The 105,137-nt window shown below is 39.3% G+C and overlaps 2 protein-coding genes across 8 annotated transcripts; one reads left to right on the top strand and one right to left on the bottom strand.

The window, feature by feature from the left end:
* Positions 1-3,895: 3,895 nt before the first annotated feature.
* On the bottom strand, positions 3,896-70,811 carry LOC119876184 (zinc finger protein 37A-like). Of its 3 annotated transcripts, none has more exons than XM_038533784.1 (5): positions 70,132-70,811; positions 55,724-55,786; positions 35,512-35,638; positions 35,156-35,251; positions 3,896-4,016 (listed from the first exon to the last, which is right to left on the bottom strand). In XM_038533784.1, the coding sequence occupies exons 2-5, from the start codon at positions 55,736-55,738 to the stop codon at positions 3,964-3,966; spliced, it is 291 nt and encodes a 96-aa protein (XP_038389712.1). In that variant the 5' UTR covers positions 55,739-55,786; positions 70,132-70,811; the 3' UTR covers positions 3,896-3,963. The 3 variants fall into 3 exon arrangements, 2 of the variants coding, with proteins under 2 accessions (XP_038389712.1, XP_038389711.1); XM_038533783.1 differs by lacking the exon at positions 3,896-4,016 and adding an exon at positions 33,675-33,920; XR_005357692.1 differs by lacking the exons at positions 3,896-4,016; positions 35,512-35,638 and adding an exon at positions 33,675-33,920 and having other exon boundaries at positions 70,132-70,810.
* On the top strand, positions 70,702-98,188 carry ZNF248 (zinc finger protein 248). Of its 5 annotated transcripts, none has more exons than XM_038533771.1 (7): positions 70,793-70,808; positions 71,665-71,813; positions 72,634-72,735; positions 72,836-72,877; positions 83,454-83,580; positions 83,868-83,963; positions 93,539-98,188. In XM_038533771.1, exons 4-7 carry the CDS (start codon positions 72,863-72,865, stop codon positions 95,035-95,037), a joined length of 1,737 nt encoding a protein of 578 aa, XP_038389699.1. In that variant the 5' UTR covers positions 70,793-70,808; positions 71,665-71,813; positions 72,634-72,735; positions 72,836-72,862; the 3' UTR covers positions 95,038-98,188. The 5 variants fall into 5 exon arrangements, with proteins under 5 accessions (XP_038389703.1, XP_038389701.1, XP_038389699.1 ...); XM_038533772.1 differs by lacking the exon at positions 70,793-70,808 and adding an exon at positions 71,925-72,026 and having other exon boundaries at positions 71,270-71,813; XM_038533773.1 differs by lacking the exon at positions 71,665-71,813 and having other exon boundaries at positions 70,710-70,808.
* The last annotated feature ends 6,949 nt before the right edge of the window (positions 98,189-105,137 follow it).

The raw sequence follows: 105,137 nt of genomic DNA, 5'->3' as shown, positions 1-105,137 counted from the left end.
TTGCATAAAAAAACCGCAAATTTTTTTTAACAAATGCATTTTATTATTCAATGAATTAATATCAAAACACCAATGCTAATAAAAATAGAGGCTTGAATTCATCAATGGCAAAGTCAGTTGTATTTCACTTGAAGATACCCACATTTCGAAGTAAGCCTTTTGTAGACAGATGAAATCCTCTATTATGTAGAGTTTTAATCTTTACCTATTAAAGACTGGGCAAGGCAAAGCCATCCCTACTAGCAGAGCAAGAAAAGCAGATGGAACCGTGTGTCTCCATACACTTGGAGCTATGAATACTTTTCTGTCTTGCAGTTTAAAAGAAAGAAAATTCTTTTTCTCTACTAATGTCTTTAAATGTTGAGATTCTGGGGTTCTTTTCAGAGTTTTACAGGATGCTGCTTTTGCTCTATTTCTAGGCTATTAGAAACAATAACGTTTAACCTCAAAGAATCAGTATGGGGTTGGTAACATGGTGACCCTTCCTTTAAAAAAGCAAGAAGACATACAAAAAGGAAGTTTTTATCAGCAGCTGGTGGGAGGTGGGGTCCAGTAAAGGAAGTCTCAATGATATTACACTCAGAAAACACTGGAGGATATAAGTGATGAGCCATGTCGATATCTAGAGTTAAAAGTATTAAAGACAGAAAAAATCATTTATAGTATATAAAAAATACAATTGAGCTATATCCTAAAAAATTTCTGAAGCAGTCTGGTAGTTCAGACTGCCTTCAGCTCAGGTCATGATCTTGGGATCCTGGGATGAAGCCCATGTCATCTTGGGCTCCATGCTCATGGGAGCCTGATTCTCCTCTCTCCTCCCTCTCTCCCCCCTCTCTCGCTTACACTGTCTCTCATTATCTCTGCCACTGTCTCTGTCTCCTCTCAAATAAATAAAATCTTTAAAAAGATATTTCTGGGAAAAATACTCTTATTACTTATAATGCATTGTTTTACATTCTATTTCAGCATTGCATATAGAACACGTTTCACCCAAATCCACTGAAATAACAGCCTACTAATAGATGTCATCCTACAATTTTAAAACCAAAGCACCAGTAGTTACAAAGAGGAACGAGATTGCTAGTTCACTCTACAGACCATGCCAACTTTGTAGGGCCCAAAGGACAGTAAAGTGGTAAGGAACATCCTAGTGAGGGGAGCACAGATACAAGTAAGCTTAGTGGTGACAGTCCTCCATAGGCCAAACTAATGGTAGGAGATGCTACTATGGAACTCGTCTCACAAATGCCGAAGGAGACGATGGAATTCTGACACTGCAGATGCCAGATGGCAACACTAACAAAGGTGGAGCAAGTACAAAACTATAAAGGGCACAGGATGAAAACGTAACTAGAAGGCCTCTGCTCACAGAGATCTGTGGTGATGGCCTGTGGACCACATGTTCCTAAGACACAGTGTAGCTTATATAATTGAAGTGGATCAGCACCTTCTCTTGAGGTAGACAGCAGTACGTATTTGCTGTATTACCCTGTGACAATCTTAATTCTTGTTTTCTCCATCACAATATATTCCTAAGGGACCTGGATTATCATGCAATTCTTGATAATGTTCTGATCCATTCTATTGATAACATATTAATCTCTACATTTTGGCTCAGTGTCAGTCATTACAAGAACTGTTACCCCAAAAAATCATATATTGAGTAGCTTACCAATAAATGTATTTCACAGTTCTGGAGGTTGACAGTTCAAGATCAGGGTGCCAGCGTGGTCAAATTCTGATGAGAACCCTCTTCTGGATCACAAAACTGCTAACTTCTCATTGAATCATGTAGCAGAGAGCACAGAAGAGGAAGCAAGCTCTCTGGTGATTCTTACCAAGGACCCTAAATCCAACTCATGGGGCCCCACCCTCATAACCCATTTAATCCAAATTAATTCCCAAAGACCCCAATTCCTAATACCTAATATCATATTGGGGGTCTGGGTTTCAACAAATGAATTCTGGCAGGACACACACATTCAGTCCATAACAACTAGAAACCAAAAATTACATCATCTTGGATTTATAATGCACATCAACTATAACACAAACAACAATGCCAGGGAGGAGGTAAATGGAGTTTTATGGTTGCAAGGTTTTGACATTTTATGTGAAATGGTACATTATTAACTCTAACTAGAAGGTGAAAAGTTGAAGTATACTGTATGTAATGCAGAGAAATACTGCTAAAAAGTCAACAAATCAATTAAAGTAGAATTCTAAAAATATTCAAATTCAACAGAAAAAAGCAAAAATTAGAGATAAAAAAAGAGGAACCAAACATAAATATTGAAATTACAGAACTAAATCAATCAATAACTACATTAAATATTAATGAAAGAAATGATAGGTATGGTAGTTTTTGAGAAGGCCAAGTATGATTTTGAAAGGCATCTGCTTCATGTTGGGCATCTACAGTCTCCAGGAAGTGGTAGGGTACTCCTCTCTATTAGAGAGGAATGGGTTCTTCCACTAGCCTGAATTTCACACAAGTCTTTAACACCTGCACCATTGCAATCCCTTACCATCCTGAAGCTATTAAACCTTGAGCATGACTTAGGACCACAGGCCTCACTTCTCAGGACATAAGAATCTTCTGAATGCTTTTATGGAGGTCTACTATCCTTCACTGTGTGCCCTGTGTTGACAGCTAACTTGAAACCTGTATCTTCAAGCCTTCTTTTTTTTTTTTTCTTTAAGATTTTATTTATTTATTCATGAGAGCCACAGAGAGATACAGAGGACTGAGGCAGAGGGAGAAGCAGACCCCACACAGGGAGCCTGATGCAGGACTTGATCCTGGGACTCTGGGATCAGCGCCCTGAGCCAAAAGCAGACAACTCAACTGCGGAGCCACCCAGGCATCCCATCTTCAAAGGCTTGTAAGGCAGAAAAAGTCAGTAACTCCACAACTCATAAACTTATCACTGCCTCATCTTGTTCAAGTGCTATAGCTACTATACAAATCTATCCAACCTCACGCTCATCTATCACACAGGAGAATCCTTCTATTACCAGGGCAGTGATGATGATTATCCTCATACTTGCCATTAGCAATGTGGCCTTCATTGCCATCGACTAATAAGCAATCTAGTTTTTAGATTCTCAAACTCGAGTTCTCATTCTAGGACCACTTTTGGGACCAAACAGTACTACTCAGGTTTTGCACAAAAAGCTGAGACAAGGAATCAGGCACAGATTATTTTGGAGGTCACTTCGGGAGAACAGAGGGAATGAAAGAGAGTGGACAGGAAAGTGGAGAAGTTAATAAAGTGCCACTTGAAGAAAAAACAGTGTCTAGGGGATCCCTGGGCTGGCCTCAGCGGTTTAGCGCACTGCCTTGGCCCAGGTTGTGGTCCTGGAGTCCCAGGATCAAGTCCCATGTCAGGCTCCTGCATTCCTCCCTCTGCCTGGTGTTCTATGCCTCTCTCTCTCTCTCTCTCTCTCTCTCTCTCTCCCTCTGCCTGTGTCTCTGCCCTCTCTCTCTCTCTCTCTCTCTCTGTGTGTGGTGTCTCTTTTGAATGAATAAATAAAATCTTTTAAAAGAATCATGAAAAAAAAATAGTGTCTAACACCACTGCAGACTCTGAGTACCACCTCAGAATCGATCCTGTTGAGGGATGACTGGGCAAAATTAACATCCATTGTATTTTTTGTACCATTTTCTTACTGTTGGCTCCTAGTCCACTAGTAGTGATGTTTTATCACGTTGAATGAAATGTAGAAAAAATTACTACCTATGTTCTTTACAGGCTCTATTTCAAAATATAATTATCTTTAGTATTTTATATATGTAGAGTACCACATCAGGTGGTGGTATTTTTTTTTTGCTTCCAATATGAAATAATTAAGAAACTTATAAAATAATTTTGTACTTGCCCATATTTTTATCCATTTCCTTCTTTCTCTTCTGAATTTCCAAGACTCCTCTGTTTTCATTTTCATGAAAAACTTCTGTTAGCCACTGTTTGAAGGTAGGTCACCATGTAATAAATTCTGTTTTCCTTTATCTGAGAAAATATCTCCCTTTTACCTCTCAAGGGCTATTTTTAATATAGAATTCACAGTACATAATTATTTAATCGCTTGAACAATTTCATGCCATGTACTCTGGCCTCCAGGGTCTCAGGTGAGAAATCTCTTGCCATTTGTATTGCTGTTCCTTAAAAGTTAATACACAGGTTTTCTTCAAACTTCAAGATTTTTTTTATTAGTTTTAGAAGGTTGATTAAAACGTGTCTCTGCAATGAAGGCCACATTAATGGCAATGCATTAAAATGTATTAATTTATTCTCTGTGGTTTACTTTCCTTCCTCAATCTGTATATGTTTTCTGCCAAATTTGAGAGGTTTTCAAATACAGGGCATACCTTGTCTTACTGTGCTTTGCTTTCCTGCACCTCACAGATACTGCATATTTTTACAAATTAAAGTTTTGTGATGATCCTGCATCCAGCAACTCTACTGGCACTGTTTTACCAAAAGTATCTGTTTCACTTCATGTCTCTTTGTCACCTTTTGGTTACTCTCACAACACTTCAAACTTATCTATCATTATTATTGCTATGGTGATGTAACCAGTCATCTTTGATGTTAGCATTATAATTATTCGGGGCACCAGAACTGTGCCCATACAGGATGACAACCTTAATAATGTGTGTTCTGACTATTCCACCGACCAGCCATTCCCCCATCATTCTCCTCCCTCTCCGTGGATCTCACTATTCTTTGAAAACAAGAGTATTGAAATTAGGCCAATTTATACCCTACAGTGTCCTCTAAGTGATAAGTGAAAAAAAGCACATGTCTCAGATTAAATCAAAAGCTAGAAATGATTCAGCTTAATGAAAAAGGCAGGTCAGAAGCCAACACAGGCCAAAAGTTAGGCCTCGTGTGTCAGCCAAATTAGGAATGCAAAAGAAAAGTTTTGGTAGGAAATTAAAAGTGTTACTCCAGTGAACACACAGATGATAAGAAAGTGAAACAGCCTAATCACTGGTATGGAGAAAGTCTGTCTGGTTTGGATAGAAGGTCAAACCAACCACCACATTACCCTTAAGCCAAAGACTATTCTAGAGCAAGGTCCCTAACTCTCTTCAATTCTGTGAAGGTTGAGAAAGGTGAGGAAGCTGCAAAGAAAAGTTGGAATCTTGAGGAGGTTGGTTCATGACATTTAAAGAAAGAAGCCATCCTCATAACACACAGTGCCAGGTGAGGCAAGCAGATGCTCATTGAGAAGCTGCAGCAAGTTCTCCAGAAGACTGGGCTGAGATAATTCAGGAAGGTAGCTACACTGACCAGCAGATTTTCAGTGTAGACAAAGCAGCCTTCTATTGGAATAAGATTGCCACCTAGGACTTTCATAGCTAGAGAGAAGGACAATGCCTGGCTTCAAGGCTTCTAAGACAGGCTGACTACATAGGGACTAATGCAGTTGGTGACTTTAAATTGAAATCAATGTTCACTTGCCATTCCAAAAATCAGGGGGGTCCTTAATAGTTTATGTTGATCTACTCTGCCTGTATTCTACAAAATGGAACAATAATGCTTGCATGACAACACATCTGTTTATAATGTAGTTTACTGAATATTTTAAGTCAATTTTTGGTAAGTAATACCCAGCTAAAATTCTCTCCCTCTCCCTTTGCCCCTCCCCTGCCTTGCACTCCCTCTCAATCAAAAAAGAAAAAAAAAAAAATACATTTTTAAACTACCCAGGACACCTGAGTGGCTCAGTGGTTGAGTGTCTGCCTTCTGCCCAAGGTATGATCCTGGAGTCCCAGGATTGAGTCCTACATGGGGCTCCCTTCATGGAGCCTGTTTCTCCTCCCTCTGCCTATGTCTCTGCCTCTCTTTTTTCTGTGTCCCTCATGAATAAATAAAATCTTTAAAAAAAATAAAAAAGACTATAGCTGCCATAGATAGTGATTTCTCTGATAGATCTGGGCAAAGTAATTGGAAACCTTCTGAAAAGGATTCCCTATTCCAGATGCCATCAGGAACATTTGTGATTCATGAGAAAAGGTCAAATATCAACATTAACAGGAATTTGGAAGAAGATGATTCCAACCCTCATGGAGGACTTTGAGGGGTTCAAGAATTCAGGGGAGGAAGTAACTGCAGATATGGTGGGAATACCATGGAACTCTTAAGTGGACCTGGAGCCTGAAAATATGACTGAGTTACTATAATCTTATGATAAAACCTGAACAGATGAGATGTTGCTTCTTATGGATGAACAAAAAAAGTGAGTTCCTGAAATGGAATCTACTTCTGAAGATGCAGTGAAGATGGTTGAATTGACAAGAAAGGACCCAGACTATCATATAAACTTGGTTGATTAAGCAGCAGCAGGGGTTGAGAAGACTGATTCCAATTTTTAAAGAAGTTCTGTGAGTAAAATGCCATCAAATGGCAGCACATGCTACAGAGAAAACGTTCATGAAAGGAAGCATTAATTGACGTGGCAAAATTTGCATTATTGCTGTAAGAGATTGCCATGGCCACCTAACCTTCAGCAACAAACACCCTGATCAGTCAGCAGCCAACAAGGCCAGGCCTTCTGCCCGCAAAAAGATTACAGTTCCCTGAAAGCTCAGACAATGGTTAGCACATTTTAGCAATAAAGTATTCTTAAGTTAAGGTATATACTCTTTTTTCTTTAGATATAATGCCTATCGCACACTTAACAGACTACAGTATGGTGTAAACAAAATTTTCATAAACACTGGGAAACCAAAAACTTCATCTGACTCACGTTACTGCAATATTTGCTTTATTGTCATGATCTAGAACTGAACCTCTAAGGTATGCTTGTATCTGACAAAGAACTACAATCCAGAATATACAAAGTACTCTCAAACTCATCAGTAAAACCACAAGCCAGTAAGAAAATGGGCAAAAAACAAAAAGAACTGTTTCAACAAAGAGCAACACAAGAAAGCAAATACACAGATGAAAACATTTTATTTTATTTATTTTTATTTATTTATGATAGGCACACAGTGAGAGAGAGAGAGAGAGAGGCAGAGACACAGGCAGAGGGAGAAGCAGGCTCCATGCACCGGGAGCCCGATGTGGGACTCGATCCTGGGTCTCCAGGATCACGCCCCGGGCCAAAGGCAGGCGCTAAACCGCTGCGCCACCCAGGGATCCCAGATGAAAACATTTTAAACACCATTAGAGAAATTCAAATTAAAATGACTGCTATCACTATGCACCTATCAATTTTTTTCATATATTTTTTTAATTTTACTTATTTGAGAGACAGAGTAAGCAAATGTGAGAAAGCATGAGTCTGGGGGAAGGCAGGGGCAGAGGGAGAAGCAGCAGACTCCCTGCTGAGCAGGGAGCCTGATGCGAAACTCAATCCCAGGACCCCAGGATCATGGCCTAAACCAAAGACAGACACTTATCTGACTGAGACAACCCAGGCATCCCTATCAGAATTGTTAAAACAAAGAAGAGTCCTAAGATAAATGATGATGAAGATGCAGAGAAACTAGATGACTTATACATTACTGATAGGAAGACAAAAATGGTATATTCATAGCAGCTTTTTTGTAGTAGCCCAAAACTGCAAAAACTCCAAATATCTATCAATGAATTAATAGTTAAACAAAATGTTACACACACACACACACACACACACACATATATATATTATATATATATAAAAACACAGAACACTTTTCAGCAACAAAAAGGAATGAACCATTGGTATTAGTAATAACCTGGATGAATATTCAAGGTGTTACTAGTCTAGGGAAAAAGCTAATCCCAAAGGTGACATACATATATATTTACATAACATGTTTGAACTGACAGTGAGGGAGGCACACAGGAGTAAAGAGGGTGTGGTTATAAAAGGGCAACATATGAGAGGTCCTTGTGATGATGGAACTATACTGTATTTTTACTATGGTGGCAGATACACATAAGTGATAAAGTTGTATTGTCCTAAATATATATATCCAAACAAATGAGAAGAAGAAAATTGGAGAAATCTGTGTAAGGCCTGAATTGTATCAATATCAATATCCTGGTTGTGATATACATGATATTTTTTACCCATTAGTGAAAACTGGGTAATGTTCACAGGACTTGTATATACGGTTTCTTAAAACTGCATGTGAATCTACTGTCATCTCATAAAAATTCAATTTAAAAACATAGCAAGATGGTAGATGTTCAAATAAGAACTTATGCCAAATAAAAGCATTTAAAAAGAAAGGCAGGGATTATCAGACAGGAAGAGAAAACAAAAGTCTATCATATAAGAAAATTCACTTTAAATAAAAAGACAAATATAGACTAAAGAAAGATGAAATTAGATAACTATGCAAACACTAATCATAAAAAGCTGAAGTAGTTATATTAATATCAAAAAAGTAGATTTCAGCAAAAAGGAATTTTTCCAGGAATAAATAGGGAAATTTCATAGAAAGAAAAAAGTCATACAAACTTAATGTAACTGTACCTAAAATAAGAGCTTCAAGTTACATGACAAACCAACAACAGAAAAACACAAAGTCACAATTTACAGCTAAAAATAACATACCTTTCTCAGGAATTGACAGAACTGAAAGGGAAATTCAACATGAGCATACATACAATGTGGGAAAACATTATCAACCAACTGACATAACATCTCACCCAGTAATAGCAATATACATAATCTTCACATTCACATGGAACATTCACCTAGAAAAACTTAAGTAAAAGCATAAAGATTATATTCTCTGAACATAAACAAGTTAGAAATGAATAGAAAAAAAACCTGGAAAAAACTCCCAAATATTTAGAAATCACACAAGGCTTTTCTTTTTTTTTTTTTTTTTTTTTTTTTTTTTTTTTTTTTTACACAAGGCTTTTCTAAATACCCGTGGCAGGGGTGGGTGGAGAAACCTCAAAGTAAATTAGAAAATATTTTGAACTAAATGAAATGAACACATAGCTTTCCAAAATTTCAGATGCTAAAGTGAAACTCAGAACTTTTAAAAGCTTATAATTAAAATGAAAATGGTAAAAAAAAGAAAATCCACCTTTCATTTAGTGAGTTAAAAAAAGAACTAAATCTATAATGAATGGGAAGAGAAAAATAGTAGAGAACAGAAGTCAAATGAAAAAAAGACAAATAGAGAAAATTCAATGAAACCAAAAGCTCCTTCTTTTGAAGAACATAATCAGTACAACTATAAATTTCCTCTAAACTGATGAAAAAAAAAAGAAAGCAAATTATCAATATAAATGAAAGAGGGGCAATTGGTACATACCATACAGACACTATTCATTATGGAATATTGACACAACTGTCTTTAACACCAGTATCTGCAAATCAAACTCAGCAATATATAAATGATGGACCACAACCAAGTAGATTTTTATTCAGAAATACGAGGTTGTTTAAACATTTAAAAATATATAAAGATAATTAATCATATTAGGAAAATTTAAAAAAGGAATCATATGATTATTAGATTTTATGCTTAAAAGAAAATAAGGACAAAAATCAACATTTTTCATGGTTAAAACTCTCAGCAAATTCAGATGAGAAACAACATTATGGACCTGAAAAATCCACAGCTGACATGAAACATACGGTGAATGACTCAGAGTTGTCCCCCAAGACTGAAAGTAAGGCAAGGATGTCTTTTGCCACCAGTTCTTCTTCTGCATTGTAGTGAGAATGCAGTAGTAAAGGAAAAAAAAAGGTTGTAAAATAGCATAAAGATAGGAAAGAAAAAAGGCAAGTACAGGGGACACGATCACATACAATTAGAAAATCTTATGGAATCAAAAAAGCTACCAAAATGATGTTTTCTTTATCAAGGTTACAGGAAACAAGGTCAATACACAAGGATCAACTGTATTGCTACAGATTAACAAAAAACAACTGCAAGTGAAATTATATAAACAATACTACTATAATAGCATTCAATCAAGACAGACTTAAGGATAAATCTATCAACCACCTACAATATCTGTACTCGGGCAATACAAAACACTGCCGAGAGAAATTAAAGACCTAATTAAATGGTGAGATGGATATTCATGGATCAGAAAAGTCAGTATTATTAAGATGTCAACTTTCCCCAAACAGAATCAATAAAATCCTAAAGAAATATTAAGGCAGCTTTTTTTTTTTTTTAAGGAAATGACAAGTTTCATTCTAAAATGTATGTAGAAATGCAAAAGGCTTGGAAGAGTCAAAACAATTCTAAACAAGAGAACAAAGTTGGAGAATTTCACTTAAAGACTTATAATTTCATTTAAGACTTACAATTTCATTTAAAGACTTATAAACAAAGATATAGGAATACAGACAATGTAGAGAAGATAAACAGGTCAGTAAGACAGAATAAAGGGTCCATAGGCAGAAACCACCCCCCATAAACAAATACAAATAATCAGTGGATATTTTAATGGGTACTAAGTAATTCAATGGAGAAAAGATAGTCTTTTCAAAAAACGGTGCTAAAAAAATTAAATGTTCAAATGGAGTAATATATAAACTTTGACCCTTAACACACACTGTATACAAAAATGTATTCCAAATAGATCATATACATAAACATAGAGCTAAAGTGTTTAGAAATCAAGGGGGAAAATCTTTCATACCATTGGGTCTGTAAAGATTTCTTAGAAAAAGATTAAAACTGATAAGTTGGACTTTATCAAAATGAAAAATTCTAAAAAAGCCACAAATTGGGGTGTGGGTGGGGGGGAATGTACAAATTGGGGGGAAATATTCAATTAAAAAACCTTAAAACTAAAAAATCAGACAGACCTAGAAGCAAGCAAACGATTTTAAACATATGCTCACAAAATAAGATATACAAATGGCCAATAAGTGAAAGATGCATAACATCATTATTTAATAAGAGAAATGCAAATGAAAACCACTTGGAAATGCCACTATGCACATTAAAATGGCTATATTAAAAAGTAATATCAAGTATTGAAAAAAATGTGAAATAACTATAAGTCTTCCACACTGATGAGAGAAATTGTAAAATGGAATAAAGCACTTCAGGAAGTCTAACATGACATATACTAACCCTACAAACTCAGAAATTTTACTCCTAAGTATTTACTCAAGAGAAATAAAAACACACATATTAAAATCCACAGGAAGTTTACTGCAGCTATGTTCATAACAATCAAAAACTGGAAAGAGAAAGGATAAACAAACTGTAGTATATGCATACAATCAAATATGACTTAAAATTAAGGTGTTACTGATACATGCTAAAATATGGACACATCTCAAAATCATGCTGAATGAAAAAGACGACAAGGAAGAAGACATCTTGTGTATCTCCATTTATGTGCAATGATATTAAAACAAAACAAAACAAAACAGAAGTCTAACCTAGTTACAAAAAGCAGATCACTGGTTGCCAGGGGCTAGGAGGAAGGTGACTGAGAAACCTGGGTGTGATGTCTCTCTTAACTGTAGGAGTCATATATACGAGTATACTGTTACTAAAGTTGCCTACTTAAATAGGGTATATTTAACCGTATTTAAATTATTGCCCAGAGTTGGTTAAAAAAATTAGGAAATATTATCTTAATAAAGCTCTTATGTTTTGAAAATCATACCCAGAAAAATAGACAATATTGTTGTTACAGTCATATATGATGTTTTATTAAAATCAATCAGCTAAAGCTGAATATATCAATATGTATAAATATCAAAACCATGTATTTGAAGACAAAAGCAGTTGCAAAATGTGTGTTCCCACAGATATACTAGCAAAACAATGTTATTACATCACAAAGAAATATATGTAAAATATTACTATAAAGTAATAAGATGTGAGATCAATATTAACCTAATTAGAAAAGCACTGAAGAAAAAAAAAAAAAAAAAAAAAAAAAAAAAAGAAAAGCACTGAAGGTGGTAAAAGTTATAGGATATGGAACAGATTTGAGGATGGAATGCAGATACTTCAATTATTTTCATAATACATTACTTTCAAACTACAGGCAGGCACACCACTGGTTATGATATTCCTCATAACTGGAACACACATATGAAATATTTCACTAAAACAACACAAAGTTTGTCTCCCCTGGAAAGGTGGGCTATCATTGGATCAAGAGGCTTGAATTCAAGAATGTAAAACTATGTTGAGCTTCCTGTAAATTTGAATTGAGGCATAAAGGTCAAATGCCCTAGAGTACTCTAGAGGCAGTGTAGTACTCTATTTTCATTAACAGTCAATGTTATTTCTGCTTCCTAAACTAAGAAGAGGAAGCCGATACATCCTCCAGACTGTCCCTGGGTGGTGGCATTATATATTCTGGTAAAAAATAATATAATGGTTCTCTAACCATGGAGAAAAACCCTAAGAGTAGATTCCAGGATGAACCAGACCATCTAGCATTATTTGCAAAGTAATAGCATAGTTTAGGGGCAAATAATAAAAAAACTATGATGGCTCATGATAGGGAGGGCCATTGGGGTGGACAGATGTTTTTTCCAAAAGTGAAATCAAAGACTAATATTATTCAATTTATTCTTTTCAAAAAGCTTCACATAACACAGCTAATGTTTTTAATAAATGTCTATTTTCAGCTTTACTTCTATTTAAAAATTTGAGATCAGAGAAAAAACATAACGTTAATAATCATATATTTAAAGAATTTCTGTTTATATTTTTGTAAAGACACCCATCCTTCAATTTACAACCTTCAGATATAATAAAGCCTGAATTTTGTTAAAGCCTGCACAATTCAAAACATCCTTTACGACTTCTTCCGACATCAATTTTCTTGCTCAACAAAATGGCATTTCTTGATAAAGCCTCAACCACTTTTGCTGCTTTGGGTATCTCCCTATTATTTCCCTGACACTCATTGAGTACAACTTGTATATGAAGGTCTCAAAAAATACAAGCGTTGACACTTTTTCCGAAGTGTGGTCTGATTGTTATTTATGGCCAAATTCTGGAAGAATATTTTCATACATCTGTTTGACTGACAGTATTGTCTCCTACGTAAGTTCTTTGTTTTTTGTTTTTAATATACGTGTATTTTTTATTGAAGTTCAATTTGCCAACATATAGTATAGCACCCAGCGCTCATCCCATCAAGTGTCTCCCTCAGTGAAGTTTTTTTGTTTAATAAGATCTACTTCATAATAAAATAATTCCTCACCTTCCCTATATGCATTAGTAAGGTTTCTTCTACTTTTAGTAGTAGTCACTTTAGTTTTCTTATTTACAACAGATTTTCAAACATTCATTACATTCAGAGTATTTTCTTACTATGAGTATTCTCTTATTTATTTTGGAAGATGACTGCTCCTGCCTGGATTATAACTGCAGTGTTTGCTCTAATTGTGCTTGGAGACAATGGGCTTTGGATAGGTTCTTAAACAGTCATCGTTACATTTTTCTGAGCATAAAGGTAACATGAAGGATAGCTGAGAATTCTTAGGGTAAATAAATATATCAATTGAATATTTTAGGTCCAGGCTTCTGTGGTCATAAATCTAAATAAAAACAAGAAAGGTAGCAATGTGGGAATAAAAGAAAATAAATTCTTAATACTATGTCAAAGCAAGTTTAAAATGGGGAAAAATTAGCATCTGGTGGTAGAATATCTGACAAAAGAAGCTTGAATATGCCACAACTAAAAACAACTGATGGCTTTGTTCATCTTCATCCTCTGCCTCTCTCTCTCTCTCTCTCTCTCTGTCATGAATAAATAATTTTTAAAATGATAATGATACTAACAACAGGAAAAGTTAACGGGAGAAAGTAACCAGTATGAGCCGAGCACTGTTCCATGTACTTTTCATGTATTAATTCTCAAGAATCGCCAAATATGTTAGAAATTAAATGTGGACTTATATGGCAGAAAGCATATCTGTGGGTAATACTTAGGAAGAAGGATTTAATAGGACGTTTGCACCAGTTCTGTGCCACAGAAATGAGATGTAGTCATATTAAGGGTCAGTGAGGCACCTGGGTAGCTTGGTTAAATGTTTGACTCTTGGTTTCAGCTCAGGTTGTGATCTCAGAGTTGTGAGATTGAGGTTTAATGCCCATCATGGAATCTGCCTGAGATTCTCTCTCTTCCTCTGATCCTCCTCACACACATGTGCACTTGCTCTAAGTAAATAAAAATATTTTAAAAAGATAAAAAATGGGTGATGGCACTGAGGGGGGCACTTGTCGGATGAGCACTGGGTGTTATTCTGTATGTTAGTAAATTGAACACCAATAAAAAATAAATTATAAAATAAAAAAATAAAATAAAAGATAAAAAGTGAGTTGTTAATGAGACAACACATCAATTTACTATATTACATATTGAGTAAAATAGATTTCCAGATACTAACATGATAAATTAGATGCTGTTGGGGGCAAAGTCTAATTGCATTTAGGAATTAGAACAATCAAGAGTAAAACAGTATGTCAAAGTGTTTTGGGTAGTATCAGTGCAAAGTAAGAATATAAAAAGGAATTTTTTAAAGTTTACAAAAATCTAATAATGATCTAACATTAGTAAGAAAGGAAGACAGAAAATAAAATGATAGTATGACTCTCAGTTACAAGAAAAGAAGACTCTGTAGGTTGTCTTTTAGTTTTGTTGACTGCATCCTTTGCTGTGCAAAAGCTTCTTATTCTTGATGAAGTCCCAATAGTTCATTTTGTGCTTTTGTTTCTTTGGCTTCAATGGATGTATCTTGCAAGAAGCTACTGTGGCTGAGTTCAAAAAGGGTGTGGCCTGTGTTCTCCTCTAGGATTTTGATGGACTCTTGTCTCACATTTAGAATTTTTCATCCATTTTGAGTTATCTTGTGTCTGGTGAAAGAGAGTGGTCTAGTTTCATTCTTCTGCATGTGGATGTCCAATTTTCCCAGCACCATTTATTGAAGAGACTGTCTTTCTTCCAATGGATAGTTTTTCCTCTCCTTTATCAACCATAAAGTTCAGGGTCCACTTCTGGGTTCTCTATTCTGTTCCATTGATCTATGTGTCCTGTTTTTGTGCCAGTACCACACTGTCTTGATGACCACAGTTTGTAGTACAACCTGAAATCTGGCATTGTGATGCCCCGAGCTTGGTTTTCTTTTTTAAAATTCCCCTGGCTATTGGGGGTCTTTTCTGATGCCACACAAACTTAAAAATAATTTGTTCTAACTTCTCTGAAGAAAGTCCATGGTATTTTGATAGGGATTGCATTAAACGTGTAAATTGCCCTGGGTAACATTGACATTTTCACAATATTAATTCTGCCAATTGATGAGCATGGAGTATTTTTCCAAACTCTTTGTGTCTTCCCCAATTTCTTTCAGAAGTCTTCTATAGTTTTAGGGTATAGATCCTTTACCTCTTTGGTTAGGTTTATTCCTAGGTATCTTATGCTTTTGGGTGCAATTTGTAAATGGGATTGACTCCTTAATTTCTCTTTTCTTCCGTCTCATTGTTAGTGTATAGAAATGCCACTGACTTCTGGGCATTGATTTTGTAACCTGCCACGCTACCAAATTGCTGTATGAGTTCTAGCAATCTTGGCGTGGAGGCTTTTTGGGTTTTCTATGTAGAGAATATGTCATCGGCGAAGAAGGAGAGTTGACTTCTTCTTTGCCAATTTGAATGCCTTTAATGTCTTTTTGTTGTCTGATTGCTGAGGCTAGGACTTCCAGTACTATGTTGAATAGCTGTGGTGAGAGTGGACATCCCTGTCTTGTTCCTGATCTTAGGGGAAAGGCTCCCAGTGCTTCCCCATTGAGAATGATATTTGCTGTGGGCTTTTCATAGATGGCTTTTAAGATGTCGAGGAATGTTCCCTCTATCCCTACACTCTGAAGAGTTTTGATCAGGAATGGATGCTGTATTTTGTCAAATGCTTTCTCTGCATCTAATGAGAGGATCATATGGTTCTTGATTTTCTCTTGCTGATATGATGAATCACATTGATTGTTTTACGGGTGTTGAACCAGCCTTGTGTCCCGGGGATAAATCCTACTTGGTCATGGTGAATAATTTTCTTAATGTATTGTTGGATCCTATTGGCTAGTATCTTGTTGAGAATTTTTGCATCCATGTTCATCGGGGATATTGGTCTGTAATTCTCCTTTTTGGTGGGGTCTTTGTCTGGTTTTGGAATTAAGGTGATGCTGGCCTCATAGAACGAATTTGGAAGTACCCCATCTCTTTCTATCTTTCCAAACAGCTTTAGGAGAATAGGTATGGTTTCTTCTTTAAACGTTTGATAAAATTCCCCTGGGAAGCCATCTGGCCCTGGACTCTTGTGTCTTGGGAGGTTTTTGATGACTGCTTCAATTTCCTCCCTGGTTATTGGCCTGTTAAGGTTTTCTATTTCTTCCTGTTCCAGTTTTGGTAGTTTGTGGCTTTCCAGGAATGCGTCCATTTCTTCTAGATTGCCTAATTTATTGGCGTATAGCTGTTCATAATATGTTTTTAAAATCGTTTGGGGGGGGGGAAATCGTTTGTATTTCCTTGGTGTTGGTAGTGATCTTTCCTTTCTCATTCATGATTTTATTAATTTGAGTCTTCTCTCTCTTCTTTTTAATAAGGCTGGCTAATGGTTTATCTATCTTATTAATTCTTTCAAAGAACCAACTCCTGGTTCTGTTGATCTGTTCCACAGTTCTTCTGGTCTCGATTTCGTTGAGTTCTGCTCGAATCTTTATTAACTCCCTTCTTCTCTTGGGTGTAGGATCTATTTGCTGTTTTTTCTGTAGCTCTTTTATGTGTAAGGTTAGCTTTTGTATTTGAGTTCTTTCCAGTTTTTGAATGGATGCTTGTATTGCGATGTATTTCCCCCTTAGGACTGCTTTTGCTGCATCCCAAAGATTTTGAACGGTTGTATCTTCATTCTCATTAGTTTCCATGAATCTTTTTAATTCCTCCTTAATTTCCTGGTTGACCCTTTCATCTTTAGCAGATGGTCCTTAACCTCCACGTGTTTGAGGTCCTTCCAAACTTCTTGTTGTGATTTAGTTCTAATTTCAAGGCATTATGGTCTGAGAGTATGCAGGGGACAATCCCAATCTTTTGGTATCGGTTAAGACCCGATTTGTGACCCAATATGTGGTCTATTCTGGAGAAAGTTCCATGTGCACTTGAGAAGAATGTGTATTCAGTTGAGTTTGGATGTAAAGTTCTGTAGATATCTGTGAAATCCATCTGGTCCAGTGTATCATTTAAAGCTCTTGTTTCTTTGGAGATGTTGTGCTTAGAAGACCATATGAGTATAGAAAGAGCTAGATTGAAGTCACCAAGTATAGTGTATTATTATCTAAGTATTTTCTTCACTTTGGTTAATAATTGATTGATATATTTGGCAGCGCCCACATTCGGGGCATATATATTGAGGATTGTTAAGTCCTCTTGTTGAATAGATCCTTTAAGTATGATATAGTGTCCCTCTTCATCTCTCACTACAGTCTTTGGGGTAAATTTTAGTTTATCTGATATAAGGATGGCTACCCCTGCTTTCTCTAAGGACCATTCGAATGGTAAATGGTTCTCCAACCTTTTATTTTCAGGCTGTAGGTGTCCTTCTGTCTAAAATGAGTCTCTTGTAGACAGCAAATAGATGGGTCCTGCTTTTTTATCCAGTCTGAAACCCTGCGCCTTTTGATGGGGTCATTAAGCCCGTTCACATTCAGAGTTACTATTGAGAGATATGAGTTTAGTGTCATCATGATATCTATTCAGTCCCTGTTTTGTGGAATGTTCCACCGAACTTCTTCTTAAAGGGGAATTTTAAGAGTCCCCCTTAAAATTTCTTGCAGAGCTGGTTTGGAGGTCACATATTCTTTTAGTTGCTGCCTGTCTTGGAAGCTCTTTATCTCTCCTTCCATTTTGAATGAGAGCCTTGCTGGATAAAGTATTCTTGGTTTGCATGTTCTTCTCATTTAGGACCCTGAATATATCCTGCCAGCCCTTTCTGGCCTGCCAGGTCTCTGTGGAGAGGTCTGCTGTTACCCTAATACTCCTCCCCATAAAGGTCAGGGATTTCTTGTCTCTTGCTGCTTTAAGGATCTTCTCCTTATCTTTGGAATTTGCAAGCTCACTATTAAATGTCGAGGTGTTGAACGGTTTTTATTGATTTTACGGGGGATCTCTCTATTTCCTGGATCTGAATGCCTGTTTCCCTTCCCAGATTAGGAAAGTTTTCAGCTAGAATTTGTTCAAATACATATTCTGGCCCTCTGTCCCTTTCGGCACCCTCGGGAACACCAATTAAAGGTAGGTTTTTCTTCCTCAGGCTGTCGTTTATTTCCCTTAATCTATCTTCATGGTCTTTTAATGTTTGTCTCTTTTTTCCTCAGTTTCCCTCTTTGCTATCAACTTGTCTTCTATGTCACTCACTCGTTCTTCCACCTCGTTAACCCTCGTCGTTAGGACTTCTAGTTTGGATTGCATCTCAGTCAATTGATTTTTAATTTCTGCCTGATTAGCTCTAAATTCTGCAGTCATGAAGTCTCTTGAGTCCTTTATGCTTTTTTCTAGAGCCACCAGTAGCTGTATAATAGTGCTTCTGAATTGGCTTTCTGACATTGAATTATAATCCAGATTTTGTAATTCTGTGGGAGAGAGGACTGTTTTCTGATTCTTTCTTCTTTGAGGTGAGGTTTTCCTTCTAGTCATTTTGCTCAGTGCAGAGTGGCCAAAGCAAGTTGTATTGGGAAAAGGAGGAAAAAAGGAGAGAAAGAAGGAAAGAAAAGAGAAAGAGAAGAAAAAGGAAGAAAAAAAACGAAAAAGAAAAAAAGGGAAGAAGAGAAAGAAAAAGAAAGGAGAAAAAAAGGGGGATGGGGGAAGGAAACAAATCAAAAGCAAAACAAAACAAAACAGAAGACAAAAAAAAAAAAAAAAAGGCACCACGGGGGAGTATCTTCTGATTCTGTGTACTTTAAGTCCCTTGGCTTCCTCTGGAAGTTGTCAATCAGTCCAGCTGGTCTTCTGGGGGAGGGGCCTGCTGTGCTGATTTTCAGGTGTGAGCACTTGGGGGAGCCGCTGTGCCCCTGCCTGGTGCAGGGCTCAGTGGGGGTTGTTTACCCGTGAGGCCCCCAGGAGGAACAACCCCAGTGGCGGGGCCAGCTCTGCAGCCCTGGAGTCAGCTCCCGCAGTAGCTCCAGAGCTCTCCGTCTGCAGGGCCTGGAGGCTCTGGGCGGGGCCGCTGATCTGCTCAGCTCTGGGCAGGAGCGTCCTCGCTGTCCTGGGCCCTCCCGGCCTCTGCCTGTCCCGGGGGAGGCCGGATCCTGGGCTGTGTCCCGGCGCCCTGTGCTCCGGAGCCTGCGCTGGTGGATTCGCGCTCCCGGGCCACGCAGCCCCCTCCGCGGAGCCTCCGCCCGAGCACCCCGAGCTGCTCCTGGAACCGCGCAGCCACCTCCGCACGGAGCCTCTTCCTCTGCCCGAGACCCTCCGAGCTGCTCCCGGGGCCGTGCAGCCCCCTCTGCGGAGCCGCTGCCCGAGCCCCTCCAGCTGCTCTGGGTCCGCCGTTCCCGCCGAGCGCGCTGCAGCCCTTAGGGAGCTCGGCGCACTCTCCTGGGCGCGTAGTTGCTGTTACTGTCCCAGGGAGCCCGAGGGCATCCCCGCCCTCCTGGGTCCTGCCTCCAACTCCCTGCGAGCCCCTTTTCCCCCGGGAAGGTTGGTGCAGCTCCTGCGTCTCCGGGACGGGGCTCTCCTGTCCTGGGGACACTCGCCCCGGCCTCAGCCCCGGCTCCTCGCGGGGGTCCCTCCCCCTTGGAGGCCTTTTGTTTCTTTATTTCTTTTTCCCCGTCTTCCTACCTTGATAGAAGCGCGAACTCTTCTCACTGTTGCATTCCAGGTGTTCTCTCTTTAATTCTCAGGCCGAATTCATAGATTTTCAGGATGATTGGAAGGTTTTCTAGGTAATTTGGTGGAGACAGGTTATTTGGGGACCCTACTCTTCCGCCGTCTTGCCCCTCTCCGGTGAATAATTTTCTTAATGTACTTTTGGATCCTATTGGCTAGTATCTTGTTGAGAATTTTTGCATCCATGTTCTTTGCAAATGACGTATCAGATAAAGGGCTAGTTTCCAAGATCTATAAAGAACTTATTAAACTCAACACCAAAGAAACAAACAATCCAATCATGAAATGGGCAAAAGACATGAAGAGAAATCTCACAGAGGAAGACATAGACATGGCCAACAAGCACATGAGAAAATGCTCCGCATCACTTGCCATCAGGGAAATGGAAATCAAAACCACAATGAGATACCACCTCACACCAGTGAGAATGGGGAAAATTAACAAGGCAGGAAACCACAAATATTGGAGAGGATGCGGAAGAAAGGGAACCCTGTTGCACTGTTGGTGGGAATGTGAAATGGTGCAGCCACTCTGGAAAACTGTGTGGAGGTCCTCAAAGAGTGAAAAATAGACCTGCCCTACAACCCAGCAATTGCACTGTTGGGGATTTACCCCAAAGATACAGATGCAGTGAAACGCCGGGACACCTGCACCCCGAGTGTTTCTAGCAGCAATGTCCACAATAGCCAAACTGTGGAAGGAGCCTCAGTGTCCATCAAAAGATGAATGGATAAAGAAGATGTGGTTTATGTATACAATGGAATATTACTCAGCCATTAGAAATGACAAATACCCACCATTTGCTTCAACGTGGATGGAACCGGAGGGTATTATGCTGAGTGAAGTAAGTCAATTGGAGAAGGATAAACATTATATGTTCTCATTCATTTGGGGAATATAAATAATAGTGAAAGGGAATATAAGGGAAGGGAGAAGAAATTTGTGGGAAATATCAGAAAGGGAGACAGACATAAAGACTCCTAACTCTGGGAACGAACTAGGAGTGGTGGAAGGGGAGGAGGGCGGGGGGGGGTGGGGGTGACTGGGTGACGGGCACTGAGGGGGCACTTGACGGGATGAGAACTGGGTGTTATTCTGTATGTTGGTAAATTGAACACCAATAAAAATTAAAAAAATTAAAAATTAAAATACAAAGAAGACTCATAGAAGGTAACAAATGAAACATAAATTTATGATTTGTGAGTGCTCATTTTGATATTACTGCTTACTACATACACTCTGATGGGATCAGGATATACTGTATATTCTGTATATAACAGGTATAACACTGAATGTTAAGTAGAGAAACGATGCTGAAAATATAAATATGTAGTTATCAGAATAAATGAAAACCTATTATCTCAGATATAGCAAGGTATTATTGTATTTTCAATATCTGATTTGACAATTTGTATTTTAACAGGCAAATTTAGTCTGTTTCCATTTATGGGGATTACTGAAATATATCAAGTCATCTCTTACATTTCACTTGGTACTTTATATTTGTCAGTTTTACTATCAATTATATTGTACTTTTCTTCCTACCTTTTGAATAACTTCATATCTTTCCCATTTGTTCTTGTTTTAGGAGTCATGCATACCTGTTTCTCAGCTTTAGATGGCTATTATATCATATCATGAATTTTTAACTTAAATCTGAAGTAATTCAGTGTCTTAAACCTCTTTTTCTGAATAACAGAAGTATCAAACTCAATTTGATCACCTCTCACCTCATTTATATGCAGTTATTGCTTTGTGTCTCATGGGGTTTTTTTTTAGCCCTACATATTAGGTATCATAATCATTTTATACATCTATTGTTTCAGATTTAAATGTAAGTTTTTTCATTTCTTATCACTTACTGCTCCTTCTCTCATCTCAAGCACTCTCTGGGATTTCATTTTTTCTCTTTTCTTATAGTATCTCCATTAGAATTTTACAATGAAAAAAAAAAGAATTTTTACAACGAAATTTATACAATAAAAGGTATGGATTCTATAATTTATTTCATTATCAACCCAAATTTTATCATACAGTCTGACAAGACCTCTCCCACTGATTAACCCTTGGTAGGCTCCTCTGAACCCTATTCTCAACCAGGCCTTGATGAAGCCTTCTAGGTCTGTCCAGGCTGAGCTCAGTTTTAGCAGGAATCCATTTAAGTCAGTCTAGTGACAATCCCCTCACCCTTGATATCTGATCAGGTTCCTTACACCCCACCCCTAATGTATGAGTGCCTGGTCCCTATTGTTGATATTTTTCTTAGTGATCTTTCTATCCAGTGATGCCCCCATCTTACCCGCTGGCTGTAAATCCCTGGCTGTCTTAGCTGTATTTGGAGTTGAGCTTAGTCTTTCTGAAATGTCTTGCCTTCTATTCCAATAGCTACTGAATAAAATGTGTATCTATCACTGTTAGCTGGTGTCTGGTTTTATTTCTCAGTGATTCAGCATGAGCTCAGTGATTGCTGGAAGAGAAATAGGAGCAGAGAGATAAACTGTCTGTGACACAGGCTTGGATGGGGAGCCAAAGCTGAATATGGAGCACAGACACTGAGGAAATCTCCTGACATGATAGAGCCAAAACCTAGGAACAGTGCCAAACATAGCCACACATAAGTAACTGTAGTCTCAGGAAAAAATAAAGGATGAAATATATCAAACCACGCATTTAGGAAACTGAGAAAACAACAAGAAAAATACCTAGGACACCCCCTAAAATAAATCAAAGGTAAACATGGAAACATCAGAGTTGAATCGCCAAAAACCAGAGATGAAAAGAAAATTTTGAAGGTAACAAGAAAAATAGAATATTAAACACAGAAGAACAAAGATTTAAAAATCATAAAAGGAAGTAGGTATGTAAGCCAGAAAACACTGAGGGTAAATCAAGGATGGACAGAAAAAAGAGTGTCAATTCAGATTTTTGTAACAGGAAGAAAATATGTTGCACAAATGAAGACCTGTGGGCAGAAGACAGCTGCTACTTTGTGGGGTTTTTTTAAAGATTTTATTTACTTATTATAGAGACACACAGAGAGAGAGGCAGAGACACAGGCAGAGGGAGAAGCAAGCTCCATGCAGGAAGCCCAACGTGGGACTTGATCCCGGATCTCCAGGATCACGCCCTGGGCTGCAGGCAGCACTAAACCACTGCACCACAGGGCTGCCCTACTTGTGGGGTTTGATGTAAAATATCACAGAAAGGGAGAGAGGAACAGAGGTATATTGCTAAAACATTGCACAGCTGCATATTAATAGTACGACATCATTTGAAATCAGACTGTGATAAAACTGAAGATACTGTAGGCCATAAGGCCACCTATATAGTGGCTAAAATATTCCCATTAAAAAGTAGAGGTTTTCACATTAGTTTAAAAAAGACCCAACTATGTGCTATCTATAGGAAATCCATTCTAAATATATGTAGGTTAAAAATAAAGAGATGGAGAAGATATACCATGTAAACATTACAAGAAAGCTAAAGGTACTGGGACACCTGCATGGCTCGCAGTTGAGTGTCTGCCTTCGGGTCAGGGTATGATCTTGGGTCTGGGGATCAAGTCCCCCATGAGGAGTCTGCTTCTCTCCCTTTGTCTCTGCCTTTCTCTGTGTGTCTCTCATGAATAAATAAATAAAATCTTAGAAAGCAAGCAAGCTAGCTAGCTACAGGTACTATATACGTTTTTTCTTCTTTTGCCTCTAGTACTTCTGACTACACTGCGGGTTCCTGTAACTATTCATCCTACCCCTCAGATTTGATAATTCACTAGAACAGCTCACAGAACTTAGAAAAACAATTTACTTATATAGTTTGCTCTAAAGGATTCAACTCTGGAGTAGCCAAACAGAAGAGGCATATGAGTAAGGTTTGGGGATGTGTGTGGTATGTGGAATTGCCCATACCATCTCTGGGGCACAACCACTCGAAGCTCCCCAAACTCTGTTGCTTAGAGGCTCTTATAGAGGTTTTCATTACCTAGGCCTTGATTAAATCACTGGCCTTGGTGATGGCAACCCCCAATACTGAAGTGATCTAGTGTCATGTCAGTACAAAAGACACTCTTCACACTAGAAACTCCAAGGGTCTTAGGAGCTGTGTAAGTGGAATTGCGGGCAAAGATGAAAGATTTGTTTTTTCTTTGCTTTATTATATTCTCATTACTAAAAACTACAATGGACCCCCTATTTTTTTTTAATGAAATTCAGATTTTTCAGAATGGCCTAGAACTGTAAGAATAAGTTTATGACGATTCCTCCAACCTTATTCAAACTTGCTCACGTTCTTGTAGAAATACACTAGCCATCTTGCTATTGATTGAACTAATTAAGTGTGCACCAGCCCAGAGCATTCCTTCCTGTCTCAGGAATGCTCTTCTCATGGATCTTTGCTATCAATATTTTTCATATAATTTAGCACCTTTTCAAATACAATTCTGAAGAGGCTACCCTTGGCTGAAACAGTCTACTTATCCTCAATACCCTCTATCACATCATCTTATTTTCTTGTCTTTTAAAATCCTTCATAGCATTCAGCATGATTTGAAATTATACAATTAATTTATTTGCATCCTTGTTTATTGTCTACTTCTTCCTCTGTGGTCCTTACCTCTATACCTCCCTCCTGAATCTAAGCTCCACAAAAGCAAAATCCTTGGCTTTCTTATTCATTGAGGTATCCTGAGCTTTTAGGAGGGCATCTGTTAAATATTAATTATAAGTATAAACTTCTGACTGCCTATTTTAGCAAGGCACTGTGTATTTGTATATTGCCTCATCTGATGCTCACAAATACTGTGACAAAGGCCTTATTATCTAAATTTATAGGTGAGGAAACAGAGGCTCATAGAGGTTAAGTGACTTGTCTAAGCTAATAAATGGCTTAGCTAGGATTTGCAGAGTGGCTGTATTAATATCAAAGTAGGGTTCAGAACAAAAGTTCTACCAGCAATAGAGACATCATCATAAAGGAGTAAAACTCATCAAGAGGACATAAAGATTCTAATACTTATACACTCAAAAATTCTTTAAATTGATAAAGCAAAAACCTATAGGAATGAAAGGAGAAATAAATACAAAGTTATACCTGGAGACTTCAATGCTGCCTTTCATTGTATCACTGACAAAGCTTTTGAGCATTGTATCTCCAACCCCATTTTTCCATTAACCCTGTCATTTTCAGTACACTAATTTATAGGGAGCAGCAGATTTTTTTTTGTAGGAATACACATGTTATTTTATAACAGAATACTGCATTCATATACCTTCTTTCCTCTCAATTTGTTTTTAGCCTCTTCTTAAATACATAGATACACAGCCTTTCTGTGTTGCCCAGATTTATAACTGGTACAATCTTTTCTGTCATCTAGCTCCCACATTTGCTTTAAAATTAATTCTTTGGGGGCACCAAGGTGGACTCTTGGTTTCAGCTTGGGTCATGATCTCAGGATTGCGAGATCAAGCCCCCCATCAGGCTCCATGCTCAGCATCTGCTTGCTTTTCTCTCCCTCTCCCTCTGCCTCTCTCCACCATGCTTGCTCGCTCTCTTTCTCAAACAAATAAATCTTTAAAAAAACATTATAAAATAAAATTGGATCTTCAGTTAAATTCAGAGCCCACCATCAGTCTTCTAACCATGCTTTTTTATGTCCTTCCTTGGTTACCTGATATTCACTACTCTAATAGAGACTTCTAGGCACAAAGATCCTACAGTTCTTGTCTATTCAAAAAATATTTCCTGTTTTTGTTAAAAAATATCTTAACTGGCATAATATTCTCAAATGTGACACCTTGAGGATTTTGTAGAAACTGTTCCACTGACCCTTAGCTATAGATTTTACTATGGAAAAGTATGAGGCTAGTTAGACTTCCTCTATATTATTGGCTGGTTGTCAAAATGACTTGTTTTTGAAACCTAGTCCCCTTTATTAGAATATATACTAATGTTGAATGAGGATTGGCTCTTTTAGGGATATGTAGATTCAATTATACAACTCTTCCCCGACAAAAAGCATTACTGAAATATTTCAATACTTGTTCTATTTCTTTTCCTTTCTATTTTGGAGAATGAATTGTATGTATATATTTATGTGAACTCTTTTTTTTAATGTAATCTTCAAAATTTATTTCATTTTCTTCTTGCTCACATTTCTCATGTCTTTTCTGTACAGAATTTGACAGTACCTATTCTTCCCTGGGATTCCCCTAATTTGCTTTCCTTACTGTGATTTTATTTTCTGTTCCAATTCTTGTCTGAGTATGACACCTCACAATTATTATCAAAGAGACAATTAATTAATAATTCAATTAGTTCACCTTTTTGAAATTCATGGTTTAATATTTGGTCACATTATTTATCTACTTTATTACTGCTTTGATCAGATGACAATTCAATCACCAACTAGCTTTCTTCCCAATTTTTTTCACCCCTTTTTTCTTGTAACAGTTTTGTATGCATTTTGTGCTGGTTCCTTTTCAATTACTCAGACTGAAAGGATGTCAGCTTTTTAAGGAAACAGCACACTGCAAAAGGTTTATCTGGAAGAGGGAATAGAGTCATAGAGTCTTAGGCTAATATGGTAATTCATTATGAACAAATGTTTTGCATATGTACTGGACTCAGTTTATAAATCAATCAAAATGTGCCTTTCTTCCCTAGCCAGAGTAGCCTTAGCAATGGCTGGCTCTTTTGGTCATCACAGTCAGGTCGCTGGGGTTGGCACTTCTGCAGCTCCAAAGTAAGGAACACAAGTGCTAAGCTGACTTCCAAAAACTACAAGCCCAAGAGGCTGAATTGGGCCCATGGAGGTTCTGACTTCCCTAGCATCTGCCGAGACAAACAGTCTGATGCAATCCAGAAAGAAGGTAGACTCTATGGACCAGTTTTCATCTAATGAGAGACAGAAACATGAAGATAAAAGATGTAGAGGAGGAGGGGCAAGATGGCAGAAGAGTAGGGTCCCCCAAATCACCTGTCCCCACCAAATTACCTAGATAACCTTCAAACCATCCTGTAAATCTACGAATTCGGCCTGAGATTTAAAGAGAGAACAGCTGGAACGCTACAATGAGAAGAGTTCAGGCTTCTATCAAGGTAGGAAGATGGGGAAAAAGAATAAAGAAAACAAAAGGCCTCCAAGGGGGAGGGGCCCCACCAGGAGCCGGGCTGAGGCCGGGGGGAGTGTCCCCAGGACAGGAGAGCCCCCTCCCGGAGACGCAGGAGCTGCACCAACCTCCCCGGGGGAAAGGGGCTCGCAGGGAGTTGGAGCAGGACCCAGGAGGGCGGGGATGCCCTCGGGCTCCCGGGGACACTAACAGACACCTGCGCCCCGGAGAGTGCGCCGAGCTCCCTAAGGGCTGCAGCGCGCACGCGGGACCCGAGCAGCTCGGGGGGCTCGGGGGCGGCTCCGCGGAGGGGGCTGCGGGGCGGGAGCGAATCCAACAGCGCAGGCGCCGGAGCACAGGGCGCCGGGACACAGCCCAGGATCCGGCCTCCCCCGGGACAGGCAGAGGCCGGGAGGGCCCAGGACAGCGAGGACGCTCCTGCCCCAGCTGAGCAGATCAGCGGCCCCCGCCCCGGAGCCTCCGGCCCTGCAGACGGAGAGCTCTGGAGCTACTGCGGGAGCTGACTCCAGGGCTGCAGAGCTGGCCCCCGCCACTGCGGTTGTTCCTTCTGGGGCCTCACGGGGTAAACAACCCCCACTGAGCCCTGCACCAGGAGGGGCAGAGCAGCTCCCCCAAGTGCTAACACCTGAAAATCAGCACAGCAGGCCCCTCCCCCAGAAGACCAGCTAGACGGACAAGTTCCAGGGAAGTCAAGGGACTTAAGTACACAGAATCAGAAGATACTCCCCCGTGTTTTTTTTTTCTTTTTGATTTGTTTGCTTCCCCCACTCCCTTTATTTCCTTTCTTTCTTTTTCTTTCTCTTTCTCTTCTCTTTTTTTTTTCTTTCTTTTTTCTTTTTTTCTTTTTCTCTTTCTTTCCTTCTTTCTCTCAGTTTTTCTCCTTTTCCCAATACAACTTGTTTTGGCCACTCTGCAACTGAGCAAAATGACTAGAAGGAAAACCTCACCTCAAAAGAAAGAATCAGAAACAGTCCTCTCTCCCACAGAGTTACAAAATCTGGATTATAATTAAGTGTCAGAAAGCCAATTCAGAAGCACTATTATACAGCTACTGGTGGCTCTAGAAAAAAGCATAAAGGACTCCAGAGACTTCATGACTGCAGAATTTAGATCTAATCAGGCAGAAATTAAAAATCAATTGAATGGGATGCAATCCAAACTAGAAGTCCTAACGACAAGGTTTAACGAGATAGAAGAACGAGTGAGTGACATAGAAGACAAGTTGATGGCAAAGAGGGGAAACTGAGGAAAAAAGAGACAGACAATTAAAGACCATGAAGACAGATTAAGGGAAATGAACGATGGCTTGAGGAAGAAAAACCTACGTTAATTGGGGGTTCCCGAGGGCGCCGAAAGGGCCAAAGGGCCAGAATACGTATTTGAACAAATCATACCTGAAAACTTTCCTAATCTGGGAAGGGAAAAAGGCATTCAGATCCAGGAAATAGAGAGATACCCCCCTAAAATCAATAAAAACCGTTCAACACCTCGACATTTAATAGTGAAGCTTGCAAATTCCAAAGATAAAGAGAAGATCCTTAAAGCAGCAAGAGACAAGAAATCCCTGACTTTTATGGGGAGGAATATTAGGGTAACAGCAGACCTCTCCACAGAGACCTGGCAGGCCAGAAAGGGCTGGCAGGATATATTCAGGGTCCTAAATGAGAAGAACATGCAACCAAGAATACTTTATCCAGCAAGGCTCTCATTCAGAATAGAGAGATTAACAACTTCCAAGACAGGCAGCAAACTGAAAGAATATGTGACCTCCAAACCAGCTCTGCAAGAAATTTTAAGGGGGACTCTTAAAATTCCCCCTTTAAGAAGAAGTTCAGTGAAAAAAAAAAAAAGAAGAAGTTCAGTGGACAGTCCACAAAAACAAGGACTGAATAGATATCATGATGACACAAAAACTCATATCTTTCAATAGTAACTCTGAACATGAACGGGCTTAATGACCCCATCAAAGGGCGCAGGGTTTCAGACTGGATAAAAAAGCAGGACCCATCTATTTGCTGTCTACAAGAGACTCATTTTAGACAGATGGACACCTATAGCCTGAAATAAAAAGTTGGAGAACCATTTACCATTCAAATGGTCCTCAAAAGAAAGCAGGGTAGCCATCCTTATATCAGATAAACTAAAATTTACCCCGAAGACTATTGAGAGATGAAGAGGGACACTATATCATACTTAAAGGATCTATCCAATAAGAGGACTTAACAATCCTCAATATATATGCCCTGAATGTGGGAGCTGCCAAATATTTAAATAAATTAATAACCAAAGTTAAGATATACTTAGATAATAATACACTTATACTCGGTGACTTCAATCTAGCACTTTCTATACTCGATAGGTTTTTCAATGCAAAACATCTCCAAAGAACGAGAGCTTTAAATGATACACTGGACCAGATGGATTTCACAGATATCTACAGAACTTACATCCAAACTCAACTGAATACACATTCTTCTCAAGTGCACATGGAAACTTTCTCCAGAATAGACCATGTACTGGGTCACAAATCGGGTCTGAACCGATACCAAAAGATTGGGATCGTCCCCTGCATATTCTCAGACCATAATGCCTTGAAAATTAGAACTAAATCACAACAAGAAGTTTGGAAGGACTTCAAACACGTGGCAGTTAAGGACGATCCTGCTTAAAGATGAAAGGGTCAACAAGGAAATTAAGGAAGAATTAAAAAGATTCATTGGAAACTAATGAGAATGAAGATACAACCATTCAAAATCTTTGGGATTCAGCAAAAGCAGTCCTAAGGGGAAATACATCGCAATACAAGCATCCATCCAAAAACTGGAAAGAACTCAAATACAAAAGCTAACCTTACACATAAAGGAGCTAGAGAAAAAATAGCAAATAGATCCTACACCCAGCAGAAGAAGAGAGTTAATAAGATTCAAGCAGAAGGCAACGAAATCGAAACCAGAAGAACTGTGGAACAGATCAACAGAACCAGGAGTTGGTTCTTTGAAAGAATTAATAAGATAGATAAACCATTAGCCAGCCTTATTAAAAAGAAGAGAGAAGAGACTCAAATTAATAAAATCATGAATGAGAAAGGAGAGATCACTACCCAACACCAAGGAAATACAATCACTTCTAAAAACATATTATGAACAGCTATATGCCAATAAATTAGGCAATCTAGAAGATATGGACACATTCCTGGAAAGCCACAAACTACCAAAAACTGCAACAAGAAGAAATAGAAAACCTTAACAGGCCAATAACCAGGGAGGAAATCGAAGCAGTCATCAAATTCCTCCCAAGACCTAAAATCCAGGGCCAGATGACGTCCCAGGGGAATTCTATCAAACGTTTAAAGAAGAAATCATACCTATTCTACTAAAGCTGTTTGGAAAGATAGAAAGAGATGGGGGTACTTCCAAATTCGTTCTATGAGGCCAGCATTACCTAGATTCCAAAACCAGAAAAGGACCCCACCAAAAAGGAGAATTACAGACCAATATCCCTGACCAACATGGATGCAAAAATTCTCAACAAGATACTAGCCAATAGGATCCAACAGCACATTAAGAAAATTATTCACCATGACCAATTAGGATTTATCCCCGGGACACAAGGCTGGTTCAACACTCATAAAACAATCAATGTGATTCATCATATCAGCAAGAGAAAAAACCAAGAACCATATGATCCTCTCATTAGATGCAGAGAAAGCATTTGACAAAATACAGCATCCATTCCTGATCAAAACTCTTCAGAGTGTAGGGATAGAGGGAACATTCCTCAACATCTTAAAAGCCATCTATGAAAAGCCCACAGCAAATATCATTCTCAATGGGAAAGCACTGGGAGCCTTTCCCCTAAGATCAGGAACAAGACAGGGATGTCCACTCTCACCACTGCTATTCAACATAGTACCTGGAAGTCCTAGCCTCAGCAATCAGACAACAAAAAGACATTAAAGGCATTCAAATTGGCAAAGAAGAAGTCAAACTCTCCCTCTTTGCCGATGACATGATACTCTATATAGAAAAACCCAAAAGCCTCCACGCCAAGATTGCTAGAACTCATACAGCAATTTGGCAGCGTGGCAGGATACAAAATCAATGCCTAGAAATCACTGGCATTTCTATACACTAACAATGAGACTGAAAAAAGAGAAATTAAGGAGTCAATCCCATTTACAATTGCACCCAAAAGCATAAGATACCTAGGAATAAACCTAACCAAAGAGGTAAAGGATCTATACCCTAAAAACTATAGAACACTTCTGAAAGAAATTGAGGAAGACACAAAGAGTTGGAAAAATACTCCATGCTCATCAATTGGCAGAATTAATATTGTGAAAATGTCAATGTTACTCAGGGAAATTTACACGTTAATGCAATCCCTATCAAAATACCATGGACTTTCTTCAGAGAGTTAGAACAAATTATTTTAAGATTTGTGTGGCATCAGAAAAGACCCCGAATAGCCAGGGTAATTTTAAAAAAGTAAACCATATCTGTGGGCATCACAATGCCAGATTCCAGGTTGTACTACAAAGCTGTGGTCATCAAGACAGTGTGGTACTGGCACAAAAACAGACACATAGATCAATGGAACAGAATAGAGAACCCAGAAGTGGACCCTGAACTTTATGGTCAACTAATATTCGATAAAGGAGGAAAGACTATCCATTGGAAGAAAGACAGTCTCTTCAATAAAAGGTGCTGGGAAAATTGGACATCCACATGCAGAAGAATGAAACTAGACCACTCTCTTGCACCATACACAAAGATTAACTCAAAATGGATGAAAGATCTAAATGTGAGACAAGAGTCCATCAAAATCCTAGAGGAGAACACAGGCCACACCCTTTTTGAACTCAGCCACAGTCACTTCTTGCAAGATACATCCATGAAGCCAAAAGAAACAAAAGCAAAAATGAACTATTGGTACTTCATCAAGATAAGAAGCTTTTGCACAGCAAAGGATACAGTCTCAAAACTCAAAGACAACCTACAGAATGGGAGAAGATATTTGCAAATGACGTTATCAGATAAAGGGCTAGTTTCCAAGATCTATAAAGAACTTATTAAACTCAACACCAAAGAAACAAACAATCCAATCATGAAATGGGCAAAAGACATGAAGAGAAATCTCACAGAGGAAGACAGAGACATGGGAAAATGCTCTGCATCACTTGCCATCAGGAAATACAAATCAAAACCACAATGAGATACCACCTCACGCCAGTGAGAATGGAGAAAATTAACAAGGCAGGAAACCACACATGTTGGAGAGGATGCAGAGAAAAGGGAACCCTCTTACACTGTTGGTGGGAATGTGAGGGAATGCCCTACGACCCAGCAATTGCACTGTTGGGGATTTACCCCAAAGATACAGATGCAATGAAACGCCGGGACACCTGCACCCCGATGTTTCTAGCAGCAATGGCCACAATAGCCAAGCTGTGGAAGGAGCCTCGGTGTCCATCGAAAGATGAATGGATAAAGAAGATGTGGTTTATGTATACAATGGAATATTCCTCAGCCATTAGAAACAACAAATACCCACCATCTGCTTCAACGTGGATGGGACTGGAGGGTATTATGCTGAGTGAAGTAAGTCAATCGGAGAAGGACAAACATATGTTCTCATTCATTTGGGGAATATAAATAATAGTGAAAGGGAATATAAGGGAAGGGAGAAGAAGTGTGTGGGAAATATCAGAAAAGGAGACAGAACATAAAGACTCCTAACTCTGGGAAACGAACTAGGGGTGGTGGAAGGGGAGGAGGGCGGGGGATGGCATTGAATGGGTGACGGGCACTGAGGGTGGCACTTGATGGGATGAGCAGTGGGTGTTATTCTGTATGTTGGTAAATTGAACACCAATAAAAAATAAATTTATTATTAAAAAAATAATAAAAACAGGGATCCCTGGGTGGCGCAGCAGTTTGGCGCCTGCCTTTGGCCCAGGGCGGGATTCTGGAGACCCGGGATCGAATCCCCATGTCGGTCTCCCGGTGCATGGAGCCTGCTTCTCCCTCTGCCTCTCTCTCTCTCTCTCTCTCTGTGACTATCATAAATAAATAAAAAATAAAAAAATAATAAAAACAAAAGAAAAAGATGTATCATTTTTCCTTCCACTATTCTGACTAGCTTCTCTGGCACACAGTGGTTCACATCAAGATTCCAAAAATATCCTGGTGGTCTGAGCAATCAGATGTGCTAATTACAGAGTTACAGCTAACAATGTAATCACCCCATGAACTTTCCCTTCCTCTGAACCAGCATTACTCCCCAGCTTCCCTCATTTTTGCAGGATGTCTGAACATCCTGACCAACTTTTATCAAGTAAGGTTTGGCTTCAAATTCTGTGTCCTAGGAGTAGCCACTAAGATAGCACTTAAGATTCTATCTCTATATTTGGTGTCTGTGAGGTGGTTTTCCCAAATGTAAAGTGTCTCTTGCACTGTCACAGAAACAGAGAGCTACTGAAAATATGGTTTGTGCTATACTTTACTATGTCTTCTTGCAAAACCAAACTGTGTCCAAAGAAGCTCAGCTATGTTGTGTGCACCACTGTTGTTAATATAAATTTTAAGATTTCACACCTAAGAATATGTGCTCTGTTCATGGAAACACTCTGCCAGTCCCCGTGAGCATCAGAAATCCTTTTGTTTTCTACTCATCTGCTGATACACATACTCCTTGATTAATCAATTTTGCTACATTTATTTGGGATTTCAGATATCCACTAGTGTCATATAATGAAGTTTGTGTTGCTCATTTTCCTTAATGCTTCTGGATGATTTGCAGGCAGAGACAGGAAATGCTGACTTTATATATTCTTCTTCAAGAAGTTCATTTTGTCTGCAAACTGTCTTAACTTGGCTACAGGATACCACATTCTCTGTTTCCACCTTATCCCCACACAGTTCTTCTTTCTTCCTTGCTGAGCTTTCTCATTTCCAGGACTTCTGAAAGTTAGTGTCCCAGGGGACAGCCTTCAGACCTCTCAAATCTGTTCATCCTTACATCTAAGGGAGAGGTAGTTACCCAATCCCTTAGCTTCAAACACTAAATTTAAAAACTTTAAATATTACCATAAGTTGATCATTTCCAAACAAATACCTTCAACTTGGGGTCTCCCCTAAACTACCTCTATTTACACAGCCAAATGCTTATTCCTATGTAAACCTGTGTATTTTATAATTACCTGAAATTTGATGTGTGCAATCTAAACTCCTAGTAACCCCTCCAAATTTGTTCCTCTCCAGTATCCTCAATCTTGGGAACTGGCACTCACTCATCCCATTGCTCTAATGAACTCCTTCAAGTTATTTTTGACTCCTTTCTTTCTCTAACAGTCCTTATCCAACCCACAGAAAATCTTAAGAGGTCCCACCTTTAAAACACATCCAGAAGCCAACCACTTTTAATCTTTTTCACCAATCCCAACCAAGGGAAGTGATCATCACCTTTTCATAGATTGAAATACTGTCTTGATGGTCTCACTTTCATCCCCATGCCTCTATTAGTATTTTCTTTGCCCGGCAGCCAGAGAGAAAAGTTTAAACATAACTAAGCATATGTCACTTATATTAGGTAAAATTGCCCCAAGGGTTTCTCAATTCACTCAGAATAAAATCAAAGTCTTTATCACAGTCAAAATGGCTCTACATAATTTGAGCTCCATTGCCTCAACAATGCCAAATCTTACCAGTCTCTGCTCATTTATCACCCCCAATGCACATTGATACTTGTGTGTCCTCAAAAACACCAAATACATTCCTGCCTTGGTAGACTGACATTTAGTGTCACCTCTGCTATCAAGATTCCCCATGATGTTCACCCTCATTTAATTCAAACTGATATCTCATCAAAAATGCCTTCTTGAACCTCCTTTCTCAAGTATTACACTTCATTATTTTCAACCTATAACTTCCTTGCTATTTTATGGACACATCATGTGTTTGTGTGTACATATGTACTGTTGTTTGTTTCTTATCTTTCCCTATCAGAATGTAAGCTCCATGAGGTCAGGAACAAACTTAGTTTGCTGATGTGTTTTGGCACCTAAAACTTGAGTGAAGCAGAGGAGGTCCCCAGTATTTGTTAAATGTGAAAATGAACATATAGGCAAACACATAAGAATAAAAACAATTCATATGATGTCATCTGCTGTCCACCTATTTAATATGTACTAACTCACCTGGGTAGCTCTGACTTGGTGATTCTTCCTCTAATATCCATGGCTGGTCTACTTCTTCCAACTTCAAGATCACTTCTGGTTTAGGGATGCAACACCCTGTAATTGGGAAATGACATGGGAATTGGGCTTGGCTCACTGGCTTCAGGGCCCTTAAATAAGACAGAAAATGAAGCTTCAGGGGCCAGTTACAATCTTTCTTTGAAGAAGAAAACAATCTTTATGGTGTTTCAACAATCCTGCTTAAGCAGAAGCTTGAATCTAAAGCCTAAATATCATTAAACTCAACAAAGCTGCTACAGATGTGAAACCAAGAAAGGAAGTGCATACTAAAAGTCCACATGGAAAACAATCCCTACCCACTGAGATGAGATGGCTATAGTTCTCCAGCATCTCATCCCTGTACAGGGTCCTCTGAGCATGGTCCAGGTGCTGCCACTCCTCCTGAGTGAAGCCCACAGTCACATCCTCAAATGATAAGGATCCCTGAAACAGCGTATTTGTGTTCAAATGTAAGTAATCAGAATGGGAAGACATGGAAAAGCTGTCAGAGAACTGTCATGTAGCTCACTATTCAGTTAATTAGAAAGTGTCCTCTGGCATGTCTACTTTTGTACTTGGTCAGAGAAGAAATCATGATAGACATTCCTCACTGCTGTGATAAGTTACTGGTGTCCCATTATGTGCCTGTATGCCATAAGAACTCTCCTACTTAGAGAATCCAAAAACCAGGGGCATGTGGGTAGCTCAGTTAAGTGGCTGCCTTCAGCTCAGGTCATGATCCCAGGGTCCTGGGTTCCAGCCCCACATCAGGCTCCCTGCTCAGCCTGCTTCTCTCTCCCTCTGCCTGATGCTCCCCCTGTTTGCTTTTGCCCTCTCTGTCAAATAAATAAAATTTTAAAAATCTGAAAACTGATTAAAATCGTATCACTGTTCTTAAGGAGCATATAATCTGATAAACAGACACAAACATTAAGTATCCAACTACCATGTAGCATACCATGTTACTACAGTAAACAGATGTGCAAAGGAGACCTAGGTTACAGAGGGGAGAAAAGTTCTATTACTGCTATTGGGGTGGGTTTCATTGATAACAGATAATCATGATAATCATGACACCTGGAGCAACAGAATAACCATGTGTAATCTAAAATATGTAGTTAGAGAGGTGAGTGAACACACAAGAAAGTACTATTTGGACTATGATCACATAAAGAGCTATAATGGTCTTCAGGGAATACTTTATTGAGTAATTCTAGACATAATTCCTGTAGAATAGGGGAGTCCAAAACATTTGATTACTCTTCCATCAAGGAAAACTTTTTTTTATATAAATAGTAAACTTATAATGTCAATCTATATTAAATTGTCTTTTTTTTCCTAAATCACTTTAATTTTTTTCAACTGAATAAATTTGGCATGTAACATTGTGTAACTTTGATACATTTATATATTGTAATGGTTGCCAATGTAATTGTATTTATCATATTACATAATTATAGTACAATACTACAGCCTATATTCATTTCACTGTATATTAGATTTCTTCATTCTTATTTTTATGGATTAAAATAAACCTAGGGAGTCATCTGAATATTTTCTTCCCATAACTAAAGAGACTGTCTTGCACAGTTCCTAAGTTATATACTATCCACAGATGACCACTGTGAAAAATACTGCAACAGACATAAGCAAGCAGAGACAGAGATGTATCATTCCCAGGTTATCAAAACAAATAGCTAATCAATACTCATGCCATATACTAAAAATTAGTTAACAGAAAAAATCCTATTTTTCAGAAATGTATAAAGTATTATTGAGAAAAAACAAAGAATACCTAAACAAATGAAGGAATACATTATATTCATGGTTTAAACAATTCAATATTACAGAAGTCTCATTTCTCTACAAATTGGCCTATAAATTCAAGACAAAGCAGAATTAAAATCTTAGCAGATATTTTATGGAAACTGGTAAGCTGATTCTCAAACTTATAAAGATATTCAAATGGCCAAGAACAACCAAAGCTATCTTGGAGAACGAAAGGATAAACTCACACTATGTGTGTTAGGCAGAATCTAAGCTGACTTCCAGTGGATCCAACACCCTGATATAAACTCATCTTTAGTGGAAAAGACTTATGTCCCTGTGATTATGTTACATTCTATGGCAAAGCAGATTTTGCAATTAATCAGTTGACTTTGGTCTAAAAGGGAGATTGACTTAGGTGGGCCTGACCTAATCATGTGAGTCTTTTTAAAGAAGGTACAATATCAGAAACACTCTTCTACTGACCTCAAAGAAGGAAGCTACTGGGAGTTTTAAGGCTTGCAGAAATAAATTCTACCACATATCTACAGAAGGGAATCCAACCAAGCCTCAGTTAAGGAGTCCCAGGTGACACCCTGACTGCAGTATTGTGCCTAAGAGAACCTGCTAACTTATGCTTAGACTCCTGATTCACAAAAACTGTGAGATGACAAATTTGTGTTGTTCTTACCTGTAAAATTTGAGGCGACTTACTACAAAGTAGAAAACTGATGTACTAGTGAATATAAAAACTTATTCTGAAGTTAGAGTAATTTAACAGTGTGCTATCAGTAAAAGAATAAACTGAAAGATCATTGGAACTAAATTTATAGTATAGAAACTGACTCACAAACATGGACACCTGGTTTATAAAATAATGTGTTACAGCAGGGCAGTGAGAAAGGACATGAAAAAAAAAAACAAATTTGATTTCAATCTCAAATAATATGTGGAAATCAATTCCAGAGATGGATTATAGATCAAAATGTGATCAGTAAAACTTCCAAAAGATAACATGATAAACTTATCTTCACAATCTGTAGACAATCAAAAAAAATTTAAGCAAGAAACCAAAAACACTAACCATAAAGAAAAAGACTGAAATAAGTTGGATGACATTAAAATTAAGAACTTCTATTAATCTAAAGGAAACCATTAATTAAAAGCAAATCAGAGAGCAAGAAATGTTGGCAACACATTTAAATGATAAAGGGATTATATACCCAGAATGTATTTCTAAAATCAGTATGAACAACGCAATCTAATGGAAAAATGGGAAAAGGATCTAACAATAACTTTACAAAAGATCAGTGACCAATAAACACGGTAAAAGAGGGATCCCTGGGTGGCGCAGTGGTTTGGTGCCTGCCTTTGGCCCAGAGCGCGATCCTGGAGACCCGGGATCGAATCCCACATCGGGCTCCCGGTGCATGGAGCCTGCTTCTCCCTCTGCCTATGTCTCTGCCCCCCTCTCTCTCTCTCTGTGACTATCATAGATAAATAAAAAAAATATATCTTTAAAAAAATAATAAAAAAAATAAACACGGTAAAAGGTGCTCAACCTAAACAGTCAACCACTGGATGAAAGGTCATAGGGAATAAGAACATTCACAGTCTCCAAATGTCACCTGACAGATTATTAGTTTACAAAAGGAAAAAAGAAGACTACTTTTCAAGTGGAGATTATTTGGTGGTATTTAGATAATGGTACAGTCAGACGACATAAGAAATATACAATAAATGAGCCTAATAAAAATATATATTCTGAATCTAATCATGAGGAAAAACAGATCAGTCAACACAAATGTGGGGGCATTCTATAATCATGCTTCTTAACATGGCTGCACACTGCCAGGTGTCACTCCCCAGAGTTTCTGACTTAACTGGTATGGAGTGCAGTCCAGGTATAGGAATATTCAAAGAGTTCCAGATGATTCTAAAGTATAATTAAGTTCAAGAATAACTATTCAACAAGACATGACCAGGACTTTAAAAAGTCCATAATATGAAAGAATACAAGGGCATAATCTTTGCATTCTGAACAGGATATGAGGATGCTTTTATGCCTGTAGCAAATTATTTTTTTTTTTTTTTGCCTGTAGCAAATTAAATTAAGTGTATGTGTTGTTAGATCTTTTGGATTTCTGTCAGTCCAACAGGAGTGAAATGGTTCAGTCTAATTTTTACTTACATTCTTCTTTTTTAAAGAGTAAGCTTGATTTTATAAGTTTTAGTGCCATTTGCATTTCTCTTTCTGTGAGTTTTCTCTTCACAGTTCTTGCCCATATTTAGAATGTTATTGGTTTTTCCCTTTTTAGAAACTCTTTACATAGGGAAATTAAAAGAAAAACTTAAAAAAAAGGTCACCCTCATGGTAAGGGAAGGAATAGGATGGAGGGGATGGAGATAGAAGCCAGACTTATCTCTGAATACACTTTGCTTTATATTCACAGTCTGTCTTCAGAAAAATTTAAATATTTTTTATACTTATATAAAAATAATTATGAAAATAAAAGCAAAACCTTAAACAAAAGGAACAAATGAAACAAATGAATCGAATTGTGTCTCAATTTGATGGTATACCTCAGAGAGAAAATACCTGCTAAATTTAAGACAGGAATGTGACTATGTATCACAATGGGAATATACCTAAGGATAAAAGAACTGTAAAAACCCAAACAAACTCAACAAACCAGAAAAAAAAGAAAGAAAGAAAAAAGAACAAAACAAAAAGAAAAAATACAGTAAAAAACAAAAATAATAAAAAAATTTCATAAATCTGACTACATCAAACTGTAAAACTTTCATATGACCAATGCTATCATAAAGTGAACAGAGAAGACAAATCCTGGGAAAGATATTTACAGTGAATCTATTTAAAACAAAGATTACTATACAAAACTCATAAATATGAGTTATTAAGAACAAAATCAATAGAAAAAATGTAAAAATATACAAAATATATAAACCAACATTTACAGAAGAAAACCGAAAGGCCCAATCTTATCCATAATCAGAGAAATACAAATCAAAACAATAAGGTTTTCATTATCCATCAGACTGGCCATAATTTTTGAATAACAGTATCAACTATCAACAAGGAGGCAAAGAAAGATGTCCTATCATATAAGAGCTGGTATGAGTCATCTGGTCACTTAGACCAACTTGGCAGGAGACAAGTGACATTGGGAGTCTTGTCCTTATGACCCAACAATATTAATCATGTGTGTACTATGGAATGCTTGAAATGCTTCCTTTTATACAGGGAGAGAAAATGTAAAAGACAGTCACTGAAGAATTATACATAATAATGATAAATGGAAATGACATAAATGTCTTTCAAATGAAGAAATGGACAGGAAAAATTACACTTGTATAACAGGATATTAAAAAGATCAAGTATTAACCAATCTGGACAGATCTTAAATGAAATATTAAATTTTAAATACAGGGGTGCCAGGGTGGCTCAGTCAGTTAAGCATCTGGTCTTGATTTTGGTTCAGGTTATGATTTCGGGGTCAAAGGATTGAACTCCGCATTGGGCTCTGCTCAGCACAGTGTGCTTAAGATTCTTTCCCCTCCCTCTCCTCCCCCCCCCCCCCCCCCCCCCGCTGTTTGTTCTCTCTCTCTGAAATAAAATCTTTTAAAAGAAATTAAAAATAAATTTTAAACAGAGCTGCAGGAACATACATAGCAAATAAGAGAGCCTTCATAATTCTAAAAATCATATAAAACAAAAATACATTATTATTTTACGATATATACATACAGTTCTGTCTACCTACACAAATAGAACAACAAATCAATGTACATATACAAATAGAAAGGAACAGTGAGTCAGGGATGAAAACGCAGTAGTGGACTGATTTAATGGCCCCAGAAATATTCATGGCCTAATCCCTGGAACCTGTGAACATTACCATATATGGCCAGAGAGACTTTACAGATAAGATTAAGCTAAGAATCGAAAAGAGGAAATGTTCCTGGATGATCCAGATCAGGCCTGGAGCTTAATCACAAGCATCCTAACAAGCCCTCAGACAGAGCCTGGACTACAGAAGAGAAGGCAATGTAAAGACAAAGTGGAGACTGAAGTAATGCACTTTGAAAACGAAGGAAGTTGCCAGATAGCTTTAAAAAAAAAAAAAAAAGCCAGAGACTCTCCGCCTCAGAGCCTCCAGAAGATACCAACCCTGCCACTGCCTTGGTTTTAGACCCATAAGGTTAATCTCAGACTTCTGACTTCCAAGAACTCTAAGAGGATAAATCTGTGTTGGCTTAAGCCACTACATTTGTGGTCATTTGTTATAGCTTTTAATGCAGTTATACGTTTCTACCAAGTCAAGACTCCATAAAGGAGCTATCACTATCATTAGACAGGTAGGAAGGGGCTACGTGGAGTCACAGGAGCCTACAGTAGACTGCAGAGGAGCACAGGCAATGAAGTCAAATGCTACAGAAGTCAAGGAACTCAAACACTGCAAAATATCACTGAAGCAAACCTTGTTCAGGAAAAGAGGTATGACAGGAAACTCCCAGAGTGCCAGCCCTCCCCAGAAATATCAAAAAAAAACCCACAACTATCAGAATGAATTTTATCAGAACCCTGGAAAAGAGGCAAAGGCTGACAACCATCAAGCAAATGACTGACCGAGAAGGCGGCAAGTGAAACCTGGTGGGAGAGATCCGTTTCATTTTAACTCCATCTTGCTCCACCACACCCTCTCAGGCCGCACACAACTGCTAGGGCTACCAGAACAAACAACTATAAAAACTGAGTGGCTTACATGACATAAATTTACTGTTTGCAGTTGCAGTTCAGAAGACTGGAGTCCAAGAGTTTGGTGTTGGCACAGTGGTTTCTTCTGAGCACTGTGAGGGAAGGAGGTGTTTGAGGCCTCTCTCAAGGGCTTGCAGAAGGCCATTTTCTCCCTATGACACATCATCTTCCCTATGTATGCAATTCTGTGCCCAAATCTCCCTTTAATGGGGACTCCAGCTTAATGACCTCAGTTTAACTTGATTGCCTCTGTAAAAACCCTGTCTCCAAATGAGGTCATACTCTAAGGTACTGGGTAGGGGGTTAGGACTTGTACATATGACTCTTCAGCAAACAAAATTTAATCCATGACACTAGCTCAGCAACAGTCTTAGAAGATGAAATCCCATATTCTTGGTGTGGATTCCTGGTGCTAGAGAGAGTAAAACAGAGCTTGTTCTCAAACAATTGGGATTGTTTGTTTTGACCTGTCTAGTGGTGATCTGCAAGACTAATGCAGAATGCTAATAACTCTCTCACATTGGAGAAATGACTATGGGGAAAGCATCTAAAACAGTTAAAGGCAAATGAGCCAGCTGTTGCCACCAGGGGCAAAAGATATCAGCTGGGGCAAACAAGATATGACAAAAAAGTCTGGGAAGAAAAGCTGGGGAGTGAAATGGTTTGAGATTTTGAAAAACATCTGTATACTCCTGGAAATCTGGAAGACACCACACATATTCAGAATGAGGCACATGTTCAAAAAAGCCCCAAGCTCACTTCTAATGGCCACCAGCTGTGGGTAAGCAAAAAGTGAGGGTGAAGGAAGAGTTGTAAATGACCCAGCTTGTTATTGGAGGTGTACCCCAATGCACCTAGACCCCAGCAGCAAGGACTCAAGAGATTTTTGGTTTTGTTGGCCCTAGGCATTTAAATCTCTGTTAAATCACTAGTTCAACACTGGCAGATGAAATAGAGACTTTGGTAAAGACATGGAACAATCAGTCTTTATAGAAATAGTTTAGAAACTCATTACACAACCACAAAACTATGCTTCACACAACAGTAACAAGTCTGGGGTATAGCATAAGGGATGACTTGATTTCTGAGTTAACATAATATTCAAAATGTCTGGTCTTCACCAAAAAATATCAGGGCACTTAAATGGGAAAATATACTCCATTCATAAAAATTAATAGATGCTTTCTCTGAGAAGTGCTAGGCTATGGACTTACAAAACAAAGATTATAAGTCAACTGTCTTAAATAGGTTTAAAGAGATAAAGGGAACCATGAAAAAAAAAAACTAAAGAAAAACAGAAGAATGATGTTCCACCAAAGCAAGCATCAACAGAGAGATAGGAAGTATAAAAGGGAACCAAACAGAAACTCCCAAGTTGAAAAAATAATTAAAATGAAAGATTCACTAGAGGTTTCTGCTGCAGATACAAGAAGGTAGGAAAGGAAATCAACAAACTCTAAGATCGGTAAACTGAAATTATACAGTCTAAAGGGTGGAAAGAAAAAAGACTGAAGAAGAATACAGACAGCCTAAGAGATCTGTGGGACAGCAACAAGCATACCAGCAGCTACATAATGGGATCCCAGAGGGATGAGCAAAAAAAAAATTTAAAAAAAATAATAGCTGAAACCTCCCAAAGTTGATGAAAAAGATTAATCTATACATCCAAGAAGCTCAAGGAACTACAAATAGGATAAACACTGAGATACAGCATACCAACTGTCAAGACAACAAAAAGAATCTTGAGAGAACAGGGAAGACTCATCATGTACAAGACAATGTTAGAAAAATTAATAGCCAATTTCTCATCAGAAAAGGTGCTAAAAGAAGAAAATTCAATGAAGAATTCTATATTCAGCAAAACTATTCTTCAAAATGACAAAAGTAGGGGCACCAGGGTGGCTCAGTTAGTTGAGCATCCAACTCTTGATTTCAGCTTAGGTCTTGATCTTGGGGTCATGAGTTAGAGCTCCATGTTGGGCTCCACACTAGGTGTGGAGCCTACTTAAAAAAAAGAAAAAATTAAGCCATTCTCAGACAAAGGCTGAGAGAGTTTGTTGTTAATACACCTATCCTACAAGAAATGCTAAAAGGAGTCCTTGATGAATGGAAGACATTAACTCAAAGCCATTAGAAGAAATAAGGAACACCATTAAACTAAACTACAAAGGTAAACATAAAAGCCAACAGTATTGTATTTTTAGTTAATAAGCTTCGTTTTTTTCCTCTGATTTAAAAGATAAAAGCATTAAATAATAACTACAAATCTGTTAATGGGCACACATATGAGATTCCCAGAGCTGCTACAACAAATTCCCACAAATTGGTAGTTTTGTAATGAGAAATATATTCTCTCACAGTTCTGGAAGCTGGAAGTCCAAAAGCAAGGCATCACCAAGGCCATGCTCCCATCTGGGACTCTGGGTAGACTCTCTCCTTGCCTCTTTCTAGCTTCCAATAATGACCAGCAACAGTTGACATTCCTTGGTTTGCAGCTGCATTATTCCAATCTCTTATCACATGGTGTCTTCCCTGTTTGTCTCTCTCCTTGTGATAGAGTAAGAAATATGTGTTTTTGTCTTTGTCTCAGGAAGGACAAAGAATAATAAAAATCATAATTAACAAAACTGAAAGTTGCTTCTTTGGGAAAAAAATCAACAAAATTGAAACACCTTTATCTAGATTGACAAGTAAAAATTAGAGAAAGCTCAAAATATTCAAATCAGAAATTGAGACACTACTACCAACCTAACAGAAATAAAAAGGGTTGTTAAAAAATACTATGAACAATTAATTATATACCAAAAAACTAGGTAACTTAGATGAAATGAATAAATTCCTAGGAACACACAAATTACCACAGACTCAAGAAAAAAAATACAAAATGTGAATAGTAAGCAAAGAGATAGAATTAGTAATCAAAAACCTCCCAACAAAGAAATGTACAGAACCAGATGACCTCACTGGTGAATTTTAACAAAGATAAAGAAGAAACAACAATAATCTTTCCCAAACTCCTCATCAAAAAAGAAGATAAATAAATACTTCTTAACACTATGAAACTGGTATTAATTACCCTTATAGTAAAGCCAGATGAAGGCATAACAATAAAAGAAAATGATAGAACAATGCATCTTATGGATACAGATGTAAAATTCTCAACCAAATACTATGAATTTGAGGCAAATGACATACTAAAAGGATCATGAATCATGACAAAGTGGAATTTACATGGGGAATGCAAGAGCAGTTTAACATAAGAACATTAATATATCACACCAATAAAGAACATATACACATACAGTTCTCAATTGAAGCAGAAAAAATAACTACATATAAAAACTTTTTCAGAATACAAATCACTCAATAAATTAGGAGTAAAAGCGAACTCCACCACATGAGAAAAGATATTTATGAAAAACAGCTAATATATTTATTAATAGTGAAAGACCCAATGCTTTCCAGTGAGATCAGGAACAAGACAAGAATACCCACTTAGACCACTCCAAGTCATCACTGTTAGAGAAATCCCAGCCAGAGCAATTAGGTATGATAAAGAAATAAAGATGCACAAATTAGAAAGAGTGAAGTAAAACTTTCCCTATTTATAGAAGACATGATCTTTTATTTTTTTTTTTTTTTTTTTTTTTTTTTTTTTTTTTTTTATTTTATTTTATTTTATTTTTTTTTATTGGTGTTCAATTTACTAACATACAGAATAACACCCAGTGCCCGTCACCCATTCACTCCCACCCCCCGCCCTCCTCCCCTTCTACCACCCCTAGTTCGTTTCCCAGAGTTAGCAGTCTTTATGTTCTGTCTCCCTTTCTGATATTTCCCACACATTTCTTCTCCCTTCCCTTATTTTCCCTTTCACTATTATTTATATTCCCCAAATGAATGAGAACATATAATGTTTGTCCTTCTCTGACTGACTTACTTCACTCAGCATAATACCCTCCAGTTCCATCCACGTTGAAGCAAATGGTGGGTATTTGTCATTTCTAATAGCTGAGTAATATTCCATTGTATACATAAACCACATCTTCTTTATCCATTCATCTTTCGTTGGACACCGAGGCTCCTTCCACAGTTTGGCTATCGTGGCCATTGCTGCTAGAAACATCGGGGTGCAGGTGTCCCAGCGTTTCATTGCATTTGTATCTTTGGGGTAAATCCCCAACAGTGCAATTGCTGGGTCGTAGGGCAGGTATATTTTTAACTGTTTGAGGAACCTCCACACAGTTTTCCACAGTGGCTGCACCAGTTCACATTCCCACCAACAGTGTAGGAGGGTTCCCTTTTCTCCACATCCTCTCCAACATTTGTTGTTTCCTGCCTTGTTAATTTTTCCCATTCTCACTGGTGTGAGGTGGTATCTCATTGTGGTTTTGATTTGTATTTCCCTGATGGCAAGTGATGCAGAGCATTTTCTCATGTGCATGTTGGCCATGTCTATGTCTTCTTCTGTGAGATTTCTGTTCATGTCTTTTGCCCATTTCATGATTGGATTGTTTGTTTCTTTGGTGTTGAGTTTAAAAAGTTCTTTATAGATCTTGGAAACTAGCCCTTTATCTGATATGTCATTTGCAAATATCTTCTCCCATTCTGTAGGTTGTCTTTGAGTTTTGTTGACTGTATCCTTTGCTGTGCAAAAGCTTCTTATCTTGATGAAGTCCCAATAGTTCATTTTTGCTTTTGTTTCTTTTGCCTTCGTGGATGTATCTTGCAAGAAGTTACTATGGCCGAGTTCAAAAAGGGTGTTGCCTGTGTTCTTCTCTAGGATTTTGATGGAATCTTGTCTCACATTTAGATCTTTCATCCATTTTGAGTTTATCTTTGTGTATGGTGAAAGAGAGTGGTCTAGTTTCATTCTTCTGCATGTGGATGTCCAATTTTCCCAGCACCATTTATTGAAGAGACTGTCTTTCTTCCAATGGATAGTCTTTCCTCCTTTATCGAATATTAGTTGCCCATAAAGTTCAGGGTCCACTTCTGGATTCTCTATTCTGTTCCACTGATCTATGCGTCTGTTTTTGTGCCAGTACCACACTGTCTTGATGACCACAGCTTTGTAGTACAACCTGAAATCTGGCATTGTGATGCCCCCAGATATGGTTTTCTTTTTTAAAATTCCCCTGGCTATTCGGGGTCTTTTCTGATTCCACACAAATCTTAAAATAATTTGTTCTAACTCTCTGAAGAAAGTCCATGGTATTTTGATAGGGATTGCATTAAACGTGTATATTGCCCTGGGTAACATTGACATTTTCACAATATTAATTCTGCCAATCCATGAGCATGGAATATTTTTCCATCTCTTTGTGTCTTCCTCAATTTCTTTCAGAAGTGTTCTATAGTTTTGAGGGTATAGATCCTTTACATCTTTGGTGAGGTTTATTCCTAGGTATCTTATGCTTTTGGGTGCAATTGTAAATGGGATTGACTCCTTAATTTCTCTTTCTTCAGTCTCATTGTTAGTGTATAGAAATGCCACTGACTTCTGGGCATTGATTTTGTATCCTGCCACGCTACCGAATTGCTGTATGAGTTCTAGCAATCTTGGGGTGGAGACTTTTGGGTTTTCTATGTAGAGTATCATGTCATCGGCGAAGAGGGAGAGTTTGACTTCTTCTTTGCCAATTTGAATGCCTTTAATGTCTTTTTGTTGTCTGATTGCTGAGGCTAGGACTTCCAGTACTATGTTGAATAGCAGTGGTGAGAGTGGACATCCCTGTCTTGTTCCTGATCTTAGGGGAAAGGCTCCCAGTGCTTCCCCATTGAGAATGATATTTGCTGTGGGCTTTTCATAGATGGCTTTTAAGATGTCGAGGAATGTTCCCTCTATCCCTACACTCTGAAGAGTTTTGATCAGGAATGGATGCTGTATTTTGTCAAATGCTTTCTCTGCATCCAATGAGAGGATCATATGGTTCTTGGTTTTTCTCTTGCTGATATGATGAATCACATTGATTGTTTTACGGGTGTTGAACCAGCCTTGTGTCCCAGGGATAAATCCTACTTGGTCATGGTGAATAATTTTCTTAATGTACTGTTGGATCCTATTGGCCAGTATCTTGTTGAGAATTTTTGCATCCATGTTCATCAGGGATATTGGTCTGTAATTCTCCTTTTTGGCGGGGTCTTTGTCTGGCTTTGGAATTAAGGTGATGCTGGCTTCATAGAACGAATTTGGAAGTACTCCATCTCTTTCTATCTTTCCAAACAGCTTTAGGAGAATAGGTATGATTTCTTCTTTAAACGTTTGATAAAATTCTCCTGGGAAGCCATCTGGCCCTGGACTCTTGTGTCTTGGGAGGTTTTTGATGACTGCTTCAATTTCCTCCCTGGTTATTGGCCTGTTCAGGTTTTCTATTTCTTCCTGTTCCAGTTTTGGTAGTTTGTGGCTTTCCAGGAATGCGTCCATTTCTTCTAGATTGCCTAATTTATTGGCGTATAGCTGTTCATAATATGTTTTTAAAATCGTTTGTATTTCCTTGGTGTTGGTAGTGATCTCTCCTTTCTCATTCATGATTTTATTAATTTGAGTCTTCTCTCTCTTCTTTTTAATAAGGCTGGCTAATGGTTTATCTATCTTATTAATTCTTTCAAAGAACCAACTCCTGGTTCTGTTGATCTGTTCCACAGTTCTTCTGGTCTCGATTTCGTTGAGTTCTGCTCGAATCTTTATTAGCTCCCTTCTTCTCTTGGGTGTAGGATCTATTTGCTGTTTTTTCTCTAGCTCCTTTATGTGTAAGGTTAGCTTTTGTATTTGAGTTCTTTCCAGTTTTTGAATGGATGCTTGTATTGCGATGTATTTCCCCCTTAGGACTGCTTTTGCTGCATCCCAAAGATTTTGAACGGTTGTATCTTCATTCTCATTAGTTTCCATGAATCTTTTTAATTCTTCCTTAATTTCCTGGTTGACCCTTTTATCTTTTAGCAGGATGGTCCTTAACCTCCATGTGTTTGAGGTCCTTCCAAACTTCTTGTTGTGATTTAGTTCTAATTTCAAGGCATTATGGTCCGAGAATATGCAGGGGACAATCCCAATCTTTTGGTATCGGTTCAGACCCGATTTGTGACCCAATATGTGGTCTATTCTGGAGAAAGTTCCATGTGCGCTTGAGAAGAATGTGTATTCAGTTGAGTTTGGATGTAAAGTTCTGTAGATATCTGTGAAATCCATCTGGTCCAGTGTATCATTTAAAGCTCTCGTTTCTTTGGAGATGTTTTGCTTAGAAGACCTATCAAGTATAGAAAGAGCTAGATTGAAGTCACCAAGTATAAGTGTATTATTATCTAAGTATTTCTTCACTTTGGTTAATAATTGATTTATATATTTGGCAGCTCCCACATTCGGAGCATATATATTGAGGATTGTTAAGTCCTCTTGTTGAATAGATCCTTTAAGTATGATATAGTGTCCCTCTTCATCTCTCACTACAGTCTTTGGGGTAAATTTTAGTTTATCTGATATAAGGATGGCTACCCCTGCTTTCTTTTGAGGACCATTCGAATGGTAAATGGTTCTCCAACCTTTTATTTTCAGGCTGTAGGTGTCCTTCTGTCTAAAATGAGTCTCTTGTAGACAGCAAATAGATGGGTCCTGCTTTTTTATCCAGTCTGAAACCCTGCGCCTTTTGATGGGGTCATTAAGCCCGTTCACATTCAGAGTTACTATTGAGAGATATGAGTTTAGTGTCATCATGATATCTATTCAGTCTTTGTTTTTGTGGACTGTTCCACTGAACTTCTTCTTAAAGGGGAATTTTAAGAGGCCCCCTTAAAATTTCTTGCAGAGCTGGTTTGGAGGTCACATATTCTTTTAGTTGCTGCCTGTCTTGGAAGCTCTTTATCTCTCCTTCCATTTTGAATGAGAGCCTTGCTGGATAAAGTATTCTTGGTTGCATGTTCTTTTCATTTAGGACCCTGAATATATCCTGCCAGCCCTTTCTGGCCTGCCAGGTCTCTGTGGAGAGGTCTGCTGTTACCCTAATACTCCTCCCCATAAAAGTCAGGGATTTCTTGTCTCTTGCTGCTTTAAGGATCTTCTCCTTATCTTTGGAATTTGCAAGCTTCACAATTAAATGTCGAGGTGTTGAACGGTTTTTATTGATTTTAGGGGGGGATCTCTCTATTTCCTGGATCTGAATGCCTGTTTCCCTTCCCAGATTAGGAAAGTTTTCAGCTAGAATTTGTTCAAATACATATTCTGGCCCTCTGTCCCTTTCGGCGCCCTCGGGAACCCCAATTAAACGTAGGTTTTTCTTCCTCAGGCTGTCGTTTATTTCCCTTAATCTATCTTCATGGTCTTTTAATTGTTTGTCTCTTTTTTCCTCAGTTTCCCTCTTTGCTGTTAACTTGTCTTCTAGGTCACTCACTCGTTCTTCCACCTCGTTAACCCTCGTCGTTAGGACTTCTAGTTTGGATTGCATCTCATTCAATTGGTTTTTAATTTCTGCCTGATTAGCTCTAAATTCTGCAGTCATGAAGTCTCTTGAGTCCTTTATACTTTTTTCTAGAGCCACCAGTAGCTGTATAATAGTGCTTCTGAATTGGCTTTCTGACATTGAATTGTAATCCAGATTTTGTAACTCTGTGGGAGAGAGGACTGTTTCTGATTCTTTCTTTTGAGGTGAGGTTTTCCTTCTAGTCATTTTGCTCAGTGCAGAGTGGCCAAAAGCAAGTTGTATTGGGAAAAAGAGAAAAAGAGAGGAGAGAAAGAAGGAAAGAAAAGAGAAAGAGAAAAAAAAAAAAAAGGAAGAAAAAGAAAAAAAAAAACGAAAAAAAAAAAAAAAAGAAGAAAAAGAGAAAGAAAAAGAAAGGAGAAAAGGGGTGGGGGAAGGAAACAAATCAAAAAGCAAAACAAAACAAAAACAAAAACAAAAACAAAAACAAAAACAAACAAACAAAAAAAGAACCACCGGGGAGTATCTTCTGATTCTGTGTTCTTTAAGTCCCTTGGCTTCTCCTGGAAGTTGTCCGTCTAGCTGGTGTTCTGGGGGAGGGGCCTGTTGTGCTGATTTTCAGGTGTTAGCAGTTGGGGGAGCTGCTGTGCCCCTGCCTGGTGCAGGGCTCAGTGGGGGTTGTTTACCCCGTGAGGCCGCAGGAGGAACAGCCCCAGTGGCGGGGCAGCTCTGGAAACCTGGATTCAGCTCCGGCAGGAACTCCGTCTGCAGGGCCTGGAGGCTCCGGGGCGGGGCCGCTGATCTGCTCAGCTGGGGCAGGAGCGTCCTTGCTGTCCTGGGCCCTCCCGGCCTCTGCCTGTCCCGGGGGAGGCCGGATCCTGGGCTGTGTCCCGGCGCCCTGTGCTCCGGAGCCTGCGCTGTTGGATTCGCGCTCCCGGGCCGCGCAGCCCCCTCCGCGGAGCTGCCGCCCGAGCCCCTCCGAGCTGCTCCTGGAACCGCGCAGCCCCCACCGCACGGAGCCTCTTCTTCTGCCCGAGCCCCTCCGAGCTGCTCCCGGGGCCCCGCAGCCCCCTCCGCGGAGCCGCCGCCCGAGCCCCTTCAGCTGCTCCGGGTCCCGCCGGGTCCCGCCCTGCGCGCTGCAGCCCTTAGGGAGCTCGGCGCACTCTCCTGGGCGCGCAGTTGCTGTTACTGTCCCAGGGAGCCCGAGGGCATCTGCTCCCTCCTGGGTCCTGCTCCAACTCCCCGCGAACCCCTTTCCCCCGGGAAGGTCGGTGCAGCTCCTGCGTCTCCGGGACGGGGCTCTCCTGTCCTGGGGACACTCGCCCCGGCCTCAGCCCGGCTCCTCGCGGGCCCCTCCCCCTTGGAGGCCTTTGTTCCTTTACTTCTTTTTCCCCGTCTTCCTACCTTGATAGATGCGCGAACTCTTCTCACTGTAGCATTCCAGCTGGTCTCTCTTTGAATCTCAGGCCGAATTCATAGATTTTCAGGATAATTTGAAGGTTTTCTAGGTAGTTTGGTGGAGACAGGTGATTTGGAGACCCTACTCCTCCGCCATCTTGCTCCTCCCAGACCAGACATGATCTTTTAAATAGAAAATCCTAAAGAATCCACAAAGAACCCTATTAGAGCTAATAAGCGAATTCAGCAGAATTGTAGAACACTAGATGAATACACAAAAAGCAGTTGTTTTTCAATACACTAATAATGAACAATCCAAAAGTAAATTAAGAAAACAATTCTATTTACAATATCATAAAAAAATAAAATACTTAGGAACAGATTTAATCAAAGTGGTCCAAGACTTGCACACTGAAAACCACAAAACTGTGCTGAAAGAAATTTTATTTTTTTATTTTTATTTTTATTTTTTTAAGATTTTATTTATTTATTCACGAGAGACATACAGAGACAGGCAGAGACTCAGGCAGAGGCAGAGGGAGAAGCAGGCCCCACACAGGGAGCCCAATGCAGGACTCGATCCCAGGTCCCCAGGATCATGCCCTGGGCTGAAGGCAGACACTCAACTGCTGAGCCACCCAGGCGTCCCAAAATTTTATTTTTTTAAAAGATTTATTTAAAAAATAAAAAATAAAAGATTTATTTATTTATTTATTTATTTATTTATTTATTTATTTATTTATTCATGATAGACATAGAGAGAGAGAAAGAGAGGCAGAGACACAGGCAGAGGGAGAAGTAGACTCCATGCCGGGAGCCTGACGCGGGGCTTGATCCCGGGACCCAGGATTGCGCCCTGGGCCAAAGGCAGGTGCCAAACTGCTGAGCCACCCAGGGATCCCCCTGAAAGAAATTTTAAAAGATTAAATAAATGGACACTCTTTTTTCTTGAAATGGAATATTTAATATAGATAACACGGTGATGCTCCTCCAGTGTTCTACACATTCAATGAAAAATCCAGCAGCCATTTTTTTTGCAGAAATGGACAGGATCTTCAAATTCATATGTAATTGCAGAGGACATCAAATAGCCAAAACAGGGGTACCTGCATGTTGCAGTCGGTTAAGCACCTGATTCTTGGTTTCAACTCAGGTAGTGATCTCAGAGTCATGAGATCGAGCCCCATGTCAGGCTCTGTACTCAGTGTGGAGTCTACTTGAGATTCTCTCTCCCTCTCACTGCCTCTCCTGCTTGTATGCACTCTCTCTCTCTAAAATAAATAAGTCTTTTAACAAAAATAGCCAAAATAATACTGGCAAATTTGTTCAGGAAAACAAATTAGAGAACTCACACTTCTTGACTTCAAACATGCTACAAAGCTACAGTATCAAAACGGGATAGAACTGGCATAATAATATACACATAGAGCAAATGAACAGAATTGACAGTCCAGAAATAAACCCACACATCTATGGTCAACTGATTCTCAACAAAGGTGCCAAGGTCATTCAATGGGAGAAAAAATAGTCTCAATAGATCAAAGACCTAAATGTAAGAGTTATTACATTTAAGAGTATTAACACTCTTAGAAGAAAACAGGAGTGAATCTTCATGATCTTAGATTGACAGTGGATTCTTAGATATGACATCAAAAGCAAATGCAACAAAGTAAAAGAGATAAGCCAGACTTTACCAAATTAAAACCTTTTGTGAATCAAAGGACATACTTTCAAGAGAATGAAAAGATAACTCACAAAATGGGAAGAATATTTGAAAATATATTTGAAAATATATCTGATAAAAGTCTAGTCTCCAAAATACCCTTACAATAAATCGAATTTAAAAATGAGCCAAGGGGATCCCTGGGTGGCGCAGCGGTTTGGCGCCTGTCTTTGGCCCAGGGCGCGATCCCGGAGACCTGGGATCGAATCCCACGTCGGGCTTCCGGTGCATGGAGCCTGCTTCTCCCTCTGCCTATGTCTCTGCCTCTCTCTCTCTCTCTCTCTCTCTCTCTCTGTGACTATCATAAATAAATAAAAATTTAAAAAAAAATAAAATAAAAAATAAAAATGAGCCAAGGATTTAAATGGACATATCTGCAAAGCAGATACACAAATATCCAATAAGCATATGAAAAGATACTCATTAGTCATTAGGAAAAAAGCGAATCAAAACCACAATGAAATAATACTTCATACCCACCAGGGTGGCTATAATAAAGACAATAAGCTTTGTCAATAATGAGGAAAAACGAACTCTTATACATTGTTGGTGGAAATATAAAATTGTGCAGGCATTGTGAAAAACAGTTTGGCATTGTGAAAAACAGTTTGGCTGTTCCTCAAAAAATTAAAACTACAACTGGGGCATCTGGGTGGCTCAGTGACTGAGCATCTGCCTTTGGCTCAGGTCATGATCCCAGTGTCTTGGGATCAAGTCCTGCATTGGGCTCCCTGCAGGGAGCCTGCTTCTCCCTCTGCCTATGTCTCTCCCTCTCTCTCTGTGTCTCCCATGAATAAATAAAAAATCTTAAAAAAAGTTAAAACTACAACAAAAAGTACAATCCAGCATTTCACTTCTCAGTAAATACCCAGAAGAACTAAAGACATATTCAAGAAAACTTGCACATGAATGTTCAAAGCAGCACAATTCACAATAGTGGGAAGGCAGAAATAAGCCAAATGTCTGTTAACTGATAAGTAAACAGAATATAGTCCATTTATACAATGGAATATTATTCAGCAATAAAAAGGAACAAAGTAAAAAAAAAAAGGAACAAAGTCTTGGTAAAAAGGTACAAACATTCAGCTATAAAATGAAGAAGGTCTGAGGATCTAATGTATAACATGGGGACTATAGTTGATACCACTGCATTGTACCACTAAAATTTTCTAAGAGAGAACTTAAAAGTTTCTCACCAAAAAAACAAAAACAAAAACAAAAAACATACAAAAAAAGAAATATATGAGGTGATAGATGTGTTAGCAGATTAGATGGGAAGAATCCTCTGACAATGTATACAAAAATCAAAATCACGATGTTTGCAAAGTATCTTACAGTTTTGTCAAATATACCTTAGTAAAGATGGAAAAGAAAAAGAATGACATCTGTAACATGCCCAATATGGACGCATTTTTAAAACATTATACTAAGTGAAGGAAGACACATAAAACAATACATATTGTATGACTGCATTTATATAAAAGACCCAGAAGACAAAAGTCCATACTGAGGGAAAGGAGATGAATTCCCAGGGACTGGGAATTCTGAAGTTGTTTTAAGAACATGTAGTCAGGGATCCCTGGGTGGCGCAGCAGTTTAGCGCCTGCCTTTGGCCCAGGGTGTGATCCTGGAGACCTGGGATCGAATCCCATGTCGGGCTCCCGGTGCATGGAGCCTGCTTCTCCCTCTGCCTATGTCTCTGCCTCTCTCTCTCTCTGTGACTATCATAAATAAATAAAAAATTAAAAAAAAAAGAACATGTAGTCAAATTATTCCAAAGAAATTCTAGGTTATCAAAGGAAAACAAAACAAACTAAGACCAATGGAAAGCTGTCTACATGGGCTTCAGTCATACATCCTCCTAAGAAACCTCACTTAACTAGGTTCCTCTTGGTACTGTTTCTTGCTTCCATTAAAGAATAATTACAGGCATTTAGTTCATGGTTGCCAACAGAAGGTTGTTCATCATTTATATAAACAGAAACAAAATTTTTTTATTCAGCTTTCAAAACCAGAAAGTCTTTAGGTTCCAAAAAAAAAAGCGGGCTGCTCTATGCATGTCTTTTTTTTTTTTAGAGGTGGGGGGAGGAAATCAAGGCTAAAAGGCCAGAAATATTTGCAAGTTAAGTTTGATAACCATCTAACTTCATATGATGTGTGTGTGCATCTATCTCCTGCCAACTTTGCCTTATTGATCTGCAAATCCAATGCTACTGGTCATACACCTCATCACCTAAAATTCTATTCAAAAATGAAAATCCTCAGGCCCCACTCTATGGTTGAAAAAACTTCCCAGTTTTGATCTGATGCACACTAAAGTTTGAGAACTACTGTGCTATGCTGTTTTCTTCAGGTTCATTATAGTTCTACTTTTCCATTTTAAATATAGGCATCATTAACCTTATAAAATCCATTATAAAACAAACCAGAAAATGACTTCAACAACTCACACAGGATTTCTTCATATTTTGCTGATCTCTCTTGGAAAAATATAGAGGTCTCTGAAGGTAGAGCTGGGATAGAAAAAGAGGAATGAAGTCATTAGAGGTACAGATTGCCTTACAGTTCTTGGACTTGTCTTTTTTTGTTTTTAAGATTTTATTTATTTATGAGACACAGAGAGAGAGGGGCAGAAACACAAGCATAGGGAGAAGCAGACTCCACACAGGGAATCTGATGCGGGACTTGATCCTGGGACTAGATCCCAGGACTCCAGCCAGGTTCACGCCCTGAGCCAAAGGCAAGCGCTAAACCACTGACCCACCCAGCAATCCCCTTGGACTTGTCTTCATAAAAATCTGCAAACATCACCAGGGTGAAATGCCTCTCTGTGGGAGAGTATCCTTTTCACCTTACAGATCGGGCAGGAAAGGACATAGGATAAAGCACCCACACATCCACATGTGACTGTGATTTGGCCATGCAGAGCTTGGGTGTGCAACTTTTCATGGGATGAATGGAAGTATTGTCGAGGACATTTTAAAAAAGATTTTATTTATTCATGAGAGACACACAGAGAGAGAGACAGGCAGAGGGAGAAGCAAGCTCCCTGTAGGGAGCCCAATGCGGAACTCCATCCCAGGACCGCGGGAACATGCTGAGCTGAAGGCAGATGCTCAACCGCTGAGCCACCCAGGGTGTCCCTTGTGTAGGACACTTTTAAAACAATGTGTATACCCCTTTCTTCTGTTTCAAAGAAATTTTTAAAATGAGAAAATTGGTTAGACAAATTGCACTATGTTAAATGAAGCAACACTAAACCTTCAGCAAAGGTTGTATAACAAAAGTTGTTACATGTACATTTCCTTGTTTACTCCTCCAGTTAGAGAACCCAACCAAAGCTATGAAAAAAAGGAGGGAGGTACTTTCAGGTAAGGGTACTTTTTAATTGTTTTTCTAAAGGACGTGCAGATTCTCCAATGGCTGTCTTTTAAGGAATGTATGTTACCAGTGATGATGTACCATTGAATTGGAGAGGCTCAACATCTCTTCTGGGTTCCACCCCTAACACAATGCCAGGGAAACTCACGTATACTCTTGGCATCTATTTCTCCTCAACTTTTAAGAAGAAACATAACTCTTCTTGTACTGTTGTCCTATAAAGAACTCATCAACACATCTTTAAATGCTAGATTCATTGTATGGGAAGAGCTCAGAATTGGGAAAGAGGGAAAAATAAAGACAGTGGGGATTGAACTGGGATTGGTGAGACAAAACTGACTCACATCTAGTGTTAAGGCCCTTCCCCACATATCCCTGGAAGGCCTCCACTGAAGTTTTATTTCCTGTGTTGGAAAACTGCCCTTCACTCCTTTCACCCTGGTTGCCCTCCTCCAGGCCTCCCATCATTGGGCAGCCTGGGAAAGCCTCTGAATGTGGCAACACTCTCAAATCTCACTCATTCTGAACAGGCTGTGAAAATCTAGGGTCTCCTCGTCTCCAGGAACACAGAGGCAGCATAGTTTAAGAGGCATCTTGGGTGGCTGGGTGGGTTAAGCAACTGACTGGGTCTCAGCTGAAGTCTTGATCTCAGGGTCATGAGCTGAGTCCCACACTGACCCTATTTAAAAACAAACTCAAATAGTGGGAAGGTTCTCTCCACCTAACATTCTGTTCTTAGAGACTCCTCCTTACTTCACCTCCTTGTTCTAAGGTAGATGAGAAATGAGCCTGAAGGGCAAATTCATTTTAACTGCAATTGTCACGCAGGCCCACAGTTCAAACGTATTTGTTATTATATAGAATCTGAGGTCAGACTATCAATAAACTCAAATCAAGGCTGCTGCAAACACTGTTACAGACCTAATTTGGAAACAGTTATGCTATCCCTATCAAAAGCTCTGAAGACACCTAGGAATCCCCGAAACTGAACTACTACATGGTAAGATTCCAGCATTCAAAATTGTTTTTTCACATGTCAAATTATTTCTTTTAAGTGCTATGCAGGATGCAATGTTTGCTTTTTATAACCAAGAAACTAAATTGCAGAGACTACGATATTTGAGAAACAACTAAAATTGTCTTCTAGTTTGCTAGCGTTGTGACCCAGGAGTATGTAACATTCCTCGCCGTCTCCGTGTTCTTTTTCGTTACAAGGAGAGCTGCACCGACCTAAGTGAGCGTAAAGTGATGAGCGCTAGGAGTAAGTCTATTGACAACAGCAGTTGGTATCTACTGCTAGGCTCTGAGCTGCAGTATTTAATCCTCCGAACAATCTTCAGTTTTACAGACGTGAAGTCTCGGCGTCGGCGCGGGTCACCACCGCAGAGGATTCTTTCTTGCCCAGCACGAGCCGAGGCACCTGCCCAAGCCCGCCCCGCTCCACCGGGCGCTGCTCCCACGGCCGCCCCCCGCCGCCCCCCGCCGCCCCGTGGTCCCTCCGCGCAGCCGGCGCCTCCTCGTACCGCCTCTCGGTGGAACAGCCGAGTCCCGCCGAGGCCCGCGGGTCGGTCGGTTCCCGCTGCCGGGCACTGCCGCCTGCGCCCGCTTCCTGGGGCCACGCAGGGGCCGCCCAGATCTCCCCACTCGGGCGCACCGGCTCCCAGGGCGGCGGGCGGACCCGCGGGCTCCAACCCGCAGGCTCCTGGAAACTCCGACCCGTGCCTCGCCGTCGGCGGCGGGGCCTGAGCGAGCCCGCGAGGTGACGCACAGGCGCGAAAGGAGCGGCGGAAGGCCGGGTCCCGGGACCTCGGGCGGCGCCCCCCCAGCCGTCCGCGCCGCAGTCCCCGTGAGCCCGCTCGCCCAGGGCTTCGGAGAATAGCTGAAACATCGCTTCTTCAGCAATTCAGAGATTGTGGCTTGGGTCGGTTGCTTCTGTACGCAGCCCTGATTTTTTCAGTACCTCAACGAAATGTCTCACAATCAGTGTGCCTTTTGAACCAAGCTAAATGTAAATCAGTGTGCATTTTGAATACAGGTAGGGTATATTCAAGGGTACTGTAAATACTAGAAATCGAATTAAATAGGAAATACTAGCCATAAAATAAAAATAACTGTTTCAAAGTAAACAACAGATAAAATAACATTTCAGCTGTGAAGAAGGGTAAGCAACTGGGACCTTCAAATATCAAATAAAAATAAATCCAGACTTCAGTAAAGGGAACCTTATTTCAAAAAGACTATTTCAATAAGAACAATGCTCTGACTTCAGGAACTAAAAGCATCTCAAAATTCAATAGAAGAAAGCTTCTCTGGGGCACCTCACTGGCTCAGTTGGGGGGAGTGTGTGACTCTTGATCTTAGATTGTGAGTTTGAGCCCCACTTGGGTGTAGAGATTACTTACGTAAGTAAACTTTAGAAAAAGGCATTTCTTTTAGAAGGAGGAGTAAGAAGTCTGATAGGAGTACATGATAAGACATTTACAAATAAGCAGGAACTTTTGAGAGGAAACTGGGCAAGTGAGTGCGGAAAATGAACTAAAAGCATGATGGGATAGTCTGATATGAAATGTTCCAGCTGTGGTCAGCCAACCACGGGTAGAGCTGTTCAGGGTGTTTGCTCAGACCTGGGGATGAAACAAATGCAGGGGCTTGTGAAGGGAAGTGAAGCCAGACCAAAGTTTAGTCAAGCTAAGTCAGTGTGGATTTGACGTATAAAAAAATTCTAAAAGCTGTCCTTTAAGCATAAAGAGAGCACTAGACATTATGTAGTAACTTGAAGCCATATTTTTAATTTAAATTAACATATAATGTATTTATTTCAGAGGTAGAAGTCAGTGATTCATTCATAATACCCAGTGCTGTTTAAGTCACAAGGGCATCACCCAGTTACCCATCTCCCCACCCCCCTTCCCTCCAACAATCCTGTTTTTTTCCTATGATTAAGAGTTTCTTATGGTTTGTCTCCCTCTCTCAGTTCATTGTTTTATTTTTTCTTCTCTTCCCCTATGATCCTCTGTTTTGTTTCTTAAATTCCACACATGAATGAAATCATATAATTGTCTTTGATTGACTTACTTCACTTGGCATAATACCTTCTAGTTCCAGCATGTCTTTGCAAATGGCAAGATTTCATTTTTTTTGGATGGCTTAGTAGTATTCCATTGTATATATAGACCACATTTTCTTTATCCATTCATCTGTTGTGGACATTGCTGTATAAACATTGGGTTGCAGGTGCCCTTCAGAATACTGCATTTATGTCTCTGGGCTAGTTCTATTTTTTACTTTTTGAGGAGCCTCCATACTGTTTTCCAGAGTAGCTACACCAACTTGCATTCCCACCAACACCACATCCTTGCCAACATCTGCTGTTTCCTGAATTGTTAATTTTAGCCATTCTCTTGAGATTTTGATTTGTATTTCCCTGATGCTAGGTGATGTTGAGCATTTTTTCATGTATCTGTTGGCCATTTGCATGTCTCCTTTGGAGAAATGCCTATTCATGCCTACTGCCCATTTCTTGATTGGATTATTTGTTCTTTGGGTGTTGAGTTTGATGAGCTCTTTATAGATGATGAATACTAGCCCTTTATCTGATAAGACATTTGCAAATATCTTCTGCCATTCTGTTGGTTGTCTTGATTTTGTCGAATGGTTCCTTTGCTGTGCAAAAGCCTTTATCTTGATGAAGTCCCAATAGTTCATTTTTGCCTTTGTTTCCCTTATGTTTGGAAATGTGTCTAGCAAGAAGTTGCTGAAGCTGAAGTCACAGAGGTTGCTGCCTATGTTCTCCTCTAGGGTGGATTCCTGTCTCACATTTAGGTCTTTCATCCACTTTGAGTCCATTTTTGTATATGGTGTGAGGAAATAGTCCAGTTTCATTCTTCTGCATGTGGCTGTCCAATTTTCCCAAACTGTTGAAGAGACTGTCTTTTTTCTGTTGGACAGTCTTTCCTGCTTTGTCAAAAATTAGTTGACCATAGAGTTGAGGGTCCAATTCTGGGTTTTCTATTAAGTTCCATTGATCTATGTGTCTGTTTTTGTGCCAGTTCCATACTGTCTTGATGATTACAGCTGTGTAATATAGCTTGAAGTCTGGGATTATGATGCCACTAGTTTTGGTTTCTTTTAACATGAAGTCACGTTAAGAAATAAAGAATACCAGTAAAGATAGCTACATAAGTAAATATAAAAACCAGTATCACTTTATTTTTTATTAGTAACTCCTCTACCTTTTTCTAATATAAGGTAAAAGATAAATGCACCAACGATAAATATAAAACAATGTTAATACCAAGAAACACATAAATTAGCAGAACTCAAGAAGAAATAGAATATCTCAACAGATACATAACAAATAGAGATTGAATCAGTAATGAAAAACCCCTCAACAACAAAGAGCCTAGGATCAGATGGCTTTACTGGTGAATTCAACCAAATATTTAAAAGAGTAATTAGCATCAATACTTTCCAAACTCTCACATAAAATAATGGAGGAGAGAACACTTCACTCATTCTATGATGCCAACATTCTCCTTATTAAAAACCAAATGACAAAGCCCTCACCAAGAAAAACTATAGATGAAAATTATCAGTATAGTTATAAAAACCCTCAAAAAAGTACTAACAATCACACACACACACACACACACACACACACACTCATATACATACTCTACTGGCCCTGATATATGAATTAGGTTAGTTTTAAGATACAAGATCAATACTGAAAAATCACTTGTGTTTCTATATAGCAGCAATGGATAATCTGAAAAGGAAATTAAATTCCATTTCTAATAGTATGTATGCTAAAGAATAAAATATCTAGGAATAATCTTAAGGAGATAAAGAAATTGTACACTGAAATCTGTACAACATTACTAAAAGAATTGAAGTAGACTGAAATAAATGGAAAGACATTCCATTTTCATCCTATGGAAGACATAATGTTAAGATGGCAATATTACTCAAAGCATCTACAGATTGAATGCAATATCTATCAAAATTTTACAGCTGTTTTGCAGAAATGAAAAAGCTAATCCTCAAATTCCTAAAGAGTATGAAGCATCTCAGCCAAAGCAATGTTTAAAATGAACAAAGTTGAATGATGCACACCTCATGATTTCTAAACTTACCACACAGCTACATAAAAGAAATAGTAGGAGATATCCAGGTTTGATGTGGATCTGTGCAACTGTTTACGCCCACCAAATTTTTGTGTAAGCAATAACAAACTTTCTAGAAGCTTCTTTATATCATACTTCAAAATGAACATGCTCCTTATCTAGTAATCCTACGTTTGGTACAATGCTAATAAAATAATTGTCAAGATGAAGATAAAAATAGATATAAATCATCAATGTGATTAAACAAACAGGGGAATTTCATTACAGAATATTGCAGCAATACTGTGAACAACTTTCTATGTACAAATTCAACAGCGTAGAAGAAATGGATTTCTTGAAAATCACAAACTTCCAAAACTCAACCAAAGTGAAATTGGCAATCTGAATAGTCCTACTACCATTTAAAAACTGGATTTGTACTTAAAAATCTCCTAAAAAAGAAAATTCAGGACCCAGATTATTTCACTGGAGAATTGCCCCATTTAAAGAAGAATTCATTCCATTTTACACAATATTGTTCAGAAAATAGAAGAGAAGGAAACACTCCCCATCTAATTTTATGAGATGTATGTTATCCTGATACCAATATCAACCAAGAAGTACAAAAATAAACCTACAGACCAATGTCCTCATGAACTTAGATGCAACAATCCTCAAAAAAATACCAGCAAATTGAATCCAGCTGTACAGATAGATCTATTATCTATCTATCTATCTATCTATCTATCTATCTATCTATCTATCTATCTATCATCTATCTATAAAATACACCTTGACCAAGTAGAATTTATTCCTGGTAGACAAAGCTAGTTTAACATCAAAAATAAATCATGTAATCCACTATATCTACAGGCTAAAAGTTACCAGCAATTCTACATAAAATCAGTTTTTACTTTCAGGATTTCTCCATTACCCATATAGGCACCAACTGGCCTTCACTGTGATGCCCCATGGTTAGGAGATTGGAGAATCAGTGCTATGAAGTTACTCTGACCTAAAGACTTTGTGTTTTCTGTATTTTTTAAAAAGATTTTATTTATTTATTCATGAGAGACACAGAGAGAAAGAGAGGCAGACACAGGCAGAGGGAGAAGCAGGCTTCATGCAGGGAGACCGACGTGGGACTCGATCCCTGGTCTCCAGGATCACGCCCTGGGCTGAAGGCGGCGCTAAACCACTGAGCCACCAGGGCTGCCCTGTGTGTTCTGTATTTGTGTGCAAGTGTACATTAGTGATTTTATCTTTCTGACAGCTAATAATTTATCTATATGGCAAGCTAACTTGTTAGCTTGCAAGTTAAGATGAAAATTTCATACCTTCACTATTTATGACTTAATAGCTAATGTCCACAAAAGGTACTCTTGATCAAGTGCACAAAGTAGTATGGTCTATGAATGTCAGCAAGCCTCTTTCCTCATCTACTACAGTGATCATGGTCTCAATAAATCCATGAATAAAGTACCCATGTTAGCAGGGATAGACATTATATATGGGCAACAATATGGACCTCCCCTTACCAAGGCTGACTTAGTTAATGCTACTGCTTAGTGCCAAATTAGTCATCAAGAATAGATAGGGATAGACATTATACATGGACAACAATAGGGACTTCCCCTTACCAAGACTGACTTAGATAATGCTACTGCTAAGTGCCAAGTCAGTCATCAAGAACAGAGATTAACACCAAGTTCTGATACGGCAACATTATCTGGGAGAACTAGTAAGCTACCTCCTGGCAGGCTGATTTATATTTGACCTCTTCCATCATGGAAAGGACAGAGATTTATTCTTTTTGGAACAGATACATATTCTGGATATGGATTTGTCTTTCTTATCTGCATTGCTCCTATCAGCACCACTAGTCATGGTCTCAAAGAATGCCTTATTCACCATCATAGTATTCCTTTGGTCAAGAAATTCATTTCATAGCAAAGGAAGTGCACCATTAAGTTCATGCCCATTGAATTAACTGGTCTTACCAAATACTTTATTACACTGAAACAGCTAGCCTAACTGAAAAGTAGAATGGCTTACTGGAGATTCAGTTATGTTGCCAATTGGAAGATAACATCCTCAGAAAATAGATGCGGTCTTTAGGAATGTAATACATACTTTCAAGTGAGCAAAGTTACTGCCACTTTCCCAGTGGCTGCTAGGCTCCTGGCACCAACAGAGCATTATTGACCCTACCAAATCAATGGGAGGATTTTTTGTATACTCTCACCACCCCAAGATTTCAGGTCTTCAAGGGTCTTAGACTCAGAGACTCCTTAACCCCGAGAAGACTTTATAGGCCTCAGAGCCCACACACGTTTTCTCCTTTAATGCAAATGTAGTAGGAACAGTAGGACCAAGGTAATGTTGTTCTTGATTCATAGGCAAATATTTGCAAATACCATTCTCAACAATGTTTTTTATTTAGGTCTTGGTTCATGTTGAAAATAGTTGTGATGGTTGTTCATGCAATATTATGAATGTACACTCACATCATGTACAATAGTTATCAAAAAGATTACCATTGGAGGCCTGGGTGGTTCAGTGGTCTGCCTTTGACTCAGGGTGTGATCCTGGGGTCCTGAGATCAAGTTCCACATTGGGCTTCCTGCGAGGAGGCTGCTTCTCCCTCTGCTTGTGTCTCTGCCCCCCCCCCCCCTCTGTGTCTCTCATGAGCAAATAAATAAAATCTTAAAAAAAAAAAAGATTACCATGAATAAATGCTCACAAAAAGAGATGTTCACACAAAAGCAAATAATATGCAAACACTTTCAGCAGCTTTCAGAAGCTTTTTCACTAGAAACTAAGCAGACAGCAATAGAATGGCATATATAAAGTGCTTAAAGAAATATCTAACTATTCTCTTAAGAAACCCAAATTACATCTGAATATACATACAGGTTTAGAGAAAAGAACGGAAATATACCATGCAATTGCTAACCAGAAAAACCTGAAAAAACCTATATAAATACTAGATAAACTCATGTCACAAGGAATATTATCCAAGATGAGGAGCAACATTACACAGGGTAAATGAGACCAATTACCAAGAAAGCATAACAATTCTAAATGTGTATGCATCTAACAACAGAGCTTCAAAATACAGGAGGCAAAAACTGATAGAATTGAAAGAAAAAAAATAGAAAAATCCTAATTGAAGACATTGGCATTTTTTTCAGCGGAAAGAAAATCAGTCAGGATTTCAACATAAATAGCACTACCATCCAAATACCCAATTGACATTGATAGAACATTTCACCTAACAGTGGCCAAATACATTTTTAAAAAGATTTTGTTTATTTATTTAGAAAGCAGGTGAGCAGGGGGAGGGAGAGAAAGAAACTTAAGCTCATGCTGGGAACAGAGCCTGATGCGGAGCTTGATCTCATGACCCTGAGATCATGACCTGAGCTGAAACCAAGAGTCTGACACTTAACCAATTGAGCCACCCAGGTGCCCTGTGTATAATTTTTAAAAGTACCAAAACCCAGAATATTTATGTAAAAACTTAACAAATATATACAAGATCTATATGCTTAACTCTATAAGCACTGATGAAAGAAATTAAGGAAAATCCAAAAAAAAAAAAAAAAAAAAGGAAAGATATACAGTGTTCCTTGCTTGTAACCCTCAATATTTTTTTCTTTTTTTAAGATTTTATTTATTTGAGAGAGAGATAGCAAGAGAGAGCATGAGTTGGGGGGAGGGACAGAGGGAGAGGGAAAGAAGTAGGCTCCCCAACTGAGCAGGGAACCCAAAGTGTAACCCTCAATATTATGCGTTAATCCCTCCCAACTTAATCTATAGATCCAGTGTAGTTCCAGTAAAAATCCAAGCAAACCTATGTATTGTTATGACAAGCTTATTATAAAATTAATGTGGAAATGCAAAAGATCTAGAATAGTCAAAACAATTTTGCAGAAAAATAAAGTTGATGGTCTCACGCTACCCAATCTCAAGACTTACTCTAAACCAGTAATATTAAAGATTGTGATATTGGGGATGCCTGGGTGGTTCAGTGGTTGAGCATCTCCCTTTGCCCCAGGACATGGTCCTGGGATCTGGGATTGGGATCGAGTCCCACATCAGGCTCCTTGTAGGGAGCCTGCTTATCCCTTGGCCTGTGTCTCTGCCTCTCTCTCTCTCTCTGTGTGTGTCTCTCCTGAATAAATAAAATCTTAAAAAAAAAAAAAAAGACTGTTATATTGGTGAAAGGATGAATACAGAAATCAGTGATGGAACAGAATAGAGGGAACAAAAATAAACCCACACAAATATGTCCACTTGGCTGCTGACATAGGTACACAGCCAGTTCAGTGAGAAAAGACAGTCTTTTCAGCAAATGGTGCTGGAACATTTAAACATCCAAATGCAAAACATGAAAACAAAATAAAAACACCAATCTATACTTCATACCTCCTCCAAAAGTTAACTCAAACTGGATTTTAGACTTAAATAAACTTATAATTCTAAAACTTCAAGATGAATGGGTAGGAGAAAATTTCTGTGACCTTGGGTTATGCAAAAAGTATTTTTGAGTTTTACACCAAAATTGCAATCCATGAAAGGAAAAACTGATAAAGTAGACTTTATGAAAATGGAAACCTCTTGCTCCGTTCAGAAACTGTTAAAATGACAAGACAAGCCACACACTGGTAATAATAAAATAAAATAATAAAAAAATTAAAATAGAATAAAATAAAATAAAATAAAAAATAAATAAAATAAAATAATAAAATAAAATAAAATACCAATCACATCTCTGACAAAGTATTTGTATTAGAATATATAGTTATTAAAAACAAAAATAAAATAAATGATTGAACTTTAAAACAGACAAAAGGTGTGAAATGTTACTAAAGAAGATTCAGACCTAGCACATAAGCATGTGAAAAACATGTACAACATCAGTTTATAAGGAAATGCAGATTTAAACTGCCATAAGGCTATTACACGCCTATTAGAATAGAAAAACGAAACAAAACAAAAAACAGACAAACATTAAACATACAAAATGCCGCTGTGGATTTTGAGAAATAAGAACTCTCATTCACTGGAGCCCACCTGGGTGGCTCAGGTAGTGATCCCAGAGTCCTGGGATACCACTCTGCGTTGTTGGGCTCCCTGGTCAGCAGAAAAGCTGCTTCTCCCTCTGCCTCTCCCCACTGCTTGTGCTCATGATTTCTCTGAAATAAATGAAATCTTACACACTCACACACACACACACACACACACACATACACACACAAACCTCTTATTCATTGTTGATGGGAATGCAAAAATATATAAACATTTTGGAAAACAGTTTTAAAGTTTCTTATAAATTTAAACATATACTTACCATAAATTACCATAAATCCTACTCCTGTGTATTTACTCAAGTGAAATGAAAACTAAGTCAACACAAAATCCTCAACACAATGTATAATATATAGTATAATTATATATATATATAAAATGTATAGTATATCTATTCATAATCACGAAAACAGGTAAAAACTCAAGTATCCTTCAACAGGTGAATAAACCGTAATATTTAAAATAGAATACTATTCAGTAATAAAAAAGGAATGAAGGAATGAACTAATGCCTCACACTATCATAGGAAAAATCTTTTTTTTAAAGATTTTACTTATTTATTCATGAGAGACACACAGAGAGAGGCAGAGACATAGGCAGAGGGGGAAGCAGGCTCCATGCAAGGAGTCCGATGTGGGACTCGATCCCAGGGCCCTGGGATCAAGACTTGAGCCAAAGGCAGATGCTCAACCACTGAGCCACCCAGGCATCCCAGGAAAAAAAAAATCTTAAATGATTTTTGCTTAAGTGAAAGAAGTTAAACCTAAAAACTGCATTTTATATCATTCAATCTATTTTGACATTTTTGAAAAGGTTAAATTATAGGACAGAGAACAAATCAGTGGATGCCAGGGGTTTGGGGCGAAAGGGGCAGCTGAGTAAGAACAGGTCACCTGAGGGGAACCTAGTAATTAGGATTATGGCACATGGTACCATGGGGATGCATTCATCAAAACTCAGAGCTGTACACCACGAAGAGAGAATGTAACTCTATTCAAATAAAGAAAAAAAATCAAACAGGGTACAAATACAATGCAGACTGTGACAAGCCATTCTGTGTTTACAATTTTTACAAATGTATCACATAATCTTAATTGTTTTAAAATGGGAGTAAAAGAGCTAACCTAAATAATTCCGTAAACCAATACTTTGACTGGATGTGTTGAGACTGAAAACAAACAGAACTGTACATAAACACTCTAGTTGGTAAATTCTCCAGGAGTTAGCAATTCTGAAACTACGTGTATGCAAGGGCAAGAAGAATATATATATATTGTAGATAATGGTAACCAGGTATCTTGGTGTCTATGAAGTTAAAAATAAGCAAGGGGTGGGTGGGAAGGCTAGAATGAACCTTGGGTTAAACTAAAATATTTTAGTATTAGCTCACTAATTTTCATATATGTAGTCCTGTGTGTGTATACAGATAGGTATAGAAGTATGGATAGTGTGATGCAGATGACTAGCACGGATTGGTACACATACATATATTTCTTAGCTGGGGTCAGCTGAGAGGGTCTAGAAAGTTTCACCCAGGACCGATCAGCACACCTAGAGCTCAGATTTTGATTTCTCCAATTAAAAGGAATCAGGACTCTGAAAAAATGCCTGATCCTGGGGCTGGGGCACAGAAAATACAAGGAGCCTGAAGCATCCTGTGTGACAAAAAGTAAGAAGTACTTCAGAAACAATTATAAGAGGGACGCCTGGGTGGCTCAGTGGTTGAGCATCTGCCTTTGGCTCAGGGCATGATTCCAGGATCTGGGATCGAGTCCCACATTGGGCTCCCTGCATGGAGCCTGCTTCTCTGCCTCTGTCTCTGCCTCTCTCTCTCTCTCTGTGTCTCTCATGAATAAATAATAAAATCTTAAAAAAAAAAAACAATTATAAGAATTTGGAGAAAGGACCCAGAGGCCAACCTGTGAGATAGCTCTTAATGCCCAAACTGGAACAACATGAGCAACATAACACAATAGTATCAGATGAAATGAAAAGAGGGAGGAGAAAGGAGCTGATTTGTGAAAAGGAGCAACAATAGGGATGAATCTTAAATGAATTTTGCTAAGTGAAAATAGCCAAACTCAGGAAATACTTTTTTCTTTTTAAAGAAAAAATGTATAATGTACTATATATATATATATAGTACATCTATTCATAATCACCAAAACAGGTAAAAACTCAAGTATCCTTCAACAGGTGAATAAAATGTAATATCTAAAATGGAATCCTATTCAGTAATAAAAAAGGAATGAACCTCATTAGAGGTACACAGAGAGAGAGGCAGAGAGACAGGCTAAGGGAGAAGCAGGCTCCCTGCAAGGAGCCCAATGTGGGACTCGATCCTGGACCCTGGGATCATGCCCTGAGCTAAAGGGATGCTCAACCGCTCAGCCACCCAGGCGTCCCAGGAGATACTTATTATATAATTCTGTTGACATTCTGAAAAAGTCAAAACCTTAAGACATAAAACAGATGAAAGGGTTGGGTAAGAAAGGTGGGGTTAACAATGGCGAAGAGTAAAATAAACATGTCTGTACTGATATAAATGACAGAATTAATAAATGGGGGAAATGAAAATCTTTCCTTTACAGAAGAATCCCAATAAATATTGAAGTAAAATAGAAATAGCCCTTTAGAACACCACAGTAAAAGTTGCAGGCAAGATTCAGCAATGAATGATAAAATTAGTGGCCAAAGCTCTAAATAGAAACAGTATTCTTGGGTAGCCTCAGAGTTTCTCCTCAAATTTACTAATACATGCGGCGCTTTTAAAATATGACCACAAATTCCAGATGGAGCTTATTGCCTGTGTCTTGGAGTGTGCATGAGACTTAGCAACCCACTTTTTAGTGTAGACCGGAAAGGGAAAAATCCTAACTATATAGTGGAGAAACCTGTCAGACCCCAGTTTAACCAAGTGATTAGAGTTAGTATGACAAATCGTGTTGATATCATGTCACCTGATCTATAGCACATCCTCTCTGGGATTTATTTCCTCAAAATTTATAACCTCAGTCCAATAAGGAGAAAACGTCAGACAAACGTAAATTTAAGGATATTCTTCACTATACCTAACTACTCTTCTTCAACCATGTGAAGGTTATGAAAGACAGGAAAGGCAAAAAAAAAAAAAATCTCTTAGAGATTGGAGCAGATATAATTCAATGTACTGTGGTTCCTGGATTGGATCCCTGGGTCAGTAAAAGGACATCGGCGGGAAAACTGACGGAATGTGAATAAACCCTGTAATCTAGTCAACAGAATCGCACCCGAGTTACCTTACTGGTTGACAAAAGTACCGCAGTTCTCTAACATGTCAACATCGGGCAACTGTTGGGGGAAGCCTGTGTAGGCCGTGTACGGGGGTGGTGGGGGGGCGTGCTTTCCTCAGGTCTGGTGTACCAACGGTCCCTTACAGAAGAATGGCTTTTCGTCTTGTGTGATACCGAATGGCTAGCTTGCGGCGTCCGCCACTCGGGAACGGGCCTGCTGATCGCAGACACCGCGTACTCCAGGACACTCCTGCACAGCCCCTGCTAGGGGCCGGCTGATGCGAGGCGCGCGCCTAGGTGCAAGGACAGAATCCCGGCTCCAGGAAGCAGGAGCCAAGCTGGCAGGGACTCCCCAGCCCTCTGCTCAGGATGGGCACGGAGCACACCGGGGAAGGGAATCTTGAGGAAGGCGCTGAACGTCCTGTCCTCCCGCCCCTAATCCGCGCTGAGGTCCTGCTAGGGGCTGGCGTCCCACGGCTCCGGAGCGAGGCATCCCTCCCCGCGCGCGGCACGTCCCCAGCGCCCGCGGCCAGGAGCAGATCCCGCTACCCGCCGCCGCGCCGCTCGGGTCCCTCTGCGCATGTGCATCCCCGCCTTCTCCTGCCGGCTCGCCTTTCCCCGGCTCCAGCCCCTCGTGGGAAACCTGCCCCGGCTTCCGGGTCCACGCGGCGAGGGAGCTGCGGGTGAGGCCCAGGGGGTGGGGGCGCGGGCCGCGAGGGCCCCGCGTGGCTCGGGGGTCCGACGGGGGGGCGGTGCCGGGTGGCGGGTGGGAGCCCGCGGAGCCCGGAGGGACCCCGGCGTCTGCGGCGCCTGCGGAGTTGAAGGGACGGCGGGCGGGGCCGTCTCGGACTAGAAGACCGGAGTCCCGCGTGGGAACGAGGGCGCTCGGGCTCGCAGGGCCCGCGGAGTCCAGCCCCAGCGACCAGCGGGCTGCGTCGTCGTGCGGCCGCGGGTGGAGAGTGCGCGTGTGTGACGTGTGCGCGCCGGGCCCACGGAGAGGGGGTGGGCCGCGGGGCGGCGCGAGTGCGCGTGCACGATATGCGTGCGCGCCTGACGTTGTGACGTGCGCGCGTGCGTCCCTGCGTCCCTGCGTCCCTGCGTCCCTGCGTCCCTGCGTCCCTGCGTCCCTGCGTCCCTGGTGAGCCGGGCTTGCTTCCTCGGAGGGGTGCGGTTGCGGGCCGCCTGGAGCCGGCCGGGCCGGGCGTCTGGTGGGGTGAACCGCTCTGGCCGAATGGTCACGCCAGACTCGGCGTCCTCATCTGTGAAGTGTGGACGTCAGTCATCCCTGCCGCACGGCGTCGTTCTGAGCACTCCCGTTTTGTCAGCTGCTGTTGCATTGATCTGTTACCTCCGTGATTCAGGAGGCTGGGGCTGCCAGTCTCTAGGGCCCTCGCTTCTCAATTCCCTCATTGTGCAGTGGAGGAGGGGAGAGGCTGGACTAGGCAGTCCCCACGGCCCTCGGCCCTCTCCTGGCCCTGGCATTCCCCAGCCCCCAGTGGTCATGTATTACGTATTCATTTGTTATTTGTTATGTATGAGCATGACGGTATCCTGAAGCCATCGAAGGCTGAGTGACGGTGGAAGGTCTGGGACAAATTTAAGAAGAGCGCGGTGAGCCGGAGCTGAGAGGGGAGGACAGACAGGCCACACAGGAGATGGCACCTCTTCGGAGAGTTCGTGAGGGCATGGTGAGGGCATGGTCGGGAATGAAAGGCTTACCAGCCAGCGCCCAGGAAGCTCCGTCATCACTCCTCTGGGAGCACCCCCGACTCCCCTCATTTTCCGTTCACTATTTCCAGAAGCAAACTGCCCTCAAACAGCGCCCTGTTGTTGATGGCATCTAGAAAGATGCTGAGGGTCCCGCTCTCCTGGCCTGATAGACGCACAGGATGGTAGTGCAGGCAAGTCTTTTTGGAGGTCATCTGTTCTGACCTTAATTGAAAAACGGGGGGAAACAGTTGAGTTTGAGAAGGTGACAAAGTGAGGCGGTGCAGTTTGTTAGGGGCAGAACCATGGTTAGAGGCCAAGTCTGCAGATTCCCAGGCCACTGCCCATCTTGTCACTGTTAAGTCAAAGATAGTTTCTCTTCTTTTCCTTTTTTAGGACTTTATTTACTTATTCAGGAGAGACACAGAAACACAGGCAGAGGGAAAAGCAGGCTCCCCGTGGGGAACCGGATGTGGGACTCCATCCCAGGACCCTGGGATCACAGCCTGAGCCTCCCAGGTGCCCCTCAAAGATAGTTTCTTACTAAGTTGTAAGCAGGTTAGAACAATTTTTTATCTTGCCTTGAACACTCCCATCTCTTTTTTTCCAGAGGTTTCTTCGATTCTCTGACCTCAAGGGATTAATGGTATTAGAAGGAAAACAGATTAACAATGTGGCTTGGGTTTTTGATTTTTTTTCCCTACCACATCAGTTCTGACAAATCCATAGTGTTTCCTCCTTTTAGGTTACTGTAAAATGTTAAACTCATCTTCTCATGTTTTTAATTTTTCTGTGTCACAGAACCTAAATTGGTAATAAATCAATAAGAAACAAATGTTTACATTCACTCAGTGAAAAGTATCATGTCTAAGCTCAACATATATCGGAGCCACACATGGACACGTAAGTATCTTGTATGTGATGCTGTGAAGGCAGGTAAATCCAGGAACCGCAAGGCAGGCCAAGTGTCTCCTAACTTCCTTCTTCCTTCCTTCTTCCTCAGCTCTCCCTCCTCCACTAAGAGTGGAAAATGAACAGATCTCAGGTAAGCTTTTTGTTTGTTTATTCCTGCTTTGCTTTAAGATGGGTTTTCTAAAGTTTGTATGGATTCATGTTTTTAAAAAGGAGAAGAAGGAATAGGCAAGAATTACTTTAAGGGAAAAATGTTGAGAGTAGCAAATCAAAGAGCATCTGGCAGAATTAAATGCAGGACTCTTAAATTTACAGAGTTGTGCAAGTTGTAAAATTTTCTCTGATCTTTTTAATAACAAAATTGCCTGTGATCATTTCTGATAGACACAGCAGCGTGCAAAGACATGTGGATGCTTTTCAGGGGACCAAACAATGAGATTTGAGTAGACCACTCTCTCAGGGTCCTGTTTGATCCAAGAATAAAACTTTGAAGATCTGGCAGAATGGTGGGGACTGCACGTCTTCCAAGTAACTCTCCATAGTATTTGTGTCAGCTTCTTTGTAGTCCTAGCTTGAGTGGCAGAGTTCTGGCTTTGATCACTGTGTTTCTTTCTTTTTTCTTTTAAGATTTTATTTATTTTCATTAGAGATATGGAGAAAGGCAGAGACATAGGAAGAGGCTCCCTGCAGGGATCCCACTGTGGGACTCAATCCTGGGACCCTGGGATCACGCCCTGAAGCAGAAGGCTCAACCACTGAGCCACCCAGGTGTTCCTGGTCTCTGCATTTCTTTTACATTTCAACCACGGGAACACATTCTTGTTCCTTAACCACCACCGCTCACCTGAATCAGTTCTAGAAAAGGCCACCAACTTGTCATCAAATCCAATTTTTGTTTTGGTCTTACTTAACTGTCCTGAGGCATAATCCTCGGTCTCTGTTGTCTCTGACACCCCCATCCTAGCTCTCCTAGCTTTCTGTTCCTCACAATGGTGTCTTTCCCTTTTGCCCCAGACTTTGCCTCTCCTTGGGTTTATTGCTGATCCATCCTTGGCTCACTGCTTTTTTTTTTTTTTTTTTTTTTTTTTTTTTCCCAGTCTGTCTTTTTTTCCTGATTGGCTTTGTCTCTCTCTCTCCTTTTTTTTTTTTTTTTTTTTTTTTTTTTTTTTAATAAAATACTTCTGGGAGCACCTGGGTGCCTCAGTGGTTGAGCGTCTGCCTTCAGCTCAGGTCATGATTCTGGAGTCCCAGGATCAAGGCCTGCATCGGGCTCCTCATGGGGAGCCTGCTTCTCCCTCTGCTTGTGTCTCTGCCTCTCTCTCTCTCTCTCTCTCTGTGAGTCTCTCATGAATGAATAAATAAAATCTTTAAAATAAAATCCTTCTGAATTAGTAATATGTTAACATGGTTAAAATTAAGTGACATTCCCTCCAGGAAGGGTGACATTTATTTCTCATCTACACTGAGACATTTTCACTGAGAATGAAAGAGGTTCTCTACAGTTCTGATGAGATGATGAGACAGCTGGCATATATTGCAACAAACCTGAGTGGATGGTCACCCTCCTGTAGATGTCAGCCTTTCTTGTTTGTCCTCCCAGTGTTTCTTTATTCAGTTAAAATGTATCCTTATATGCCTTCTACTTTTATTTAGAAGGGAACCCATCATACTCAGGGCTCTTCAAACTTAGGTGCTCCCGTACATCACTGGTATCCTGTTAAATGCAGATTTTGATTTAGTGGATCTGTGGGACCCTGGGTTTTACAGTTCTAAAAACCTAGGTGAAGCTGACTCTGCTGCCCAGGGAACCACACTTTGAGTAGCGAGTCTAAACACTATCTTCCATTCTTTCTTTGCTTTTATTCTCTTTTTTCAGCCTGTCCCAGGCATCTTTCTGTAAACAGAACGTGGATTGCTTCTTTCTTTCTTATAACTGCATAGTAATTCAAGCATGGATGTTCCATAGTTTTTAAAACTGATAACCAGTTCTGATATTAGTTCTGAACTATTTCAAACCTTTTGCTACTACAAACCACATTCTAACGAATGACCTTGTACATATAAGTGTTATTTGTCAGGTAAATTCCCAGAAGTGTGATGCCAGGCCAAAGGGTGAATACAATTGATAAATGTGATCAGTTGGGATTATGGTATCATTTTATATTCCCATTGATACTGCATGAGTGTGTGTTTGTCCACAGCTGAGTCTCCCATAGGACACATGGTTCAACTTTTGGAACTTTGGCAACTGATAGATAAAAAGTGGTATTTTATAAAGTTTGTATCTGTAATTTTTTAAACTATGAGTGAGGTTGAATATTTTTTCACATATCTGAAAGATGTATTTACGTTTCTGTGAACCATTTGTTCATATCTTTTGCCCATTTTGCCCTTGGGTTTCTGGCTGCTGCTCCTCCTCCTCCTCCTCTTCTCCTTCTCCTCTTCTCCTTCTCCTTCTTCTTCTTCTTGCTCCTTCCTCCTTCCTCCTCTTCTTTCTTCTTTCTTCTTCCTCCTTTCCCTCCTCCCTCCTTCTTCTTCATCCTTCTTCCTCTTCTTATTTAGCTCTTTATATATTAGGGATACTAATACTTGCCTATTATATGGTTGCAAACTATTATGGTATATAATTTATTTTTTGATAATTGATCTGTGTGTCCCCCCCCCCCCCCTTGCAGGTATTCTGTTCCAGGATACCACATTTCACTTAGTCGTTTCCTTAGGCTCCCCTTGGCTATGACAGTTCAGACTTTTCTTGTTTATGATAACGTTGGCAGTTTTGAGGAGTATATTCAGGTGTTTTGTAGAATGTCCCTCAATTGGGAATTGTCTGCTGCTGTTTTTGTGATTCGACTGAGGTTATGGGTTTCTTGGAGGAAGAACACAGAGATATAATGTCATTTGGTCACATCATATCAAGGGTGAGTGCTTTCAACATGATTCATTACAGTGATATATTACTGTTGATCACTTGGCTGAAGTAATGTGGTCACAAGTAGCAGTAAAGCTACTCTTTGTTTTGTCTGTTCTTTTTGTGTTTTTTTTTTAAAGATAGATTTATTTATTTATTTATTTATTTATTTATTTATTTATTTATTTATTTATTTATTCATGAGAGATACAGAGAAAGAGAGGGAGGCAAAGACATAGGCAAAGGGAGAAGCAGGCTCCTTGCAAGAAACCCAATGTGGGACTTGATCCTGGATCCCGGGATCATGCCCTGAGCCGAAGGCAGATAGTCAACCGCTGAACCACCCAGGCATCCCAATTTAGTCTGTTTTCATACTGTACTCTTGGGAAGGAATTGAGAACTTAAACTCTACCTCCTTCATGCTGGAGTAGCTACATAAATTATCAGGAATTCTGTTTAGGAGATTTTTCTATTCTCTTCTACTTACTAATTCATTTATTTATATCAATATGAATTCATGGCTAGTTATTTTACATTTTACATTTGGTTATGGTACAATGCTACCTTGTTCATTTGTTGCTCAGGTTGGTTATTAAAAAGCATCTTCTAGGGGCACCTTGGTGGCTCAGTCGGCTGAGCATCTGACTCTTTATTTCAGCTCAGGTCATGATCTCAGGGTCCTGAGATTGGGGCCCATGTCAGGCTCTTTGCTGAAGGTAGAGGCTGCTTGAGATTCTCTCCGTTTCTCCCTCTGCTCCTCCCCCTGCTCATGTGTGTGCTCTCTCTCTCTCTCTAAATCAATAAATTTTTTTAAAAAGCATTTTTTGTTGGTTTCTGTCTTTTGACATCTGCCATTATTTTTTGAATATTTCTTACTTCCTACTAGTAGATTTTCCAGATTCATCTTATGTATTTCTTGCTCTAGAATTAGGCTTCTTTTTTTTTCTCCTAAATAGCTCTGGTTCTTTTTTTTTTTTTTTTTTTTTTAAGATTATTTATTTATTTATTTATTCATGACAGAGAGAGAGAGAGAGAGAGAGAGGCAGAGACACAAGCAGAAGGAGAAGCAGGCTCCATGCAGGGAGCCCGACGTGGGACTCAATCCTGGGTCTCCTGTTCTGGTTCTTTTCATTGGAGCATAGTGTTGAAACCAAGATTAGGGGACTAGGTGTGTCTTTTGCTCCTGGTGTGTCATTGCTTGCAGGCCCTCTCAGTTAACTGAACAAGGAAATATATGCATATATTCAATCATGTATATACTTATATGTACATATAAGTATTTCAATATTAACCATCTATATATTAAGCTAAATATTAGTTTATACTCTTATCTCTTGTTGTAATCATTACCACATGGAACATTCTAACCTCCTCTCCTTGCTTGTGTGTAATCTCATGCTCTAACATTGAGAATCTGCCTATCATCACCTGGATTTCATTTATTTGATTGTTCAATTCCAGCATACATGCACATGATTTCAGAGTTGTTAACTCATGGACTCTTTATTCTTCCAGCTTGGGGTCATTATGAATTAAGGGGCAGAAATTTTCATGTGTAGGTTTTTAAGCAGATGTAAGTTTTCAGGCACATAGGGTATGAAATTGCTGGGTGGTTATGTATGTATGTATGTTTAGCTTTGCAAGAAACCGCCAAACTATTTTTACAAAAGTCCAGTATCAGTTTGCATTCCTACCAACTACAAATCAGAATCCTTGTTCTGATTCTGGAACTGAAATTGTCATTATTTTAGATTTAACTATTCTAATAAATATGTTGTCTCGTTTTTGTTTTAATTTGCATTTTCCCACTAACAGGTGATGTTGAGCATCTGTTCATGTTCATATCCTTATATCTTTGGTGACCTGTTTGTTCAGATCTCTTGCCCAATTTTCAGCTTTTTTTTTCAATAGCTTTAAGAGTTCTTTTGTGGGGCCCTGGGTGGCTTAGCAGTTGAGCATCTGCTCAGGGCATGATCCTGGGGCCCTGGGACTGAGTTCCATATCAGGCTCCCTGCAGGAACCTGCTTCTCCCTCTGGCTGTCTTTGAATAAAATTTTTTTTAAAAATGGTTTTTTGTATTTTTTTGGATGTAAATCCTTTATTAGATACATGTATTGCAAATGTCTTTTCTCAGTCTCTGCCTTGTCCTTTCATTTTCTTAGAAATGTGTTTTGCAGAGCAAAAGATTTTATTTTTAATAATATTCATTCCCGCCATGGAATAATATACTTTATTGTATCTAAAAATTCATCACTAAGTCCAGGGTCACAGGGATTTTTCTCCTATATTCTGTGTTCTGTATTTTCCCCTAGAAGGTTTATAGTTTGCATTTTACACTTAGATCTCTGCTTCACTTTTAGTTAATATTTGTGTAAGGCCTGTTTCTAGGTTAATTTGTTTTACATGAACATCTAATTGCTTAAGCACCATGGTTGAAAGACCATCTTTTCTCCTTTTGTTGCCTTTGTTGAATTTATCTTGGTAGATCTATTCCTGGACCCTCTATTCTGTTCTTTTGATCTGTGTGTCTCTTTCAGCACTAATATGCTGTCTTGATTATTTGTAGCTTTATTGTAAATCTCAAGATCAGGTAATGTGAATTCTCATTTTTCTCCCATGTGTTGGCTATTCTAGATCTTTTCTTTTCTATATAAACTTCAGAATCATTTTGTCAATATCTGCAAAATAGCTGGGGGGTGGTTATTTATATTGCATTAAATTTATAGATTAAGTTGGAGAGAATTGACATTTTAGCCATATTGAGTCTTCCTATTGATGAATATGGACTGTCTCTATTTATTTAGATCTTTGATTTCTTCCATCACTTGTCTTTTTTCTGCATATACATACTGTGTTAGATTTTACACTTGAGTACCTTTTTTTGAGGTGCTTTCGTAAATGATATTTTTTTCAGTTGAAAATTTGGAATTCCAGTTCTTTATTCAGACATAGGAAAACAGTTAACTTTTTTATATCATCACTTTGTATCATGTGATATTGCAATATTTCCTTATTACTTCCAGTAGATTTTTTTCTTTCTTTTTGTAGATTCCTTGAGATTTTCTACATAGACAACAATATTGACTTCAAATAAATGGAGTTTTGTTTTTCCTTTTCAGTGATACTCACTTTTTTGATCTCCTCCTCCCTCCCACCTACCCTCTGGCAATCATCAGTTCTCTATATTTAGCAGTCTCTTTTTTTCATCTCTTTTTTACTTTTTTTTCCTTAAATTCTACATATGAGTGAAATCATATGATATTTGTCTTTCTTTCTTAGTCTGACTTATTTCACTTGGTATTATACCCTCTAGATCCATTCATGTATTGCAAATGTCAAGATTTTGTTCTTTTTTTCTGGCTGAGTAATATTCCACTGTGTATATCTATATACCATATCTTCTTTATCCATTTATCTTATCGATGGACTTTTGAGTTGCTTCCATATCTTGCCTACTGTAAATAGTGCTGCAAAATAACATCTTTTCGATCAGTGTTTCCATTGTCATTGGGTAAATACCCAGTAGTGGAATTACTGGATTATAAGATGGTTCTGTTTTAGTTTTTTGAGGAAGCTCCATACTGTTTTCCATAATGGCTGCATCAGTTTTCATCCCTACCATCAGTACACAAGGATTCCTTCTTATTCACATTATCACCAACTCTTGGAATTTCTCTTTTTGATTTTAACCATTTTGACTGGTGTGAGGTATTATCTTGTGGTTTTGATTCAAGTTTCCCTAATGATTAGTGATACTGAGCATCTCTTCATGTGTCTCTTGATCATCTGTATATCTTCTTTGGAAAAATGTTTATTGAGATCCTTTGCCCAGTTTTTAATCAGCTTATTTGGGGTTTTTTTGGTGTTGAGTTGTAGAAATTATATATTTTGGATATCAAATCCTTTTTTTTTTTTAAGTTTTTATTTATTTATGATAGTCACACAGAGAGAGAGAGAGAGAGAGAGAGGCAGAGACACAGGCAGAGGGAGAAGCAGGCTCCATGCAGGAAGCCTGATGTGGGACTCAACCCCGGGTCTCCAGGATCACACCCCGGGCTGCAGGCGGCGCTAAACTGCTGCGCCACCGGGGCTGCCCTGGATATCAAATCCTTAATGATATATCATTTGCACATATCTTCTCCCATTAGTAGGTTGTCTTTCTGTTTTATTGATGGTTACCTTTGCTTTTTGTTTTGGTGTAGTCCCAATAATTTATTTTTGCTTTTGTTTCCCTTGTCTGAGGACACATACCTAGAAAAAGTTGTTATGGTCATTGTCAAAGAAGTTACTACCTGTGTTCTAATCTAGGATTTTTATGATTTCAGGTCTCACATGTAGGTCTTTAATCTATTTTGAGTGTTTTTTTCTGTATGGTGTAAGAAAATGGTCCAGTTCCATTGTTTTGCATGTAGCTGTCCAGTTTTCCCAGCACCATTTGTTGAAGAAACTGTCTTTTTCCCATTGGATATTTGTCCTCCTTTGTTGAAGATTAACTGACCATATAACTGAACTGGGTTTATTTCTGGGCTCTCTACTGTTCTACTTTGAATAACCAGAACAATCTTTGGAAAGAAAAACAAATCTAGATTTGTTTTTTTTTTTTTTTTAATTTTTTTAAAGGATTTTATTTATTTGACAGAGAGCAAGCAAGCACAAGTGGGGGGAGGAGTAGAGGGAGAGGGAGAAGCAGACTCCCCACTGAGCAGGGAGCCCGACATGGGGCTCCATCCCACGACCCTGGGGTCATGACCTGAACCAGAAGCATATGCTTAACTGACTGAGCCACCCAGGTGCCCCAAATCTAGATTTGTTTCACAAGTTGATCACAATCCCAGATTTCCAGATATACTGCAAAGCTATAGTAATCAAAACATTATGGTACTAGCACAAAAGTAGACACGTAGGTAAATGAAACAGGGTAAAGAGCCAAATCATATATGTTTTATTTCTGGTTTTGGGTTTGGTTTGGTTTGGTTTTGGTCTTACTTACTGCACTAGCTAGGACTTCTAATACATATTTGAATGAGAGTACTTAGATAAAACATCCTTGCCCTATCCCTTCCCTTAGTGGAAAAGTATCCAGTCTCTTAACATTAAATATGATGTTAACTGTAAGGTTTTTGTAGATGGTCTTTATCAAGCTGAAAAAGTTTCCCCTTTGCTGAGAATTTTCATCATGAATGGGTGTTAGATTTTGTCAGATGCTTTTTCTTCATCAATTGATTTGATCATGTAATTTTTCTTCTTTGACTTATTGATCTGTTGGATTGTAATGATTGGATTTTTTTTTAACATTGGCCCAGCCTTCCATACCTAGAATAAATTCCATTTGGTTATGGTTTATAATTCGTTTTATACATTGTCAGATTTGATTTTCCAATATTTGAGAATTTTTGTTTCTATATTAATGAGAGATATTAGCCTTTAGTTTCCCATGTCTTTATCTAGTTTTGGTATCAGGGTAATGCCGATCTTATAATATCAATTTGGAAGTGCTCTTTACTGGAGGAGATTGTGGAGAATTGGTATTTTTTCCTTAAATGTTTAGTAGAATTTACCAGTGACACCGTTTGAGCTTGGCACTTTCTGTTTGGGAGTGATTTGATTACTTATTCTTTTTTTTTTTTTTTTTAACAGCTATAGATCTGTTCGGGTTTTCTATTTCTCCTTGCGTGAATTGGTAGCTGTGTCTTTTAAGGAATTTGTCCATTTCTTCTAAGTTAATTTTTCAGGAATAGAATTGTTTGTAGTAGTCTCATATTATTTTAATGTTCTTAGGATCAGTAGTGTTGACCCATCATTTCTGAGATTCACAATTTTTTTCTTTTCTCTTTGTTCTTGGTTAAGTTTTCTGCAAGTTTATTAATTTATTGATCTTTCCAAAAAAGCAGCTATTGGTTTTGATTTTCTTTTTTTCATGTTTCAATTTTGTTGATTTATTCTAATGTTTATTTTGTTTGCTTTGGGCTTAATTTGCTTTTCTTCTATAGTATACTAAGATGCAAACATAGGTTACTGATTTAAAATTTTTCTTTTTTAATATATACACTTGATGCTATAAGTTTCCCTCTATGTATTGCTTTCAGTGTATCTCACAAATTTTGATATGTGATATTTTTATTTCATGTGTTATATTTAAAAATTTCTTTTGAGATCTCTTTAAATATAGATTATTTATAAGTATATTGTTTAATTTTCAAGTGTTTGAGGGATTTTCCAACTATCTCTTGTTTATTGATTTATATTTAATTCCATTGTAGTCGGAGAACGTATTTTATATGATAGCTGTTGTTTTAAATTTGTTAAGGTATGTTTTCTGGCCAAGGCTATGGTCTCTCTTGGTAAATGTTACATATGAGCTAGAATAGAATGATAAAATATGGGTTTTATTTTTGGATGGAGTATTCTGTAACTGTCAATTTGATCATGTTGATGGATAGTACGGTTCAGGTCATCCGTATACTTACTGATTTTCTGCCTCCTTGATCTCTCAGTATTGACAGAGGGGTGTTGAAGTCTCCCAACTATGATTATAAATTTGTGTATTTCTCCTGTCAGTTCTATCAGTTTTGGGCTATGTATTTTGGTACCCTTTTGTTAGATGCATATATTCTTTTGATACTCTTGTTAGATTTATATATGTTTTCTCTAATAGGATTTTGAACCCGTTTAATGAGTTAATTCCAGTGTTATATTTTTCAGCTCTAGAACACCCATTTTATCTATGTACATATGTGTATATGTATGTGCCTGTATTCACATCTATCAGGAGTCCCCAAGACCATCCCCAGGTTCAGTGACTTACTAGGGTATTCAGCACATACTTCTACTTATGGCTATGACTTGTTTACAGTGCAAGGATATAAAGCGGAATCAACCAGGGGAAAGGGCACACAGAGAAAGATGAGAGGAAGCCAGGAGCAAACTTCTCAGAGTTTTCTACCAAATCTAGTGATGAGATAGACAACAAACATGAAATGTTTGCCAGGGAATCTCAGTAGATACTCGGTGCTCAGAGTTTTTAATAGAAGCTGATCACATTGGTACTCTCTGCTTGGCACAGAAACTTCTGGATTTAGAAGGAATATACATGTGTTGAATAAGCCGTATTACTTACACAAACAGTTTAGACTCAGTGAACGATTTCTTCTAAGGGAATTTAAGTTTCCAGAAGCCAGCCAGCAGACACGCTTATAGCAGCAGACCTTTCAAAGGATAGCAATCTCAGGTTTGCTCTCATAATTCTTTGCTGCACAGTACACATACTATATATCCATTGTACTTTTCCTTCTTATTTTGTTCAGATTTTCCTCTGTTTTATTGAGCATATTAATAATAATCCATTTTAAAATTCCTGCTTATTAATTCCAATGTCTGGATCCCCTTCTGATCTGTTTTGTCTCTTTATTTTTTCTATCATATAACTGATGATATTAAAGAACTAATTTTTTCTTGGTCTCCTTTCCTTCCCAGTCTACTGTATGCATACTGCTAGATCCTGCAATGTATAATTTAATAAATGTTAATGAATATGTCTCCTCATCAGATCATAAGCACTTTGAGAAAAGGAATGGTGTGTTTGTTTTCATCAGTAGTATTTGCAGCGAAGGGAACAGTTCAGGGCTTTAGTGGAAACTCAGTTTGTACAAGATATTTCTTTCATCCTACATAGTAAGTAGCACAAAAGAAGGCATCCTGTGTGTCAATTCTTAGCAAATTCTAAAGAGATAAGCTCTTTTAAATTTCTTCTACATTATTTAGTTCTGACAGCTTCATATAGAAAAGGAATATACTATTACAGGAACAAGTGTCATTCAAAGATGTATGTGTGGACTTCACTCAGGAAGAGTGGTATCTACTGGATCCTGCTCAGAAGATACTATACAGAGATGTGATTCTAGAAAATTATAGCCACTTTGTCTCAGTAGGTAAGAATTTCATTTCCTTGTAACTACCAGTAGCGTGCATTTTTAGTTGTTGAAACATAGGAACTGCCTGTGGAATTTTGATTGAAGCTTGATTTTCAAGGCACTGAGGTGGCCAGTCCCTCTGGCCACCATAAAGAGTGCTATGTTCTTAATCTCCATAGGGGTTGGTTCATTTGGGCATCTCTCTTGGGCAGTCTCTGAAGCTATACCTTTCTTCTCCATCATTTTCTAAGAGTCCCTGAAGCCAGGCTATTTAGCCATCATCTTGTATTATCTTTTCTTAACAGGATATTGCATTACTAAGCCAGAAGTGGTCTTCAAGATTGAGCAAGGAGAAGAGCCCTGGATATTAGAGGCAGGATTCCCAAGCCACTGCCACCAAGGTGAGTTAGTACACAGACATATGCCAGAAGGGAATAAGATCTTAGGCCATTGGTTTGGGGTTTCTCACTTGTGAAATATTCTTCAGAAATTTTTTTCCTTTTTTTTTTTTTATTGGACTTCAATTTGCCAACATATAGCATAACACCCAGTGCTCACCCCATCAAGTGCCCCCCTCAGTGCCCGTCACCCAGTCACTCCCACCGCCCGCCCACCTCCCCTTCCACCACCCTTTGTTCGTTTCCCAGAGTTAGGAGTCTCTCATGTTTTGACTCCCTTTCTGATATTTCCCACTCATTTTTTCTCCTTTCCCCTTTATTCCCTTTCACTATTTTTTATATTCCCCAAATGAATGAGAACATATAATGTTTGTCCTTCTCCGATTGACTTATTTCACTCAGCATAATACCCTCCAGTTCCATCCACATGGAAGCAAATGGTGGGTATCTGTCGTTTCTAGTGGCTGAGTAATATTCCATTGTATACATAAACCACATCTTCTTTATCCATTCATCTTTCGATGGACACCGAGGCTCCTTCCACAGTTTGGCTATTGTGGACATTGCTGCTATAAACATCAGGGTACAGGTGTCCCGGCGTTTCACTGCATCTGTATCTTTGGGGTAAATCCCCAGCAGTGCAATTGCTGGGTCGTAGGGCAGATCTATTTTTAACTCTTGGAGGAACCTCCACACAGTTTTCCAGAGTGGCTGCACCAGTTCACATTCCCACCAACAGTGCAACAGGGTTCCCCTTCCTCCACATCCTTCCAGCATTTGTGGTTTCCTGCCTTGTAAATTTTCCCCATTCTCACTGGTGTGAGGTGGTATCTCATTGCAGTTTTGAGTTGTATTTCCCTGATGGCAAGTGATGCAGAGCATTTTCTCATGTGCATGTTGGCCATGTCGATGTCTTCCTCTGTGAGATTTCTCTTCATGTCTTTTGCCCATTTCATGATTGGATTGTTTGTTTCTTTGATGTTGAGTTTAAGAAGTTCTTTATAGATCTTGGATACTAGCCCTTTGTCTGATAGGTAACTTGCAAATATCTTCTCCCATTCTGTAGGTTGTCTTTTAGTTTTGTTGACTGTTTCTTTTGCTGTGCAGAAGCTTTCTATCTTGGTTAAGTTCCGATAGTTCATTTTTCCTTTTGTTTCCCTTACGTTCATGGATGTATCTAGCAAGAAGTTACCATGGCCAAGTTCAGCAAGGGTGTTGCCTGTGTTCTCCTCTAGGATTTTGATGGAATCTTGTCTCACATTTAGATCTTTCATCCATATTGAGTTTATCTTTGTGTATGGTGTAAGAGAATGTTCCAGTTTCATTCTTCTACATGTGGATGTCCAATTTTCCCAGCACCATTTATTGAAGATACTGTTTTTTTTCCAGTGGATAGTCTTTCCTGCTTTGTTGAATATTAGTTGACCATAGAGTTGAGGGCCCATTTCTGTTTTTTTCTGTTCTGTTTCATTGATCTATGTGTCTGTTTTTGTGCTAGTACCACACTGTCTTGATGATCACAGCTTTGTAGGACAACTTGAAATCCGGCATTGTGATGCCCCCAGCTCTGGTTTTCTTTTTCAATATTCCCCTGGCTATTCGAGGTCTTTCCTGATTCTACACAAATCTTTTTTAATCTTTTTTTTAAATTTTTATTTATTTATGATAGTCACAGAGAGAGAGAGAGAGAGAGAGGCAGAGACACAGGCAGAGGGAGAAGCAGGCTCCATGCACCGGGACCCCGACGTGGGACTCGATCCCGGGTCTCCAGGATCGCACCCTGGGCCAAAGGCAGGCGCCAAACCGCTGCACCACCCAGGGATCCCTGATTCCACACAAATCTTAAGATTATTTGTTCCAACTCTCTGAAGAAAGTCCATGGTATTTTGATAGGGATTGCATTGAACGTGTAAATTGCCCTGGGTAGCATTGACATTTTCACAATATTCATTCTTCCAATCCATGAGCATGGAATATTTTTCCATCACTTTGTGTCTTCCTCAATTTCTTTCAGAAATGTTCTGTAGATGTTAGGGTATAGATCCTTTACCTCTTTGGTTAGATTTATTCCTAGGTATGCTGTATTTTGTCAAATGCTTTCTCTGCATCTATTGAGAGGATCATATGGTTCTTGTTTTTTCTCTTGCTGATATGATGAATCACATTGATTGCTTTATGAGTGTTGAACCAGCCTTGCATCCTGGGGATAAATCCCACTTGGTCATGGTGAATAATCTTCTTAATGTGTTGTTAGATCCTATTGGCTAGTATCTTGTTGAGAATTTTTGCATCCATGTTCATCAGGGATATTGGTCTATAATTCTCCTTTTTGGTGGGGTCTTTTTCTGGTTTTGGAATTAAGGTGATACTGGCTCATAGAATGAGTTTGGAAGTATTCCATCTCTTTCTATCTTTCCGAACAGCTTTAGTAGAATAGGTATGGTTTCTTCTTTAAACGTTTGATAAAATTCCCCTGGGAAGCCATCTGGCCCTGGACTTCTGTGTCTTGGGAGGTTTTTGATGACTGCTTCAATTTCCTCCCTGGTTATTGGCCTGTTCAGGTTTTCTATTTCTTCCTGTTCCAGTTTTGGTACTTTGTGGCTTTCCAGGAATGCGTCCATTTCTTCTAGATTGCCTAATTTATTGGTGTATAGCTGCTCATAATATATTTTTTAAAATCGTTTGTGTTTCCTTGGTGTTGGTGGTGATCTCTTCTTTCTCATTCATGATTTTATTAATTTGAGTCTTTTCTCTCTTCTTTTTAATAAGGGTGGCTAATGGTTTATCTATCTTATTAATTCTTTCAAAGAACCAACTCCTTGTTTTGTTAATCTGTTCCACAGTTCTTCTGGTCTCTGTTTCATTGAGTTCTGCTCGAATCTTTATTAACTTTTTTCTTCTGCTGGGTGTAGGATCTATTTGCTGTTTTTTTCTCCAGCTCCTTTAGGTGCAAGGTTAGCTTTTGTATTTGAGTTCTTTCTAGTTTTTGGATGGATGCTTGTATTGCAATGTATTTCCCTCTCAGGACTGCTTTTGCTGTATCTCAAAGATTTTGAACGGTTGTATCTTCATTCTCATTAGTTTCCATGAATCTTTTTAATTCTTCTCTAATTTCCTGGTTGACCCTTTCATCTTTCAGCAGGATGGTCCTTGACCTCCATGTGTTTGAAATCCTTCCAGAGTTGTTCTTGTGATTTAGTTCTAATTTCAAAGCATTATGGTCTGAAAATATGCAGGGGACAATCCCAATCCTTTGGTTTTTGGTTAAGACCTGATTTGTGACCCAGTATGTGGTCTATTCTGGAGAATGTTCCATGTGCACTTGAGAAGAATGTGTATTCAGTTGAGTTTGGATATAAAGTTCTGTAAATATCTGTGAAATCCATCTGGTCCAGTGTATCATTTAAAGCCCTTGTTTCTTTGGAGATTTTGTGCTTAGAAAACCTGTCGATTGTAGAAAGCACTACATTCAGGTCACCAAGTATATGTATATTATTATCTAAGTATGTCTTAACTTTGGTTATTAATTGATTGATATATTTGGCAGCTCCCACATTCGGGGCATAAATATTGATGATTGCTAAGTCCTCTTGTTGGATAGATCCTTTAAGTATGATATAGTGTCCGTCTTCATCTCTTACTACAGTCTTTGGGATAAACTTTTGTTTATCTGGTATAAGGATGGCTACCCCTGCTTTCTTTTGAGGACCATTTGAATGGTAAATGGTTCTCCAACCTTTTATTTTCAGGCTGTAGGTGCCCTTCTGCTTAAAATGAGTCTTGTAGACAGCAAATAGATTGGTCTTGCTTTTTTATCCAGTCTGAAACCCTGCACCTTTTGATGGGGTCATTAACCCCATTCATGTTCAGAGTTACTATTGAAAGATATGTATTTGTGTTATCATGATACCTATTCCGTCCCTGTTTTTGTGGATTGTTCCCCTGGACTTCCTCTATTACAGAATCCCCCTTAGTATTTCTTGCAAAGCTGGCTTCGTGGTCACATATTCTTTCAGTTTCTCCCTATCTTGGAAGCTTTTTATCTCTCCTCCTATTCTGAATGAGAGCCTTGCTGGATAGAGTATTCTTAGCTGCATGTTCTTCTCATTAGGACTGAATATATCCTGCCAGCCTTTTCTGGCCTTCCTGGGCTCTGTGGAGAGAGGTCTGCTGTTAACCTAATACTTCTCCCCATAATGTTTAGGGATTTCTTGTCTCTTGCTGCTTTAAGGATCTTCTCTTTATCTTTGGAATTTGCAAGTTTCACTATTAAATGTCGAGGTGTTGAGCGGTTTTTATTGATTTTAGGGGGGATCTCTTTGTTTCCTGGATCTGAATGCCTGTTTCCCTCCCCAAATTAGGGAAGTTCTCAGCTATGATTTGTTCAAATACATATTCTGGCCCTCTGGCCCTTTCGGCGCCCTCGGGAACCCCAATTAAACGTAGAGTTTTCCTTCTGAGGCTGTCATTTATTTCCCTTAACCTATCCTCAAGATCTTTTAATTGTTTTTCTCTTTTTTCCTCAGTTTCCCTTCTTGCCATCAACTTGTCTTCTATGTCACTCATCCTTCTACCTCATTAACCCTCATCGTTAGGACCTCTAGTTTGGATTGCATCTTGGGATCCCTGGGTGGCGCAGCAGTTTAGCGCCTGCCTTTGGCCCAGGGCGTGATCCTGGAGACCCGGGATCGAGTCCCACGTTGGGCTCCCGGTGCATGGAGCCTGCTTCTCCCTCTGCCTATGTCTCTGCCTCTCTCTCTCTCTCTCTCTGTGTGTGTGACTATCATAAATAAATAAAAACTAAAAAAATAAAATATGGATTGCATCTCATTTAATTGATTTTTAATATGGCCTGATTTGATTTGATCTAAATTCTGCAGTCATGAAGTCTCTTGAATCCTTTTTTCTAGAGCCACCAGTAGCTTTAAAATAGTGCTTCTGAATTGGCTTTCTGACATTGAATTGTAATCCTAATTTTGTAACTCTGTGGGAGAGAGGATTGTTTCTGATTCTTTCTTTTGAGGTTATTTTTCCTTCTAGTCATTTTGCTCAGTGCAGAGTGGCCAAAAACAAGTTTACCGGGAAAAGGAGAAAAAGAGAAGAGAAAAAAGAAAAGAGAAAAAAAAGAAAGAAAAAAAGAAAAGAAAAAAATGGGGGGAAGCAAACAAAACAAAAAACAAGGGGGAGTATCGTCTGATTCTATATACTGTAAATCCCTCGACTTCCCCTGGAACTTTCCAGTGCTGCTTGGTCAACAACTTGCTTTTCCCCTGTCCGTGTAGCTGGTCTTCTGGGGGGAGGGGCTTGCTGTTCTGATTCTCACATGTGAGCCCCTGGGGGAGCTGCTCAGCCCCCTGCCTGGTGCATGGCTCAGTGGGATTTGTTTATCCTGTTTATCCTGTGAGGCCACTGTGAGGCTCAGTGGGAGTTGTTTATCCTGTGAGGACCCAGGAGGAACAATAACAGTGGCGGTAGCCAGCTCTCCAGCGCTAGAGTCAGCTCGTGGAGTAACTACAGCAGCTCCCAGTCCGCAGGGTCTGGATGCTCCGGGGGCGGGGCCCTGATCTGCTCAGCTCAGGCCGCCCAGCGGCAGGAGTGTCCCGGCCATCCTCTGCACTGCTGGCCTCTGCCTGTCCCAAGGGGAGTGCCAGATCCTGGGCTGTGTCCCCCGGCGCCTCGGGCTCCAAGGCCTGCGCTGCTGGAATCCTGCCCCCGGGCCGCACAGCCCCCTCCACGCGGAGCCGCTTCCAAGCTGCTCCCAGCCCAGCTGGGAGCGCGCTGCTGCCCTTAGGGAGCTCGGCCCCGGGGTGTGTGGCGCGCTCTCCCCCCCGGGTCAGAGGTGCAGGTCCTCTGTTAGTGCCCCTGGGAGCCTGAGGGCATCCCCGTCCCTCCTGGGATCCTGCTCCAACTCCCTGCAATCGCCTTTCCGTCTGGGAAGATTGGTGAAGCCCCTGATTCTCCTGGACGGGCCTTTCCTGTCCTGGGGGCACTCGCCCCTCGGACTTAGCCTGGCTCTTCGCGGGGCCCCTCCCCCTTGGATGCTTTTTCTTTTTCTTTTTTTTTTTTTTTTTTCCGTCTTCCTACCTTGATAGAAGCACGAACTCTTCTCACTGTAGCATTCCAGCTGGTCTCTCTTTAAATCTCAGGCAGAATTTGTAGGTTTTCAGGATGATTTGAAAGTTATCTAGGTAATTTGATGTGGACAGGTGACTTGGGGACCCTACTCTTCCACCATCTTGCCCCCTCCTCCAGAAATTTCTTTTTTTAGTCTTAGACCTTTGAAAGTGACTAAGGACAGTTGGCCCAGATCCCTCCATTACCTTAATCACACTTCTCCACGTGTCACTTCCCCTCATAAATGCTTTCTTTTGTCCTGTGATAGGGTGATTTACCAATACCCATAACGCAGACTCAGCTTCACCTTAGTTTTTCTGGTTAGTTTGTCTTAAAATTGTTCACCTTCCCTTAGACACCTTTTATTAGCTGGTATGTATTTATTCATACTTGCAGTAGTCATTTAACAAACATGTGATGGGCACTCACTACGACCCAGTTTTAGGTAATAAAAAGAATAACGTTCCTTTTATCATGGAACATGTATTACAGTGAGGAACAAGCAGCATATATGTTTGTGTGTGTGTGTGTATACATGTGAGTGTGTATATACAGTGTTTTGATGGTAAGCACTGTGGAGAGAGTTAAAGCAGTGGAGAATGATGGCATTTGCCAGTGGGCAAGGGAGTCAAAGAAAACCCGTTTGATGAGGTCTGCAGGAGAGATGAGACCCTAGTAAAGTGTAAGTGTGAGTGGTTCCAGACAGATGCCAGACTTCTTAGCTGTGTTCTTAGAGCGTTTGAAGAATGGCAAGGGGGGCATTGTAGCTGGTGAGTAGGTGTTGGTGAGATTAATAGATGATGTCATAAAAAGTAGTATGGATCATGGTAATTTTATTTTGAGTGATGTGAGAAATCCTTGTTTTTTTGAGTAAATGCAAGTCAGATTAAATCATCAGATTTGAGATATATATATATATATACACACACACACACATACATACACATATATATATACACATACATACATATTGTAGTAAACATAGTGTGGTGGTTAGGTGGTGCTTAGGCATGAGCAAGGAAGGAATACCATTTAGTAGAGTATTTTATACTCCAGAGGAGAGAGGATAGTGGCTTAGGCGATGTAGGAGTGGTAGTTTTGTACATATATGTTGGGGATGAGGCCAGCAAGATTTTCTGTAGGATTGATAGTGTGGAAGGGAGACAGGAATCCAGCATGACTCAACTGATTTGTCTCAAGCAACTGGGTAAATCAGGGTGCCATTTATAGAGAGGAAATTTAGAGAGATTATAGGGGAATTAGGACATACTTAAACTTGGGCACAAGAAGCTGGAGAGAACCACTAGAACTCAGTCTGTGTGTTGAATAAGATGTTGGTTCTCTGTGAGTATGGTGCACATGGCTGAGGCCAGAGCTAGAAGTGCCTGTGTGAGAGGCGTCATCTATGGGTGGTAGAAAAGGCACCAGGCTAGGTGAGAGCTTCTAGTGCAGGGGTTGGTGGCCTTTTTTTTTTTTTTTTTTTTTTTTTTAAGATTTTATTTAATAAGAGACACACAGAGAGAGAGGCAGAGACACAGGCAGAGGGAGAGGCAGAGACACAGGCAGAGGGAGAAACAGGCTTCATCCTGGGAGCCTGACGTGAGACTTGATCCCGGGTCTCCGAGATCACGCCCTGGGCCGAAGGTGGCGCTAAACCTCTGAGCCACCGGGCTGCTCTTGGTGGACTTTTATGTAAAGACCATAGCCCATATTTTAGGTTTGGTGGGTCACGTGTGATCTGGGTGGTGGTGGCTGCTGCTATTGCTCTTCTTCTGGTTCTCCTTTTCCCTCTCCTCCCCTCTTTCTTTTTTCTTCCTCACTCCTTCCCACTGCGTCTTTTATCTTCCCCTCTAAAAATGTAAAAAACACTCATAGTTGAAGGACCCTTCCTCAGCAGTCATAGTTTGAAGACTCCTTTTTAGAGAGTGGTTGTTTGCATGTAAGATTAGTGGTCCTGGAATTCTACTTTGACAAGGCGTGAAAATCCATTCAACCTCATCATGAGAGGAGCTTGCAGAGGAATAGTCTGAGTGAGGTGACAACTGAAGCCTGGTTTCCCAGGAATCCATCCAATAAGGAACATCCTACCGTCCTCGTATGACTAACCCTAAATGGCAGCCTCCAGGGTCAGCACGCTAAACCTGTTATTCCCTATTACTAGTCTCATCCTCGTGGGGTTGCATGCCTTTCAAAACCAACTTCCATATCTTTCTGTTTTCTCACTTCTCACTGATCCCACTCAAAACCAGAACTGTATGTTCCCTCATCCCTAGCTTGATCTAATTCCTAACTGATTTTTATTTTGTTACCTATATTACCAGTTTATCTTTCACTAGCCTGACAGAGTTGCTACTTATTAAGAACTAAAATTAAAGTCTCCTTTCATTGACTGTTAAATTGTGGTCCTCTTGTTCTATCTGTCTTGCTTCTTTTTTGTCTGCTCTCCAGAATTTACACTAGACCCCATACTGTCTTGTATCTTAAATTTCACTTATAAATGCTTTCTCTTCTATCTACAACTTTCATTCTTGTTTACTTTGCTTTTCAGATACTTAAATTAATATCATACACGTAAAGTGTTTTAACAGTGCATGGTACATAGTAATGGCTTCTCAGCATGCATACTAGGGAGGATCCTACCATAGTAGCCAAGCTGTGAGAAGATAAGGACATGAACTGTGATCTGCCTCTGAATATTTCCTCTGCTGTGTTTCTCAGTCTATTTGTAGTTTATTTTTTGTTTGAAAAAAATCTCTTTTTGAATTTATTTAGTTCTCTGAGTTTCCTGCTTCCTGAGTGGATGTCTCTCAGAAAATCTCTGATCCCTACTCATTGTGTTGAGTTTATTTTATTTTCTCTAGCCTGCCCCTTATAGCCTTTTTTAAAATGGTGATTTCTTATAAAATAAGTTAAAAGAAAAACTAGATTCTGGGTTATAGGACTTCTTGATTGAACCCAAGGATGTTTTGGTGCACAGAATAGAAGCATGTGCTTCAGCAGGAATCCTTCCCTAGAAATCTTTACATGAAGGGATAAGGACTGAACTGTTCTGTCTCCCGCAAACATAGTTCTTCCTCTGTAAGCCTTGTCCACTAGTCTCTACCATCGCTTTATTCAGTGTGCAGTGTCTCTTTTGGGCTTACCCCATTCTGAGTTTCCCTGAATCAGCCACTCCCACCTCCCTGTACTTTGAATTTTCACCCTTTTATGTCCAGTTTTTAAGGTTTTATATTTAAAATGTTACATATCATCACCAGTTTCCTTTCCTTGTTTCTACTGCAGCATGTATTTATTTTCCATTGAACCAGGAGGATAAAGGAAACGTATGCTTGGATTTAGTTTACACCAGAAAACTGAGCCTAAAACAAAAGAATCAACTACATGAAAGGGTCATTTGTGTGAGTTCAGTCCCATTAGAAAGTGTACTAGGATTCATAAAATGTGGTTATTTTTCTCATTTCTAGAAGACTGGAAAGTTGCTGACCTGATAGAGAGCAGCCAGAACAATGAAGACGAACATTTTTGGCAACTTGCTTTCACCGCCAACAAAACAGTAAATATAGATAGTGGTGATAGAGTCAGGAAAGCTTTCAATCTGGGCACAGATTCTGTTCCTTCAAGAAATTTTCCATATAAGATATGTGACTCGTGTGAAATGAGTTTGAAAAATATTTCAGGCTTAATTATCAGTAGGAAGAACTATTCTGGAAAGAAGCCTGATGAGTTTAATGTCTATGAGAAATTGCTCCTGGATATTAGGCATGAGAAAACTTCTCCTGGGGGGAAATCTTATAAATACAATCAGAAAAGGAATGTGCTCAATCATAGCCACAATCTCAATCAGCCAATTTTTGACCAGCCTTCTGAATATAATGAAAATGGACAAGCCTTCCATGAGGAAGCGGCCTTTTTTACAAACAAGAAAATACAGATTGGAGAGACGCTCTGTAAATATAATGCATGTGGAAGAACCCTCATCCACAGTTTAGAACTCAGTTTATCTCAGACTACTCATTTAGAGATGGAGCCATATGAATGCAATATTTGTGGGAAGTCCTTTTATACAGATTTAAGATTGGGACATCAGAGAACTCTTACAGGGGAGACTCCTTATGAATACAATGAATATGGGCAAACCTTATGTGATAACTCAACTTTCATTATCCATCAAGAAACCTATGCAAGAAAGATTCCCCATGAATATAAAGTAGATCATAAAACATGGGAAAAATCAGCCCTCTTTAAACATCAGATAGTACACATGGGCAAAAAACCTTACGAGCACAATGAAAATGGAAATAACTTCAACAAAAAGTCACATCTCACCCAACTTCGAAGAGCTCACTCAGGTGAAAAAACTTTTGAATGTGGTGAATGTGGGAAAACATTCTGGGAGAAGTCAAACCTCACCCAGCATCAAAGAACACACACAGGAGAGAAACCCTATGAATGTACTGAATGTGGGAAATCCTTTTGTCAGAAACCACACCTTACCAACCATCAGCGAACACATACAGGAGAAAAACCCTATGAATGTAAGCAGTGTGGAAAAACATTCTGTGTAAAGTCAAATCTTACAGAACATCAGAGAACGCATACAGGGGAGAAACCGTATGAATGTAATACATGTAGGAAATCCTTCTGCCACAGGTCAGCCCTAACTGTCCATCAGAGAACACACACAGGAGAGAAACCCTTTATGTGTAATGAATGTGGGAAGTCCTTCTGTGTGAAGTCAAACCTCATCGTACATCAAAGAACTCACACAGGGGAGAAACCCTATAAGTGTAACGAGTGTGGGAAAACCTTTTGTGAAAAATCTGCTCTCACTAAACATCAGAGAACTCACACAGGGGAGAAACCCTATGAGTGTGATGGATGTGGGAAAACATTCAGTCAGAGGTCAGTACTCACAAAACATCAGAGAATTCACACAAGGGTGAAGGCTCTTTCCACATCCTGATGCCCAGAAGCCTTCACCCACCCATTCAAATTCTTACACCATTTCTAAAAACAAGATGAATGAAGCCCAAAGAATGTCTTACATTACTAGAAAGTGATGTCTTGTTGTACTTCAAGTAATTAATACTGGAATAAAACGTTACTGATATTTTGAATATGTGAAAGTGCTCAAGAAAAACTGAAACTTTTCATCAAAAAAAAAAAAAAAAAGAAACTTTTCATCAGAAAATTTATATTGAGGGGAAATTTATTCACTTAAAGAATGTTGTAGAAATCTTTGTCTAGGATTTATGTCGTGTCATATTCCAGATGTGATACCAAATTTTATTGTAAATATAGTGGATGGTGTTCATTCATACCTATATTTACAGTGGGATCTGAAGTTTAAAAAAAGTTGAATCACAATAGCGTGAAGAGTCCTGATGTTTGCAGGCCTGATATAGTAATAGTAATATAGCAGAAATTGGAGGTATGCTTGATTTGTATACTTGTGAAGAGAAAACATCCTTACTTAAATAAGTGTTATGGTCTATATTAATATCTCCCACACTAAACACCACCAGTGTCTTTATAGGTTGATATAATTATATATGTATATATATGTATATGTAAATCTATTTATACACACATACCCCCACGTATGCAGTGGTGTGTTGGAATAAGCTCATGCTGGCTTGCAACTGCTGAAAGTTAAATTTTCAGGAATTTTGTGAGCCAGTTCTTAAACAGTCATTATTTAAAAATTAAGTTATATTAAAACCAAGGGTAGTAAATACTCAGCACTCATCATTTCCTAATTATTTTATAACATTTTGCTCTTATCTTTGTTCTGTGGGTCACCTATATTATCAAATGGCATGGTAAAAATACCATATTACATGCTACTGTACATCTCTTCCCACCTCTGCACTCAGTGTTGTCCTGTGAGTAGGTCGGCTTTAGTGGGAGGACTTAGGCCCTGGACATTGGCAAACTCTACAAACCAGGGTTTTAATTTCCTCAGAGAACCTGTTGTCAAATACTTACCAGCACACCACTGTGTGTGTGTGTGTGTGTGTGTGTGTGTATGAAAATATATCTGGAAAATTTGAACAAACTACATACCCCCCTTTCCCATTTCCTGACATAAATAAATGGTTATGGCCATTATTGCTGAACTGCCTCTTCAGTGAAGAACCCCAAATTTGTTTTTGTGAGTTTTTTTTTTTTTTTTTGACTACCTCTGCATCAGTCTTAATTGTAAATACTACTTGAGTCTCTTTATAGTTTGGCCAGTATATGTTCTCTTAAAACCACATCACCAACCTTCCCTCTGATGTTGCTAGCATATATGAATTAGTATGGCCGTTGTTACTAATCCACTACTTCCCTAAAGAAGCCACTGAGGGTTTTTAGCTGCCTCTGGGTCAGTCCATAGTTATGTGCTGTTAATAACCGTGATATTTATGTGAGTTTTGCAAAGGTTAACATCATTTATGAACAGGAATACTCACTGCACAGCACAAATAAAATTTCTGGTATTTCTAGAATGCTACTTTCTTACTCTTGATATTTCATTATTGTATCTATTTAGGCATGATATGTTGTATGTGACCCAGGAACTATGTATTTGTATTTAAAATAATAGGGTGTCATATACTGTCTCTGCCTCCTTTGTCCTACTGTTTCCTGCACCTCCTTGGAACACACTGATCATCAGTTCCAAGAGACACTGCCCACCTAGCACCCATACTCTTATTTTTTACTTGCTGGGCTCTGTTTTGTCTCTCCATTCTTCCCCCAGATGATTTAGGAGTAAATTCAGATTAATCTAAGTTAATCGTGGAGATACTAGTCTAATGATTCTGTTGAAGTGTTTGGGAAATATTCTGTGATTCTTCTGGGAAAGACCTCAGTGATAAACTATTGTTGTGACATGAGAAGACACAAGGGGAGATTGTCTCTCTTATGCTGGACTTTTTCTTTTTTTTTTAAATTCTTTTTATTTTTTTTTTTTAAGATTTTATTTATTCATGAGAGACACAGAGAGAAAGGCAGAGACACAGGCAGAGAGAGGAGAAGCAGGCTCCATGCAGGGAGCCCGACGTGGGACTCTATCCCAGGACTCCAGGATCATGCCCTGAGCCAAAGGCAGACTCTCAACCACTGAGCCACCCAGATGTCCCTGGACTTTTTCATATTTGTATGTTATATACCAAATTATAGCTGGTGACCTTGAAGGGCAATAGCCTGAAGATAGCAGTAGATAAAATGGGACAAGCCTGGCTCAGAGGGGATGTCATTGAGCCACATAACTGCATCTGGGCCTGTTCTCTGCTAGGACTTCATATTACTGTGGTAATAATGGTTGCTTTTTTATACTTAGGGCTGTCTGTTACTTCTAGATGAAGGCCTTCCAATAGATGAGTATTTAGGTTCTAAGTGTTTATGTTCTATACAGTGATTTGGAGGAAGAATGATTTCTTTTGACAAGGTAATACAAAGATAACTATTTGTATCAGCCCTGCTTCTAATGAAAAACAGAATTCTACCCCAACTAAGAGGATTGTGCACAGTAGACTTACTACAGTGATGTGGGCCAGAAACAAGGGATGCTCAAGCACCTAGAGACTAGCATTACCCAGAAGCCATGAGCATTCTAAGTTATAAAGGGGCAAAGGATGGAAACAAGTGTCACCAGAGCCCAATAAGAGCTGCTCTCATGGAGGAGAGACTATCTCCTAGGAGATCTTTTCCCTACCAGAATCATGGCCCTGAACTACTGATGCCTCCCTTTGAAGAATCTAACCAGATGTTATTTCCAGAGTAGCCCAGGTGGATACAGAAAGTGGAGAGAAGGTCTGGGTGCAGTCGATGGATAATAAGCAGCACAGTGTTTGTTTTCTGTAAATTCCTATGTAAAGTCTCAGTATTAGAAATAAACTTATTCTGCTAGTTGAAAGTGAAGTCTTTTTACTTCATTGTGCTTTTGTATCGTCACAAGTAAATTCCTTTTGAAATTGAGCACTGTGGCAGGTATGTCTGTTGACATGCATGAAGCAGATATTATGTTAAATTATATTATTCATATATCCCTCTGTGGTGTTTCTTGTTAAATGTGTTGTGAGGTAAGCAGTTCTGTATTCTTCCAAATAAATAGCCATTTGTCCCTGCATTGTTTGATTAATTTACCCTTTTCATTGTCTGCTCAATAGGGCATTTTTAACATGTACTTAAATATTATGTGTAGTGGCTGTTGCTTTTTATCTACTCAAGGCAAATTTTCTATATTCTTCAGTAGCATAACCTGTCCTTGTGAACACAAGAGTTGACATTTATCCCAGATGATATCATCTCTTCCTGGCTCCACATGTGTATTGAACCAGGAGTCATCATTTGTTACAAAATAGGCTAATGAGAACCCATCCTAGAATATTTTTCACAAGTCATCCTGACCAGATAGTTTGTGTCCTTGTTGCTGCCAGAAGTCCTATCAAGAAATTATGTCTGCAACAGAGAAGACAATGGGGATAAGTGCTGTAAAGTAAAATAAAGATAGGAACAGTTGTCAGAAAGTCTGATTCTACATAGCATAGAGAGGGAATGACGTCATGGGGAAGGATAGAATGGTGGGAGGGAGCCATTTGGTTATCTGGTAAGTGCATTGTGCATGTGTGAGTGATACATGTAGATGTGTAACCAACAGTTTTACGTACCTATGATTTTGCTTCTGAAACAGCACCCTAATTACCTGCACTTTGACGTTTTATTTTGTATTGTACCACATTCTGTTAAGAGAAATGTTTGCCCCCATACACCAAACTGATGCCACAGCCAGTGAATGGGTCATCTTCCAGATTTTAAAAACCAATGCTCAAGTGCAAAATCAGAAAAGGAATTACTGGGTCATAGGTATGGCTTTCTGAATTGACTAAGTGATTTACATTCCACTGCCTGGAAATTGTTTCCTGATAAACTCCCTAGAACCTGTCTTGGGAATTGGGCCCACGGTTCTCTATGTGAAACTTGCCCCCCGCCCTTTCCCAGTGTGCCCTGTCACTTGATATCCAGCCTTATACTTGGCAAGAAAAGGTAGAGCCATAGCCTCTGGAAAGTTCCAACCCATGCCCTCAACCACCTTGCTGCTCCCTGCAGGAAATTGCAGCTGTAGCTGTGCTTGCCCTACCCCTTCTACCTCTGTGTTTCTGGGGAAGGCTTATGCTATTTTGATTTCCCTTATTTCCACTGAATCTTGACGTGCCACTCAGTGGTGGGACACTACATAATTTCTGCCTCCTCTCTCTTCCCCACCTGCTCCTCCTTTTAGACTCTACACATCTCCAGGCTCCTCTTTCAGACCACGAGGAACCGAGATGTCTTCTTAGAAGAGCAAGGTCTCCTCAGATACTTGGGGAGGTGGGAAAGTGATGATATCTTGCCTGCTCCACTGTGTCTGGAGTCCATAGTTTGGATGGTTCATCCTCTCTGGTTCAGTTTCCTCATATACAAAATAGGAATAGTTATCCCCATCAGAAAGAACGGGCCTTATTTTCAGCTTACTTGTAGTGACACACAGGCCAAAAATTCTCGCTTGTCTAACCCCCCAAAAGTAGTTCACATCCTCAGAGAACAGGAGGGGAGTTTAGAACTACTTGAATGTAACAGATGAGTCGTCTTCACCCTTGCTACTCAGTAGTTGCCTCTCCTAAAATAACTATTGGTTTTTAATTCAGCATGTGTCCTCGGCCTTTTCCTGTGCATTTTAACCATATTTGTTTACCTATGGAGAATTTATAATAAACCAAACTCTTCTGGGCATTTGACTTTGGCAAATCAGAAATACTGTCAAAATATTAAAATTCTATGTTGTGAGCAAAAGTATACATTACCATTTCCAAATAATATGTTGTTTCTGGAATTAGAGGCCACTTTAAAACTGTTATGCCCAATGATTTGCAAACTCTATTTGTAATTGCTACTAAGGAGAAATAAACCATGTAATTCTTAATAGCCTATCAACAACTATTATTGTTAATATTTTTTGGAGTTTTCTTTCCCAGATGATATGGTGATTTGTGCAAATACTCTGTGTTATTATACTTTAAAACATTTAGAAATTCCTCTAAGGTGTATCCAAAAGTTTAAAAACTGTCAATGTTAGTGGTTGTGACGAAAAACATACCCTAACCTCAGTAACTTTAGAAGAGTAGATACTAGGGAAGGCTGTGAAAAACTTACCCATGAAACAGCATGTTGTTAGTTTAGTATGTAATGATGAAGAGGTAATAATGCTTAGAAAATATAAATGAAATGACTTTTATATACCACAGGAGTCATAGACTTAACATTCTCTGAAATGTGTTCTTCAGTTTTACTTATATGTGAATATTAATGAAATAACACTGTTCCCTATCGTTCCCCATAGGTGGGATGTAGTTATGTCTCTGACATTTGGTTTTGCTTCTAGTTCAGTATTCTTTTTGGAAATACACATACATGCCCGCACACAGATTAGGATAATGTATATACTGTAAATTCCCATTTTTCATTTCACAATATTGTGATTAACATTTTGTCTGTTGGCTTTTCTGCCCTTACATGCTTATTTTTAATGAATACCTAGGATTCTCTCTTATAAAACAGTACCATTTTACTTACAACCTATTGAACTTGCTTAGGTGGCTTCCAGTATTTTTATTATTATAAATTAACATTGTAGAGGAGGGCTTTTGGGCATATACCTTTCTACACTCCTCCAAGTTTTCTTCTTTGGATTTCTTTCTAAAATTAATTTCTGGATTGAAAGTTAAGTTCATTTTCAGTTCTGATGAAATTGACTCCAGAAAGGCTGTATGAATTTCAGGTTCATCCAAAGTTTGGAAATGTGAATTCTCTAAACCCATTTCCATAATGAATCCTATTCTTTTACAGACTTTTACAACCTTATATAATATTCTTGAACTGATTTTCTAGAAACATTGAGCAGTTTAACATTATTTATTGACTGTTCATCTTCAGTTCCTTAGTGTTGACTAATGTCCTTAGCTTCATTTTATTTTTATTTATCATTTATTTTGTGAATTTCTAGTTTTATTGTTTTATATCAGGCTGGGCTTGCAAAAAAAGATAGGCTGCAGATGGACCCGAGATCTGTATTTTGGGGTTCTTGGAGCAGCCACATGTACAGGGAAGTAGAGATCAGTAAATGGGCTTGGGGGAGAGGCCTCGGGCTCCTGGGGGCACAGGTTTCCTGTGGAGTAGAGCTCAAAAGGCCTCACACAGACCTCTTAGTGACATGATCAGGTCCAGCAGAGTGAGCAAGAGCAGAAGGAACGACTGGACCAATTGCTGCCTATTGCTCCTTGGCTTCCCTCTCAAGGGCTGGCTGCAGCTGTCAGAGCCCTGGCATCTGTGGCGGTAGGACCTACAGTGCCTTTGGTTTCTTAGCCTCGGTTTAATTGAGGTGCTCATTTTATTGCAGTCGATCATAAAAGAGTATTACAATATTTTCCTGATTTATGTGCTCTATGTAATAAGAATCTATATTTTTTATAGCAACAATGAGAACTATACATAATGGCTCTTTTTCACTTTATATTATTCTGTGTCAATATGATTCCATTTCTTTATTTGCAGTGTCCTCTAAAACTTGTCTACAGAAGGATTCTTTTTGAAGTCAAGATTTCATAAATTCAAACTTTTAAACAAGTTTTGTCTGCTGTTGGTGTCATGCATTTTCAATATTAAAATTATGAAACTCATAATTTTTGAACTTTGATAGTTTACAATTTAATATTTCAATTAAGAATACTTATACTTACAGATATGTATTCATTACAATATAGGAGGTAAACACCTACTCTTACTAGTTGTCTAGAGACACCATCAGTTACCCTGCGAGGCTCATTATTTTCTACTTTTTTCAAATTGTGACATTATCACATACTAGATTCTTACATGATATTAGGACTTTATATATTGCTGTTTTTTCATGACTCAGAACTAAAATATGTAGATTATTGTAGCTATTAAAGACATTTTGGGGGATGCTTGGGTGGCTCAGGGGTTGAGCCTTTGGCTCATGGCATGATCCCAGAATCCCTGGATCGAGTCCCAAATCAGGTTCCCTGCATGGAGCCTGCTTCTCCCTTTGCCTATGTCTCTGTGCCCCTCCACCCCGCCCCATCTCTCATGAATAAATAAATAAATAATCTTTAAAAAAAAGACATTTTGGTTCAGCTTCGGTCTGCCTTTGCACAAAATGTCTGCCTCACTATTCTACAATAAAATTTACATTTGTTCTAGCAACAGAACAAAAAAATGTCCAAAAGTTTGTGAAGATTTTGTTTGGAATGTTACACCATAATATACTTCATCTTCTTATTTAGGAAAATGATTTTTACCTCTTTTTATTCAACTCTTTTCTTAAAAGATTTTTAGATTTATTTTTTTCATGAAAGACACAGAGAAGCAGAGACATAGGCAAAGGGAGAAGCAGGCTTCCTGCAGGGAGCCTGATGCAAGACCCAAACCCAGGACACCAGAATCACAACCTGAGCCAAAGGCAGATGCTCAACCACTGAGCTATCCAGGTGCCCCATTTACTCAAATCTTTTATTATTCACTGAAGTTCAGTAGTTTCCTTCATATGGACTGTACATTTCTTATATATGTCTAGATGTATTTTTCTTTGAACACATAACCCTCCTGGACTATATTATCATCATGGACATAAAGGAAGAATTTTATATTGTTAAAATATATTTACTAATAAAGATTTCCACTGTGTCTTATTTGATAAAGAGATAGTCGCAAAGCATAGTACTCTTTATAAAAATGTGAGAGTTTAACTTAAAGTTAACTCTAAAGAGGAGGAGGTCTTCTTTTGGATTATATTTCTTTTTAGGATTTTTTCATTTTGTTTAATGTTTGTATAATTTTCCCAAGCAAACATATTTTGCAACTCAAGAGAAATCTGGATAATCATAGATAAGACATTTTTAAATTTTTGGCCTGTTTTTAGCTTTTCTTAAACGTTTTACCTATGTTCATGAATGCTATAGATGTACCTGTGATATATATATATGTCTGTGGTAGTTTTATGTCAGTAGTTGAAACACAGGCTATGATTAAAGCCCACTTTTAAACCCTGTCCTTAGAATTGTAAAAACAACACCTCCAGGGAGAAGATTGTTTTGGGCATCTCTAAAGGAGACGCCATAGAGACTTATGGACACTGAACTGTAAATAATGGGACCTCTGATGACACCGGGAAGGTAAGGCACAGCCCTTTGCACATGTGCAGTTCTATGTGGTCTCCGGCCTCCTCAGTGGGCTGATGCAGGAGACTCTAACCTTTATCCTTTGGATGCCTGGTGCTGGACAGGGAACTGGAAAGGAAGTTTGTGCTCTTTTGGATTCTGTGGAATTTGGCAGAAAAAGAGTTATAATTGCATTGCAGTGGGTAGTGTTCAAAATCTCCAAATGCTCTTAATTGGGTGTTTTAATGTGTATAGTTTTGAGCCTGCCTGGGACTTACCTTCAGAGGATAGGCTGTGCCAAGTGAGTACTGTTTCAAGGTGAAGGGAAGGGTATAGGGGAGAGGATGAGGACTGGCATTAAGCAGGTGAGCTGTGATCGCCTCTGTTACTTCCTTTGAGGGAAGCTCTTTATATGCAATAAAATGTATGAGCCTTGATTCAGAAAGTCTATTCTTCAGCTGCATATGCTAGGGAATAGGGCTGGCAATTGTGACTGAGGAGAATTGTTAAAGGCTGTCTGATAGGAGCTGGGGCTGTGGGATCTCAGTCCTCTGTAGTGAGATACCATCAAGGAGTATGGACTTGACAGTCAGTCTGGTCTGCATACACATCCAATCTCTACCACTCAACACAGTTGTGTGTCTAGACAGATGACTAACCACTGAAATCCTCAGTTTCTCCCTCACTATAAAGTGAATGACAGCAGTAACTACTTTATAGGATTCTTGTAAGATTTTTTAAAATGTAAGTTCTATATATATTTATCAATCATGGGATGTGACTTAGTTTTGTGGTTGATTATTTATTTGAAAATGGAACACAGGGACGCCTGGGTGGCTCAGTGGTTGAGCGTCTGCCTTTGGCTCAGGGTGTGATCCTGGAGTCCCGGGACTGAGTCCCACATCGGGCAAGGAGCTGGCTTCTCCCTCTGCCTATGTCTCTGCCTCTCTCTGTGTCTCTCATGAATAAATAAATAAATCTTAAACAAACAAACAAAATGGAATACAAAACTGTTGGAGAGTGATGTCACCAAGATGGTGAAGTAGGGGATCCTGCCTCCCTCAATTGAGGTCAATAGTTACACACCTTACTTGTGAATAAAAGCAATTCTGGGATACCCTGAGAATAACTCTTCAAAAAGAGGGGAACAGCTTCATTTTGCCCTGGTTCCATCTGCCCTGGCTGGTGCTGTTCAGTGCCAACAGGGAACTCCCAGCCAAAAAGGGGTCTTGCTGGGAAAGAAAAGAAAGAGCCAGGTGAGCACCCAGCTTTCTGACCCTTTCAGGGCACCATGCAAAGGCCCTAATATGGTTTTGCGCCACCCAAGGACTGGCAAAGCTAAAACATATATAGAAGGTTAGTAACAAGGATGAGCAGGAGCTACCAGTGTCAACACACAGCAGTGGTGCCCACAGTTGCCAGTGTGACCTGGGGTGCAGAGGACCCCGGCAGTTTTGGTCACTGAAAAAACCATTCAGTACTGTATGGATTTGAAAACTTCTCACATACTTGTCTCACTTTGTCCACATAAATCTGAGCATCTGCAAATCTGCCCAGGTGATAGTAGACCCAGGCATAGTTACCCCAGGTGACCAGATTCCTAATTTCTGCTTGATCAGAGTGCTTCTGCTGGATCAGCTCCTCAGCCTGCCTTAGGCACTGCAGGGCTGCCTCGTTGTGACCACTTAAGTGTTTTATGTAGGCCAAAAAGTTGTACATTGTAGCTTTGAACTCAGTGTTTAAGAATTCAATCTGGTGACACACTGCATCTTCTAGATCAGGTGAGACACCATCTTTTTTAAGTAGGTTCCATGTGAAATGGCACTTCAGCTGTGGAAGGATTTTCTCCAGAGAATTCTTG

Source organism: Canis lupus, chromosome 4, assembly GCF_011100685.1.
Source record: "Canis lupus familiaris isolate Mischka breed German Shepherd chromosome 4, alternate assembly UU_Cfam_GSD_1.0, whole genome shotgun sequence".
NCBI classification, from domain to species: domain Eukaryota; kingdom Metazoa; phylum Chordata; class Mammalia; order Carnivora; family Canidae; genus Canis; species Canis lupus.
Note: the sequence above shows the minus strand (reverse complement) of the source record. Positions and strands in the feature narration are given on the sequence as shown.

Coding starts and splice junctions, on each gene's coding strand:
- LOC119876184 (XM_038533783.1), bottom strand. Junction 35,252..35,511: donor TAGCCATCTCATCTCAGTGG/GTAGGGATTGTT, acceptor TCCCAATTACAG/GGTGTTGCATCCCTAAACCA. Junction 33,921..35,155: donor ACCAAGTCAGAGCTACCCAG/GTGAGTTAGTAC, acceptor ACTAACTTTCAG/AAGTCCTGGAAATGAGAAAG.
- ZNF248 (XM_038533775.1), top strand. Junction 83,581..83,867: donor TAGCCACTTTGTCTCAGTAG/GTAAGAATTTCA, acceptor TTTTCTTAACAG/GATATTGCATTACTAAGCCA. Junction 83,964..93,538: donor CCCAAGCCACTGCCACCAAG/GTGAGTTAGTAC, acceptor TCTCATTTCTAG/AAGACTGGAAAGTTGCTGAC.